General features: G+C 41.9%; 2 protein-coding genes across 2 annotated transcripts; one reads left to right on the plus strand and one right to left on the minus strand.

The window, feature by feature from the left end:
• The first annotated feature begins 3,955 nt into the window (after nt 1-3,955).
• On the plus strand, nt 3,956-29,093 carry TCP11L1 (t-complex 11 like 1). Its single transcript, XM_066638092.1, has 11 exons — nt 3,956-4,206; nt 10,648-10,742; nt 12,298-12,466; nt 13,482-13,614; nt 15,393-15,513; nt 18,233-18,453; nt 19,011-19,147; nt 20,357-20,544; nt 23,450-23,631; nt 24,818-24,990; nt 25,957-29,093. Exons 3-11 carry the CDS (start codon nt 12,313-12,315, stop codon nt 26,172-26,174), a joined length of 1,527 nt encoding a protein of 508 aa, XP_066494189.1. The 5' UTR covers nt 3,956-4,206; nt 10,648-10,742; nt 12,298-12,312; the 3' UTR covers nt 26,175-29,093.
• Nucleotides 29,094-31,430: 2,337 nt separating this feature from the next.
• CSTF3 (cleavage stimulation factor subunit 3) lies at nt 31,431-111,892 on the minus strand. The gene is made up of 21 exons (XM_066638162.1): nt 111,681-111,892; nt 98,733-98,834; nt 98,513-98,608; nt 53,334-53,366; nt 50,833-50,930; nt 49,344-49,410; nt 49,213-49,247; nt 48,980-49,106; nt 47,908-47,985; nt 46,257-46,419; nt 43,350-43,459; nt 41,383-41,499; nt 41,152-41,226; nt 39,161-39,304; nt 38,823-38,925; nt 38,456-38,525; nt 36,765-36,960; nt 34,020-34,173; nt 33,009-33,103; nt 32,819-32,879; nt 31,431-32,426 (listed from the first exon to the last, which is right to left on the minus strand). Exons 1-21 carry the CDS (start codon nt 111,708-111,710, stop codon nt 32,224-32,226), a joined length of 2,157 nt encoding a protein of 718 aa, XP_066494259.1. The 5' UTR covers nt 111,711-111,892; the 3' UTR covers nt 31,431-32,223.
• Between the last annotated feature and the right edge of the window lie 32,287 nt (nt 111,893-144,179).

Below are 144,179 nucleotides of genomic sequence, written 5' to 3' on the forward strand. Positions count from 1 at the left end.
GTTCCAAGTATCCAGTGAGGTTTGACTCTTGGTTTTGACTGCGAAATAGCAAGATAAGAGTTTCCCTTAGGTATCTGCTGCCCAGCAAGGGGGATTTACAGGAGAGATGCATGCGTATGTTTGTAGCAATTCTTCTCTTCAGTCCACAGTAAGTGATATGTCTAGTCCATGATGTAAGTACCGTATGTACTATTTTGAAAGAGATGCACTCTTGCTGACAGCATTTTTAAAGACATACTGCTCCTATAGTGTATGTATGCTGCAGCCTACTCCTGATAGTCACAACCATTAGGTTTATGGTTACCACAGGTGAGCAGAAGATAACCACTAAAACTATGATTGCAATAAGCTAACTATTTTGAGGAAATCAAATGCCATATTGGCAAAGAAACATAAAATATTCGTAAAAAGAAGCATCATGATTTACCTGATTTTCAGCCAGTTCACACTGATTGCTGCCTGCTTTCTGATTCAGATGAGAGACAAAGCCGCTCCAAGACACAGGAAGGCTGTATATGTATTATAGTGCACACTAGAGGAATACACTTTGGGTTTGCCAAAGTAGATAGTACTGACACAGATTGCTACAACACAAAGGTTGGGAAAAACTTTCCACTGCCTAGGAAACAAATTCACAGGGACAACAGTGCTGTTTAGTACAAACCTCTACTGCAAGGTAGAACCACCTATCCATAAGGTCCTTAAAGGTAGTAGCCAAACTCAAATTGATCACTTGGCTCATGTAAGGAGTGTACCTTGGGGCTGAAAGGGTTAAAATCTAGTTTCTTATACCATCTTGTGTTTCACTGGCTGCTTTGTCCTGTGGATGGCTTTCTTGCTGGATGGTATCAGTTTCAACGGGAAGCTTACATTTTAGGCTTTGCTCAAATGGCTGATTATAATGCTTTGTAAGAAATACAGAAGCTAAATTGCTTATTTTTCCTCTACTGCTCTTGCTGAGTCCTTGAATTTCACTGACATTTTCTTTCTATAAACTGGTAATATTCTGGATTCAGGACTTGTTTTTTAATGGTTCATTTGCTGCTTCTTGGTAAAAACAGTTTATTATCTGTTTACTTCTGTAAAAAGCTGTCATTTCTCATTCTCTGATTATTTGGCTGTCCCTATTTTTCCCTGGAATGGTTTTTGTTCTGTTCTGGGTGGAAAGCAATTGTGGGCTGTAGGAAATTTCCAGGCAGGGTGAACCACCACTCAAACATCCAAATAATTGACTATAAGAGAACAGACAGCAGTTGAATCTGATGAAAGATTACAAGCATAATCACAACATGATGAAATGCTGCATGAACTCCTTGCCACAGGATGTAGTGATGGTGTCTGGCCTAGATGCCTTTAAAAGTGGATTGGGCAGATTTCTGGGAGAAAAGTCCATTGCAGGTTACAAGCCATGATGGGTACGTGTAACCCCCTGGTTTTAGAATAGGCTACCTCAGAATACCAATTGTGAGGGAGTGGCAACAGGATGCAGGTATTTTGTTGCCTTGTGTACTCCCTGAGGCATTTGGTGGGCCACTGTGAGATACAGGAAGCTGGACTAGATGGTCCTTTAGCCTGATCCAGCAGGGCTCTTCTTCTTAAATGCATCTTGAGGATAACTATCTTGCATGCCTACTGAGAACATTAGGGCCCCTTTAAACAGGATGTCAGCAATACATTCGTATTCAATTCCTCCACAAAGGGAAGAAAAGCATTTCCTTGTGTCCATCTTATACCCTTCCTAAGAAACTATAAAGTGATGTGGCTGTAGGATGAGCTGTCAGTTGGGTATAATTGGATTCATCTCCTAGTGTTGTCACCTATTGCAAAAGTGCACTAACTTCAGTCTTGTATGATCATGGCATGTCTGTGTGCAATTTATAAAGCAGGAATGTGTACAGTATTTAATCTCCTAACAAGCAAGGCATTACTAATCTGTGAAGTGATTCAGTGCATTCATTATTGCTTAGGAATGTAAGATATGCCTTTCAAACTCAGACTGAGGCTCATTTAGTTCACTATAGATTGCAAAAATTCCAGTAATTAGCAGGCAGTTCACTGAACAATATGTGGTAGAACAGAAGTGATCATGTTCTACCTTCTGCTTATCCCTTCTCTACTGGCCCTGGGAAAGTTAAGGGCTCACCTCAGCTGCAATTTCACTGGGTGGCCTTGAGAAGTCACTCTGAACCTCGGTGTCTCATCTATAAAATGGGGCTAAAGGGGGTTGTTTGTTCATAATTGGCTTTTTCCCAAATACACATGCAACGGAATTAAATATCAAAACAAGAGTTATACAACAGAAATGAACAAGAGGCAGCTACATGTCATATTGTTTTTCTTTAAAAAAAATGAACTGAATCGACCCTTCTTGACATCTCCCAGCAGCCTATTTTGCAAGGTTGTTGTGAGGCCTCTGGAGAGCCTGCAAAGCACGTTCGCATTTTAACAATATACACAATCACTAAGGATGTATTTTTTGTGTGTATTAAAAATGCATAAAAACACACAACACCACCTTTTTGGTGTTAAAATATCCAAAGAAAAACACAAAACACTGCATTTTGGTGTTTAAGATATTTTCCAGAAATTACCTCATTTTTGCCTGGCCCACAGGTGTACACATTTGGTCCCTGTTGTGTATATACAACATTGGGCAGAAATGGCTTAAAACATTACTTTTCCAGTACAGGTTAAGCCTTGTTATCTACTGATTTGACTCGCCACTGAAATTGAGGTCCACCTTTAAATGCCTTGTAACTTTGAAAAGTGCCAAAATCCCTTTTTTTTTTTACCTTTGTGCTGTTAAAACTGCACTGATTGCAAGCTTCTCGTGATTAAAGATAGTTTTAAAGGCTCACTACTGGGTTTCTTGCTCCTCCATTGTTGCCCCAGAATGCTTTGGTATAAAGCAAGAAACCTGGAAGTGGGTCTTTAAAGTCATTTTTCCACTGATCTGGTGTCCACTGATTTTTTTTAATCCACAGAGGGTTCCAGAAGGGAACACCAGTGGATAATGAGGTACAAGAAATAATACTGTGGCTGCATCTGCCGGCACTTTATCGGCAGATATAACACATTTTATGGCCTCAATCTAATACATTTTATGGCCTCAGAAGTCAAGACCTCCAGCAAGAATCCAAGATCTGTAACCCGCTCAAGTACATGTCCTCCGCAAAGCACAGATGGGCAGGACATGTCATCTGCCGAACAGACAACTGATGGAGCACCAGAATCTCGCTGGTCAGATACCTTTTCTAGGTCATTTAAACAACAGGGACTGGCGCACTGGACAATACTCGCACTAGACCAAAAAGCATGGAGCGAATGTGGGCCACATTGGAAAGATTGCCAATGAGGATGGACCATCAATGTAACACATTTTACAAGCGATTAAGGGCCCAATCCTATCTGATTTTCCAGTGCCTGTGCCACCATGCCAATGAGGCATGCGCTGCATCCTGTGATGGGGAGGCAGTCACAGAGGGTCCTCAAGGCAAAGGAACATTTGTTCCCTTACTTTGGGGCTGCATTGCTGCTGCACCGGCGCTAGAAAATTGGATAGGATTCAGCCCTAAAATGTGCCACTGGAATAAAAACACAGAACACCACAATTTGCTATTTTGATCCTGAAATTTGGGGGGGGGGGGAAATACTGTATCACCCCAAAAAAGAAACACAAACCCCTATGAAAACCATGTGCCAGATGGGCTGACGGTGCCATGCCCTGTGCCAGCAGCATCTTCCCCACCAGCTGTTTCTCCCGCAGCCCAGAAGGGAAGGCAAAGTATAGTGCAGGATGCTTGGTGATGACATGATCCAGCTGGACTGAATAAAGCCAGGATGATGACGACACCGCCCCAGTGTTGCCTGCCTGGTGCGCAAAGCCTGGCTGCAGCAGCAGTGCTGCGCTGGGCGCTGAGCATTCCTGGCCCTCGCAGCTGGGGCGCCTCTTGATTGACAGCTGCCTGTGCCCGGCGCGCGCGCTCTCGGTGGCGCTGCTGCTGCTGCTTTGGCTCCGGCTTCCCGGCAGCTGCTCTGCCTTCTTGCACAGCCCTGACATGGCGGCGCCCAGCGAGGAACAGGCGGCTTCTTCCTGTTCTCTGCAAACCCCCGGCTGGCCGTGAGGAGAGGAGGAGGAGGAGCAGGACGCTCTTCTCCTCGCTCTGGCATCTGCATTCGGTGCAAGAAGTGACCTTCCCCTTGCAGGTAAGTGGGGTGCAGCTGGCTGGTCCTGCTGAGTGCCACCTCATGCTCCCCTCCCCTTTAATGCCATGGGGCAGCACAGAGCAGGTCTGTGAGAGGCATTTTATCAGGGGGTGGTGCAAGTTTCTTTGGGGCCCCTTCCCAAAGGGGGGGTGAAAGAATGGAAGGGGTGGGGGCAAAACAAGGCAGGGGGAAAGTGGGTATGTGATGGGTATGTGCAACCTCCTGGTTTTAGAAGCAGGCTACCTCAGAATGCCAGAGCCAGGGGAGGGCACCAGGATGCAGGTCTCTTGTGGTCTTGTGTGTTTCCCCAGGCATCTGGTGGGCAACTGTGGGATACAGGGAGCTGGACCAGATGGACCTTTGGCCTGATCCAGTAAGGCTCTTCTTATGTTCTTATGGGGGTGGTGACAGCCAGACTAGTCTTTGGAGCCCAGGTCTACCAGGGTTCCTGATGCAGAGCCCAGGTTGCATCAGCAGCTAGATACACTAATATGGAAAATCAAATGCTCCTAAGTCTCTCTAAAATATTTTAAATCTAGAAAATCTTTGTAGAAAATTAGCATCATTGTATTTGGCCCTCACACTAGAACAGAAAGTGTCCTGTGTGTACCAAAACATACTTTGACAGCAACTGTAGTCCTGTAGCTGTGTCCCTGAGCTCCTTTGCGCTCCTTTGTAGAACAAGCCAAGGATCTACTGTAGCAGTTTCCTCTCAGATTAAAGGAGTGCCATGTATGCATTGCTCAGCCCAGTGCATATGGCTTGTGGCAGGAGCCACTGCTGTACGCCCATGGTAGCGCTGACAGTATCCTCCCAACATGGATCTCCACGTTGCCCCACATGGGAAGCAAGTCTAGGTAAGATAGGAAAATGTAAGATCCCAGGAAATTAGGATTCCAGTTTGGTGCTGCTGCGGCAGCTTACGTGGCACTGGTGATTTCCTCCAGGAGTGCTGTATCAGGGTGTGAAAGGAGTGCTTCTTGCACGTTTATCATGTCCTTCCACTGTAGAAATTGATCTGAAATAACTACCTTTGATGCAGATTAGAAGCCACGCATTATGGATAAACATGTATGGAAAGCGTGGGGAAATGCCACCATTGTCATCGTTCTAGATTAGAACAGGGATATCCAAACCTCAGCAAGCCTCTATCCAGCCTGCGGCTAGTCTCTGTTCCCTTGTGAGCCTGTGGCCCACTTGACCGAACGCCTTCTAAAGGCCTAAAAACATCACTTCCTTGTTTTCCCAAAAAACTGGAAGTAACTTTATGTGCCCTCTGAAGGCCTTTAAGGCTTTGTGAAGGTAAGGGAGGCCTCCCCAGCCCTCAGAACCCACTCTGGGTATTTCCTGTGATGTGCTGGTTCTGAGGTATTTACTTCTGTATATTTAAGTTAGCTGCTTGCAAGGTGGGGGAATGGGTGTCCGTTTGAGCATGTGCTTTATTTTGTCGTGCGTGTTCGTGCTTGGAGAAATCCTGGAAGTTTGAACCCATTTATCCATTCATCTTAGTTCCATCTCTAATGTATTTATTTAAATTTTATATTTAAAATTTATATTTTTTGAGACCCTTGACACCATGACGGATAATTGATGTGCCCTTTGGCAGAAAAATTTGGAGCTCCCTGTTCTAGAAATGCTAGTCTGGTTCTGTGAATTCAGAGGAGTTAAAGAGCAACGTATCCATGTTGTTTGATTTTATTTGAAAGGATTGGCCCATTATTATTCCTGCAGATTTAGGGCCCAATCCTATCCAACTTTCCAGCTCTGGTATAGCCACAATGCAGCCCCGTGGTAATGGATCACATGTTCCCATACCTTGAGAAGGCCCCAGTGATTACCCCTCTACCATAGGATGCCGTGCACATGCCCCTGGCCCAACTGCACCAGCACCAGAAAATTGGGTAGGATTGGGTCCTTAATCATTTAGGTGCAGGTTAAATGTTTGTTATTGACAAATTTATATCCCGATTTATCTTCCTGGTGGGCGTTCAAAGCTGCTTCTAACATCAAAGATTATATTATTTGTCTGATAGATGCTAATGAGCCCTCCTTGTTTCAGAACATCACAGTCCTATACAATGCCCTGGATATACCTGGAGTTTAGTTCTTTAGCTGCCTAGCAGATATTTTTCAGTCCTTTAGTATCCCTTACTTTCACATTACAAGCCCTATTCAAAACTGTGCCTGCTGAGAGAGAACAATAGTTGAACTGGAAAGCTGAGTTGAATAAATATTGTGTTCAGTTGAATGAATCAGTTCTTAATATTGAGTTGAATGCTTGTTTTCAATACTTATGTTTTGATAGTTCACGGGGAGACCTTTAGGAGAGAGTAGTGGTATCTTTCTTTCAATGAGTAGCCACTGGTTGTGATTACTCAGTGATTAGGAATATTTGAGTTTAAATGAAACCAAGGAATCTTCTCCAAATGTTTTTCTTACTATTTTGGACCAAATCCAAGTCTGATCCTGGGGAAGAAACTGACAGACTTCCCTGTTTGCTGTTCATGCAGTATAGATGTTTTGATGTAATAGGATCTGTTTAAAAGCATTTCAAATGTTGTACTTAATTTCCAAGGTTTTGGTGACTTGTGATTGGTGCTTTGTGTGATCAGGTTGTTAGAAGGAAAAGAGAAAGAGGATCAAAGCTTTGTGCGCGCACACACACTCACAGATCAGTATAGCCACCTGGTTATAGACTCTCATCTGCCACTCCTCTCATGGTTCATGGTTGAACATTATTTGAACACTCACTTAATAAGAGGGAAGAGATGCAAAATTTTGCAAAACACAGAAGCCAGAATGGAGGCAGGAAGAGATGAAGACTTGAGTGGACGGTTTCTGATCTGTCCCCTTCCACTGGCTTCTTTCCTTTTTCTCTTCCTTAATGGAGGTGTCTCAGGGCTCAAGGCAAATCTGGAAATGATAGCTGTCAACATGGATGCCCATCCTTTGTTGAGTGACTGCTAATTGTGATCCCTCTGTGATGAGGTTCTGCATCTATTCATCATCATTCCTCTGAGCCCTGTCATTGATAGAGGTTATGAAGCTATGAACTGCTGTCTCCAGTTAAGCTCCTAGGAAAGACAAAGGTGAAAAAGGGATGTATAAGAATAGGGAAAAACAAAGAGGGAAAGAGTTGTAAACGAAACTGAAAAGAGAAAGTGAAGAATGGGAATGGAGGAGGTCTATGTGGGAAAAGGAGGCTGTGATGATTAGACAGGGATGGAAATGCTGGGAAGAGAACTGAAAAGAAGGAAGCATAAACAAAATGTAAATGATGGCAAGTGCAGAGAAGAGAAAAAATTAGGGAAAAATGAAAGAATGTGAGAAAAGGGTGAATTCTGACAGATGGAAAGAACTGAGAAGCAGTTTGAGTTTCTTTAAACAGAAGCCACAGAGAAGAAAGAAATCTGCTTTCTGCCCTTTTAGTAAATTCAGGTGCCAGTCACCACACCCAGTTTTGAGGTGCCTGAATTTTTCACCCATGAGAAGAGCATTTTGTCTGTTCAAAAGTTCAGCAAGGGCACCTTTGGTTCCCCTTTATAATATGGTCTGCTGAGGCATACATTAGACTCGTATCTTAAAATGACTATGAAAGACCAAAACCTGTGCATTGGATTTTTTTGTACAATACTCTGTGTTTCTAGATCACCTGATTTTACAGTATGGATCAGCCATTTTCAACCACTATGCTGTGGCACATTGCCCAAATGGTCTGTAGGTATGCAGTGGGATTTTGAGGGAGGGTAATTTTTGTAGGGCTGTTACGGGATGTGAGCCCCCCACCAACAACATGGTATGCCTTGTCAATTGTCAAAAAACTGATGGTGTGCCTTGTCAATTTTAGTACCTTGTCAGTGTGCTGTGAGATGAAAAAGGTTGAAAATCACTGATATGGATGGTATTGGTGTTTATACAGTAACGTGAAAGTGAGAACCAAACTGCCAATAGTTTCTTATCCAAATTTCACCAGTATTTATTGAAACTCCACTCCTAGCTCCACTACTTCTAGCAAACTTATAAATCCTAATTCTCTCTCTGAGTGGTAATTTGGTCCTGGGCTGTACAGCTTCAGACTACAGATAGATAGAACACTTTTCCATATAAAACATCCTTCCACGTAAAAAACAAGCATGCCAGGTAGAAGGCTAGATTAAATGTCTTCTCTCTGACATCTAGCTTTCTGTATACAAGACTTTTGGTCAAGCTCTGAAACAAAAAAATAATCCCCACTGAGAGAAATGGTGGAGGCAAAACCATTTCAGGACAATGTGTGGGTGGAGAAAGGGTCTCCACCCTTTCCTGACCATGCTGTGCTTTGAGTTGCCCTTTCAGACCCCCTTAGTAGGACCTACATAGAACCTACTACTGTCACATTTGTTCTGAGTCTGAGACCCTGTGAAGTTAGCCCTTTTGGAGAAAATGGTGACTTAGGCATTGCCCTTTTGGATTTGTTTTGCCTGCATGGTAGCTATGAAGCATTTTTTATGCTAAAAAATAAAACATGGTAATGTCAAAGGCCAAAGTACCCTTAGGCATGGAAATTCTCAATTGGAATTGGTCATATTGGCATACTTCAGCTGCTGGAACGTGCTGGAATCCCTAGCATGTATGCACTGCTGAAACAGAGACGCCTGCGTTGGCTCGGTCATGTCATGAGAATGGATGATGGCCGGATCCCGAAGGATCTCCTCTATGGAGAACTCGTGCAAGGAAAGCGCCCTACAAGTAGACCACAGCTGCAATACAAGGACATCTGCAAGAGGGATCTGAAGGCCTTAGGAGTGGACCTCAACAAGTGGGAAACCCTGACCTCTGAGTGGCCCGCTTGGAGGCAGGCTGTGCAGCATGGCCTTTCCCAGTTTGAAGAGACACTTGGCCAACAGTCTGAGGCAAAGAAGGAAGACCCATAGCCAGGGAGACAGACCAGCGACAGACTGCACTTGCTCCCAGTGTGGAAGGGATTGTCACTCCCGAATTGGCCTTTTCAGCCACACTAGACACTGTTCCAGAACCACCTTTCAGAGCGCGATACCATAGTCTTTCGAGACTGAAGGTTGCCAACAGCTGCTCAGTGTGTTAAGAAGAGTCCAGTATTGGGTAGAGTTGTTAATTTTTAAATTTGGTGAACTATTGACAGCCCAGCTATTTAAAACAAGTATGACATCAAGATGCTTTTTATGAACTATAAATCATGGGTGTTGAGGGACATTATTTTAAATATTAGTGGCGGGGTGATTTTTGAAAGCAGGGCACTTGTGCGCAGTGGTCACTTCATCCCTCTATTTTCAGAGTTGGAATAATAAACTAAGTAACCAAGCTACACATTATAATCCTACAAAATGACTTGTTTTCATTTAAGCATGTTTCTTCTGCCCGGTACAAGTAATTTTGTTTTCCAACATATATTTTTCAACGTCATAATTTGACACACAATTCAACTTTCACAGAAAATATGGGCAAACGAACTCTAGAAATAAATGTTCTACTTATTTTAGGAGCTCTCACATGTTTCTTTCATTTAGTTAGTAATTACTAAGGACTACTAAACTCAGTACTAAACATTTTTTAAGAAGAAACACTTCTAAAGCAACTGATATTGCCACTGTGTGGGGAAAAATGCTTCACAAGAGAATTCAAAAAAAGTTTGAAATGGTTTCCAAATACTTTTCAAACTATTCTCCTAGCAAGTTCAAAAGAGGTTTTGTGAATACAGAACAACTTGGATTTGTTCTAAACAGACTAACAGATATAAGATACTGTGTAGTGAAAAGAACAGGTGCTTTCAAATGAAAAACTGAGCTAGCAGGCTTGCTTGTTTGTGTGATATGCAGGGAATCATGTTGATGAACATTCTGTGAAAGCTGCTGTGCAGCATGACAAAGTACATGTTTCACGTTGGGAGGAAGGTGATAGGCAACGAGGTGGCAAATCTCCTGTCTTTCATTTCATTTCATTTGCTGGCATCTTACAGCCCAATCCTATCCGACTTTGCTGCACTGCTGCAGCCGCAGTGCAGCCTCGAGGTAAGGGAACAAATGTTCCCTTACCTTCAAGAGGTATCTCTGATTGCCCCCCTCCCCCTGCATGCAGCACATGCCTGATTGGCAAAGATGCATCTGCGCTGGAAAGTTGGATAGGATTGGGCGCTTGGATTGCTTGGTTGGTAGACTGTGACTGTCATCATAGGTGATTAGAAAAAAAAAAGTCAGATAGCAAAGGGTGTGACCACCCACCCTTCCAGGTATCCACCCTTCCTGTAATTCCAGGTACAGGATATTTATTTGGAAGAGGTTGTACTGAAGCCAATGGGGGCCACTTCCAAATTAGAGTTTTGAGGGTTTGTGGTGCCAAATGTGTATGCATCTTTTAAAATCCACTCATTGCTCTCTGATATCTTTTCCACTGAGCATCTAATTCTGTTGTGGTATCTTGTTCCAGTTTGACTTTGCTGGTCTTGAAATCGTAGCCCCAAGCCATTGTTTTGCTGCCACACTGTCTTTCCTGTACCCCGATTGAAGGACTTTAGGTTAAAAGTAAGTATCCCTTATAATTTTTGTATATAGCAAAATGGGAAACCAGGAAGATTATGGATAGTTTATTTCAGATACATAAATGCTGCCTTCAAATATCTGTTGATCATATTCTAACCCAGGAAATCACGTATCTTAAGTTTCTTATCCCTGGAAAAGGATGTCCTGACATTCCTTCATGTTCTTTTCCAAATCAGAGTGGGAGTATTGTTGCTGCATTAGCTACTCAGTCAAGGCTGGACTTAGAAGCAGGGGAGTGTCACATAGTGGACATTGGTTCAGTTTCACCTGATTGAGATAAAGGGTCACTTCTCACATGTTTCTTCACCTACACAGTTATGTGTCTGTGTCAGAGGACATGTTTATCATTGTTGACCATCATATTTTATTTCACATTTTTTATTTCACATTTTATACCGCCCTTCCTCCAAGGAGCTCAGGACAGTGTACACAGCTGCTCCCCTCCTTTTGTCCTCACAACAACCCTGTGAGATAGGTGAGGCTGAGAGAAAGTGACTGGCCCAAGGTCACCCAAGAAGCTTCATGGCCGAGGGGGGATTTGAACCTGGATCTTCCAGGTCTAAGTTCACCTCCCAAACCTATGTTTTCCTTTGTACAATCATGTTCAGAACCTGCTGCTAACTGTAGCTTCACAACATGTATACATGTGATAAAAGACACATGCATATTCTTTACCACATTATAGTGTATACTTTTTCCCTGCACCCCTTGGTTAAAATGGTTGCTTCTATACGAAGCAACCAAAGTTTTACAAACTTTGCATCTCCTTGATGTAGTGTTCTTTCTCCACGAACTTAGGCTCTACCAAATCCTCTGTGTTTCTTCACAAATGTTTCTGCATCAGGGACTAAAAAATTTGCATGTCTTGCTGAGAATTAGTATTTAGCGCTGAGTCTGCTTCTGGAAGACTATCGAGAGGGCTAACCATGTTAATCTGTTGAAGTCCAAACATCAGGAGTCTTGTGGTAACAATTTATTTCAGTATTCTGCTGAAAAAAAACTGATTAGTCTGTAGGATGCTACGAGCTTAGGGAGGTGATCCTGACTGTTAGGCTTCAGTAGCATGGGGAAGAGTAGTTGTAAGGCCCAGGCAAGCATTCCTGTAGCAGAGATACACACTGTGGCTACTGATCATGTTGCTAGCTTAACAAGGAGTGGTGAGTCAGTGACTCACTTGCATGTGAGCCAGTGACAGCCTGCCATTTGACTTGCTCTCAAAAGGCAAGAAGATATGTTGAGATTGGCCAGTTCTCACTTGCTACTCATGAGTAGTTACCTTCAAAGAAGGCACACAGAGGTTACATCTCTTAATACATGTACCTAACTTATCTACAATATAATTAAAATGTTGTAGAAATAAACCACAGTATTTCCTCATTCACAGAAGGTTCAAATTCTTTACTGCTTCATTGCCCTAGCATCCCAATCAGCTTAACTGCATTAGGTGCAGAATTTTGTTGTGTGATAGCTCAGGACTGAATGTGGCTGGAGTGATGGAATTACAGGAGTCATTTTAATTTCTTTCTCCCTTCCTCAGTCCAAAAAGCTGAGAATGTCCCAAGACCCAGACAAGCCAGGGGCAAATGAAGGAAAATCAGGTGAGTCAGAGGATAACCAGCTGGACAATTCAGACAACCCAGAACGGTCTGTCAGAAGGAAGATTCGACAGAATGCACCAAGTCCCAGCAGAGGCAGAACTCCTCAGGGTAAGCAAAAGGTCTACCCAAAACAAGATATTCTTTCTCATCTGAAGCACAACTAGTTTTCTGCCCAATTTAGTAGCCTTTCCACTGAATGTGGAATACGTTCTAAACAAAAAATTTTGTATGCATTTTTCTTTAATGAAAATGTATTATTTAAGCGAAGTGCAATGCAGAACCAGGATCAGATTCTGACCTTTGTGTCCTCCTTTCTGATCTCGCACCTTGCTGCAGTGGATGTTGAGAAAATGAACCGGAAAGCCAGTGTGCATTCATGCATGTTTGCCTAGTGTGTATAATTCAGACTAAGTGTTTTGAGTTTTCAGAAACTGAAATTGTGCAGGTTCCTCCTGCTTTCCCCATCTCTTATTCCTACTTGAAGGAACTCCTTTTTATCATGAGTTTTTGGTTGGTTGCTAAGGTTGTATTTGAATTCGCAATAGGAATGATCTTACTGCAACTGTAGTTATGCCAAGAGGCTGCTGCAGCCCACTGTGGGGATGTGGGTTAGAAGCAAGGACACAGCCCATGCACCTGACCTTCCCACACTCCCGAGTACCTCCCCCAAAAACAAAAGACATAATGCTACCACCAGAAAGGGAGAAGCTGCCAAAAGGATGTCCTTTTATGCCATAGCTCCTATCTGTGGTAATTACAATTTCTGAGGTTCTCTCTGAATGAAAGTTGGTTGCTGTGTAGGAAAACTACCTGGCCTGGTGAACTCCAGTTGTAGTGTTTGCCTGTGAACAGTCAGTAGGGGCAAGCTTAGTGCTTCAGGTAACGTACCAAGTGTTTGCTAAGTTCCAGCATTGTGTTTCTCTCAGTGGCTTACCATACCATGGCAAGCAGGAGATAAAAAAATATCTATAAATTAAAAACATTTTGGGTCTCTTAGGACTTAAGCTCAGTCTTTGCCTTGGGAACTGTATGCCATCTGTTTCTGAGTGAGTTGATTGCATATTAACTTGACAATATTTAAACTGATAGGATGTTTTTTGTTGTTTGTGTTATTATTCTACAGCTAGCCCCCCTCAGTTTGTGTCAATGGAGGAGTTGATGGAAACAGCAAAAGGAGTTACAAACATGGTCTTGGCCCATGAAATTGTTGTTAATGGGGGCTTCCAGATTAAACCAGCTGAATTGCCAGAAAACAGGTAAAAGGCCTATCGTTACAGACAGGGAAAGTCAAGTAGACTTTTTTATGCACTACTAAAGTTTATCTATACAAGAAACAAAGGCTAGTTGTTCTGTCAGTGAGCTTATGTAACATTAAAAAAAAATCCTGGTATCTTTATAAGTCAAGAACTGAGTAAAATAGAATATCTTGTGGTTGATCAGAGAGGGCACAATCCAAAGCGCACCCTAGGTTGGTGCATGTCCCCTGCGCCTGCCTCAGTGATGCAAAAATGCTGTAAGACACTTGTGTGCCTCTGGGTGAGTAGGGAGCTGGCACAGGGGACTTGTTTCAGCCTCCAGAGTCTGAATGCAGCCCCAGCAGTGCTGGCAGAGGTTAAGTTTGCACTGGTGGTGAGCCACTGGCAAGGGGAGGCAGGGGGAGGCATTGCGGTGGCATTCCAGGGCAGGCAGCGGGTGGGCCCATAGGTGAACCGGATGCAGGAGGAGGTAGACCCAGGATCCAGCACTTAGGCTGGATCCTAACCCCCCTCCCAGGTGGCCCGTCATAGTGCCAAGCTGCTTGGTTCTGCGCTATCTCTTGAGATGGTGCAAGTCCAAGTAGCCCATTCTGGCTGCTGCAACGTTACCCGGGGGGGAAGGGGAGTTAATTCTCCTTGCCCCGGTTTGTGCTGTAGCCAGCCACAACCCTGCTCTGGATACAGCGCAGTCTGGCCAGCCCGCCTGTTCCTGCACAGGATAGTATTGGGTTGCCCCTGAGATAATGTTTAGCAGTGTAACAATAGAGGCAAACCTTGGGCTCACAAGCATCATTTTCCCTTCCCTTGTATTCTATGTGATCTCCTTGATTTCCTCCCCCTTCCACCTTTCAGTTCTTAGTGATAGAATCATTGGGTCACAGGAATTTAGTCTAAAACATAATCTTTCCCCTTAGTATAGATATATCTGAATCATCTCAGTGCTACTGCTTTCTTGTTGATTTTCATCACATGCAGTTCAATGCTATGAAAGTATATTCACTATTAAGTCCTGTTGGCTATCATGGTGCTTACCTTGTAGTAAGTGGGCTCAAGAATGCAAAGCTAAAGAGAGCTTTTTTCAGCATAACCTTTTTCCTTCTGTGGAACAATACTTGCGGAAAGCATTCTGACTAAATGCAAAATCTGTATGGAGTCATATTTGGATATAATATGAAGAGCATTCCTCCATAAGCAAAACCTCCATGGAGCAAAAGCATTTCATGAGAATACATGCACAGTTGGCTGTGACTGTTTTTCCCCAACCATCACCACCAATGTGATGCTTCCCCTCCTGACACATACCCAGTACTGTCCGCAAACTTTATGTTCCATTGTAAATGAAACAAAAATGGAAAGAAGACAAAACAGTTCCTTTGGGAACCTGTTTTGTGTACAGTAAATGGAGTTCTCAGAAGGAAGTGGGCTGTAACCTGTCAGCCCTTCTGACAGCTAATCCCTCTCCACTCCTATATGATAAGGGGAGAAGGGTGCACACTGAGTTTCCATCCACAGAGCTGTCATCACAGCTCTGTTTTGTCTTTAATCTTGGAAACATCTTCCTGGCTACAGATTCTCTCTTGCTTGTTCCTTTGACTCCCTTTGGATGCAGCAAGTGTATTGTCCTCTGCCAAGCGATTTTGTTCCTACTGCTATGTCAGCCATTTCATGTTTTCATCTAACTGCTATTTTTTCTTCTAAATCTCGCATTACTGTTTTGTACTTGGCTTTGCATTAGAGTTACCATTTCAATTTTCTTCTCCTGTTGTATTACCTGCCAGCCTGGAAAAAACAGTAAGAGATATTGTCCACAAAGCTTTTTGGGAGTGCCTGGAAGCCCAGTTAAAAGAAGACCCGCCATCATACGATCATGCAATTAAACTTGTGGGAGAGATAAAAGAGGTAAGACAGAATAATTACAAACAGACAAATTACAGACAAATAATTACAGACAAATTACTTACAAACTTGGATACGTCATTTTTCATCCCTGACTCTGTCATTAAGTATAAGCAGGGCTTTTTTTGTAATAAAACGCACTGGAACGGCGTTCTGGCACCTTTTTTTCCCCTTTCACTGAGGGAGGGATTCGAACCTCTGACCTCGTGCTCTACCTTTTTTTTCTTTCTTTTTTTTTTTGCACCCCGGGCTCTGACCTTGTGCTCCACCTTTTTTTTTTTAACTGTGGGCTAGGGAGGGATTCAAACCTCTGACCTCGTGCTCCACAGCCCAGCACTCTCTCCATTGGGCTATAGGAAAGCCTGTAGTCAAAGTGCTCAGAACTAATATATGAGGTCTTGACCCCAGTTGGTGGCCATCAGTGCCTCAAGTATTAGTTCCAAACAGTTTGAGTCTAAGAGTTCCTATGGCTCAATTGTTAAAGTGCTGGTCTGTGGAGCCAGAGGCTAGGGGTTCAAATCCCTATGAGGAAGAAATTTTTTTTTTTTAGGAGGGGAGGTGCTCCATGGCTGCAAAATATAAAGGTTGGTTGCCAGTTGCCAAAAGGGGGGGGGCCTGCAAAACTCCTCATAGTTCAGTTTAAAAATAAATAAAAGATTAACAAGTTATGAGTTCCTGCGCCCTTTTTTTTTACAAAAAAAGCACTGAGTATAAGTGAAATAGCATCAGTCATCTCGTACAGATCCTTGAGGGCCCCTGCTGTTTCCTGTTCCCCACTATAGAAACTAATTTGTTTCTACTCTCCACTTCCTATTTTTTCCACCAGATACCAATCCATAAGAGGATGTGCTGTTTCATGACTGCTGAGTCCCTTTGGTGACGGACTTGGTCAAAGGTTTTTTGAAAAGCCAAGTACTTATAGTCTTCCAAATGACTATAAGGAGAGCACCAGGGAGACTATATGGGAGAGCACCAGGATGAGGTCTCTTGTTATCTGGTGTGCTCCCTGGGGCATTTGGTGGGCCGCTGTGAGATACAGGAAGCTGGACTAGATGGGCCTATGGCCTGATCCAGTGGGGCTGTTCTTATGTTCTTATGTTCTTATGACTCTTCCCTACATGTTTGTTGATACCTTCTGAGAATTCAAAAGGATGATGAGGGATGTTCAGCAGCACCACTGATTACCAGATGATAGAGGCAAATGGGCATCATCACGTCCTGTCTGTGAGCCTCCCAGTAGCATTTAATTAGCTACTGTTGAGGCAGAATCTTGGACTAGTTGAATCATTAGTTTGAGCCTTTGAGGCAGTTCTCATGTTGTTATATCAGTGGTCTGTTTGGCCCTGTACCCTGTTCTGGTATGTAGCAAAAACATTACAGTTCTCTTATTTGGGTTAAGTGGGTAATAACTGTGTTCTTTTTGTGGCTTTGGAATACTTTCACATGTATTTTTCTCATTCACAACTATAAGCCCTGCCCTACCAGGATCTGAAATGGATGCAGCCAACAGTTTGTATGTTCTCATAACCTCACTTACCTGTACTATTGAAAAATAATGTTGGTCATGCTATTCTACCAAATGATTTGAGTGAGACCCTTCCATCATATTTTGTACAGTAGAATTTAGGCCAGAATGAAACATTTCATCTCCACCTAGAATCCTAAGGTTCTGTGTGCTTCCCTGTTGCAAAGTGGTTATCAGGAGGAGAGAGATTTGTAAGGGGAAAGTAGCAGGCAGGCGAAGATGTGCTTAGCTGTTCTGTCTTCCACTGCTTTTCCCCTATAACACACAGTGTCAGCCCATCCATGAGGCAAGGTGAGGTGGGTTTGCCTTAAACAGTGGATTGGCCACTCCCTCAGCCACCCTGCCTTGCCTCTGTCTTGTCTCTGCCACTGCAGCAGATTAAAAAGGTAATAAGGAACAGGGGGTGCGAACAAATGGGGGGAGGGATCTGCCTCCACTGCCAAAGATAGTGAGAGCAAGAGGAGGTAGAAGGAAACTGCTGCCATCACTCAGGAGTTCCACCACCATTCTGCTGCTACCTCCTCCTCAACAGGTGGGGGGAGGGGATGCAGGTGAGAGGTGATGGCAATGGAGGGTACATGTCAATTAGAAAGGGGGGCAAATTTTGTGTGTGCAGGCATGCAGTGCCTTGCATTGTGGGTACTAGTGTACAGGGATGAGGTGTTGGTTTGCACATGTACACTTTTGGGATGAAATTTGGAGGGGTAGCACATCTATCATTTCATCTGATTTATCTGCTGGAGCCACGATGGTAATACAGTTCTGAAATACCAGCTGGGGAAAAATAGTGGAGTTTGGGGGTGGGAGAAGTGGCAGTCAAAGGAAGCATTAAACACTGCTTCATCCCTGATATTTTCCTTCTCCTGAAACTACTTTCTAGAAGGAAAGCCATGTGCAGAGTTTCAAGAACTGGGAGCAGAATGTGTCGTTCTGCTGATGCATGCTCCAGTTGGAGATCGTTCATGCATGCACACACACGCAGATATTTACTGCCTCAGAAAGCAGGGCAGCTCTTTTTACTGTACACAACGAATGGAAACTTTGATTAAAGTCCTTAATAATTTGACCTTATTTTGAAAGCTAAGTTGTCACCATTCAAAGTAATGCAGTAATGCCATACTGGTCATTTGCTTTGCTATACCAGTGATTATATATCACTGTAATGCTACTAATTAAAGGAAAATTGTTATTTTTCAGACTCTCCTGTATTTGTTGCTGCCGGGCCACACAAGATTAAGAAATCAGATTACTGAGGTTTTAGATCTGGAGTTGATAAAACAGGAAGCAGAGAATGGTGCCCTTGACATTTCTAAACTGGCAGAATTCATCATTGAAATGATGGGCACCCTCTGTGCTCCAGCTAGAGATGAGGAAATTAAGAAGCTGAAAGACATTCATGAAATAGTTCCCCTGTTCAGGTACGAGAATGGAATCAACACTGTACTTCCTATGGAGATGTGTTGCTACTTGGGGTCTAGCTTGCTTGAATGCTTCCAAACATGTTAATTGTTTGTGAAATTGTGCATGCAGCACTGAATTGATTTTTTTCCTTTAAAATGGAGAGGATAATGCTGGAAATTTAGGGATGTGAGATTCATTCAGTTGTGTGATTGCCAACTTGCAGCCTATAGTAGTACTGCTTGGACTCAGGTTTATTGCCTTGGAAGAACGAAGCCAAAATAGTCTGAAAGCTGTTCCAAAGATAAATGTGTATTCCAGCAAAACTCTGGAACTATCTGCAAAGCTTTCCTTAAAAGGGGACCACACCAGGTTCTGTTCAAAGAATATTTTAGTATGTTTCTGATGACTTAAACATGGATTTATTTGTCTTGGCACCTTGCTGCTTTTTTTTTTATTAGCTATGCCTGATAAATATTTCAAGTTGTTCGTACATGTGTTTAGACTGACTGCAAGCATTTAGGCATTCAAGTGGGAATGTGCAAGACTTAATGGCCTATCCTTTCAATTCTTGCAGAGCAATTTTCTCTGTGTTAGACTTGATGAAAATGGACATGGCTAACTTTGCTGTCACAAGCATTAGGCCACATTTAATGCAGCAATCAGTTGAATATGAAAGGAAGAAGTTTCAGGAATTGTGTGAGAAACAGCCAAGTATGATTTTTGTTATTTCTCTCTATTAAATGCTTATTCAATGTCAGTATATTTTAAAACCTTCAGCTGTTAATTGAAAATTGTAACAGTAACTCCACATCGAGAGGGAAAATGTATAAGATATATCATGTGTCACATTTCATATTGGTGGAAAATGCAATAGCCAGTGGTCTTTTATGGAGGGTCTTTGAACTGCCAGAGTTTCAAAAGTAGTTTGGAATGTGAAGGGAAATGCTTATTGATAGTTGCCCTTCTGGATCGTGGCTGTCATCTATAAAACAACTACAACTGGTTTTCTTTAAGACTGGGCCTACACAACTTGTTGCCTGCCAAGCCCAAACACTGACCACCATCTGCATATGCTGAGCACTAAGGACTTGATAAACTTCCTGTTTTTTTGTTACCAGCCAGGGACCATCAACCACTTGGCCAGCCACAGCGTGTGGCTGGTGAGTGGTTTTCATCTTGATGGTTACAAGCTGAGAAAACCTTTGTTGGGCTCAGTTACTTTCCCCCTGATTTTTGACAGACACTTTCTAATTAAGTGATTGTTAATGCAGGAATATGCAGGAATATGAGTAAAGTAGGAATGCAGAAATGAATCTGTGTGCTTTTTCTTTTTGCTTAACTAGCATCTGAAAGGTGAGAGTAGATAGCAGCTAAGGGATTTAAATTTCACTGTAAACCACTTTTTAGCTGGTTGTGGTGGAGTGCTTTCTATCACCCCAGTGCCTACTCAAGAAGTATAATCTAAAGTTAAACGCATCAGAATAAAAAGCAAACACTTAATGTTTCAGTTAATTTTTTTAATGGAAATTAACAGCGTAAAAATATGTGTTGCCACTTTATGTTCTGATAGTGCTGTGGGCTAAAAAGTACTTGTGAAAATGAGTGCTTTCTAAGTGTGCTTTGTGTGTGTTACCTTGATGTCACCATTACGGCAGCCCTGTAAGGAAAGCATAGTGCAGATGGGAAGGCAGAGAGGTAGTGGCTTGCTAAGGCCATCTGGTGAGTTCATGGCAGAAATGAGATTTGAACCAAGGAATTACCTGTAATGCTGCACCAGTTCGCATTAGCAGTAACTAGTGTTTTTTGCTTTCCTCTTGCAAAGCTTAAAGAATATCATGATATTGATTTCTTCAATATCAAAGAATGATAAAAGTTAAACTTAAAATACTCAGGTAAATTTTTCTCTGTCTCTCAAAACAGATTCTCTAGATTTTGTCACCGAGTGGCTTCAAGAAGCTGCAGATGACCTGAAGTCTAGACCTCCTCCTGCTCTTGATGATGGCACTGCACCCACCAGTAAAGGCCCTCTGTTGTGCCCAATTGCTATACAGAATCATGCGTACCTTAAACTCCTCAAGTGGGATCATCTGCAAAAACCTTTTCCAGAGGTAACATTTTGCTAGTCCGTAAGTCTTGCCATTTCTTTAGGGGATCGTGGGGCTAGTTCACATGTGCCTTCAGATCACTTTTTTACTTAAGGCTTGATAACTGACATCTGAATGTGTTTAAAACTTTCTTGAAAAGAATATTGCATTTAAGATGGTTTTGGGTGGTATGTAAGTTCTGGCTGTGGTGTACTTGTGATGGCTCATTCACACATAAAAGTTGTCATGATGTTGCAATTGTCAAGGCATAGATATGCAAGTGTGAGTTAGCTCTTAGTCATATTACAGTGAAACCTTGGGTTCATGGTAATTGAAGACCATAATCACATTCTGACACACCATGTTTATGTCGATTTCCTCTTACATCATGGAGATGTGCAGATCTTTAACTTTTCATGGCTGATTCTGGGAACCCCACAAACTGATGACTTCTCAGTTGCTTTTCATATGTTCTTTTAGGAGAGGTAGAATTTTATTCTCTCCCCATCTCCCTTCCTCCACCATCTATAAAGTCTTTTACAAGGCTTACTCTGAGTCTTTTTGCCAACTGCTGTGTACATTTTTCTTGATGTTATGGAGGGAGAATGAAAACTAAATATGCATTTGCCAGTTTCAGCAGCTGCACTTTTAGTATACCATTTAATTCTACCCTTGGATAACAACCACTTCAGCCTCAGGTAGATGGGTGGAGAGAGATGCATACATGCACGCCTATGTGTGTCATTTAGAGTTGAGTCAGCAATTCCTGATAGGTCCAGGATCTCTTAGTTCACTTCGGTTTCATGCCTGGACAAGAGATTACATAAGCAGTAATAGTGGGAAATCTGTCCTTCTTATAAATGGAACTCACAGTACCATAGAGAAGCAAAAATGGAGCTGTAAATGATTGAAGAAAGGCAGGGAGGAAAGCTTATGCTGAAATGTATGCTGTGTTTGTGTAGAGTTACACAAAGAGCTGCACAGAGTTACTGATTTTGTGTAGACTAGAGCAGATTATCAATTCTGAGCTGATAATTTTTAAGGATCTTGAGAGTGTAAACAACTGTTCAGAATTTTTCTCATCCTTTTATACCTTATATTTTTATCCTAAATTTTCCAATAAAAGAAATTATCTTTTACTGCCTAATAATCTCCATCATATATAGGTCCAGTCTCTGGCTTATTATTGATACAGATAAAGGCTCATTCTTTTAACACATGCTCATTAGAAAACCCTCTATATGAAATGTATGTGCATATGGACTCCATGCAGAATCCACCAGGAACAGAATGTTATATGAATTATAGCAACCATTGTGAAAAATGGTGGCAAATTAATAATTTTTTTGATGGATCACCAGCTGTTTGGTTTGATTTGATTGTGAATATGATGGTCTATGAGAACAATTTTGATTTATGAGTGAGGAACTGCAACCTATATCAGTGTCTTTCTCGTACCATATATTTAAATTTCAAACCGCTGATTAAATGCCTGAACATTTAGTTCACTGGTATGTGTACTCTGTACCAAATGACCTGTGTTCGGTGTAGATTTACAACCTTTAGGTTGGTACTGGGGTGAGAGAGAATCAGTGTTGTGTTTATTTATACCTGGCAAGGTTCCACTGACCCTTATTCATGCTGTTTCTTTTTATGGGAGAGGGTCAGTGGTGTTCAAAGGTAGTCACCTGCCTTGAGAGAGAATTGAGGAAGCCCAGGAAGAATTATTGGCAACCTTCCCCCCTCCTCATTACTGCTGTGTTGTTTATGTATTTTATAACCGTTCCATGTTTGTTCTCCTTTCTCTGGAAGAGATTTCAGGCTAGCCTGGAGGCTATTAATTAGCTACAAAGCAGAAGTTCTGAATGTTGTACCACATCAGACAGTATGTATGACTAGTGGTGCTCTCCAGAGTGTCAGCTCTGTCTAAAGTTCTAATGTACTTAATGGGTTCTAGGGGAGGGGAAACCCTGTCTTACTCTTTGAGCAGTTTCTTTACTTTCAAGTAGTTTTCTGGTCTTGAGAATATTGGCCATCTAGATGTACATTTAAAATGAAAATGATTATGGTTGGTTTATGAAACGGTACTAAAGATACGTTTTTGGCCAGTGCACACCAAATGATACTATTTGGTGGCAGATTTAAACTGCTCCTCATGCAATCTGATCCTTTTGGGGGGGGGGCAAACTGGGTGGATTCCATTTAGGGAGTGAGAAAGGGCAGTTGTCCACTCCTATGACATTTCGGATGACACGCAATTAGTTTTTGCTGTGAATCTTGCCTTCTCTTTCCCCAACCTGAAATGGCACCTCAGGATGTTTGTGTGTAGTTATTTGCTATGACTATTGGTGGATTTCTCTCTACAATCCTGTAGACCCCTAGAACCAATATTTACAATGCATGGAGAAAGCACCTTGATTCCCAGGCAAGGTTTAAGCCGCTTCGATGTGGCATCTGTTTTGTGTGCACTGTCCATTCATTTGAACAAAATTAAATTCTAAACTGTACTTGCAAAAATGTTTGACATCTTTATACCCAACATAGAAACAAAAAAGACAAGAGAAGTGGAAAAGCTCAAAATGGCAATAGGATTTTTAAGTTTAATCATACTAGTAACAGCATAAACTCTATTGCAGTATGCTGTGGAGCTTATCATTTAATTCTCACAACCGGTGGCGTAGCTGGAGGGCGGAGCAGCCAGTCCGGCGGGAAGGCTCAGCAGGGCTGGCAAGTGGTCCCTCCCTTCGGAGCCATTCCCAGTGGGGGGAGCAAAACGGAGCTGCTTGCCTGCCCCACTGAGCCTTCCTACTGAGCCTTCCCGCTGTACTGGCTGCTCCGCCCCCTCCAGCTACGCCACCGCTCACAACATGTAGTAATTCACCTTACATTCAGAAAGTCCTCTCTGTTTTGTTGAATATATTCTTTCCAGACTGTGCTAATGGACCAAACCCGCTTTCAGGAAATGCAGTTGGAACTGAACCAGCTTATTTTAACAGGCTCAATTCTCTTGGTAACATTCAATGCCGCAGGCGCAGCCCTTTCAGGTTTGCCAGCCTTTACCGACAAGCTGAAAGTGGTTATACGGGCGCTGCTGACGGGGTTACATCTTCCGTGAGTATTATGCAGCATTGGGCCCCTTTATGGTGAATTCCAGAATGGTGTGAATGTGGGTGTTGGAGCTCAGGCCTACTTTTGAGAGCAATACATGTCCTCTCCTGCCTTCCTTAGCAACAAATGGCTTTAAAAGTTTGGAGAATGGCATTGCCTCATAAATGATTTGTTGACTTGCTCTAGTTTACATATTCAAAATAAGTACATGGTATAGTCCTCCTAGGACTGTGCCACTTCAGATTGAAAAACTGGGGGGAGGGATTTTCTGGCTAATTGTTTTCCTCCATGTCAAAAAGTATGTATGGAAGGATTTCTCTAGCTACATGTGCTAGTTTCTATGTGGAGGGACATTTAAAGAAGTGACAAACATGCGTGCATTCTGAAGTGAAGCAGTCCTGTATCTTAAATGTATATTTTAAAAATATTTTGAGGGCACCTTGCAGTCTCATGAAGGGATTTGTGTCAAGGTCAGTTACAGAATTAAGAACAGCATTCAATGCTAATAACCACAATGAAAATGGTGAGTAGGGCACAGATATCCAAAAAGAATACAGATTCGTTCTCAGTTAGGAAATGGCTCTTCCCTACTCACTCACTTCCCTTGTGAACACAGACCCTGAGGTGGGGCTGGCCTGCTGGTGAAAATGGTGGAGATAGATTGGTTGGGAGGGCACATGTGTATTCAGTGCTTGCATGCTGCCTCTGTCTGCTAGCCACTCGCCCTCCATCCCTGGCCCAGCAGCAACTGCCATCACTCCTCCGTTTTGCTCACTGATTTTAAAATTACACACTTCCTTGTCAGCTCCTCAGGCTTTGCCAGCCTTTTTAAAATTAGGGCAGCAAGTGGGAGGATGTGGACAGTGAGACTGGGGCACAGTAGTGTACTTGAGACACACATACACCCCCTTGGGATGGCAAGGCATTGTGCAATGGTGGCTGACAATTTGATGTGCCACCTCAGGCCCAGGGCTTGGACCAGCCCTGTTTTTCATGCTGTTTCTCTTTTTTTACCAGTTGTTGGTATGAGGGATGACCCCTACTAATGTCACTTTAAGGCTTGTGATCATATGGCTTATGATTTTGCTTCACTGGCAAACATTTGCTAACAGATCAGTTCAATTCCAAGTTGTTTTATGAGCTGTTAAAATATGCCAACATTTTACCATTCTAATGCTTTTATTTCTAGCTCATTCAATTTGAGTGAAGCCTTGGCTACAGTGAGCGAAAAGGTCTGCGCTGAAGTAAATAGTTGCCTTTCCGAACATGGATTCACGCCTTTCACACCTGAGAAAGAAACTGTGCTTAAACGACAGATCCAGACTGTAGCCAATCCTGATAACACTGTATGCAAACTGATAGGTATGCTTATTTGACTAAATGGGTTTGCGTGGAGGAGAGTGCCCTTGCTTCCACCAAAAGTCATATGAAAGCTGCTGTACTATATAAGAACATATGTGTAAGGGCATAATCCTAACCAGCTTTCCAGCACTGGCATAGCTGTGCCAGTGGGGCATGTGCTGCATCCCGCAGTTGGGGGACAGTTACAGAGGCTTCCTCAAGGTAAGGCAATATTTGTTCTTTACCTCAGAGTTGCATTACCCTTATGTCAGTGCTGGAAAGTTGGTTAGGATTGCAGCCTAAGTCAGACATGTATATAAGCTTATGTTGTGGCTCAACCCTAACGTATGTTACACCAACACATGCTGTCACAAAAGCACCCTAAAGCACTTTGCAACACTGCAAGGCCCTGCCAAATATCCCCTTATCCTGAGGGGATCTCAAGCAGCCAAAAATTCCACTGGTACCCAGTGGAATTCAGTGTACCATCTTGGGTGAGTATATATGTCCTTTTAAAATAAGAGATTACCTTGTCTTTAACAACCATTAGAAAAGCTACTTTGTCAAGATGCAGGCACAGATCAGATATTGAGGAAAGTGGTGTTCCACTTAGAGCTGGAACTCTGTCCTCTGGAACATGCATGGGCATGTCTAAGGAACCCATATTCTGGTGTAGGTAGTTGTTTATGATTGGAATAAGGCTGTTGAATCCAAGGTACTCATTTAATAAAAATAAACAAATCAGCATGGACATTTGTTACGATATTCTGGGTTCAAATATCTGTTCATCCATGAAGCTCGGTGGATGACCTTGGGCCAGTTACTGTCTCTCAGCGTAACCTACCTCACTTGGTGGTTCTGTGGATTAAAAAAGTGGGAAGGAACCTTGTGCTCCTTGGAAGAGGAATGGGATAAAAATGTAGTTATAGTAGAAGTAGTAATAATATCTTGGTGAGTCTTACCAACTTATTTACTTCCATTTTCAAGATTCAAGAATCCAGTCATTTTTGAAGAGTTACCTTGCTTCTGGTCATCAGAAATCACTTTCTGCTATTCCTGGTGGATTAGGCCCTATTCAGAGAGAGCTGGAGGAAATTGCTATTAAGTATGCTCGTCTTGTCAACTACAACAAGTTGGTCTTCAGTCCCTACTACAATGCGGTTCTCAGAGACATACTGAATAAAGAAGAATTGCCTCCGCTGTAAGGAAAGCTGACAGATGCCGAACTCCCCTTTGAATGCAGCCCTGAACAGAAGGGCTTCATGTCAGAGTAGGGAAGTAGAAGGCTGCATTCCTGCTGTTACATTTTTCAGGGTTGGAAAGCAGAAGTCTCTTTCATGCCGCAGTTCTTCAAAAGAGGGAGCCCTGCAATCAGTCCTGACATTCTCTATTCCTTATCCTTCCCCCTCAATCACAGATCAGTGCTGTTCAGAAACTTCTGAGGGATCAGGTTAACTGTTAGGCAGGCTGGACAGCAGACAGTGAGTGGAAAAGTACCAATATTTAAGATCAAGTGTTCATTTCCCTTTGCTAACTGTTGATCAGTGTTCTGCAGAGCTTTGTTCAGAATCAGGTACTGCAGTGTAGTTTTTGGAGCTGGTTCGTAAAGGTCATGAATATTCTCTTGATGAAAATTTATACCAACATGCACGGGGAATGTCTAATCCTAGCCGTTTTGGTTGTGTGTTTGTTGTGAGTTTACAGCTGTCCTTGTTCCTCCTCTTCGCTTTGTTCAGATTCCCGTTAACACCCAGTCTGCTATTGGCTGTGGGGATGACTTTCTTTCACTTTCCACCTTGTGCAGTAGATTGTTAGTTTCCTGCTACAGATCTATACATGGAAGCCCATTCCTGTGCATGGGTTACAGTCATTGGATCAATATGGTTAGCCTTGTTTGCTAACCATAACCCTTTGGGAAATGGCATCCTGAAAAACTTTCCAGTAATTTAATAGCATTGATTGAGTGCAGAGAGGATACATCCAAGATATAAAAGATACATAAAACAGCTTAGGACAAGTTAAAGCAATGCAAAGAGTTTAAGATAAAGCAAGACAATATTTGCTCTTTGTTTGTCCACAGCTGGAGTTTTGTTTGCTCTTTTGAAACATGAACTGAGGTATAACTAAAATGGTAGCTGTTGGAACCTTCCTGTTAGCATGAACTTTGCTACAAAGGAGATTAGTAAATTTCTCTTTTGATGCTTGTTAAAAATAACAGTTGTATTGGTAACTTAAATTTCCACATATGCAGCTTTGGATACTGGTAGTTAAAGCACTATATATGTAGTCTGCAAGGCTAGTTGTCTTTCTGCCAGCCACATTTTTTTCTGTAGCCATTTGGTTCTGTAACTGCAGATACTCTACTGAAAACATATATATTTTGTAGAGCATTTGCTGGTTCTTCTCTATTTACAGTATTGTCAGAAATGATATTTTATGGACCCAGGAAGGTTTTTAAAAAAAAATCCTTTGAGTGAGAATTATAACTTGTTTGATAAGAGTTGTCTTGGTATTCTGTTGCTGGTAACATGAAATACTAGTATAGAAAAACACTTTCTATCTGATGCAGTTAAAGACTTAATTAATTGCCAGGCTGGAGTTTATCTACATATTATAATGAGTTATTTGATTGAGAAGGTAGACTAAGCTCCTAGCTTGTGAAGCTTTCAGTAAAATACCAAGGCCTCAACCCAAGTGTACCTTTTGCACAGCTCCTAGCTGTAGCACGCTGCTCAGCTCACCACATGCTCTTGCCATAGCCTGAGCATAGCCTGCTCTGGCTGTGGATTCAGCCCCCCCCCCCGATCTTTATTCACTTGCTAGATACCATGATTCTAAATTTATAATAGGAAATATACTATTTTTAATCTTTCATGGAATTTATGGAAATCTTACTGCTGAGTTTTATAAACGAGCGTTTCCAGAAATTCATAAATATCTGCAGTTTGCCTAACTGTCTCTGTTAAATAAGTGACTTGTGAAGTGATTTCCTACATCCGAGCATGACTAAAAACGAAATAGCATATTGGGTCAAAAATGTGGAACACAAAAATAATTGTTTTTGTTTGTAAAGCCTGAACACACAAGGTGATGCTAGCTTGTTGTCATATATTATCTAGCTTGACCCCAAATCTTAAAGAGCACAGCTGAAAGTATCAAAAATCTCACTACTTAAGTACTTCCATGAAATTATTGTAGTCTGATTGCAACCTAAATAACTGAGAACTGTTTTTGACAGTGCAGTCTAGTGAGTTTGACTTCATCAACAACTGCACCAAATATTCTTGCATTGATCCGACAATGCTAGATATCGATTTGCATTGATCCAACATTAGATATGTTTTCTGCATATTGTTCCTTCTTTAATGCATCAAACTTCTCACAGCCCACTGAATAGGAGTGATGGTTGCTATTCGGGAATCCCTAGTTATTTAGCCCATTGCCTTCAAAATTTGAGGTTTGCAACATTTGAATTAGGAAAAATATAAATCCAAGAGACTTCTTTGTGGATAAAGGTCAGTAAACCTTTCAGTAATTCTTGAAATCGAGAAATATCAATCCATTTTTCACATGGACAAAATACTGGCCTGAATCCAGCCACAGTTAATCACTTGGCCTTTGTTCTAATGAGAAAGTTAAGCATTTGTGCAAGTACAATCCTTTGCATATCTAATTAGAAGTAAGTCCCCTTGTGTTAAATGGGATTTATTTCTATATTAGTGTGTATAGGCTCTCCCACTGACATTTGACTTTGGAGTGCTTAAGTGAAGTGGTAACTTTGGTTGGATCATGCCCATTAGCATAGAATTGAAACAAACAAAAAAACTTCCTAGTTTATATTAGCAGATATAAAAGCAGATGCTTTTCAGCCTTCATACATATTTGAACTTAAAGTGCAGTTTAGTAATTTGTAATAATAAGTCAGTTGGAAGGCAAGGAAAAAGCACTAGAGATGAAAATTCAGTGTTCTATCAACATGTTCTGTATTTATGTATTTCCTTGAAGCTATTCATAAAGTGAACTTGTTGCAGTTTTTCAGTGTTTACTTTGCTGTTGTCTATGCCTTTTCTGTACACCATTAATTTGAGATTGTAATTCATCTGTAATAAATGACTTTTATGCGATAGTCTGTACTTTGTAGTAAATCCAAATCTCCCATTGACTTTCTAGTTTGTAAGGAATTCCACATCACCATTTTTGAAGCTCCTTTCATCACCTTGATAATACTTTCTTTTGGCTTGGCTTTTTCTTGTTCATTCCTTTTTTTAAGGGTTAAAATTGCTATTTACACTGGAAAGTATGTCTTCAGTGTTCACAAGCTTTATAACACAATGAAGATTCTTTTTCATGAAATCTACTAGTAAAGTGTAATGTAGCTGACAACTTGGCATCCTAAGCTCTCCTATCTTGTCTTATCACTTTCCTTTCAGAAAGCTAAGTTTATGTGAATTGCTAATGTAGGCTCACAGCAGTTTTTTCACAGCAAAAAAAACCAAAATTCCCAATGTTGGATTTACGTTCTTCTAAACACTTTGTTCATAACATATAACTTCATGCTTTGAACTGGCAAATAGAAAATGCAATTGTATCTCTTTCTTAATTTCTGTCCATTGTTGCTGAAACTTTAACTATCTCAAGACCCAGAATAGTTGACTGCTAAATAATAATACGTGTAAGTTTATTGTCACGGAAAATGTTCACAAAATGCCACTATGTTTTATTCAGATACTTTGACAACCAGACAACATACATGGTAAGAAAGGGGGAACAACCCACTGCCCCAACTATTAGTAAAATTCAGTAATTGCCATTACTATGTGGTGGTATTTTTTTCAAACTCTGTGCTGGAACCCGGTGGGGACTGGGTTGTGAGCCAAAGCTCGCTGTCACATTGCAAAGCATTACTGGGCACCACAGGAGGCTGCTTCTGGGTAATGCTGGGCCCATGACGTACTCTACCATGGGCCCCAGAATGCCTTGTGAAAGTGACCAGAAGTGACTTCCAGTTTGCTTCTGCAATTTCTGCATCGCTTCCTCAAGGCATTCTGGGACCTGCAGAGGCTAATGGAATGTGTTGCACACCCAGTGCAACTAGGAAGCATCCTCCAGTAGCTCCCAGTAATGCTTTGTGGCATTGGCAGTCAGAGTAGAAAAGGAGGTGAGTCGTGACAGTACAAAGTTTGGGAACCACTGCTGTATGGGATGGAAACGCCGGAATGTTGTTTCATGATTGGTAGTTTAACAACTAACTGAACATTTCTGACTGATTATTTTAAGGGCAACTTCATATGTAAATTTTTTATACTCTGGTCCAAAACATTCATTTAGTTGGAACAGCAAGAACTTTAGGGTTTTTCTATGTAAGCTAGTTATATCATTTGGACTATAACTAGTGCCAGTGTATCCTGTCCATGAAAAAGCTAATACATGGACTAGAGTAGCAAACACCAGCACAACCAGAACACTGATCCTCCATGTACTATAACAAAGTTAACCATTCAGGTTAGATTCCTGAAAAGGCCAGTGGTTATGGAAACCATTGGTACTGAATCCTATGGGGAAAATGGTGTTAGGTTCCTGCAGATTCTCTTCACTACAAACTATTTGAACTTTATGAACCTACTCTATGAGTAGGCATTGACAGTAGGGTTCCCACAGACACTCAAGTGATGAATATGCAGCCCTGCGGAATGCCCTTCTTGGTACATTCCCTTGTTCCTCATTGCCATCTAAGCCTGGCCTTTCCCCTTCACCTTTGATCAAGGGAAAGCAACAACAACCCCCCAAAAGCTCTCTGCTGTTCTCTTAAGCTCCAAGCAGTGTGTCACATTTTTGAGTGTATTTAATGGTTGGTATGAAACAGCCACTGGGCAGGTTACCCTTCCTCGCCCCAATTATCATGGATAATTCTGTAACAGGCGCAACCTGAGTTCCCCAATGTGATGACAAGCAACTCATGCCAAAAGAGTAAGGTGCTGTGGTGGTGGGGGGGTGATGGGAGTTTGAGACGGCTTTGATGGCATCCAGTGCTTGGCTGATTGATCCTGTGAAGAGTTGGAGAAGCAGGTACACGGTATGACAAAGGGCTGGCTCGGGCGATTCTTGGCAAATCATTCCTGTTCCCCTTCTGCACCTCCCCCTTGCCTTTCTCTGAACCAAAGAATACGGGAAGAATGTGCTAGGTAGTAACAATGTGCTTGTGGAGGATTTGAGCTGGAATAACATGCTGCAGTGGCTACAACCATGGAAAACTTGATTGACATAAACCTGCTTAAAGTGGTGCATCAAACACATGGCAAAGCTAAAGCAGCAGAAATTACCAGCTGTTCCTATAAGTACACAAAGCAGTGGCATCACTGAACACATGTCAGTGAATGGGCAAGAGGAGACCTCATATATGACAACATAAATTTTATTGACACAGATAACCACAATCTCCAATTCCATGGATTCACTTAACAAGAATTGACCGTAATTTTGTCTTTTTGTGAAAGTAGAGTGTCGTCCAGGTCCACGTTTGTATGCATCAGATGTAAAGGAGCTGATGCTGAAGATCAGGTACAGTGAAGATTTAGGGTATGAAATATCTAAATATCTCTTGATAATATCTCCTGATACATTCGGTATCAGTCACATGTACAGATAATTTTTCTGAAGCGCAAATTACTGGTAAGAACTAAAGGGCTTTTGGTAAGTGAAAATTGAGTTTCTACTGTATTGGAAAATGAAGCAGCCCAAGGCATGGCATTTGGGAGATCCTTTAATTTGAAAGGAATGTTTTTCCATTTTAAACTACAAAACAGCTTCCATTCATTCTGCCATAAATAAAAACAAAGAATAAGGCAGGACAGACACTACCATGAGCAAACTGGGAACAACTGTTTGTTTTCCAGAAGTGTGAATTTAAAATATTTCACAATTATAAGCCATCCAGTTTTTAAAATAAAACTGTCAGGACCCCCACAAGGTTTCAAGTGGTAAATGGGGATACACTTGAAGAGAACCAAATGCAATTCAGACATTTTGCATGGTGTGTGTTTTCAGAAACCTAATTTTTTTTCCAGAGCTCACATTTGCTCATTCTTAGATTCATCTGCCTTTTTTACTTTTCTGATGACAAACCAGCTGGATAAAAAAGAGGCACCACTGTAACAAAACAACCTCCATTGCGAGATGCATGTTAGAAACTTCAGTCCCTTTTGAACATTTGATTTGTATAAGAAAAAAATGTGTTACAAGTCCTTGCAACCTGCTTCATCGGATTCGCTTCTGCTGCCGTGCTCTATAAATGTCATGAATAGGAGGAACCACGGATCCTTTTTCCTCTTCATCATCAGAATCCTCATTTGGTCTCTTGACAGCTTTATTAAGAAGGGCATTATTTTCCAAAGGTCCATTTCCTTCCATTGATAGATCAGGGAGGCCTCCAGTGATGATCCTTACAGCTTCATCAACCGCTTTGAAAGGGGGAAGAAAAGAATATTGGTTTTAAGAAGAAAAAATTTAGCTTAAGAGTTATGAAAATCAATTCATAATTTGCATTATACATGTGCAATTTCAGAATATCACAGTACTACACAGGAACCTTAATTCTTTGATGGACTTTGGCAAAACCGTTGTATCTGGAACAGGAGGAAATGCTATTTAAAAATATTGTAATTTGGGCATCAGTAACTCATCTGCAGGTTATCTTAAGGATTTATACATCGGTCTGCCCTATGTACTTCAAGTACAGCTCTTCATCAGAGGCAAAATCTGTATAATCCTTTAATAGTCAAACTAGAGCAGTGTCCTTTAGTAAATAGTACCATTTGATAATACTATCTTTTTAATTAGGAGAACAACTTACTGTTTGGCAGTTTACATCTCCTGAAAATCTCCATGAGTTCATCTACTTGCACAAAAGGACCCTACAAGAGAAAAAAACAGGCCTTTCAACAACCACAACAAAATACTTGTGGTATTCTCTCTACCATTATATCTCTCTACCATTATACTGCAACACAATGAAATGCTGAATGCAGTAAAATTAGACGAACCTGGAAACAAACAGGAGGTGGGAGAAGCTTCATTAGAACTACAGCAGCAGGTGGGACCGGGAAGACTCCACCAGGGACTGGGTGCAAACCTGGAGCTAATAAATAATAAACACAAGACATATTTCAATCCTAATGGCTCTGATACAGAAAGAGAAAAGCAAGAGAACACAGATGATAGGGAAGGGGCAGCCCAATCCCAACTGGCACTGGCACAGCCAGCACACATAGCCTGAGCTGTATCCAGCGCATGTTAGGAGGAGGCTGGAAGTCTACTCGGAGTAAGGGGATATTTTTCCCCTTGTGAAAGGTAAAGCTCTGCTCCTTGGATCTGCACCTGCTGAGTAGCTGGTGCAAATCGGCGAAGCCTGGTGTAATGCCTCAAGGCCTGGGAGAGAGGATATGGCAGAGGAGGCATCTGCCGTTCTCATCCCCTCTCCTGGGTCCGTCTGTTCCACCCTCTCCCATCCAAAAACGCCTCTTCTTATCTCCAAAATGCCCGCTTGCCACCCTCTCCCAGTCCCTGCGCTGCTTACCGCAAAACGTGCCTTCACCAGTTTCAGGGGTCTGGTTGCAGTGCTGGCAGAGGCCAGCCAGCTAGTGCTGCTTATTCTAGTTGTTGCAAACGTGCTTTATAGCACATTTGCAACATTCTAGGCTGGCACCGTGACCACTGTGCTAACAGAGGGCAAGTATAGGATTGTGCAGTGAGTTACATTCTTCTGATTGAGGTGACTGATTTATAAAGCAGCATACACAAGTGAGCAAAAGACTGAAGTCCAGATTCATCTACCTCAAGCTTTCCTTTGTTGAGCTTGGGTATGAATTCAGGAAAGCATCTGAAACATTTAAGCAAGCCAGGTGCAAATGCTGAAGAAGGCCTAAACAATTTTCAGTGTATATCTGAATAAGGATGAACTGAAGAATGAAGGAATAATTTTTAAAAAGGGCCAGCTAGAAAAAGGTAGAGGCATGTTTCTTTTCAGCTTTGACACAGCTTTGAGATTAGCTTACGTGCTAAATGTCTTGGCTGAAATGGAATCATCTGCTGGGTATCTGGTTTTGGATACTCTGGCTTCCTATCCACATCATCTTTCAGCACAGGCACTATTGAAGGAGCCACCACAGGATCTGGAATAATTGTTGATAGCTTTGCACGAGACACATCCTGCAAATTCATATGATGAAAAAAAGCAAAAGTCAAATATTGTCATGAAAAGAATATTTGTTACTGCTTCCCACTTGGTTTTGAGTTGATGATGTTGGGGGAGATGGAGAGTTATAAGTTGTCTAATCCTATCAGAGCCACAGAGCAATGTCTCTGCTGTTGGCAGTGGTAGTAGATCTCTTTCTTCACTCAAGCAAATACAAAAACTGCACGGACTGGGTCAGAGGTGATGTCTGCATGATTTGCCTGGAGCAGCAACAGAGACCAGATGAACCTCTTACTATTTCTGAATGCAAAGCTGGTGAATGATCGGCCATGGATAAAATAAACAGTACTAAAAATATAAATAGCACAAGTTCCTATCAAATTTTGCAACAATATTGAGGACCTGTGGCGCAGCAGACATAGGACCCAATCCTATCCAGTTTTCCAGTGCCAGTGCTGCTGTGCCAATGGGGCATGCACTGCATCTTGTGCTGGGGCAGCAGTCACAGAAGTCTCCTTAAAGTATGGGAACATCTGTTCCTTTACCATGGGGCTGCATTGTGGCTGCACCGGGGTTGGAAAATTAAATAGGATTGGGCCCATAGTTATTTTGTATAGAGACTCTTATCTTGGCCGGCATATTTTCCAAACCCAGCTTAAGCTTTGCAAAAATTGACATTCTTTGGCACAAAATTGTTCACATTAAAGCCTGTGCAAGTTTCGGAACTGATGCTTTCATCTGAATTCCCCTGGTTTAAACTTCTGGCATCTATGTTTTGGCTCTTGACGAATGATCTAGTTTTGATCATTGGAAGCTTCAACAGGAAACTTACAGCCCAATGCTACCTTAAATCCCTCCCTTGCTGATGCAGCCATGCCACTGGAGCATGTCCTGCGTCCCATGTGGAGGGAATCCCAGACGTCTCCTCTGGTACGAGAATATCAGTTCCCTTGCCTGGGGGTAAGACCTTGTTTGCCACAAAAAAGGAAGCCTTTGAGAAAAGGTCACTGGTAATTTGGGAGCTTAGCTAGAAAACAATAAGATGACTACACCAGCCTTTCATATGTAGTCATTTGGGTTGAGTATTTTGGGTTGAGGTCAGGGGAAGGCAAAGACAGGCTGACCCTGTGGCAATAAAACTTTTTGTATTGGCAGCCTTCAGTCTCGAAAGACTATGGTATCGCGCTCTGAAAGGTGGTTCTGGCACAGCGTCTAGTGTGGCTGAAAAGGCCAATCCGGGAGTGACAATCCCTTCCACACCAGGAGCAAGTGCAGTCTGTCCCTGGTCTGTCTCCCTGGCTATGGGCCTTCCTTCTTTGCCTCTTAGCCTCAGACTGTTGGCAAAGTGTCTCTTCAAACTGGGAAAGGCCATGCTGCACAGCCTGCCTCCAAGCGGGCCGCTCAGAGGCCAGGGTTTCCCACTTGTTGAGGTCCATCCCTAAGGCCTTCAGATCCCTCTTGCAGATGTCCTTGTATCGCAGCTGTGGTCTACCTGTAGGGCGCTTTCCTTGCACGAGTTCTCCATAGAGGAGATCCTTTGGGATCCGGCCATCATCCATTCTCACGACATGACCAAGCCAACGCAGGCGTCTCTGTTTCAGCAGTGAATACATGCTAGGGATTCCAGCACGTTCCAGGACTGTGTTGTTTGGAACTTTGTCCTGCCAGGTGATGCCGAGGATGCGTCGGAGGCAGCGCATGTGGAAAGCGCTCAATTTCCTCTCCTGTTGTGAGCGAAGAGTCCATGACTCGCTGCAGTACAGAAGTGTACTCAGGACGCAAGCTCTGTAGACCTGGATCTTGGTATGTTCCGTCAGCTTCTTGTTGGACCAGACTCTCTTTGTGAGTCTGGAAAACGTGGTAGCTGCTTTACCGATGCGCTTGTTTAGCTCGGTATCGAGAGAATGAGTGTCGGAGATCGTTGAGCCAAGGTACACAAAGTCATGGACAACCTCCAGTTCATGCGCAGAGATTGTAATGCAGGGAGGTGAGTCCACCTGTGTTTTCTTCAGGCTGATTGTCAGTCCAAAATCTTGGCAGGCCTTGCTAAAACGATCCATGAGCTGCTGGAGATCTTTGGCAGAGTGGGTAGTGACAGCTGCATCGTCGGCAAAGAGGAAGTCACGCAGACATTTCAGCTGGACTTTGGATTTTGCTCTCAGTCTGGAGAGGTTGAAGAGCTTTCCGTCTGATCTGGTCCGGAGATAGATGCCTTCTGTTGCAGCGATAAATAAATAAGCGAAGGCAATAAAACTAGAGATGGCTTTTAGCTGCTTTCCAAGTGGCTGGTCTTCACCCCAGCTGAAGGTGTAGTGAGTTCTTCCAAGTGATTCTTCCAAGTGAACTGTTTGTCACTTGATATCTGCCACCACATGGAGCAATAGCCTCCCCAATATGGTAGCTATAGTGATATGTGAATATATGCTTATGTTAGGAATTAACATCTAAAGGCTGCAAGGTGGCTCAATTGTTTGCTAAAAGTTTGATAAAATGGGCCAATGCTACCAGATAAATAAAAATGCTTTTTGAAAAAGAAGGGGAAGGCCATGTTGTGGACCAGATCTTCTTTCCAAATGAATATTTGGGAATGAGCTCTTCTCCTTACCTTATAACCAAGTGCTTTGAGTTCACTTGCAGAGCAGGGGTACAGATCCATGAATTTATATCTGTCCACTAGTAGAGCAGTTTCTTTGCCCTCATATTCTTCCTTGAAGGCCGTAAATCTCCGCTTCTCCACTTTAAGTATACTAGCCAAGTCACCAATATTACTTTCAAAAGCTAAAAATCGAGCCCATATTTCTCTGCATAAGAAAATAAAGAAGGAAAAACCAATACTCAAGGGAAAAGCAATGCAAATGCAAAAATGGGGGAGAGGAAAAATCAGGTGGCATGTGGAAAATATGCTCTTTATCACCATCAGACAAGTTCTACAATGTTGTAGTCATCCACAAGAGCGCTCAGCAATTGGTAGACCAAGTTGTTAAGAGGATGGCCACTGGCTTGCTCCCACCTAAAGAACAATCCCTCTCACTTCTCTTTTAACTGGTTTGCTTACTACTGAGGATGCTAATTCTATGCTGGCATGTGAAATATTCCAGGAAGAGCAGAAGGGAATTATGGGACTGTAGGCAATGGTCAGATGATTATGAGTATCCCATCACTTCTTTATTCTGCAACCAGAAGTTGTATATGCCAACACTGAGGCACCTGAGGGACAATCTCCTGTGTCATTGGCATGCTTCTCTTCACGTTAACTTGTTGCCTCTTAGTCACAGAAGGATCACAACACCAAAAAAGCCTCAGCAACAGTGGCTGCCTCTGCCAAGGACTGGTCCCCCACTACTGTCACTGATTCTTTCAGGAATGGAAGGCTCTCAGGTCAAAAGAAAGGGGTGGCAAGATAGCGCTCATGATCCTTTACAGAGAGGGATGGGAGAGGAGAGAGAGACAGCTTTTCAAGGAAGAGAGAGCTACATACACACATTACATGACACGGCACTGCATCTGGAAGCCCTGGCAGCTTGGGATATGAATTGATCATAGCCAGAAAAAAAAAACTCTACAATGGTGGCATAAATATGTAATTGCCAGTTACATAATTCCTGGAATAGGCTTCATGCCAGCAGAATTGGCTATGAAGTTGCAGAGGCCACTAGCCAAAAAGAGAAAATGTCAGTGAGTAAACATGGATGAGATTGTAGTTTCAAATGGAAAAAGCAGAGTGGTGCAGGGAAGTAATTGGGTGTGTTCCAATTCTTTATTGGCAAAATCTTAGGAAGCTCTCTTCTCACATAATTCTGCATTTGTTTACAAAACTGGAGGGGGAGGGGAGAGTGGATTGCATGAGTTTACAAAACTGGAGAGGAGAGTGACACACCTCATCAGTGACAAACAGTCAGGTATTCAGTTTTCACAATAATCTTCCTGCTCATGTGGAATATGTAGGGAGGGCCCCTGGTGAGCATGGTAAGCAAGTGCACTGGCATTAAGGAATAGGACCAAAGGGTGCGCCCCGCCCCACCCCCTTCCCATGCTCACTAAACACATGGAAGATAGCATGAGAAGACAGCTACAGTCTGTACAGCATTTATCTTAGATGTTCTTAGTTCAGCGCTGACATGAACACATGTTCTTCCATACTCCTATGGCATCCCTCAGTAGCTAAATAAGCATCCCTAAATGCTTATTTAGGACAAAAATGAATGTACACCTAGCCTTTGCTGTTACCTATGCACATGAGGGTTTTCAAGTTCAACATAACTAGACCGCTTGGAAAGAAGCTTTGGGAACACTTACCCAGATTTCTCAGGTGGGAGGCTCCCTGAGGTTAATACACGTTCAAACAGGACTCTTGTATTATTGTCCTCTATTTAAAAAATGTAAAGGAATATGAAAACAAACTTCAAATATTTTTTATTAAAAGTGGAAATTACAAAGAAAAATAAAACCAAAGTTAAGTAGTTTTGATCCTAGTTAAAGATGAAAAACCCTATATGCAATCCACAATTTCTTTGGGGATAGAAAATCACTCTAAAGCTGCTTCTATTATGTTTGAAAAATTCTTGTCACACAAATAATGCTTTTCTGTAAAGAAGATTACTGCCTTGAGAAGATTTAACTCCAAATTCCAACAGAATGAATTCTCTCAGTTATCAAAACTTACCGTTTAGATGAGAAAGGTAATCAATATAAGCCAAGACGTATTCTGGAATATCTCCATATTTCTTTAGACCCAACTCAAAAATTTTAAAGGCTACTGACTTGTCCTGTAAATGAAAAGATCTTGTTAGATGAAGCAAGCTAAAAAGCAGAAACAAACATTTTTTAAAAATAATAATTAAAACCAAAGCTGAAACAAACATTTCATTCACTGCTTTTAGTGTTTGCTTTATATGATTTTATTCGATGTCATCGTTTCTTCAGCCCTGGGAAGCTTGGCCTGAAGGATGGGATAAATACTCTAAAAGTTCATTAATCAGTGAATTTACTGTGTGCGGTTACCTTACTGCAATAATACTCCATCAAAGCAGCTGTAACATAGACATGATGGCGGGTCCGAGCATCCTCTCGTGCCTTCTTAAAAATCATCCTGCCCGATTTTATGCCTTCTGCTCTCCTTGCAAATTTCATGTATTGAATATAAACCTGATGGAGAAGTGGGGTCATCTTTTCAGATTCAATTCACAATTCATGAATTAACATATTAAAGAGACGGTTTCATGGTACATGAAACTCCTGTCCATTTACACATGTAATAATACAGGTTGAACATTCCTAATGTGAATCTGAAATTCAAAATGCTCCATGACCAGTGGGTCAAGACCCAATTTTTGGTAGGTTGTGAAACTGACAAGCTGATAGCTGACAAGGAAAATGTACTGAGCTCTATGGAAACAAAAAACGGAGCAGAACATGAATGTTTACTCACAAGTAGGCAACATGCTTCAGTTCACTTTGAAAGGCATGCCAATGGAATGCACCACCACCAGAATAGTCCCGATCTGATTAATGCAGGCCTCAAAAATCTCTTGAGAAGTTAGCTCCCCCCCTCCAAACTGACAAGGAAAATGTATTGAGCCCTATGGAAAGTGAAACCGAGCCACACATGAGCATTCACTTGTGAGTAGGCAACATGCCCCAGTTCTCATTGAAGAACAGGCGAAGGGGAATGCAAGGCCACCCGAATGGTTCCATCTCATTAATATGGAGCTCAAAAAATGCTCCAGGAGGCAGCCTCTGACCATAGCAAAAAATAAAAATAAAAACAGAGTTTGAGTGGTTGGTAAAATGAAACTTCTTTAAAAAAAGAATAGAAAAAGAGCCGGGTACTAAAAAGTTTGGGAACTACTGATATAAGGTGTAAACGAGACATAAATGAATTTTGTGTTTAGATGTGGATCCCACTCCCAAGATATATCGTTTATGTATATGCAAATATTCCAAAAAAAAAAAAAAATGAAATCCAAAACACTTATGGTCCCAAGCATTTCTGATAAGGGACATTCAACCCATATGAATTTCAACACAGTCAAGACAGTAGCATAGTGTTCCAGCTCTTTTGCACTCTGCAACAGATAAAGATGTGCCATCTCAGTTGTTTCGTTTTCTGTATTCCTTGTGGCAAAAACAAAACACCTGCAAAGGCTCATATGCCATTCGTTTACAGAAATTCCTGGCTAATATACTCCTAAAGCAGCCAGTGTAATGAAAGTCACTTCGCCTTTCACTGTGCTTCTCTTACATAGCGCAGTCTCCATCTTCTGTAAGATAGTTAGTAATCATGAGAGTGGGCTATTTGGATACGGGAAATGTAGTGGACTACATCTAGCCTTCCTTCCCTCCTCCTGACATGTTATTGCACATTATCTGACTGGGCTACATATGTGCAGTCCTCACAGCTGAGATGGGGAGAAACCAATTACACAGTACCTCAGTTGCAGTTTCTCAAGTAGCTATAGATATCCATGGGGCTATAAACCAGGGTGTACACATTCTGTTTCTTTACAACAGAATCTTCATCATGGAACGTCTCTACTGTTGTGACTGTATGCTATGTCTAGGACTATCAATATCCCTGAGCTGCCCAGCTGCACCAGCACTACTTACTATTGTTCAAAGTAGAACATTAGAAACAGCCAGTAACATTTGGTATATTTCATATTTAAATGTGCCACAAATTATACACACAACAAAAATGTAATCTCTGTTCTTCCACAGTGGCAAAACAGCTGGAGTAATGTGGGGTGCAAATGTGTTTTAGGAGACTGAAAAATAAAGGTTATCAAAACAGAATTTCAAAATGCAGCTTTGGCCTATCTATGTCTCAACTGTAATACTTTAGATACCAAACAAACAGAGGCGATCTGGAGAAAAGTCACAACTATTAAACTTCAGTTATCTTAATAAGAATAGCAATGAAGATGACAAAGACAACAATGGAGAAGTTTTCTTATTTCTCAGTAATAAACAATGAAGACTAAGACTAAACGTACCAAAGTGGGGTCTATATCTTCAATAGCCAAGAGCCGCTTATATATGCTGTGCACCTTTTCGTATTTCATCCGACTCTGAGGAAACATATATAAAAAACATTATTCAGTTTTATCATTTACACTTAAATGACTAGCAGAACTCTTACACTGGAACTACCAGCCAGAGGTTGATTAGGGGAAAAAAAAAGGCTTGTGGATTTGGGAGTTGAGACAATAAGTCTCTGGGCTCACCTCTTCATAATCTGCATATGCAAAATAAAGAAGCATGTTCTTTTTTAGTAAAGTGCTGATCGCTCTTTCATAAATATTTGCAGCTTCATCACTGAATAGTTTAGCATTGTTCATGTCCTGGAATCAGAGACAATAAAAAGAGGTGATTAAATGCAAGGTGATTAAGAACAGTCTGAAAATAACATGTCCCCTTGTGTTCATTGATAGATGAGTGTTCATACAACTACATTATACACATGTGCCATGAACCCAACAACAACTAGAAAACCTGGATCAGGGGTTTTACGAAAAATATGCCATTTAATTACATATATCAGATGAACAAAATAACATAAGATGGGCTCTGCTGGATCAGGCCAAAGGCAGAGCTATTCCAACATTCTGTGGCCCACTAGCTACTATGGGTAGCCAGAGCAGGAGATAAAGGTATACCTCTCTTCTGCCCTGGTTACATTGCAATGAGCATTCGGAGGAATACAATCTCTGAAACTGGAAGTGTCATGACTAGCCATCATGACTAGCAGCCAATGACAGACAAGCTATCCATGAACTTATTCAAACCCCTTACTTAAAGCTATCTAACAGCCCAATCCAATGTAAATCTCTGCATGGTAATGCAGCTGTGCTGGCACAAGCTATGCTATATCCTGTGGGGGATTTTTGGCTGCTCAAGGTCTCCTTAGGATAAGTGGACATTTGTCCCCTTGCCCCAGGGTAAGTCACAGCAGGTGCAACAGGCCAACTTGGACCTGCAGAAGTAATATCACTGGTGCAAGTTTACACTGAACCATGCATGCAGATCAGGCTTGGGAAGGGTCTTGAGATTCCATGTGCACCAACTCCACCGATTCTTCCCCCTCCCGGGCCTGATACAGCCACCCCCTGCCCCGTTGCAGCCCCATTCTGCCCTACTCCCACCCCATTCAACTCCTTCCCTGCCCTCTCCACAGGGCTGTTCCAACCCCTGTGCTGGACTCGCCTATCCCAGCAGCCTCTGTCACTCTGCCAGTGCATGCAGAAAGGCTCCAGCCTTCCCATTAGAACCCAGCACTGCTTCAAAATGTTTTACAGTATTCCATCTGTGCAAGTCTTAGATAGGATTGGGCTATAAGTTTGTAGCCTTCATACCTTGTGGAAGTGATTTCCAAAGATAGGCACAAAGATCTAACACAGGTTCTTAACTTTGGGCACAATCCTAACCGGCAGTTATGCTGGCATAGGAGCCCCTGGAGGGTCGCAAACGTGCCATAAAAGCACATTTGCGCCTCCGTGGGAATAAGCTGCATTGTCGCATCCAGAAGCGCCGACGCATGGAGGCTGGCAGAAGCCTCCATGGCGGCTTCCTCCCCGCTGCTTGTGCCAGTGCACCCGCACCAACATAAGCGGCGAAGGTAGGTCTGGGAGGTGGGGAAGAGGCTGGAGGGGGCGCTTCTGGGCAGGGGAAGGGCGGGCAATGGGCGACCCCAGGGCCGGCGCACGGGTAGCCAGGGGGAAGGGCTGGGGCGGCGGTTATGCCGGATCCCAACCCAAGTTCCCGGGAAGAACGGAGCGGCTTCAAGTTGCTTTGCTCTCTGCGGAATTCTGCCACCTCCAGAGGTGGTGCAGGTCTAAGGAGACCCACTGGGACAAGCACCCCTTACCCAGGGGTAAGGGGAAGAGCTTTCCCTTGCCCTTGGCTGAGCCGCTGCAGCCAATGAATCTGCTTTGGATGCCGCGCAAGCCTCCAGCGCAAGCCTCCTGAGTTTGAATTGTGCCCTTTGTGTATTTATTTTGAATTTTTTGTCTACATTTTAAAAAAGTAATCATTACCTTAATACACCATTTAAAAATGGAATTCTATAAGCCTAAGCAACATTAGTAGAATTATTAGTTGCATTATTAAATAACAATGTTATTTAAAATGAAATGATAGATGCAAGCACACGCAAATTCAGCAAATAAAATGCAAGGTATTTTATAAGTTTTACCCCTTTTTCAGCTAGCAGCTTGCTGGATTGCTCAAGATACTGTGCAGCTTCGTACCAGATATCCGGGTGATGTCCCAGCACCAAGAGGCACTGCTCATATGCAAACATTACTGGGAGAGACATTGAGACAATAAACATTCACAGCAGGAGGCACATTATCAAATAAGTTATTAAGGTATTTTTTTCCTCTAATGGTTCCTGCATTTAACTAAAAATTTAATCTCTTCAAGATCTCTTTACAGTATCAACTATTACACCATGATAAAAAAAAAACTGAGCCCCCTCAGTTCTAACAAAACTCACTAATAACTTCTAGGTGAAAATCTGGGAAGATCTAGCTGTTGTCTCACAAATTTCCTGATGGCTTCTGAGCTTTCTACTTGCCTTGGAGTAGCAAGACCACCAACATTTTAGACACTTATGTCTTCTGCCCTTGGAAATGTTTTCTTGCCTCGAGTCAGAAAAACCTAGATTTACTGTTTCAAGGGCCATCATTCAATTCCCTTTGCAGATTACCTATTGTGGATACTTATGAATACCAAGGCACATGCCAACAGGTGCAGTTCAGAGAAAAAAGGTTATACCCTGAAATATGTGAGATTCACTGCCCAGTCCTATCCCCCACCATTGACATAGATGCAGCCACGCTGTGGAGCGTATGCTGCTTCCAACTGTGATGCTGGTGGTGGTGGGGAAAATCAGGAGGCCCACCAGAGAGAAGTAATTTTTTACATATTTCTGCTTAGACAACCTGATGGCCTATGGCTCTCCTCAGGCCCAAACCAGCTATATAGTTGGTGTAAGTCCAAGGAGAGTCTTAAAAAAATAGACGAACAGGCCTTGCTGAGGGAGAATCAGCATGGCTTCTGTAAGGGTATGTCTTGCCTCACGAAACTCAGAAGGTGTTCGACACGGTCCCTCACCAAAGGCGACTAAAAAAACTCCACAGTCAGGGAATTAGAGGACAGGTCCTCTCGTGGATTGAGACCTGGTTGAAGACCAGGAAACAGAGAGTGGGTGTCAATGGGCAGTTTTCACAATGGAGAGAAGTGAAAAGCGGTGTGCCCCAAGGATCTGTCCTGGGACTGGTGCTTTTCAACCTCTTCATAAATGACCTGGAGACAGGGTTGAGCAGTGAAGTGGCTAAGTTTGCAGACGACACCAAACTCTTCCGAGTGGTGAAGACCAGAAGTGATTGTGAGGAGCTCCAGAAGGATCTCTCCAAACTGGCAGAATGGGCAGCAAAATGGCAGATGCGCTTCAATGTCAGTAAGTGTAAGGTCATGCACATTGGGGCAAAAAATCAAAACTTCACATATAGGCTGATGGGTTCTTAGCTGTCTGTGACAGATCAGATCTTGGGGTGGTGGTGAACAGTTCAATGAAAGTGTCGACTCAATGTGCGGCGGCAGTGAAGAAGGCCAATTCTATGCTTGGGATCATTAGAAAAGGTATTGAGAACAAAACGGCTAGTATTATAATGCCGTTGTACAAATCGATGGTAAGGCGACACCTGGAGTATTGTGTCCAGTTCTGGTCGCCGCATCTCAAAAAAAGACATAGTGGAAATGGAAAAGGTGCAAAGGAGAGCGACTAAGATGATTACTGGGCTGCGGCACCTTCCTTATGAGGAAAGGCTACAGCGTTTGGGCCTCTTCAACCTAGAAAAGAGACGCCTGAGGGGGGACATGATTGAGACCTACAAAATTATGCAGGGGATGGACAGAGTGGATAGGGAGATGCTCTTTACACTCTCACATAACACCAGGGGACATCCACTAAAATTGAGTGTTGGGAGAGTTAGAACAGACAAAAGAAAATATTTCTTTACTCAGCATGTGGTTGGTCTGTGGAACTCCTTGCCATAGGATGTGGTGATGGTGTCTGGCCTGGACGCCTTTAAAAGGGGATTGGACAAGTTTCTGGAGGAAAAATCCATTATGGGTTACAAACCATGATGTGTATGTGCAACCTCCTGATTTTAGAAATGGGCTATGTCAGAATGCCAATGCAAGGGAGGGCACCAGGATGAAGTTATCTGGTGTGCTCCCTGGGGCATTTGGTGGGCCACTGTGAGATTCAGGAAGCTGGACTAGATGGGCCTATGGCCTGATCCAGTGGGGCTGTTCTTATGAGAGAAAGGGGGCGGGATGAGCTGAAAAATGGGGGATAGAATCTGGCATGTGTTTTTGACACTAGGTTCTGCCTCCTCCAGTCTGTTCCCTGCCACCTGTCTCTCCCCTCAGAACACCCCTGAACCTCACCCTCCCCACTACCAACTTACTGGTGTCTGTGGTGCCTCCCAGAGTCATTGCTGTGCACACCTCACCTCTTGCCATATGCAAACAGCAGCCCAGCAGCACATGGCAGCAGCCCAGCTTTCACGCTGTCATGAAGGACCATGTGCAGCCCGAGTGCTAGTTACAGCAGCACAAGGCCCAGTAGGATTGGGCCTTCAAGCACATATTCCAGTGCTCCCTTATTCTAGACCAGGGCTGTCAAACTCATTTCATACAGAGGGCCGAATTGCATTCATCATGTCTGCTGAGGGCCGAAAGTGATGTCATTAGACAGAAAGTGATGTCATTGAACAGGTGATAACCAAAAATAAATACTTTTTCTCACTTAGCTGCAAATGACAGAAGAGAAAACATGCAAATCTTGATTATATTTCAAGATAAGGGACAGCCCAATTTTCATGTGGACTGCCCTTTCAGCAGTAACACCACAGCACTGCTCAGCAGATGAGAGCCTGAGGGCCGGATAAAAAGCTTTCAAGGGCCGCATCCAGCCCCCGGGCCTTATGTTTGACACCCCTGTTCTAGACTGTACATAGTTTGGACTTATAACTTGTCTTCAATAAAAGATGCCAGCAGAAGTTAATTACTGATGATAGATTGGAGTCACCTCTTTTTGTTATGAGGGTTTGGTCTTCAGTACGTAGAGGATTGCTCTTTTCCCACTGTATATATTTCTTCCACATTTCTACCTGTTGAGCTTCTTGGGGAGTATTCTGTGGTGGGACAGAGGGAGCATTGCGGTCTAGACCTTTCATCACTGTCTCATACTCCTGAAAAGGGGGAGAGGGAGGAAATATATATACATATATTTAAGAGATAGAGAAGCATTTTACAGTAAATGTAACACTAATCAACTCAATCTAACCATTTTATAGAATCATAGAAGTATAGAGTTGGAAAGGAACTTGGATGCTTATCAGATTTGAAGATGACACAAAATGGGGGGGGGGGGGAGACTTGCTTACACCCTGGCAGAATAAATCAGGACTCAAAACAATATTGACAGATTCTGTCATCAACCCCATACCAAGATGACATTAAATGGAGAGAACTGTAATATCCTGCACATAGATTCAAAGAATCAGAGGCACAAATTCTTTGAGAGGAGATGGAGGAAACCTGCTTAGAGAGCGACTAAGATGATTACGGGGCTGGGGCACCTTCCTTATGAGGAAAGGCTACGGCGTTTGGGCCTCTTCAGCCTAGAAAAGAGACGCCTGAGGGGGAACATGATTGAGACCTACAAAATTATGCAGGGGATGGACAGAGTGGATAGGGAGATGCTCTTTACACTCTCACATAACACCAGAACCAGGGGACATCCACTAAAATTGAGTGTTGGGGGAGCTAGAACAGACAAAAGAAAATATTTCTTTACTCAGCGTGTGGTTGGTCTGTGGAACTCCTTGCCATAGGATGTGGTGATGGCGTCTAGCCTGGATGCCTTTAAAAGGGGATTGGACAAGTTTCTGGAGGAAAAATCCATTATGGGGTACAAGCCATGATGTGTATGTGCAACCTCCTGATTTTAGAAATGGGTTATGTCAGAATGCCAGATGCAAGGGAGGGCACCAGGATGAGGTCTCTTGTTATCTGGTGTGCTCCCTGGGGCATTTGGTGGGCCGCTGTGAGATACAGGAAGCTGGACTAGATGGGCCTATGGCCTGATTCAGTGGGGGCTGTTCTTATGTTATGTTCTTATGCTTCTCAGCAACATGTATGAGAAGGACCCAGGTGATTCAGAAGACCGCAAGCTGGGCATGCGTCAGCAGTGTGATGCAGCTGCAACAAAAGCAAACGCAATGCTAGGCTGCATTAGTAGTAGCAAAGAGTCCAAATCATGAGAAGTAAAGGTTCTACTCTATTCTGCTCTAGTCAAACCTCAATTGGAATACTGCATGCAATTTTGGGCACCATGTTTTAAGAAGGACACTGAGAAGCTGGAACAGGTTCCAAGGAGGGCAACCAGGATACTGAGTGGTCTGAAAATCAAGACTGATGAGGAACAGTCTTGGGAGGTTGGTATGCTTAATCTGGAAAAGAGAAGATTAAAGGGAAGTTACGATCGCTGACTTCAAACACCTAAAGGGTTGTCAGGGATGTTGTGGCCGTTGCCTGTACTGAGTAAGGGACTGGATTAGATGACCTCCAAGGTTCTAAAAGCGCTCAGCTTCAAAGATGCAACATATATATGTGCTGCACTTAATTAAGTCATTTTAAATTAAGCAAAAGAGAGAGAAACAAAGTAGAGTCTGTACCTTGGCCACGCGTCTAGCATTCATATAATCTCTACTGCGATCTTCTATCATTTTCTTAGCTAAGTGGATATTGATTCCCTGAAAGAAAAAAAACCAGTTAAGCCCTCCCCAGGACCACTGCAGGGCTGTCTCTTCTTCCTTATGCCCAAATAAAGACAAATGACAAATAGCTGATTGCATTTAATGTCTGATTTGAGACCAAGTCCCCTCTGTAGACCCTAATCAACTGAAAGCCTCACCATGAGTGGTGACCAGCAGCTTAGCGAGAATGAAAAGGTCTACTCTACACCCATTTTCTGCAAGCGTTCGCGCTAAGTGAGTGGGAGAGGCTCTTCTCTTACTCGATCCCTTCTCCAGTTTTCTTTGAAGTCTGTCTCCCACTGACTACAGTGAGAAAGCACTTAGCATGTGGATGACAGCCTGGCTTAAGCCATTTCTGCCCAACGTTGCATATACGTAACAGGTATCAAATGCGTACATCTGTGGGCTGGGCAGAAATGGGCTAAGGAGGGTGCCCTGTTTTACCAGAAGCTAATTTTATGCTTTGCTGTGAAGGGAAACAAAACATAACATGAAATGCAGCATTCCCAGCCACTGCAATGGAGCTCCTTGCTCGTGCAGTGTGTGGGAGATACCCTTCCCACTGTGGAAGGGTCATAACCAAGTGAGGAATGAATCCAAGCTAGATCAGGTTTCTAGGGCAACAGTAGTCTCATCCACATAGAACTGATGGTACACTTATATTTATTTTGTAAAAGAGTGATATTTAGTATATCAGAGCAATTCTGGACATTCTCAGAATTGTTGTAAGTGTTCTTTTCATAGCATACAGGGGGAAAAAAATCTCTTCTTGCCTTCCCCTTTTTTCCCTGCATCACAATTTTTATTTCCCAGGTCTACAACTGTGGGACCCAGTTGTTAAACTTTTGGTGAGAAATGGGCTTGCAGAGAGCCTATTATCTTCCTCTGGTAAAGATACCCCTCCATTGTAACAGGTGCAGGAAAGAGCTGTGGTGGTAAAACAGCTTGGTGACCTAAATAAGGTTTGAACTTCATACATCTTTTTCTTTACCTCTTCATACTTGTTATAATCTCTCCAGAGCTGTTCAATGTTGATCATGGGGTTCACACAGCCTCGTTGATAAACTCTGCGGACAGCAGTTATCCTCTGGTTTTCTGCATAGGACCCTACTGCTTCACTACATTGGGAGGCGAGACAGTAACATGTCAGCAATTAGACACTGTAACCTGTATGAATACCAACATTGCATTTATTAATGGGGAAAAAAGCTTAGCTATACTTACACTCCTTTTAAAAAATTGATGTAATCCACCCAGATCTATGTAAAAATATATAAAATCAGAATAGTGCAAGTTTAGTTTGTCATTATAATCAAACAGTGCAAATAAACATTTGAGGAATGAAACTTACTTACCTGGTATGACATTATTTCCATGCCAATTTTATCCAGAGCAAAGTCATATGCCTGTGCCATTTTTTCTCTGGAGAAAAAGAAATGGACCAATAGTGGCACATCAACAAATACAATTAGTTAATTACTATCAAAAGTCACTCAACAATTCCATTCCATTCCATTACAATGCACCAAAAGTGGCATTGTTTTGAGCTTGAAGTAACATTTGTAGCTTGCTTTGCACATGACCCTGAAGGCTAAACAGAGTGCAAGGGTACAGACACTGTGACAGTTGTCTCTCATACCAGCTACTCCTAAGTATCTCCAAACTTAATTTTTAATTTATGAGATTTACAGACAATGCTGAGATTTTTAGCTGTTCAAAAAGCAGCTTCTTTCTACGACTAAAAAAAGATAGGTACACCTATTTAAATCAGACTTTCAGGAACAATCTGCTATTTGTGGCAGTTCTGGTTTACACTGCTGATGTAGGACTTGAAGGATTTGGTTTTGATATTTGTAAGACTTTATTTGCATGAGGGCCCAATCCTATCCAACTTTCCAGCATAGATGCGGTCCCATATATATTCCACATGCATTCCAGCAGCTCACCCAGTCCATGCTGGAGCAGGTAAGGTGGTGAAAGGAGTGGTTTGGGGGTAGATTGGGTCATAGAGTGGACGAATCAGGGGTGGTTTTAGGGTAGCAGTGCTGATTTTCATCAACTGCAGTTTGTTAATGCCATGTGCAACTCTTATTTCGAATGAAATAAAAGCTTATGGATATCATTTAAAAGAAAACTTGTCGGCAATGTGTCTTTGTGCTTCTCAACTGGGAGTAAAAGCAAAATTTGGAGTTATTAATTCTTATGCTTTTAAAAAAAAAAGGTTGGCTTTTGTGCATGGTGATGGGGCAGAGGGGATCTCATCCTTTGCTTCAGGGAATGGAAAGTCTTGGTTCAGCCCAACTCAGAAGAGCACCTTTGCCAGCTCTCCAGCAAGTGAGCACATACATTAACCATCAGCTGGAAGGAATCAAGAGGTACATGCACTACAGTGCTATAGATCAGTGGTACTTGAGGTGGTGTTCGTTGGTGTTTGTGGGATCCCCAGATTTCCACTGCCTGGCAGCAAGAACAGCACTGCAACATGACAAGCAACAGTAGCAGGCTTGGCAGGCAGAGCTCCAGTGTGCACTTTCCGTGTGCCTGAGAAAGCCCTCCTTTCTGCCCTGAGCCTCTTACTGGTGCTTGTCACACTGCGCCTGGCCTCCCAACTGGGAGTAACTGGCAATGACATCATCACCAACAGATGGTGGATGACTTACAACAGGTGGACCATACGAAGTGATACAGTGGAGGATAAACATTGAGCAACGCAGATATAGATCAGTGCTCAGAAGTTGCCCATTCCAGTCTTTAAACTGGAAGCTTACTTTCTGAGTCAGCCTTTTAGTTAAAAAGGAACTGAACTGCAATAACCAGAAGTTAGAGTAAACTATATCTACTTACTTATAACTAGGCAGCTTCCCTTTGGTTTCTCGCACATATGAAAGGTAGCACTTCCACAGGTCAATGTGTAAAACTTTCATAAGGCACCGCTGAAACAGCTATTTACAGTGAGGAAAAAGAATCAGGAGCTCGTGAGTAGCCATTAGCTGATAATTTTGGAGCTTAAACTAACATAAACTGATAGTTACTCTTTACATTCCTTTTAAAAGTTACAGGCATAATAACAGGAGTCACACTCTCTAACTGCAAAATGCAGCTGCTTCAGATATAAGATCCCAGAATTCAGTAGTGGAGTCTTGCACAGCATGCATTCTCTCCTTATGTGCACCTCCCATTTCTGTCATATAAGTTTATATACTGTACTTAAATAAAAAATGTACCTCCTGAGAGCATATCTAATTAAAAGAAATCCTGGTAGGTAAGGCCATACCAATACAATGTCTAGATTCTATACAGGGTGCTTTGGCCTCTTACCAATACTTTTCACTTGTTCACATTGAGGTTGCAATCCTAAATCCATTTACTAGAGAGAAAATCCTGCTGAATTTAGTGGGGCTTACTTCTGGGCAAATATGCATGGGATTGTGTCATAAGGCTCATTAATTCTAATGTTGTGTACACACACACACACACACACACACACACACAGAGATGAAACAAAGGAAGAAAGAACATTTCCTATCAAGGACACTAGTGCAGGGCCTAGGAGAGGAGGGTAAAGGGGGTAATTTGTATCTGGGCCCAGAGTCAAAAAGGGGGCCCAGAAATTTCCTGGGATCTTACATTTTCCTATCTATTCAGATTTGTTGCCTGTATGGGATGCTGGGGACACTACCACAAGCATGCAGCTGCAGCTACTAGCAAGTCATGTATGCTTAGGAATGTGTTTGGTTTTCCGTATTACTGTATCTATCTGCTGATGCCACATGGGTAGGTAGACCAGGGCTCAGAAGACTTTTCCAACTGTCTCCACTCTCCCCCCATCCTGTTTTGCCCCTCCCTGACCCCATCTTGCTTGCCTATCACCACCCTCCCCCACTGTTTCACCCCTCCCCCTTTGCAAAGAAGCTTTGTACCCCCTGATAAAATTCTTCTCAGAGGCCCTGCACTAGTGGTTCAGTTAGGAACAGGTTCCTAAATTCCAATCCAGAATTCTTGGATTCACACACCATGATGCAAGCTAGTGTGTTGCACATTAATTCCTATGAAATTATAAAACTCCCTTTAGTTGCATTTTTCCCTTTTTGGATATAAAATGCAAGGCTTGTGAGTGCATCGTGTACAAACACAGCAACTAAAAAGTAACTGCTAGTTATTTTCTTAACATGTGCTCAGATCTATATTATGCAGGTTGCTATAAGTCATTAGAAAACCTACCCTTTGTCCTTCACTTATATTGGTCTCTCTTCAGTATCCATTAAAATGTTTTTTGCACTGCACTGATGATGAATGTTAAAAAATAATTTATTGTCTGCATCAGCCTCAGCTGCTTAATCCCCTTCTCTCCAAGCATGCCATAAGGCCACTTCTGCCTGGTACTGATGTAAAGGCAGCCCCTCCGTGAAACCTGGCTGCAAAATTGGCACATAGGCCTGGCAGTACTCACACAGAAGCACTGTTTGAAATTGCAAGGTGTTTCCAGAGACACCCTGCACTTGGGTTCATGTAACTGTCGTGATCTGCCTCATCACAGTGGTTCTAAAAAAAGTTGCCAATATTGCACTTTTGTGATGACCACACAGAAAACTCCCACATGAGGGCATCAGTTATCATAAATGGCGTGGGGCATTGAGCCACAAACTTGGTAGCAAGATTATGGACTGCTGAGGCATTCATGTGAGGAACTTCCATTATGCTGAAACTATACATTTGGAGCAGTGGTGTAGCTGGGGGGAGGTGCGGGCCGCACTGAATGATTGCATGGGGGGTGACACCACTACTAGCCAAAATTTTTAAAATCTTGGTATTTTTGGATAATACCATCATGTTATATATCATTTGATGTGTAATTTCATGTGGAATGCAATGAAACAAACCCTGTTGAAATATCTCTATTCAAACAAAAGTTATAGCAAAAAAACCAGCAGGGACGGGGCAATGATGCATCACCATAACCACTGCTGGGGGCACTGCCTGCTCACTACATGGGAGGAGATCCATCATGGGGATGATGCGCTGGCCTTCTGTATTGAGTGCTGCAAACACTTGTGATGCTACTGGTGTGGAGTACCAATACATTCTTGTGAAAAATACTCTTTTCACAGAAACGCAGGGACACATTTCTGCTGTTCCTTTTCCCTAAACTTCCTATCTTTTGCCTCAAAGCTGAAGATATAGGGGAGACATTCTACACAATAGCCACAGAATGCAAATGCTAGGAGGATATTACCTACACGTAAGGTTTCAACTACCATTGCAACATCAACATACAGAGAGAATGAATATTCACATACAAGCATCATTTTTCCAATTCAAAATTTAGGCTGTACTACAATACTTACCTTTTCTACTTTGTCATAGTTTTTTGCTTTTATCTGGAAAACAAAACAAAGCAGATATCTAAGCCAACCATATACCAAAGATTGATGGAAGATGATGTGCTTTAGATGAAGCACATCATATGACAAAATATAACTTCATTTTATAATTTCCTGCAAAATTCTTTGTGAGTTTATCTGAGATTTTTTCTATTAAAAAACACAGTCTTCACTGAAATACTATAACTGGAATTCTTACTACTAAGACAGAAAGAAGTTGTACACTGAAACCCCCATATTTGCATGCCATCTGGTACAGAGGTTCAATGTTCAATATCCAATGTTCTGGCATACAAGATCTCTCTAGTCAGATCCTCATGATCCAGCATTTATTTCAACATATGGAATTGGCTGTGGAAGACAGTAGCAGGGTTAGTGCTTTGGAAATTATATGATGAGCAAGTACAGAAAAGTTTGTAATCTGTAATAGTCTTGATTCTAGTTCTCATCTATTATATCTATTCAAACTCAGGAATAATTAGCACTGCAGAGGAATCCTCTCTCACTGGCTTAGAAACACTATTTCTTTTTATGGAAGGAGTTTAAAAAAACAAAACTTGCAAAACCATCAGACTGTATGTCATCCTCTCTTTTAGAAAGAGGCTAGAGTCAAAATGAAAGTGTAGGAATCGAATTTCATGCAAAATTTCATGGATATTACTTTGTCATACAAAACAGGATGCCCAAGTTTCCTGTATTTCCAAGTTTCCTGTGTTCATCATAAACACAGGCCCTGGAAGCTTCTGGTGAAGAAATCTTGCATATTTCCAAAGCAGAGCATATACTAAGAACTAAGAATGTACATGATCTGTCCCCAAGCAGAATGGTAATGTTTGAAAGTACTCTTATGTTCTTTTTTTCTAATCAATGTTTCTTTGCAATCAATTTTAGTCACAAGGTATACACTGAGATCGGTATGGGTTAGTGGTTTTCTCACATATTCAATTTCTGGAGGATGCCCAAATGGTCCCAGTTTCAGGGATGATCAGAAGCACTATTTCAGCTCTTCTGATCACCACAGTCCAGACATGTAGGGTGCTTCAGCCTCACTGTGGCCTACAAATCAGGTATGGAATCAGCACAGATGGAAAAGTCTGCACTGGACCTTTCCAGACAACAGAGAAATACTATGCATGTTCATTCTAAAGCAGGGTTGCTCACACTTTTTTGGCTCTAGAGCTACTTTGAAACCCAGCAAGGCCCAGAGATCTACCAGAGTTTTTTTACAATGTTCATGCCATCATAACATATAACATTTATGTGTACAATGTATGTTGGTGTACCTTACATAACTGCATGAGCCAATATTGCACAACACAACATAATTAACTATAAACATTTTTATAATTACTTGATAACTTGCACTGAAGTGCAAAGATCCATAGCACTTAGTGAAGCTAAGGATGCATAGTCCGGACAGTAGCTGCTGGCAGCCAGCATCAAGCACACTTCCAAATGTTCATCAGTCATGGTGGAACTTAATGATCTTCATGTAGGAAATGGCTGACTCACATAAATAAGTGGAGCCCTTCCTGCCTCAGGTGCTCTTATAACCCTGAGGGCCCTATTGCCTTCAAATGGCTGCAGCTGTGCAGCACACTCTGCTGGATGCCCAGGCCTTACCCTTAAAGGGGCCACTGCTGACACCACATCTACCTCCTCACCACATCTTCCTCGATTCCAATACAAGTGGGGGGGGGGGAAGCAGATCTCTATACAGACCAGTGCAAAAACAGGGGAAAGGTGTGGGGGAGGGAAGATCTCTATATAGACATCACAGCAAGACCAGTGCAAAACCCCTTGCACACAGAACCAACAGATGGAAGTTGGGGGGGGCAGATCTCCATACATACGAGCGCAAAAACAGGGGAAAGGTGTGGGGGAGGAAAGATCTCTATATAGACATCACAGCAAGACCAGTGCAAAACCCCTTGCACACAGAACCAACAGATGGAAGTTGGGGGGGGGGGCAGATCTCCATACATACCAGTGCAAAAACAGGGGAAAGGTAAGTCAGCCCCAGTAGAGTCAACGGGGCTCACTCCCAGGGATGCATGGACAGGAGAGAAGCCTGCCAGCAGCTCCTCTCCCAGGGAGGAGCCTGCCAGGGGCTTACTCCCTGGCCTCCCTGGACTCACTCCCTGGGCTGGGCTCACAAGCCTGCCAGGGGCTCACTCCCAGGAATGCGTGGACAGGAGAAAAGCCTGAGATCAACTCATTTTGCCTCACGATCGACTAGTCGATCGTGATCGATTTATTGAGCACCCCTGTTCTAAAGTAAATTCCACTGTGTTCAAACAGTCCTATGTACACTTAGGTCTTCAGCCTAAGATTTTTTTTTCTTTGAACACTAATCTTGTGCTACCTCAGTCCAGAAATAGTAGCTCTATAGGCCACCTTAACATAATGAAAGAGGATAAGCAAGCCTTGCTGTAGGATGCAGTATACAGTACTATTTCACATGGTCTACCTATTGGAAGTACCACTGGAAGTAGCGGGCAATGATGTCATTGCCAGTTACTTCTGAACTGGGAGATCAGACACAATGTGACAATCACCCGTAAGAGACTCAGGGCAGAAAGGAGGGCTTTTTTGAGCATGCAAAACACACCTTAAAGTTCTGCTTGCTGAGTTGAGCCTTCTACTTCTGCTTGTTGCTTTGCATTTCTGGCCTCGCTGCCAGGCAGCAGGGGTCTAGGAGTTGCACACATACCAGTGGACATCACCTCAAGTTCCACCAATGGTATGAGCACCACTGATTAAGAAACACTGGTATAATTCTATTCATTACATTGTTTGAAAGGGGAGATGTGTACCCAGTAGTGGAAGGGCAGAGGCTCATCCTTCACACAGCCAACAGTAAAAGGTTCATGAAAATGAAGGAAGGAGTAATATTTATGTTACCACTTTTGTGGACTGGGGGTTGCATGGGTTAGGCAATTGGTTCATCTAACTCAGTATGGTTTACCCTGAACAGCAGCAGATCTCCAGGGTTTCAGACAAGAGTCTTTCCCAGGTCTATCCAAAGAACCTGGGATCTTCCTCATGCAAAGCATGTGCTCTACACTGAACTACAGCCCTACCCCCTGAAGCACAGGGCTAGAAGACTTGGTGAATGGTCTCCTGCTGAAGTGCTATAGTTGTGGTGTATTTGTTCTCTTTTAAAAAATAAAACTTATGGCCCAACCCCATCCAATTTTCCAGTACTGATGCAGACATGCCAGTGTATCCTGTGGTGGTGATGGGGGGGGACAATCACAGAGGTCTCCTCAACGTAAAGGGACATTTGTTACCTTGGGGCTACACTGCGGCTGCATCAATACAGGAATAAGAACATGCCCCACTGGATCAGGCCATAGGCCCATCTAGTCCAGCTTCCTGTATCTCACAGTGGCCCACCAAATGCCTCAGGGAACACACCAGGTAACAAGAGACCTGCATCCTGGTGCTCTCCCTTGCATCTGAATATTGGATAGGATTGGACCCTTACAATTAAAATAATTCATAAACTGACACAGACAGCTGAGGGAGCCAGTTTTATCACCTATCACCAGTGTTGTATGCACAGACCGGTGCTTATCACACTCATGAAGCTACATGCTATGCAGGACATGACTGCAATAAACATGCTAGCGGATGGAAGAAATGACAGATCCTTACACCACAGTGTAAAAAGCCATTATCAAATACTAGTAAACATGTTTTTGTGTTGTTTTGAATAAGATAAATGGTGAGAAAGAAATTGGCTCTATGATTTCACGTGTTTTTATACATGCCTATGAGAAGACCTAAAGGTCATGATCTACCAGGACATTCTGTTTTGTAAGCTCTACTGAAATGGTTGCTCTCTTCTCATAGGCATGTATAAAAACATAGACATAAGGAACTGTTTCAGTGGGATTTGTGTTGGAGAACTCTTTCTGTCTAATTGACTTCAGAAGTATTAACTTAGTTGAATAGTACATATTTCCCTTATAATCCCAATTATGCATACAAGCTCGTGGTTCTACAAAAGTAGGTCAGCACAAGGGCATTTCTTAACAAAATGTACTGTATTAATATTTATTTGAAGGCAAGTGTGCAATTTCTACCATTTAACACTTTGTCTTTGTGATATGACTCATGAGCTTTTATTCCTTCAGCTACGGGTTACTTTTCTAATTCCAGACTCCCTAAGGGCACAATCCTAACCCCTTATGTCAGTGCTCTCCAGCACTGGCATAGCAGTGCCAATGGGACGTGTGCTGCATCCCGCAGTTGGGTGTTACCCACAGAGGCCTCCTCAAAGTAAGGGAATGGAAAGCCTTGAAATAAGGGATTTTGATTGCGCCCTAACTGGTGTATTTCAACTTCACTTGAATAAAAGCAAATCATGCCTTACATTTTAGTACTATATTGATAGCCACAAGTCAGGTGAATATATCTATCAATGACTATTATCCATGACATCCATACGTAATCTCCATAATCAGAGATCCTTCTGTTATCTGATTCTGAAGGCAACCAACAAAACACCATCGTTATGTCATGTTACCCAAGCACTAGTGAATTTTTGATTTAAAAAAAATTTCCAGTCTCGTACATGTTCTTTTGAAACTCCCCATAGTCATTAATACAACATGCCATGAACTTTGGGTGAACTGCTGTTTGGGGTCACAAATTTTTTTAGGTACACAAACTACTGGACCAACCTTGATATACACTGATCTTTTATACATGAATTTGACTCAACACAAATGGCCACTGCAAATGGGAAGGAATGTGCTGATCCCTGGAGAAGGGGAAAAATGCATCCCTTTAAATCACAGTTTTAAAAACTGCTTTATTTATTATTGTAAAGAGACAATCCTGCAAGGGATTGCAGGTATAACCTAATTATCCACAGATTTTTCTATCTTAATGAGATGAGAAGGGCCATTTAAATTAAAGGAAAACAGTTGTTTAACAATAGCCTCATTAATGAGAGAGAGAGAGAGAGAAGCCAGTTGACAATCCATCAAATCATTCTCTCTTCAGGCACTTCAAGGCAAAGCGACCCCACCCTTCCCCCTGAGCACATGAAAGAAAGATCACTTTGCTCTGGGTGAAGGGATGGGTCCCTGGATCGCCTGGAGAGAGACTGATTGATGGATTGTCTGCCTAATGACTCTGTCTTAACATCACAAAGGTCAGCAAGGCTGATTTTAAATCACCCAGCACTTTTTAAAAAATTGATTTGCTTTAGTGGGATTTTTGCCATCCACATGAGTTCTGGGAAGGGAACCCTAGTAAATAATGAGACTCAACCTGTAGTTGCCTAGCTGTTATTTTACTTTATCTTTAAAAGTTTATATGCCGCCCTTCTCCCCTAAGAACCTGTGATGTGCAACCTGACACTCGGTTTTCTTTTCAGACATTTGCATGCTGTTAAGGCTGGGATTGAAAGCGTTTGTGTGTGTCTTGAAGAATTTGACTTATTTTCTTTGAACAGCAAACGCATATGCCATAAAACAAACTGCTTTTGAATATCCCCATATTTTCAAAAGTGGTTTACTATCAAGCATAGGTAATGCAAACATATCAATTGCATAGAAATGTAAACATAGCAACTATATACATTTTTAAAAACTGGTTTTTCTAGGTGGTTATTCATGTACTGTGCTTTACCTCCTCTTCCTATGCCAAACCTTTAAAACCAGGTTTTAAAAAAATCCTAAAGTTCATCATGAATGAAAGTTCATCTTGAATGAAAATCATATTTGCAACTTACAGGTGAGAATGAGACTGTAGGACATTTGGCCTCCAGAATAGGTGTGTCAATGCAGAAAACTGTGCAGAACTGTGTGTCAATGCAGAAAACTATTTATTAATTGTGGTAAATAGCTACATGCAAGTTTTTTGCCGTGTGTTCGTGCTACTTGAAAACAACACATTTGCTGAACAAAAATACTTGATACCACTGCTGGGCTACAGGCTACTACTAGCAGAATTTGGCCTGCAGGATAGTATCAAGAAAATTCCTATATATCTTAGGAATTTCTTTGCATTCCTAAGAAATGTAGCTTTCCTTATTTAATCAAACAAAAAGGTGAGAAAGGCCTGAAGCTAAGTTGGTCTTAGCTTAGTCAGTGCCTGGTAGAAGACCAACTAGGAAGCCTATGTACACCACCTTGAGTTCCATGAAAAACTGGATATAAAAGTAATAAATAAATTTCTGGGGAAATACATCATCTATGGAAGATTCTGACAGAAAAATATCTGAAAAGGGAGCTCTGTGCTTCAGTGAGCAGGTAGGTAGAGGGATAACTATCTACTGACTACTTGTCCCATCTGATAAAACCTGAGTTCTACTACCCACACTATTAGTGCATGCCACAAATCTTGCTGCTCCACAAGCTTTACCATTTTACAGTTAACACATTATGCATCCAGAAACTCACTTTACCACTGCTTTGCTATTTCAAACCTTAGTATTTCCAACGATGATTGATAATACATTTGATAGGCCAAGCAGGTCTATTTCTTTGTCTCAACTAGGATGGTCCAATCTAGACCAACACTTCCCAAACTTACCCAGCTGGCAAAGCCCATCCTCATTCCTCAGAACCTGGAAGTGAATGGTGATGACACTTTTTTCATCACTCAATGATGTCACCGCCCCTCACATCTGGGTTCATAGGCCTGCCACAACCTCACAAACGAAATAAGAGGCTCTGGGTGGGTGTGAGGGGTTTTCTAGGACAGGTGACTTGGTTCACCCTAAGCACAGCATTAGTGTGTGTGTGTGTGTGTGTGTGTGTGTATATATACAGCCACCTTAAATCTTGCTAATGACAACCAAACAGAGGAGCCTATGCCTTTTGCAAGGTAGTATCCTTAATGCCTCATCACAAGGTGACAAGGTACTAGGCAACTTGAAATACCAATGTGCTTAAAAACCATACCCTGGATGTGGAGTCTTGGTCTTGGCACACCGCATCTCCAGCCTTCCCTTTCTGGAGATGGTGTGTTGGGTTAACTGTAGGCTTTCTGATCCAGATGCAGGTAGATACTGTCATCTTTCCAGTCCCTTTATAGTTATGTTTTAGCCTGGTTGTGGCACTGGGATTGCACTTTTGACCTTGATAGGTTCTCCACCTGGAGATCTACTAGGGAAATTCCACTGTTAGCAGTGGTGTTGCTACAGGGGTGACATGCACAGGGAAGTGACCCTACTACAGGCCAAAATTTTTAAAAGTCTTGGTATTTTTGAATAACATCATGTTATATATCTTAGGGCACAATCCTAACCAGGTCTGCTCAGAAGTAAGTCCTATTTTGTTCAAAGGGACTTACTTTCAGGAAAGTGTGGTTAGGATTGCAGCCTGAAGGCCCAATACTATCCAATTTTCCAGTGCTGGTGCAGTTGTGCCAGAGGGGTGTAAGCTGCATTCTGCAGTGGAGGGGCAGTCACTGGGGCCTCCTCCAGGTATGGGAACATGTGTTCCCTTACCATGTGACTGCATTGTGGCTATACCGGAACTGGAAAGTTGGATAGGATTGGGCCCTATATGGCTCAATAGAGATTATGCGGAAATTTCTGCTTGGCTCATTTACACCCCAATACTATCCCCAATACTATCCTGGATTGTGCTACTGGGGGCAGGGTTTTACAACAGCGGAAGAGCCCTCCGCTGTTGTAAAATGGCTGCCAATGAAGTGCACAGCGTTCTATCAGCAGCCATTTTGGGAGCATTGCTGAAAGAGGTGACAGTAGTCTCCGTGCATCACTGAAACTCACTGCACTCACTCACTGTAAGGTGGGGGAAGGTGGGGAGGGGGCAAAACTGTGAGGGAAGGGGAAAGAAATGGGGTCAAGGCCGTGGAAGTAATGGATCCAGCAGCGATAACTTGCTCCAGATTCTAAACCCTCTCTTTAGCAGCCTCCCTGCCCCTTTTTCCTCCTCAGACTTGCACCAGCTACAGAGCAGGCACAGGACCAAGGAGACCCACTTCGAAGCAGGATGCTTACAGAAAGGTAAGGGGAAATAAATCCTCTTTCCGTTCCAAAGTTTCCTGATCCCCCTCTTGGATGCAGCACTTCTTTTTGGTGTGGCTGCACCAGTGGGGAGGAAAGGATAAGATTGGGCTCTTTGTCTAAATGATTTCCTATAGTCTGGCTTTAGTGGTAAGAATTTATTTTCTGTGATAGCGGATGATAAGAAAAAAAACCTTCTACCATTATAAATAACAGCATAACACAATCCAATAGCATCTTACAGATTACGTATACATCAAATAAAAAGGATGGTTAAGCAACCAGTATGAGATTATTGGAAATTTCATAATAGAGTGTGTCCCTTTCAAAAGCAAGAGAATCATTTTTTGGGGAATACTACCAAAGATAGAGATGAGTTGTGCCTAATGAATGGAACCAATAGGAATTGTACACTTTATGTTATAGAAAGAGACAGAAAACAAGATGATGTTGTTATAGCCCATATCAGATTTCACATATATTGAAGATTCTGCTTTTAGCTTAAAGAATTTTAAGAAGGTGTATTCACTACACTGCTATCAACACCTCATACAAATTTACATTTTCAAAAGCATTCAGAATATATTTATCACTGAAGGGCATAATTGTGATTGGTACTGGTTGGAATGTATCTAGCACTCTCTGAATTCTAAAACAGAAGGCATCAAATACGTTTTGGGTTTTACAGCCAAATGATCAGCCACTTCCTGTGCAAGCAGGTGCATTGAAAAGGCAATACCAGTATTTTCCAATATTTATCCCACACTTGAAATCCTAAAGTGCTTATTCCTGCTTCTTCTGAAATTCTTGGAAATAGATGAAAAATACTTCTTGGCTATATTGTATTCTACAGAGAACACTGCTGCATCAGCCACCATTTTATGGAAATTCCGTAATGAGTACTTGTAGCTAGTACTGAGAAGGGAAAAAATGAGCAATATATAATTGACCTTTCTCACTACTGAGATGAAACAGAAAATTCAATTAATATCTGATACAGAGAAATACACGTGTTTAATTGTCAGACACACTCTGATAGAAATGGGAAGATGTCTTCACTCTGTAGATGATGTACATCTGTCAAAGGCAAAATAGCAATTTATGACAGTAAAATCTTCAGCAAAAAGAAACAGAGTCTGGTTTATAAGAGCCAGACTGTGCTCAGGTCAAGTCATAAGCTTCAGTGACAGAGAAGTCTCTTCATCATAATCAGAGTTATGATGCTCACATGACCAAAAATAGACCTTAAAACATGTGTCTGTTTCCAGTTTGCACATTGACTTGAGATATACTATAAGAATGGAAAGAAAAAGGATTTATCTTGCACCAAAATAAATGCAAAACCTGGTTGACGAGTATGAGTCTTTTACAATGTCCCTGTTCTTGTGAAACAAGCCTTATGTACATCAAAATACATTGTTATAGTGCTTTCTGGCTGATAATCTAATAATAATAATAATAATGGTGGAGTTATAAAAAGCAGAAAATAATCTACCTCAGAATAGATATCAGAAGGGGAAAAAGAGAGTATGTTTAAATATAGGTTGTCTCATTATTTGTGAGGGTTCTATTCCCAGAACTCACATGGATGGCAAAAATTGCACTAAAGCAAATCTATTTAAAAAACTAGTCCCTTTGCCAGGCAATTTAAAAACAGCCTTGCTGACCTTTGTGATGCAAGACAGAGTCATTAGGCAGACAATTCATCAATCAGTCTCCCTCCAGGTGCTTAGAAAGGCTTCACTCTGAGCCATCAATCCCTCCCTTCGCCCAGAGCTATGCTGGGAAAGAATCCAAAGTGATTATCATTCTTTCACATGCACAGGGGGAAGGGAAGGGTTGCTTGCCTTGGAGTGAAGCTGATATAAGTGCCTGGAGAAAGAATGATTGATGGATTGTCAGACAGCTACCCTCTCTCACATTAATGAAGCTATTGTTAAACGACTTTTTTCCTTTAATTTAAAGGGTCATTCTGATCGCGTTGAGATGAAATCCATGAAAAATCCATGGATAATTAGGTTATACCTGTATTGCTTGAAAGAAAAGTCTGGAGGACAAAAGAACAGATCTGATCAATACATTATGTTATATTTCTCCTTATCCAATAGAAGAGGGAAGATGGGAAGACCCTAGAACTCATCATGTTACGTTGAATGCATATAGGGGAGAATCAAGTTCAGATCTATTGGTTCCATGCCCTATAGGCATTTGGCATAACCTATGAAAGTGCTTATGCGCATGAAAATAGTATGTGCACAGCTCTGAACTTGTGATTAGGGATCCGTCAGTAGGCATGTCCACCAATTCCAGTTTACGCCAAACGTGTAGCAGGCAAGGGCCAAGAGTCATCATCTCACTCATGGCTTCTGTGCATGTTCAACATATTCCACCAGCTCTTGTAGTCATTCATAAGCATTATCAGAAAACAGCTCTGTTATAATTATGATCATTGGTAAAATGATCTTGAAATGTAAAGAAAGATTTACAGCAAGTGTGTTGCAAATATTTGTGAATAGGCAAGAAACAGAATGAGATAACTTTCAGTGAGAAGCTAATTAGTATTATTAGTATCTAAGAGAGTGTTACTAATTTACTAGATATCAAGCAATGGATTTTGCACAGGTTAAATAAGAGAAGGAAAAGAGACATCTTCTAAGTCAAATGTTTAGGATCAATCAACAGTCACATATTGGCAAAATTACACTGATTTCCCTACCTCCACCCAAAACGTTTAGTAAATCCAGACTTGGTCCCATAGCAAATGGTGCTTGAAACCATCACCTCTGCAGAAGTGGAAGTGGACAGGTATATCCACTCTGCTGAAGTGGGGGATTGGTGACAACAATGGCGGTCACCTCAGCCCACCTGCTGTCTCCTCTTTCGTGAGCAAGGAGAGAGATAACTGTGCGTAGTAGTAGTGGCAGTGGCAGCAGTTCTCTTAGTCTACCCACTGCTGTTGCCTCCTTGCTCACAGAGCAGGCAGTAGCAGCAGTGGTATCACGAATCCTCTTCCTGATTTGTCACTGTCATTGCTGCTGTCCCTGTCCCTCCTGGCTTTGCCATGTTGTTTTGAAACAGTGGAAGGGACATAACAAGGAAACTGCTAGAAGCAAAAATAGGTTTGATCTATTTCAAATCTCAAAACAGCAGACACAGCAGAAACAAGAAAGGGGGCAAATGTGGGCCAGGTGAAGGGGTGACAAATGAAAGTTGCAAGATGCAATCTGAGTCAGCCCACTTCATCTTGCCTCATCACTGGGCTGGCCCTGAACAGAAGGTAAAAAGAAATGCTCCTGTGAACGTTTATCCTTTTATGTATCTCTCTATTTCCGTTTTCATCACAAAGTGATATAGCTGTTACCTACCTGAACATGTTATCAGCACATTGCACACATTCAGCATAAATGAATATATTTCCTAAATTAATAATAGCTACAGACAAAAAAAAGCAATGTATCAGGAAATACTGTGTAACACAGGGTAGTGATGTGCTCTTACACAATAGTTTGTGAAGTGCCCATGGCTGCCAAGCAGTTTAAGGAAGTGAGTAGAATTTAGAGAAAGCCTTTGGTGCAGATGTATAGCAAATGACACAACTGGCCCCTATTTCTCCTGGCCATAGCAAAAAGGAATAAAGGAAGATGCAAAGTCCAGAGGAAGAAGGCATCAGCATAGCCCAGTGGTTCCCAAACTTTACATGGAAGTTGGGACTGCTGTAAGTATTTGCCAGGGAGGATGGCACTTCTGCAATCATGCCACTGTTGCAAAATTTTTTTTATTTTTTTACACACCTCCACACAGGGTGCAAGGAATGTGTGGCCCCCTCTGTAAATTTCTCTGCTCCTCAGAGCAGCCCCCTGTGATCGTGACCCACTTCCGGTTTCACAACAAAAAACGGAAGTGGGTTGCAATTGCATGAGGGTATGTTGAAAACTCCTTTTTATCACTGTGGTGGCGCAATCACGGAAGTGCCGTCGCTGCCATTGCCACCGTCCCTTAAAAGCGGTAGCGACCATTTTTCACTGACTGGAGTGTTTCAATGTCCCAGTTTGGGAACCACTGGCATAGCCCTAGGACCAAAAGTAGATATGGAAGAAATGCTTGCTTGGAGGCAGGAGGAGAAACGGTAACTTGGGAAGACATAGGCACAAATATGAAGGGCAACTTTCCAGCACTGACATAGCTATGCCAATGTGGCGTGCACTGCATCCTGCAGTGGGGAAGCAGTCAAGGAGGCCTCCTCAAGGTTAGGTCATGTTTGTTACCTTACCTTGGGTCTGCAGTGTGCCTAGGTCAGTGCTGGAAAGTTAGTTCGGACTGTGCCCGAAGACTATTGTGGCTTTCAGTAGATGAATGATTTGGAACATTGCCTGCCCAACCCCACTCTTCTTACACTCTTCAGTATTCCATACAGGGCAAAGAAAGTAATGAAGTACTTTCATTCAGAGAACAGATTCAGTCATGTTTTTAAAACTATTACTTTTCACTATTACTAAGACATCATTCATTTTATATGCCACAATTTCAAGATATATAAAACAGTAAAAGGTACCAGTCTGTTCTGTTGTAATCGCCCAATCCTATTTGTACACTGTGCTGGAGGGCTGCAAGGTCCACCAGCACACTGCATGGGCTTCTGGTACTGCCGGCCTTCCACCATTCTGCAGAGAACTTGCACCAGCATGAAGCCCAGAAGGCCACACGCTGACGACAGCAAGTGCAGATTGGCCATCAGTGAATCTTGATTAGCAGAGAGGGTATTTGGGGGGCTGATTGGGCTGGGGCAGGGGCAGATCTCGGCTGCACTGGTACGTGCTGCATTCTGTGCTCTTTCTGGCTCCCAGAAAAGCTACGCCAGCAAAAGAGCTGCTGCAATTTGAGTAGGTCCATAGCAGACCAGGAAGTAGTGGAGGAGGAACGTAAAACTTTTTGTTACTTACCTCACCTGGCAGGCTGGGTCCCCAGCCGGCCCACAGGATGCAGTGGAGGCTGTCTTGGTGGTGCTGCACCATGTGGGTTAGTCAAGGATAGGATTGGGTTGTAAGGCTGAATTCCTATGTATGCTTACCAGGGAGTAAGCCGCATTGAACACAGTGGAACATTTTTGAGTAAAATAGATAGAACTGTGCTGCAAGTGATGTGGATTTCAATCACACTACTCCAGAATAAAATGTTGTGGATTCTAGAGTCTGACAGTTTTATTTTAAAAATCCATGCAATAATAATATCAATATGGATCTGTCATTTTTAATTAAATCCTTTATTAAAGATGTTTACTCATAAAACAATCTCAATCACAGTATGTATTGGGGCATGCCCTATTTTACAGTAAGAAGTAACACTGAAAGAAATACCAGATTTCCCCTTATTCCCACAATGACAAATGTTTTTTAAAAAGTACATTTTACAAATGTTTTGCATAAAAGTATTGCAATAAAAGAAATTCTTTAACAGTAACTAACAGCCTTATCCTAGGTTGCCCTACCACCAGCAGTGAAGCTTTAGCACCAGTGATAGGCGTCACAAGCATGCTACAGGGCACATTTGCGCCACCCAGAAAATAAGCAGCACTGGTGGGAGGCCCATGCCACTGTCAATGTCGCAGACTGACCTGGGCAGTAAGCAGGTAAGCACCAAGCAGTACGGGGGTGTGGGGAGGGTGGTGGGAGGGTGAAATGGGGGGAGTGACAGGCCCAGGAGGGAGGTGGGAATGGCAGAGGCTTCCTCTGCTGAATTCTATCCCCCGTGTTGGGCTCGAAAGCCTGACATGGGGCTTCTTGAGTCTGCGCCAGCGAAATAGCTGATGCTGACTCAAGAAGCCCCATTGAGCAAGCTGGCCTTTACTCAGGGCAAGGGGATGAATTTCCCCTTCTTCCAAGGAGACCTCCACCCTGTTCGGATCCAGCATAGGATCCGGCAGTAGCCATTTGGAGCCGCTGCTCCAGTGCTGGATAGGACTGGGCTGTAAGAAAAGCAGTACACAACTAAGTATATTAAACAGAACAAAACTAATATTATATTGTGTTTTGCATCCTATTCCAAATGTTGACAGTGCATTATTACAGCTTCTTTAAACAATATAACTTGATGGCTTGATACAAAAGAAAATAGTTCTCATCTAAAAGTCACCCACCTATAGAGGAAAGATGTTTGTGTAAATTTTGGTCAGTATCCAAAAAGATACAGGAAAAATGCCTCCTCCAGTTGATGGTATATTCTGGAATTGAGAGGCACATCTAAAGAGTATTTAATCCAAGTTATCTTAAAACCAACAGTTAAACATAGAATCACAAGCACAAGTTGCTTCAGTTTGTTTGGAACTTGATCAGCTTCACGCATGGATGAGTAATTTAACATCTCATTTATTGATATCTTGGGCCAGGAAAACCTAGGGCCTGTTTAAGTCTTAACACCTCTCTTTCTCCTTGTTAGCTCCACTCCTCTCCATCTACTTCAATTTTGTCATTTCCTTTATTCATAAACCAACCCTCATTCTACCTATTCCCAAAGCACTGAGATAAATGTGTCAAATCCCACCCACGTTTACATAGAATACTGTGGGAACCCCCTACCTTATCCTCAATCACTCACCCTTATCCTGCCATCTTCTACTATTAAATGCATGCTAAGGTCAAAGAACCCCAGATTCCTTTTTGGAAGGATCTCTACCTCATGAAGATGGATTTTACATAGACAGGCCAGCTCAAACCAATGTATTCCTGTGTATTTAGTTTCTTTCTAAAAAATTTATGGTAGCTGTCATGTGTCGCTTTTATAGAGCCATGACTACATCTTTTATATTGCAACTCAAAAGGTGGTATGAAACTATCAAATGTTTTTCTTACATCAAAGCATAAGAACAGGTTAGAAATGTTACTTGGTTGTTGCATTTTGATTGAATTTTTAAATTAATGCTTTTGAAATTCAGGTAATAACATGCATCCAATTTTTTTTAACTAAAGGGAGACTCAGAGCAGTTTGTGATTTGGCAATGGACTCTGTTATTCAAAATGTAAAATAAAATAAATCCCAGTGGGTATGTAAACCATAGGTGTAAAGTGGATCTGCCCTAAGGTTTGAGAGAGTGCAGAGCAAGTAGCTTCTAACAAGATGCAGATATTTCCTTTGTCTCACTCCTGCAAATATGATTTGCAGGTATTTCAAATACAAAAACCCACTAAATTTGTTCATCAAGGTGAAAATGGGAGGAGCGTACACACAAGCAGCAACTTCTTTCATACTGACTTCAACAACAACAACAAAAAACTCCCTTCTATTGTCCTTCTCCAGTGGAAGAAAGTTTCAGAATTTCATGAAGGCTTTGTTTGAAGAAGTGGATTGCAATAAGTGTGGCTGAAGGTGGACAGGGAAGTGGTTTGAAGCAAAAAAAAAAAAAGAGGCTATTCAGGGCATGAGAAATGGTAAATCAGAAGGCATATAAACAGCAATGAAAAAAGGAGCTGACAGATGGAAGTTTTAAAGAAAATAGAAATGTGTGCAAGTGAGATTGGATGTCAGAATACTGGAGAAATTTAAGCACAACAAGCTTGAAAGCCACCCTGAGGGCCCTTAAGTGGGATGGAAACACGAGATATAAATTCCATAAATAAATTCCAGTGCGGATGCATCTGTGCCAAAAGGGAATGTGCTGCATCCTTAGGTGAGGGGCAGTCACAGAGGCCTCCTCAAGGTAAGGAAGTGTTTCTTGCCTTGGGACTGTGTTGCAGCTGCATTGACACTGGAAAGCTGGATAGTCTCACTGCCCCTCTCCACGGTCTGACTTTTCCACACCAAGTGTAGCAGTTTGACTTTTGACTGACATTTTCAAAAGAGTAGCAGTTTCAGAGCTAAATCTATAAACCTCTACAAGTTGGCAGCAAGATTTGTTTAAGAATAGGATTTTTAGGAGGATAAGAAAATTTCAGTTGAACTTCAGATTCAAAAGACTACCTTAAGAACTACATAATCATTTTAGTGAAAAGCACCTGGATTCTGGAACACTATTCTGTAAGAATTCCTACCAAAATTATGTTTTAGTTCTTGCTTGTAGGGGCATGAAATCTGAAAATTATTATAACTGTAAGGTGCTATAGCGCGAGGATTTATAACTTTGTTTTGAAAAGAGGAAAAGGTGATAAGTTCCAGTCAACCAACTAGAAAGATCAGGTTTCCAGTCATAAAGGAGAGTTAACCCTCAAGGAACTGCTCAAGAATTTAGAAAATGAACTATATCAAGTTACAGCAAAAGGTATTCAAATGAACTACAAAAACTCATTGTAAAAAACAGAGAACAGGGAAATCTTGCATCACCTCAATTGAGAATCTATAGATATTAAAAATTACACACCACTAGTCTCTATGCGGAGAGGAGATAGCATCTGAATTTATAGACACCAGTTCTTGTTCACATGTGGAAGAATCTCCATATGGCATATCTGGAATGTGCATTCCTGGATTAAGAAGACTGGATAGGGATATGGAAAGCATCATAGGCTTCCTATGGCCAGTAAAGGCTTGTTGAGGTGCCTGCCTGTGCGGGGGAGATACAGAGGGGAAATGGATATACACTCCATGAGAATCACAGATCTCACACAGGCAGAATCATGATTGGTTTTTTTTTTTCTTTTTTCTGGGAGTGCTAATAGATACGATGCATAATGAATATTCAGCCATTCTAAAAATACAGGAAGATGCAAGAAACATTGGGCTTGATCTAAAGGTGCTAATTACATAAGAACATAACATAAGAACATAAGAACAGCCCCACTGGATCAGGCCATAGGCCCATCTAGTCCAGCTTCCTGTATCTCACAGCGGCCCACCAAATGCCCCAGGGAGCACACAAGATAACAAGAGACCTCATCCTGGTGCCCTCCCTTGCATCTGGCATTCTGACATAACCCATTTCTAAAATCAGGAGGTTGCGCATACACATCATGGCTTGTACCCCATAATGGATTTTTCCTCCATTTTTCCTAATTCTGAGTGGAAAGGCACTTCTGTTCACAGAAGGCGGCAGAATTCTCTTAATTCTGCCAATTCTCTCCCACTGCAGCCTTGCCCATGCCTCATGCCATGAAGTTCTGAACTGAACCCTCAAACTGGATTTGAAGGGCGGGTATAAAAGTTCCAACTCTCCTTGTACTTCTCTGGAACCTGTGGAATTTACTAAACCAGGTCAAGATAAATAATGTATTACTTCACAAAAACCTTTGTTACTTTTATAGGCATAATCTTAAGAATATTTAGAAATAAATGTATTGTAATCAATGGGACTTAGGGCCCAATCCTATGGACCAACAGCGCCAGGGGCCGTAAACATGCTCTAAAGCATGTTTAAGGCACCAGGAGAGTAGGGAGTGCTGGTGCTTGAGAGGACACCAGCTGCGGTTAAGTGGCATTGCTGGTAGCTTTTGGGGGGGGCGGGGTGCAGGAAGGGAATGCAGAGGCCTTGTCCACCGAATCTTATCCTCCATGAAAAGCTCCGACATGGAACTTCCCCAGTCTGTACCAGCAAAATGGCCAGCACAAAGTAGCCCCACTGCAGGGACTACTCTCTTACTTGGAAGAAGGGGACCTCTGGCAGCCTTCGTGCTTAGGATTAGGCTGTTACTTCTGAATATAGGGTATGACCTATGCTTTCTACACAGTTTTGGGCATTCAAGAAGGGATCCCTGCAGTTTTAATAAGTCAGTTCCCCACTGTTCCACAACTGGCAGCAGTTGTGCCCAACAATCACAATGCATGAGAGGCCCTAGTAATGTACCATTCCTAAGGAGAGGTAGGGCTGCTGGATGCCGCTATGGCAAGTGCAGATGGGCCTCACCATATGACTGAGTAAGGTTTGTGACAAACACTTCAATACTTAATGATATCCCTATGCAATCATGCCCGTATCTATGATTGGGTTATAAATTCTGAAATTGTAAACCACAATACTAGTAACACATTTAATACATATTATTTATACATTATAATCAAATAATTTTCAACTGAGGAAGAATATTATTTACAGTGTTTCTCAAATTGTGGGTCGTGACCCACTAGGTGAGTTGCGAGCCAATTTCAGGTGGGTCCCTATTCATTTCAATGTTTTATTTTTAATATATTAGACTTGATCCTACCATGCTATGTGACTGCACTTGGGGAAATGTTACGGACCTGCACTTTTAACAAGCTACTATGTATATTCTTTTAACAATGATAGTAAATGTGACTTACTCCTGGGTAAGTGTGGGTAGGATTGCAGCCTAGGATTGTGAAAAATATTCCTACTTGATGATGTCACTTCCGGTCATGACATCACTTCCAGTGGGTCCTGACAGATTCTCATTCTAAAAAGTGGGTCCCAGTGCTAAATGTGTGAGAACCACTGATTTACAGACTTCTCGTCTGATAAAGCTAGTTTAGAGAAACTGGAAACTTATTTTTAGTTACTGACATAATATTTAACTGGCAGAGAATTTTGAATTGAAATATTTCAAGCTTCTGAACTGGGAAATAACAGCAATTGGATTAGCTTATTTCATGACAAACAAGCAGAAGGAGAAGTACTTAAGGGTCATATTTCAAATCATTTCTAAATTATACCACAACCAAGACAAGGGTGCCCACTTTCATTTGCCATGGCTATAGAATATTTCGTTACAGATGCATTAGAAATAAGATTGTGGATCTAGAGAGAGACTTTACACACGCCCAAGGGCATGTGCATATTCAGTGGGATTGTATGTTTTTTTCATTATATGTTCATATTGCATCAAACTGCTTCAAAATGTGCCATGGTACAGTGAGTGGTTCTGTTCAAGAAACAAAACTCTCTCAGGCACACAGAATTATTTGCATGGTACTTAGAATCTTGGCCAGGGTTCTTAAAAATTTTAAGAAACAAAACAATACAGGACTCCCTTTTTATGTGCAGGTTCCAACCATGCACGTTTGACTTTGATTTGCTAAAAAAACACACCGGACCCTTTAAAAATCGTTGAGGACATTTTTAAAAAGTGAAGCTTCCCTTACCTTAGCGTGGCAAATGCAGCGGCTGTAAGGCAGTCTATGGGCTCTCTGAAGCAATTTCCAGGTTGCTCCAAGGCCTCTCCCCCTTCCCTTGGCTCTGCATCGCACCAGTAAGCTTCACGAACTTCTGCAATGCATTCTGGCACAATGCAGAGCCAAAGGAGGGGGCCTCGGTGTGATCTGGAAATTGCTTGGGAGCCCACAGACTGCCCTGCAACCTTCCAGTTTGCAGCTCTAAGGGAAGCTTTTTTTTTTTACTTTTTAAAAAAAGTCTTCAACAGTTTTTAAAGGAATCGGGTTTTTTTTTAACCATGGTTTGTTTCAATATGGTTTTTTGCATCTGCAGAGGAGCCTGGAATGTATCCCCTGCATATAACAAGGATGGACTGTATACATTGACTAGTATGTGCATAATATAGTCCTTTTCTTTATATGGTCTTTGAATAGTAACAAAGTAACACATATACATTTTTGGATACATAGCTATTTGAATAAAATTTTAACTAGATGCTAATAGAGGTTGAAATGAAAAATTTAGATAAACGTGAATTTAAAGAAAGCTCAGTTCGTGCTACAGGGTTATTTGATCGTCAATTTTCTCAGAGTTTGATTAAACTGCAGTAATAGATGAAAGTCACATGGATAAATGAGAAAACGGTGGTAATGAAATAATATAACACCGCTTTCTGCACTTCTAACTCTAGAAAAACAGAAATCCATGAAAAAATGAAACTATTTTCTTTCATCTCTTCATACAGATAATTGCTTACAAGTAAGAATATGATAGATGTCTCACATTAGCATAGTAAAACTAATTGTAAATGCCAAAATTCAAGTTTTTATTTCATGTTATATTCATGGGTACAACGGCATTCACCAAACTACGCCCCACAGGCTGGATCCAGCATACCAAAAAACTTGTTCCCATTGTGAATGGAGCTTACCGTTCCATGGGGCAGCCTCATATCTTTCTCTCCAATCTTCCCAGAACCTTGTGCCTGGCAGCCACTTCCATGCCAGTCGACCCGCTAGCACTGCGTCCAAATTTCAGGGCAGATGCAGTTGGCTGGCACAATGTTCTGGGGAGATAGGAGAGGAAGATATGAGGCTGTTCTGCGGAACAGTAAGCTTCATTCACGACCGGGATGGGTTTTCGGTGTTCAGTGGTCCCACAGTTTGGAGACTGCTGGTTTACAACAATGGCAAGAATTGAATTTTATGGTGGGACAGGGTCCAGGAGTTTTGAACAACGGTCAATAATCTGATGGTTTTAACATGTAATCAGCATTCTCTTTAATGCCATTGCACTGCTGTGTGGATCCCTTCCTTGGCTGCATGAGAACATCTCCAGATGTTCGATAATGACGTCAAGCGTTATAACCGAATGATTAAGGTGCGCGGAGTTCAGCTTCAAGCTGAGCAGTTGCACAGCTTAGAGAGAACAATGAATGCAACAATTTTACTATGCATTAACCAGATGTTAAAGATAACACACAGGGTAAGGAAAATCCTCAGTAAGAAATTTGAAATTGGGAATGCTGAATGGAAAACATGATGGATACCTATATGGATTAAATACGGGCAGGTCACCATTTGGTCATGTTCCCTACCGTTACAGAGTTGAACCATCCATTGCCTGCCATGACCACATTGCAAGACTTGTGTAGATAAAATTGCTCATTTCTACATCAACTTGGACACTATGTCAGAGTCCAGTGAATCATCTGGCCTATTGTTATGGATTCAGTTTGTATTACCTGAGGACAAGAACAAGTGACATGAGATTCTGAAACCTACTACTGTGGATATTTGGAAAATATGTGGAATATTTTATGTGGAAACCTAACCTAGTGGATATTTGCTCCTCCTGGCTATTAACCTGCCAGGAATGGAGTGAGCATGTGTCTGAGGTAGTGAATGCTGCTCTTTGGAAGAGTATTTTCCCTGTAGTTCACCCCGTCTTAAAAAAAATCTTCTTTGACTCAAGATGATTTGAACTACTACTATCAAATTTCCAATTTACCATATGTTGAAAAGTTGTTTGACGGAAACTTAACTATAAATAATTCTGAATGAGATTGATTAGTTGGGTGTGCTCTAATCTGGCTTCAGGCATGGCTATGGGCCAGGAACAGCCTTGGATGCATTAGTGAATGGCATATGATAGAGACAGGGAGAGTGTAACCATGTTGGTTCTCTTTTGAACCCTCAGTGGCTTTTGATACCGTTGACAATCATATCCTTCCGGGGTTGTGACTGAGGAGCACTGTTCTACAGAGGCTTCAGTCCTATTTGGAGGAGCTGAGGTGGTGGCTGAGGACTGTTGCTCTGCTTCACGGTTTTTGACATCTGGGGTACTGCAGAGTTCAATCTTGACAGCCATGCTGTTCAGCATTTATATGAAAGCACTAGGTGAGATCATCCAGAGATTTGTCTCAAGTATTATCAGTACGCTGACAACACCCAGCTCTACCTCGTGTCCTAGCCAATTATAGGGAGGCAGTGAAAACAATGAACCAGTGCTTGCAGCTGGTTCTGGAATGGAAGAGTGGAAACAAACCAAAACTGAAGCCAGATATGAAAGAGGTGACAATCTCAGTGGAGTTCAATCTGTTTTAGATGGAGTTGCACTACCCCTGAAAGACAAGTATGTAATCAGAGTGCTCCAAGATTTTGCTCTACACTGGAGGCCCAGGTGGCTTTCTAAGCTTTAATGGGTTCCCAGCTGCAACCCCACTCAGAAAATCTGGGCCCGGCCATTCTCATCAATATACAGATCAAATCTATCTGAGATTACTGAAATGCATTGTACATAGGGTAGCTTTTGAACAATGTGGAAACTTCAGCTGGTCTAAGAATCTTATGGCCAGATTGTTGGTAGAACCATATTTTCATTTCATAATTTTCAATTCTGAAACTGACAGACTAAAAGAGAGAAATCACACACATAACCAGAAATTATAGACAGAAAAACAATTGGGTAAGGAATAGATTTTTATAGCGCTTTCACAAAGTTGACTAATTCAGAACAAGAAAAATTGATATAAGGATTGAAATCTCAGAGAAGACTCAATAAAAGATTTTGCAAACATACTCTGTGTCTCCATGATAGACAATATAAAATTATACAAGTCATAGTTAAAATAAACACATCTTAGAAAATATACTTTACGTATTTATGTAAAAAGTAAAATGCTTGTGTTGGAGAAAATGTGGTGACACTCTGCATACTAGAGAATTTTTGTAGCAATGTAATGAAAACAAAATTATCTACTGAGACAATTGTTTTTACTTGGTTATTTGGTTTAGGTAGAATGAAAGAAAGGTAGAGAACTGATCACAACAATGCTAATAGGGTCCTAGGTCCTATTTTGGAAATGCTAGCAAAATACCCAAGGACGTGAGTGCATGTAGAGTATTCATGTGTCAATTGTGGTTCCCTTCTATATGTTCTCCCAATCCAGTGCTTCCAGGTTAGCATTTGCCTCTTTCCTTAGCCGGTGGTGCACTACCTGCTAGGCATGCAAATAAGGTTTAAAGAGGAAGGGAATTAGGACCTAGGTACCTGAAGGATGGTCCATTCCTATATCAACCAGTTGCACAATAAAGTTTTCCTCTGGATGCTTCTGCCATCTAAGGTGAGGTAGGCAGAAACTGAGGAGAGCCTTCTTGGTTGTAGAGTCCTGCCTGTGGAATGCACTCCCAGGGAGGCCTGCCCAATGCATGCACTGATGCGCACTAAACAACATTGCTTTAGTCTCCAAGACCTTTCAACTTTTGCTTTAAGTGTCTTTATGATGCCATTTTATCTTTTTCATTATTGTTATTATTATATTGTATTGGTTTTATAAAATGCTCTGGATACATTTATATCAAAGGGTAAGATATACATTTCTTCATTCATTCAACAAATACAGGTGTGCGTCACTTAACGACAGGCACCCATCATCAAGAGATGCCTGACACAAAACAAAGCCTCTAAAGCCGAGGGGACCTCTGCTCCCCTTGCCTCCAGGATGTTTTCTGAACTCTGCAGAGGCAGCGCGCACCTGTGCACTGCCTCTGTGAGGCTAAGAATGGTCTTTTTGGCCGAAAACTCACAACTTTGGGTTTCCTCGGGGAAACTGGAAGTGAGGGGTTTTTTGTTTTTTTTTGCCTTATAAGGCATTCAGGATAATTCTACATAAACAGTACTTAGGGAGTGAAACTTTCTGTTCCAGAACATACGTCTTGCCTTCCTACAATACTTCTAGCACCTCCTTAAGATTAATCTTTTAAAACTAGAGTTTAATTTGAACTGACAACATTCAACTACTGATTTCACCTCTGCATTGTCTTCTTTTATCACATTTTAATGCTTTTAATAGTGGAATTTTTGTGAGTGTAACCTTCTTTGACATTTGGAAAAGCAGGGTTGAAATATTTTAAATATAAAATCAAAATTTTAAAAATTGAACAAAATGTTTACCATGTGACTCACAGCACTGATTTCATTTTCTGGGTTGAGACAGAAATTCCACCCCCCCCCCAATGTAATTTCCTATAATTCCAATTAGAAACTAGTTTTATCAAAAGCCACTGTGAGTGCTTGGTGCATCTCACAAAGAGCCTGAAGTAGTACATTACTTTGTCCCCTTATTTGCCAGGCATGCTAGCACATGAGCACTCATCTTCACTTTCTTATCTTCCATTGCCCAATCACAGCAACTGCCACCCTGTCATCTTTGCTGTTTGCACAATTTCAAAAGGTTGGGTAAGCCAAGAATCTGGGGAGTGAATGGAAGAAAGTGAATAGAGTGGGGTGCCTAGCACATAGACTCTTAGCCAGGTTAGCCTGTTCAAACCAGGAAGTGAGAAGTCATAGAAGCAACAACAGTGGTGGATGCTCATTTAGGGCTGATGCAGGGGACAAGCAAATGGTTGGCAGAGGGCAGGTGCAGGGCATCCCATGCCAGTCCACCCCAAGATAGCCGATTCAAAGCCCTTCATGAGCAGACCAGCCCTGATTTGAAGGTAACTTTGCTGCTGACATACCTTCACACTACCTTAAAAGAGGGGGGCATGTAGAGATCAGAGTGTACCAGTGAGACAATAGCCGCCTACCCTTTTTTAAAACAAGGTATGTTCTCAGTCTGCTTTCCTTGGAAATGAAAGTGCAAAGGGAAAGAAAATATATCAGTAAGATATTCTCTTAGTCGTATGTATGCTCAAGTATCTGTCTCTTCCTCCCTACAAACTGCTTCAAGAGTATGGAAAGATGGGTTACTGGTCTGAATGACTAGATAGCTGGATTCAGTCTAGGGTACAATTATTGACCCTTGACCACAGAACAAGATAGCCAGAAGATGTTTAAAAAAATGGAATTATTTTATTATCATTGGAAAAAAAATCCCCGTTAACTTTATTTTGATTTCTTTCTGTATATGTACCTGAAAACTGTGTGTGTGAAACTCTCTTAAGGTATGAGAGACTTTCAAAACTTTCAATAACTTAATGGCCAACAGAAGTTACTGATTTTACTTAGTGTGCCCACTAATCAGTCTATTCCCCTCCGATCCCAACTTTAAAGAGATTGCCTTATATAACCGGTATAAACAATTACTATTGATAAAACCGGGTAACTGTTTTCTGGTCTTACTGTGCTATACAAGGCGCCACCATTAAACAAATGGAATTTAACCACCCCTGCATGTCATATTGAGAGCTTGTTACAGAAAATAGCTAGGTAATACTTATTTTGTTTAAACGCTTTGATTGCAGCATCTGTGTTTCAAAACAATTGAGAATATTTGGGAGAAGTTGATTGGGAGTAAGCAAAAAAAAATGAAGATATGATGTACAGAGATATCTGTGGGCACAGAATCCTTATCCTGAAACTCCCACATACCCTCCCCCCCAGTCCACACACACACACACACACACACACTCTCTTGAACTTTCATCTGCAGAAATCAGTCAGAAACTTACTTTTAAAGTGGAAGCTCGGATTTCAAAGAGCATTTGGGGGTAGTACTGTGATGAATGGTTCAAAGCACAGGCAGAACTCTGGGCTGAATTTATCATTAGAAAGCTGTATGGCCTTTTGAAAACCTGGACAATCTTTTAAAAAAGAGATTAGATTATAATGATAAAAGTTTAGCACATCACATGCTATCTGGACAGATTCTAAAACAAAGGGACTTTGCACAAGTCTGAAAGGTGTTCCAGATAACTATTCTACTATATAAAGTAAAACTAAAACTAAATATATGATATAGTCTTTACTAATGATTCCCAAACTTTTTAGCTTTGGGAGTCACCTAAAAAACGTTCCACATTTTCAGCTGCTCAAAGCTCTGTGGCTATTATGGTGATTAGACACCAGTATTCCTCCACCCCCCAAGAAGCAGGTGGTTCAAGCCTTGATGTACAACATAGCCTAATCTACCCTGACAGTTTTGCAAACCACCAAAAATGGGTCATGACCCACTGGTAGACCACAGACCCATAGTTTGGGAACTGCTGGTATTTACTATATTGTAAAGATTCATTTGTATGTATTGCAATACAGGCGTGCGCCACTTAACAACGGATAACATAGTTGACAGAAGTCAAAGCACAAAAAAAGGTTGTTAATGAGGCAATCAAGTCTCCCATAGCCTGCAGCAGTGTCTGTTTACACAACAGAGAGGTTCCTGATGCAAAGAAGAGCTCAGTAGCCTGTGCAGTCAGCAAGTGTCTGGCAGGGAGTGTCTGTTTACACATGAAAGGCACTAGATTGGGTGTGATGTTCGCTTAACATCACTCTTGTATTAATCATCTCGCTTAACATCGCTCTTGTATTAATGTTTTTAAAATCTATTGTTTTTTAATATGTTGTTAGCCGCCCTGGGTCCCGTTAGGGAGAAGGGCGGGATAAAAATAAAGTTGTTATTATTATTATTATTATTATTATTATTAACAACCTAATCACATAACAGGGATCAGAGAACATATCCCCATCATTAAGTGGCGCGTACCTGTATTGCTATTTAATCTAAAGCAGCAGAAGAAAAAACTACAAAATGACATATTATGCTAAAACACATACCGTTTTTAAACAAATCAGAAAATACTGGCAGAGTTCTAGCTGATGGGATGAGACACTAAAGTGGGTTGCAGCAATGCTGCCACTACCATGGGGTGGGTGGGTGGGTGGGTTTTTGTTTTTTGTGGTTTAGATCTGGTCAAGTTGAATAGTAGCCAAAACTGGGGGCCTCTTGAAGAGTTAAAACTGGAGATTGTTTTTTAAGGAGTTGCTTTTAGTACATAGACCATGGACAAGCCCCCAGTCTTCAGCAGGCATCCTCAGTCTCCAACTATCTTCCTGGTCTAACTAGCTTTCCTTCCTCTCCCTCCTCCTTTCGAAATTGAGCATACATTGTTGCCATGCCACTTTGCCACTTCTCTCCTTCCAAGCAGCCTGGAAAAAAGAAGAGGTTCCATGGCTACTCATTTGACTTCTGTCCAGGCAGTCAACCAATACACCTATCCACATCGCACAGTTGCTCCCACAACTGCCAAATATGGAACATCCTTTGTTCCAGCAGCAAAGAAGAAGCAATTGCCAAATTGCCCCTGTAAACAGGAAGGTGTGGTGGTTGGTGTATGGGCTCTTGAAGGTGGTTTGCCTGTTGTAGGTAGATGTTTGAAATGCATCCAAGGTCTTCACAGGTTGAAGGTCACTCATCTAGAGGGTACCTAATCTAGAATTTGGGTGTATACTACTGGAAGGTTTTTGCTTAAAGACAGGAGTTTGGACTAATGACACTGACACTCATTCCACTCCTACACTTGGATTGTATGATTTCCAGTGATCAAGATGGAATGCTCTGCAACTCTTTGTCCCTCCACAAGACCAACTAAAGAATTAAGCAAGATGCAAATGTGTACAATTTACCAGTGGTGATCATGGCCCTGTGCCACTCGGGACAGGACAACAGAATGCCACCCCCTCCAGTTGAGTGCCCCCCCACCAGGGGCCTCAGAGGCCATGTGCAGCCTCCGCCAGCCTCCGATGCCTTGAAAAGGTCTTAATCATCACTTCCGATGTTTGTCAATAACCCAAAGTGAGTTGTAAAGGCCCTCTGGAGACCTCAGAAGGAAGGCCGGGAAGGCCATGTGTGGCTTCTATGGCCCTTTGGAGGCCTTCTGAGGCCTCGGGAGGGCCTTTCAATGCCCTCTTCCTGTTTTCAGAAAAACCGGAAGTGACCTTTTAAGGCCCTCTGGAGGGGGCTAAGACGACAGCAATGATTACTGCAGGGGGAGGGGGGAAGGAAGGCGCCATCCCAGTTCCAGTGGCATCCAGGGCATTCAACCTTCTTGCCCCCCAGGTAAGCCGGTGCAACTTACATTTGCAAACTTGATTAGGTAGCAAAATCTGTATTACATCGATACAGAATTCTGAATCTTATTTGGAGACCACATACCAGTGGTTACCAAATTTTTCAACTGATAGCTCCATTGACCTTCTGGGCCATTGGCTGTGGCTCCCCATTTTTCACGAGGATTCTGCTGCTCCCCTGGCCCTGCCAAGGCTCACAGTTAAAATGGTTGGCAACCTTCAGTCTCGAAAGAATATGGTATAAACCTACAGCACCTGGTATTCCCAGGCAGTCTCCCATCCAAGTACTAACCAGGCCTGACCCTTAGCTTAGCTTCAGAGATCAGATGAGATCGGGCATGTGCAGGGTAACAGTTGTTGCTGGCTCACAGTTAACATAAGAACATAAGAGCCCCACTGGATCAGGCCATAGGCCCATCTAGTCCAGCTTCCTGTATCTCACAGTGGCCCACCAAATGCCCCAGGGAGCACACCAGATAATGAGACCTGCATTCTGGTGCCCTCCCTTGCATCTGACATTCTGATGTAGTCCATTTTTAAAATCAGGAGGTTGCACATACACATCATGGCTTGTAACCCATTGTCCAATCCCCTTTTAAAGGCATCCAGGCCAGATGCCATCACCACATCCTGTGGCAAGGAGTTCCACAGACCAACCAGACACTGAGTAAAGAAATATTTTCTTTTGTCTGTCCTAACCCTCCCAACACTCAATTTTAGTGGATGTCCCCTGGTTCTGGTGTTGCGTGAGAGTCTAAAGAGCATCTCTCTATCCACTCTGTCCATCCCCTGCATAATTTTGTATGTCTCAATACTCCAGGTGTGGCCTTATCATCGATTTGTACAACAGCATTATAATATTAGCCGTTTTGTTCCCAATACCTTTTCTAATGAACCCCACTGCCATACACAATCCTGAACTTACAAGACAGGTTCTTTGGCATTACTCACTTTCTTCTGCTGATTTTTTGGCCCCTAGACATTCAGTTAACTAATCTTACTTTCTGACATTTACATTAAATTTAGCAGCTATGATCAATATTCAATGGCAGCCAACAGGATCCTGAAATATCTAAGGAAAAAATCCAACAGACACTTTGGCTGATCAGATACATGATATGTATTTTCACACAACCCTATCTATCTGGAGTAGGTAAAAGTCATAACAGCCCAACTTGGTGTCATTTTTGTGATGGGAAAAAATGGACAACTGAAATGAAGTTCTACATTCTAAAAATAAGGCATAACTAATTGAAAATATTTCATTTTTTAATACTTTATAAGGTTCAATGCTCTGAATTGTGAGAACAGGTCTGTTTGCTACAAAAATCTAACATGTCTATTAAAAATTCATGTTTATGCAAATACATCATGGTACAGTATGATAAAAAATGCCTTTTTTGACTATGTACTTCCATTTCATCTTCTATGCAAGAAAACCTATTTCCATACAGCAAGAAAATGTTGATACACATAAAAGCTTACTGGATTATACAACTAATTTAATCTCAGACAAATCTGAAGACACAGTAGTATAATGTATTTTTCAATACGTAAGACAGTCTTGTTTTCTGTCTGTTGTTGGATTATTCCATTTACCATTATATATGTCAATTAATAGGTAAAAAAATGACATTGATTTCTGATGGAAAGTTGCAATAACCACACAGAAATTAAATGTTTATTAACAGGCAGGGAACAACAGATCATAAAGTACAATTTTTAAAAAGATCAAGATTTTAAAAAATAATTGTTTCAAGGTCTAATGTAAATAATTCTTTATACAGAGAACCCACATACCATTTTGCCAATAATTACTGTAATGTATAGTAACAGTATTGATTTGTTCAGAAGAATTTTAGTGGTAGCAAAATCTGCTACGTTAAAATAAGCTCATTATTAAATTCCATAACATTTTAAGCTCATTATGTTTTCCATTATATATATATAATGTTTCTATCAATGTGTTCACATCAGAGTAGACTGGCAAGATGCAACTTTCAAAGTGGTGCCCTCTTATATTTAGAAGGGGAGAGCAATCGAATTGTCCCTCTTCATCCTAGCACAGGGGTACCCAAACCCTGGCCAGGGGGCCACTTGCGGCCCTCAGGGGCTCCCAATCCGGCCCGCGGAGAGCCCCCAGTCCCCAATGAAACTCTGGCCCTCAAGAGACTTGCTGGAGCCCGTGCTGGCCCGAAACAACTGCTCTCAGTGTGAGGACGACTGTTCTACCTCTCATCTGAGCTATGGGATGACAGCTCCCTCCACTGCTTGCTGTTTCATGTGTGGGATGCAGCAGTAGCAGTGAAGGAAAGGCCAGCCTTGCTTTGTGCAAGGCCTTTTATAGGCCATGAGCTACTGCAAGACCTTCATTCATATATATATATAAGTTCCATCTCTAATATATTCATTTATGTAAATTTATTCAAATTTTAAATGTAAATTAATTATTTTTTCCCCAGTGTCAGACAGATGATGTGGCCCTCCTGGGCACCCCTGACCTAGCATGTTCCAGTGGCTGTTGCTGCTGTCTCTTCTGTTTTTTTTTTAGTTTGTGAGCCCTTTGGAGGACAGGGAACCCTTTATTAATTTATTTTACTAGGAAAATCACTTTGTGAACTACTTAAAGAGCAACATATTATTATTAGAATAAACAGAATTAAAAATCTATTTAAAAATCCTGAATTTCTAAATCCTAGTTGCATTTGTCTTAAAGATATGACACACATGGATTACACTAAAATGCAACTGATTGAAATTAATTTTGGATTATGAAGTAGCATTATCACCATCGAGAATCAAAATTCTATTTGTCATACTGATTCTGGTTAAATAAAGAATATTACCATTTTCAAATTATTTTATACTAAATTTCTGGAATTGGGAAAGAATTTTGTTTAAACATATATTTTTAGATGCATAAAACCAAATTTTCTGAATCTATAATAAGCATAACTATAATAAAGGGATAACCGACTTCACTAAATATTTAATTAGAATTTCTATGTTGAAAGGAACCCACTTCAATGAAGTGAAAAGATGAAATTCTGTGGAGGAAACTCTTAGAGTTTATTAGACAAAAGACTGCTTCCTCAAGTAGACATGTGATGAAGCAATGTCACCTATGCAACATGATATTAAAATTCATCTCATAAGATTGTAAGCTCTTCTAGCGTTTTTTCTGGATACACTTTGCACTCTGAGTTCCCCACAGGGGTCCTGAACTTAATACATTCCCTATGAAAAGTTAGCTAATTGGGAGGACAGGTAGGGCTTTGACAGTAGCAACACCCTCAGTGTGAGGCTCTTTATGAAAGAGAAACTCATCAGGCCAACTCTATTTTTAATTTTCAGAAAAATCATAACTCTTTATTCCAACAGATGCTTGGGGTAGTTGCTGAAATCATAAATGGTGATCACAAAAAGTGCTGTCTGCTTATTTAAGATTGCATGTTTATTTTTGCCATTTAAACAGTTTATCCATTGGATGGGACGCTGTAGTTTTAGCAATTTTTATGCTGATAGGTAGTAGTTCTCAAAGTTTTAGAACTGGGGACCACTTTTTAGAATGACAATCTGTCTGTGACCCGCCGGAAGTGGTGTCATTAAAATGGAAGTGATGTCATGGCTGGAAGTGACATCATCAAGCATCAAGTGCTTTCCTGAGAATGCACCATGCACTGAAACTGACTATGGCAAGCACTGAAATTGCACCACTTTTCCTAGATAGGCAGGTTATAAATAAATTAAAATGAATAATTAGAAATTAAAGTAAAGCAATTAAATAAGGGGAGATGAGATGGGAAAGCCAGCCCTGTTCCACCAAGTGAATTCACTCTGTAGCCTGCCTGCAAAAACAACAACCTGCACCCCCCCAAAAAATAACCATAAAAATTTCAGCCCTACCCAATGCTCAGTTCAATTTAAGTTCTTATATTTAAGCCACTTCAGAGTAATTTGGGACAAAATCAATTTTAAATCCAACATGTTTTTGTTTGGGCTGGACTGAGATTCACAGCTTCCCTGTAAACAGCATTTAAAACCCAGAACAGAGGAAATGAGGAAATGTTTCAGAACTCATTGATAAATTAAAGATCAATAAGTCACTGTGCCCTGATGGCATCCACCCAAGAATTATTAAGGAATTGAAGAATGAAGTTGCTGATCTCTTGACCAAGATAAGCAACTTGTCCCTCAAAAAGTTTGGAGGATCGCAAATGTCACACCTATCTTTAAAAAGGAAAAGAAGGGGCACCCGGGAAACTATAGGCCGGTCAGCCTAACATCTATACCGGGTAAGATGGTGGAATGCCTCATCAAAGATAGAATCTCAAAACACATAGATGAACAGGCCTTGCTGAGGGAGAATCAGCATGGCTTCTGTAAGGGTAAGTCTTGCCTCACGAACATTATAGAATTCTTTGAAAAGGTCAACAGGCATGTGGATGCAGGAGAACCCGTGGACCTTATATATCTGGACTTTCAGAAGGCGTTCGACACGGTCCCTCACCAAAGGCTACTGAAAAAACTCCACAGTCAGGGAATTAGAGGACAGGTCCTCTCGTGGATTGAAAACTGGTTGGAGGCCAGGAAGCAGAGAGTGGGTGTCAATGGGCAATTTTCACAATGGAGAGAGGTGAAAAGCGATGTGCCCCAAGGATCTGTCCTGGGACTGGTGCTTTTCAACCTCTTCATAAATGTCCTGGAGACAGGGGTGAGCAGTGAGGTGTATAGGTTTGCAGACGACACCGAACTTTTCCGAGTGGTAAAGACCAAAAGTGACTGTGAGGAGCTCCAGAAGGATCTCTCCAGACTGGCAGAATGGGCAACAAAATGGCAGATGCGCTTCAATGTCAGTAAGTGTAAGGTCATGCACATTGGGGCAAAAAATCAAAACTTCACATATAGGCTGATGGGTTCTGAGCTGTCTGTGACAGATCAGGAGAGAGATCTTGGGGTGGTGGTGGACAGGTCGATGAAAGTGTCAACCCAATGTGCGGCGGCAGTAAAGAAGGCCAATTCTATGCTTGGGATCATTAGGAAAGGTGTTGAGAACAAAACGGCTAATATTATAATGCCGTTGTACAAATCTATGGTAAGGCCACACCTGGAGTATTGTGTCCAGTTCTGGTCGCTGCATCTCAAAAAAGACATAGTGGAAATGGAAAAGGTGCAAAAGAGAGCAACTAAGATGATTACTGGGCTGGGGCACCTTCCTTTTGAGGAAAGGCTACAGCGTTTGGGCCTCTTCAGCCTAGAAAAGAGACGCCTGAGGGGGGACATGATTGAGACATAGAAAATTATGCAGGGAATGGACAGAGTGGATAGAGAAATGCTCTTTACACTCTCACATAACACCAGAACCAGGGGACATCCACTAAAATTGAGTGTTGGGAGAGTTAGAACAGACAAAACAAAATATTTCTTTACTCAGCATGTGGTTGGTCTGTGGTCACCATAAGACGTAGTGATGGCATCTGGCCTGGACGCCTTTAAAAGGGGATTGGACAAGCTTCTGGAGGAAAAATCCATTACGGGGTACAAGCCATGATATGTATGCGCAACCTCCTGATTTTAGAAATGGGCTATGTCAGAAGGCCAGATGCAAGGGAGGGCACCAGGATGAGGTCTCTTGTTATCTGGGGCTCCCTGGGGCATTTGGTGGGCCGCTGTGAGATACAGGAAGCTGGACTAGATGGGCCATTGGCCTGATCCAGTGGGGCTGTTCTTACGTTCTTATGAGATTCTAGTGGGGGGGGGGAGAATCTGGAAAGACTACAACTCTTTCCAATAAAGCAGTGCTTCCAAACCTTTAAGCACCAGAATTCATTTTAAAGTTACACACCATCAGGACCCACTTAGCCTTATAAAACTAAAAAAAGAAGTCTTTCCAGTTCTAACCTGTTTACGGTACTATGGTGGTGAGGGGCTGGGTGGGGGGCTGCCTTCCAGAGCACTTGTTGAGCTCCACATGCATAGGATGAAGACCATTTTGTTAGTATTCCACTCCCCTTCACCTGATCTTCCACAGGAGTCAAGGCATGTTTGCTTATTTGCAAGTAAACACAACCATGCAGCTTAGCTTTGCTTTCCACAGGGCTCAATACATTTGTCAGCCTGGAGGGAGGGACTTCCTTCTTGGGTGTTTTTTTTGGGGGGGTTGCATTCATCGGATTGGGACCATTCTGGTGGCATTGGATTCCTCTCACTGTTTGCAATGGATTAAGGCATGGTAATCTACTCATGAGTAAACATGCTGTATCGCTGAGTTTCATAGGGTTCATTGCATTTTGCTCATCTGCTATCAGTTTTGTCAGTTGCAGCTTTGTGACCCACCCACAATCAGGTCAAAACCCATAGTTTGAGAAACCCTCCTGATAGGTTTTATTATGGTTAGTTATTATTGGTTTTTGACAGTTTGTAAACCAAACTGAGGTCTCAATAGAGCCATGGTGGCCAAATAATACATTTTAGTATTGTTCTACAGAACAAGTGAGACATACTTTAACACAGGCTAAAACACTGCGCATCAAGAAATTTTAAATACACAAAACATGCCTACAATTATAAACCAAATACTTTTAAACATATGTTCTGACACCTTAAGCAGTTTCAAGGGTTGAAGTGTTTAAATGTGCAGCCTAATCCTGACTGTTTACTTGAAATCAAGTCTCTCAGAGTTCCCCCCTTTGTAACTTGCAAATTTGTAACATTCACATTTATGTAATTTTTTTCCTTTTGCATAAAATAAAAATTATTAAAGTCTCTCAGAGTTCAAAGGAACTTAGCCAAGTTAGATCAAAGGGATACATTTTGTAATTGAAAGTTTTCATTACATAATACAACCCCATAATAGCTTTTTCACACAAAAGTAACACAACACTAAATAAAGCCTCACAACAACCCTGTGAGGTAGGTAATAGTGTCTATTAGATAGGAAGCTGTTCATAAAACTTACCCAAACAACAGTATTTCAGAAGTGGAAAAAGAATGTTCAGATTAAGTCATCAATGTATTCCATGGGGATACACCAGATTTTGAATATGGTCCTTTAGCTACAGCATCATGCTAACTGTATAATAAGGGAACAATAACTTGGTCTTAAAATGTCACTCAGTTATAAAATGTAATGGCCATTAAAGAAAAGCAAAGTTTTTGTACAACTTTGTATAAAGTTAACGTAACTCTTGCATACAAAAGTTGCACTCAAAAGTTAAAACAAAGCTCCTCAATAGCCTGACACCATCTTTAGAGGGTTAACAGCTTCATTGCTAAGTTCTATTTCCAGTTTTGTGAGTACTCTGTTACATTAAAATAGACAATATAGAAAAAATGCTTTCATTCCTGTTTTAAATTTAGTTTTGAATTTCGCTTTTTGAATTCAAAGTTATACATGGCAAAACTACATGATCTCTAGGAACAGTTTCCTTACGTACTACAAACCACACAGAAAAATGCAACACAATAAATCAAACTATAAGGCAAATTATTGTACACCTGCAGATTTTGGGGGAGCAGTAACACTAAGATCACCATGTCTGAAACTTACACAGATGACTTTTCCTTCTAAAACTTACACAGATGAGTTTTCCTTCTAAACTTCCAGCCATCTCTCAACTTCATGCCATGCACATGTTTGGAAGGAGAGTGTGTGGAGACTGCAGCTACTGGCATAGGGCCTACTGCCTGACGCACAAGAAAGAGATGGTACTGAAGATTCTAACAGCTTAGCCAAGAACTTTTAACTGATTTACAGAAATTGTGTTCATGAAAGGGCATCACAGAAGCAATTCAGACTCACAGTTAGCTACCCTTGCGTTCCATCAGCTCAGTTACCACTCCGAGTAGAAGTTAATAGTTCATCATCAAGGTTTAGTTTACTTTGAAAGGCCCAAAGGAGGAAGTCTTCCTCCCCAGCAAAGGGGATTGATGTTTATTTAAAGAAAAAAGGATAATTTGCTTATATTAACCAAACAAAAGCAGCATGAGAGCGGCTATGCTCTCCACAGGACTTAAGCTAGCAAAGCCAAGGGGACTGACTAAGATACCTTCTGGCAGAGCCATATTTACCTCAGAGAGCATCTGGGTGACTCAACCCAAAACATTTCAAACAGTGTGCATTTTCCCAAATTCATATGACCCCACCTGGTGGACATGCTCACCAAGGACAACCAATGAAGGAGAGCATTCTTCATGCAATTCACAATGTGAGTTTGACATTGTGTATTTACTCTCCACTTCACTCTGTACTGCCCTTCTTCAACTGAATACACAGACAAAAGCAATTTAGGAAGACATCCTACGTATTACTACTAGGAATGGCCAACTGAAATTCTCTCTTGTCCTGTTTCCTGTCATCTATTCCCCTACCCAGAAGCCTGGACACTATTCACCCAATTCAATATATACCCAATATGGTGCTAAAGCCATGCATTTCACTATGTACAAAATGATTTCAAGAAAGACATTAACAAAGAAATCAAAATTTGTAAATATATATATATATTTACAAGATTTGTTTATATCTGCCATTCTAATTATATATATATATATATATATAGAGAGAGAGAGAGAGAGAGAGAGAGAGAGAGAGAGAACGCCAGCCCAGCGGAGTGATTCCACCTTGGTGTGAACAAGAAGCATCTTGGCTACCCTCCATGTGAGAGATGGAGCTGCTTGTCAGCCTGCATGGGAGAACCGGAGGCCAGAAGTGAGACCAAACCAGGAAGATCCATTCTGAAATGTTGTTGGTTCTTGAAAGGGAGAAGCTCTTTGATTGTCAAAATCCTCTTGAGGGATTTAGAAACGCCTGCCTATGTAAACCGCCTTGAATAAAGTCAGAGGAGATATATGTATATCTATATATATCTATATATAGATATATCTATATATATATAGATCTCCCCAATATATACATATTGATTGAAGAATGGCAGCTTGCATACTAATTCCAATAAGGAGAAGTAAAACGTAGTAAGTGTTACATGATATATTAGAACAGCAGACTCCAAACTATGGACTGCGGGCTGAATCCTGCATTTGAAAAAAGTCTTCCCCAGGCAACGCGGTGCTCACTGTTCTGTACCACAGCCTCTTATTTTTTCCTCCTCACAAACTCGCACCAGGCAGCGGCATCTGCTCAGAAATCGGGGTGCAGAGGCTGCTGGGGTAACAGGCAGCCAAAGCGCCTGCCTGGTTTTGCCTAAACCATCCAAAAACACACTACACCAGGGGTGCTCAATAGGTGGATCGCGATCTACCGGTAGATCGCGAGGCAAAATGAGTAGGTCTCTCCAAACTGTTAATATGTCAGTTTCCTCTAGTGACTAGACGAAACTGACATATTTAGCTGACACTGAAACTGACACTTTAGCTGCTCTTCAGGCATGCAGCAACGAAACTGACTAGATTCTAGTCAGTTTCATCAGTTTCCTGGCGCTGCATGCTGGAAGAGCAGGAGCTAAAGTGGGCAGCCGCAGGAGGGAGGTGTCTGTCAGACGCTTCCTTCCCCCCTGGTAGATCTCCGGGCCTTGCTGGGTTTCAAAGTAGCTCTCGAGCCAAAAAAGTGTGAGCACCCCTGCACTACACCATATACATCCAAAATGCTTTAGCCCATTTCTGCCCAGCCCACAGAGGTACACATTTGATCTCTGTTGCGTATGTGCAACATTGGGCACAAATGGTTTAAATTAGTAGGCTCTCTTGATCTTCTGCTTATTGAGTTCTCAAGGGGAGAATGAATGAGCATTAGTTCCCAAACTGGGATGCTACAATGTTCCTGAAGTTGGCTCTGTGTAGGCACAGAAGCCTTGTACGAATGCAAAGAGACTACTAAGAGAAAAAAGAATTACCAGAAATATAAAAGATGATAAACAACACTGCAAAATAAATTCATGATGCATCTCCACCCTGAACTATGCACAAAAGATATGGTAAGGGTACAAAATAAGAAAAAACCATTGGTGGTATAGAACAAAGTTTCCAGCTATGGAACGGGGCCAACATCCAGCCCACCACAAGGTTTTATCCAGTCCACAGCAACATGTCCACCGCAGGGCTGGGTTCCACTTCACCACTTTCCATTCTGGCTGAGCAGGCCCTGCCACGTACCTTCTGCTTAACTGGCTCAGGCTAAGCACACCAAGGGAAGGTAGGCTGAACTCATGTAACCAAAGGAATGAAAGAAATGGAGAAGAGATTAGCGGCTCCCAGATAAACTGTGCAGTTCCTCAGTGAATGCCACCTAGCCAATGGGAAAAGGCAGGGGCTAAGAAGCAGGCAAAGGGAGTCTGAAAGAGGGATTGCACCCAAAGAAGTAAAGGTAAAAAAGCAAGAGTTTCCACTCATTCTGGTAAGAATCCTCCACATGGCCAAGCGTGGTGGAGGTACGTAGAAATCTAGGTAAGAAACGAACGCACAAAACAGGGTTCAAAGTTCCCTTTCATTGTCATGCCTAGAAATAACCATTTCCTCAATCTACATACGTGCTTCTATTCCTTATTGTGAGCGAAAACACTTGTGTAGACTGAGGGGATGTTTAAGTAAAAATTATCTATTCATATAAATCTTATTCATTCATTTATAAAACTGATTTTTTTCAGCCCATGAAAAAGTGTAAAATATACTATATGGCCCCCATACTGAAAAGTTTGGAGATACCAGTACAGAATATTATCTGTATGAAGAAACCAAAACTAGGCTTTCAATATGTTTTGGAAGACAGAACCTTATAGGTGCAATGCAAAACTTAGTATCTTAAGAAGTAAGGGATGAAGGAGACACAACTATGCAAAAAGTGAGCCAGTCTCAATTGCTGGTTAATCTAAGAATCAAGACAGAGGAATAGGCTATGCTGGAAGAGAAGTATTTTTCCCTAGTCTAGCCCAGTGTCCTACTCCCTTCATATTTGGCTGCCACTGCTCAACAACAGATCTGAAAGGTGCCTGAGAATCCATAGCAGGAGTCTGAAAATTTGTGTGTCCTCTATACCACCACATCCCAAATCATGTATGTAACAACTCCCCTGGTTATACAAAAATTCAGATTGATGCAGAACACTAAAGTCTGGCCCAGCTTTAAAGTAGACAGAGGTTGGCAGAATGAGACTCACAATTTTAATGTTATCTCACATTTAAATACATGCTTACACTTAGGTCTCCAGTCACACTCACTATCTATCTTAAGTACTTTGACAAATACATAACTTTTCAAGTACACAGAAGCAGAAATGCTTCATAAGCGACAGAGTTGAAAAGAAATACCACTTCCATACCTCTGGCTTTTATAACTGGTTAACTGCTGCCTTGGCCAGTTTAAGCATGATTTATACATGGTTTTTCATTTCTTCATTTTTATTTTATAATCTACTTGTATGTCATCTTGAATAAAGGTAACTATTAATGTTTAAATAAATGTTTAAATAAACTTCTTCATTCCTCAGTTGCAGAATATATTTAAAACATGGCAAATGCAGTAAAATGCTTTGGCCCTAAAATAAAGTTATTTTTGCCAGGAAATTGTCTTAGAGAGTAATCCTATGCAAGTCTACTTAAAAATAGGTTCCACTGTGTTCAATGGAGCTTATTCCCAGGAAAACATTCCCAGGCATCCCCCTGCATTTTAGACAGGTGACAAAAACCAGAAATCATCAAGAAGCAGAATGGACTCTTTTTTCCTTTCAAATGCTAATTGCCAATGCAAAACCTGATAGTAACTGCTCAAGAAGAACAGTTTTCCCTTCTGTGCCCACAAGCTTTCTGCAGTGAGGGAAAGTGTAAAAAGAGCAGTTAGTCGCAAAATGGTCCATCAAAAAGTGGGGGTTACTTGTACAGGATTGCAGTCTTAAAATCATATTCATTTTGCCAGGAGCTATTCCTGATCATACCTATTAAATCGTGTCAACCCTGGCTAATGCTGCCACAGGATAGTGATCAAATAGGGGGACGGGGTGTACAGAAAGAACCAAATTATCTGAAAACTGGAGACTGGTGTAGTTTACAAAATCAAAACTCTTCACCTCCACACAGTACTAATCTCCCAGCATGTTAAAAAACACACTCAGCCAAGTATTTTCCATACATCAGTGGTCTTCAACCCTTTTCATGTCACAACCAAGCAACCAATGAAAGCTATTTTAGCACAACTGCTAAGAACCTGAGCAGGACTGGGACACAATCTCCTGGCATCTGAAGAGGTACACCAAATCCCTCCCCCTTTACCTGGTGGTGCTCTAGTTCAGTAGTTTTCAACCTTTTTCATTCCCTTAAGTAGCAGTGATCCCACAACTGACAGGAGGTTTTGCAACCCCATTGCAGCCACGATCCCAAGGTTTAAGAATACAGCAATACATCATTGATCTGTGAAATTCCCAGTAATGGGATGGACTACAGAATGACCTCAAAAATTGATCAAACAATTTCCCAGAAGACTGCAATTTCACCAATTATTGCTTTAAATGTTCGTTCTCACACACATCCACACTCATACCTACACACGCCATACTTTTGGACTGTATCAATGGATAAATAAGTGGCAGGAAAAAAAGTCCTCTCCTTGAATTTTTCTTTTTCAAATAAAGTTGAGAACAATTTCTAGTCCTTACAGTTACAATGATGCAAGAAAGGTACATAGGCAGTGATTCTACCCAGCTAGCCAGTAAGAAATCAGCCTGCTTTCCCACCTTCCAGGATTCTAACCAATGAATTAGATACAAGAAAAGCAGTGATGTCCTGCATCATTTCACTTTACTGAATATTCTCATTAATACAGGAGAATAAAGGGAGTACTTTCCTCTCCGGTTAGTTACTGGAGAAATTTTGCTCCAGCTGGCAATAGCTGTATTTTTTTCAACAGCATATGCAACTATTTTTCTGGTTTCAGAACAAACTGATGGACTTACTAATGTTATTGAATTAATGTTTTATACTATTTTTAATCTATTTTTGTTTATATTTGTTGCTTTGTGTTTGCTTACGATCATCTCTAATACACAAATCATGGCACTGAAAAAATATATAGCTATGTCATACTTGAAAAGTATGAAACTGAAGAAAAAATGAGAACATTCAGCATGCACTGGAGTACACTAGCACCACATTCAAGGATGACATGTCGTGCTTTCACTGCTGGAAGCTCCCTCTGCAAACAGAAGATGTATTTGTGAACAGGAGCATTTCACTTGTGCAAAGACCCCTGCTGGGAGCATAATGCTCCTTCTATTTATGGAGAGAACTTCCATTTGTGAAGGGAGCTCCTGATGGTGCTAATCAGGATGCCACCCAACTGTTTATAGGACTGAAAAATATTCAACTTGCTTTGCAATGTTGGTTACAGTCCAGTTCAAATCTTTTTTTTTTTTTTTTTACACAGAAACACTCTACTGTACAATATGCTGTAGTATCCAGTAAGGCATCCAGACTTTCTATGCGATACTTGAGACTTCCAAATATCACTTAAAAAATAGGTTTCTAACCTTAAAAGTTGCAGATAAGCTTTATATCAATCCCATCTTATTTCAAAGTTCCTGTCTTTGCTGAATACATGTTAAAATGATGCTATCAGAACACTGAAAATTTTTTTAAAAATTAAACAGGTGAACAACTTGCAGTATGGATGGTATAAATGGCACAGGTAGCATGAGCCTGTGGTGACCCCAGATAAGAACCCATGGGTTTAATTATGGCATAAACTTAGGGTCACAGCCTGTTTTCTCAGAAGCAAAACTAAACTAAGGCATAGAAAGAAGGCTGCACGTGTATAATAATATGCAGTAGCAAACATGCTAATATTTTGGACTTGATTTGTTCTATACTTGCCAAAAATGCTTGAAAGATCACAGTTAATGCTGCTTAAGAATGAGACAAGATTACAGGAAGAGGGGTAGAACAAGGGACTGTTCACTTTGCAGAGCACACATTTTCCTGATTAGCTCAAATTATCCTGCCCTACCAAGCTGTTCCATTGCTCCTTCCCCTCTTTCACTGCATCATTTTTGGAGTTAGACTATTTCACATGAGCTGCACTGTATCAAACTAAAAATCTGTTACATTAAATGATGTTTGACAAATAAGATAAATCAAAGTTCTGTACATCAGAATTTATTTGTGGTACCTGAAGGCTGACATGTAGACCAACAAACTAAAGACCTGGATAAAAACCTTCATTTTTAGATGCAAGAATATAAAAAGTTGTTCCAATAAACTAAACTCGTAATAAAGAAATAGGCACAGTTTTTTCCCTAATTACAGCTCAAACATTATGCTGTAATACAGGTTGACTCTTGTTATTCATGAGGGTTCTGCTCCCAGAACTCATGTGGATGGTAAAAATCACATTAAAGCAAATGCATTTAAAAAACAATGTCCTTTAATTAAAATTTTTTAAAACCGCCTTGCTGACCTTTGTGATGTAAGACAGTCCTAGGCAGACAATCCATCAATCAGTCTCTCTCCAGATACTTAGAAAGGCTTCACTCCAAGCCAGCGACCCCTCCCTTCACCCATAGCACAGCACTGGGAAAGAATGCAGTGATTATCTTTCTTTCATGTGCTCAGGGAGAAGGGAGGGGTTGATTGCCTTGGAGTGAAGCTGTTCTAAGTGCCTGGAGAGAGAATGATTGATGGATTGTCAGCTGGCTGCCCCCCTCTCACATTAATGAGGCTACTGTTAAATGACTTTTTTCCTTTAATTTAAAGGGTCCTTCTCATCACCTTGAGATAAAAATCAGGTGAAAGTAGTTGAAAAATCTGTGGATAATTAGACTGTACCTCTACTACCTATCTGAAGTACCCTTATTGTGTTCACTACAACTATCCTGCAGCTAGGTTACCAACCCTTTCACCTGTCCGGTTCCTATGTCTTTATTATCTGAAGTACAGAAAATTTCACACAAGAATCTTTTCTTTGCATGAAGATAAAGGAATTAAGTCACCTGCTGTGTGCATGTGCATCAGTTTGCAATTCAAGGTAGAAGAGCAGGATTAGCAAAGACCAACAACCATATTCAACATTTAGGAAAGAAACTAATTTTAAAAGGGTAACAGATAGTATCACTAAATAATAGGTAAAGCATTAGATTCCTGTTTGGAGTAGTTTCCAAACAATTATTTGGAATTATTTTTAAGCTTAAACAGTTGCCACAGTGTGACCACTATAACTAACTAAATAGAGGTGTTTGTTTCCCCGCGAGTAAGATGGGATTACTGAACGCAATGTTCTTCTGAGTAAACACCATTTTCAAACACCTCTACCAATAAAGGACAATATTGTATAAGGCAGATTCAGCCAAATGTGCTTCTGCAGCGAAAAACAAGAAAAGTGGAAGCTGATGCAAGAGTTCACAATGGGTCATACCAAGTCTCCTGAGGTCAAACTGCTCTTCAAGCCTTACAAAAACAAAAAGCAGATTCTTTTTCTGGGAGCACTCACTTATCCTAAACCAGTGATCAAGCAGATTACAAGAAAGAAATATGGCCACATTGATACAAATACCTGAGGTAGAAGCTCTAAAGAACGAAAAGAAGCTGATCACCAGTACCAATAATCAAGGCACACCTGCACTGCTAGAAGAAAAGTGATAAGGTCCTATGCTGCCTCTTGGTGGGTCAGCTCACACTGCAAGTGAGGCTGAGGGAATATAGTACACCCTTAGGAAGCCTGACTCACATTTAAGAATGTTAACCTTGAAATGTGAGAATAAAGCAATTAACCACAAACTTAACATGTCAGTAAAGTATAAATAGTTTAGCATTGGTTGCACACAATTAAAATTTAATTAAAATTAAAATTTAATTGTGTAAGTCACAAACATTCTGGATGATTTCAGACAAACTTCTACACCATTGGTAGCCAAACTTGTGACCACTGTGCAAAAAAAACCTGCCCCCATTCAAAGCAGCACTTTCTGTTCTTTGCGCTGTTCACAATTGCACCTCCCTATCTGCCCAGAGCAAAGCTCTGGTCAGTTGCATCTGTACTTCACAGCCCCAGCAGGCTTTGCACCTAGATGCCCAGGTAGACATGACTGCACAGAGCATCACTCTGGGCAGGTTGGGTGGTGAGATTGTGAGCAGTGCGGTGGAACAGTAAGTACTGCTCACATGCGAAAACGTTACAGCATCGTGCCAGATCTGGCCTGCGATTTGGTGAGCGCTGTTCTACACCATGGTTTAAAAGATTATGAATGAAGTACAGCAAGCTTCCCCCTTCAGCAAAAAAGTGTAGGATGTTTAAAGCTTCAAGTTGCGGTTTGAACTAACCTAGTTTGCAAACTAGGATCACGCCATGTCTGATATCCTAGCTTGTGAATTAACTGTGGTTTAAACAAACCACAGCTTCCCGTATCCAGATGAAACGTGAGTCTGGTTAGTTCAAATCATTACCAGCAGCTTTAAGTTTTTGAGCCTCAGTATGGCTTAAAGGAGTGGTTCTCAAACCGGTGAGTCACAACCCAACAGTTCACGTAGAACTTCCCTCATCCCTTTAAAGGGTGGGGAAAGGAGGGAGCGATGCAATCCGCAGGATTGTGTTGCTAAGGAGGGCGCTTTTATTTACTGTAGGCTTGGGCAAGCGGCAGGAGGTGCACAGAGCCCTCCGCAGGGCTCCCTGAAGCTTGTAATGTTGAAATGGTGCATGTAAACCACCTCCTGGTTGCCATGCAAAACTGGAAGTGGTTTGCACATGCTGCTTCTCAACATTCCAAGTCTCGGGGAGCCCTGTGGCAGCAGGAAGTGCAGAGAGCTGTGTGCAGCCCTCCTGCCACTTGCCCAAGCCCACAGTAGGTGAAAGTACCCCCCCCCCCCGCTTTCCTTAGTGATGTGATCCTGGAGATCATGCTGCTGCCCTTGCACCTCCCCCACAAAGACTTACGTAGGGAGTAAATCTCCCTAAAAGTTTGATTTAGGGACCACAGGTTTAAAGGATTTGCCACAATATTCTTGTATGATTCATCTTTATGATGGTCGAGTCAGACCTTGGATTCTGTTACTATATCCTTATAAAGTGCACTTCCTTCAAACTGATTTACTTACTAATTTACTTACCTGTTTAGAGACATATTGTGAAGTCTAACCTAAGTGTTACAACTGCTAAAGATGAACTACTATCTATAGTTTTAAAATATCTATATGTAGTTCTAAATCTGTAGATACCAGTGAAAAGCACATGAATCTAGAGAAAGTATTAGAAAAGACAAATTTTATATCATCCTGTGTCTGTCAAAAGAACACAATATAAGACTTACTAATTTTGATTATCAAATATTTTGCTAGACATGTACTTATAAATCTAACTTGGATAATTTACATTTAAGTGTAAATGCAAAATCGCATTTTTAAATAAAAATATTCTACTTGTCCACCCCATAGCCCTTTAACATTTCAGAAACTCAAACCAGTCTAGGAAATATAAAAAATATTACAGCCCAACAAATTACAAAACCATTTATGTTAGCTTATATGAACAAAAAAGAGCTCTAAATAAATGACACAGGAGGCAATAAATTGACACATGACAAGTAAATAAAAGGCTAAAGCACTCCAATACCATTGAAACGGTTTTAATGTTGTTGCAAGTCCATAATGCAACAATCATCAGATCATAAAGAGACCCAAATATTTAGTTCATTTTAATTACCCCCTTTCACACCTATTTTACAGAACTGAAATGTGCAATCCCTTTTTAACCTGGGTTTGTGTATGTACCTGACAAATAATGTTTCAGTGCTAACTTAAATTCTATTATATGTTAAAGAAAGAATATGAAAATATTAACCTCAGCTTCAATGTACAGTTTCCAGAATCTGCCAGAACTTGGGAACTGGGCAACAAGGCGTTCATAGGTCTTCCGTGCTTTGTCTATTGGTTGATTCTAAAAATTGAAAACCAATAAATATTTACAATATTTATGATGGAAATTTATAGACATTTACTTCAGAACCAATCACTGTGAGTGGACCCATTGATAAGGAAATGTAATCCTATGTTCACTAAACCTGTGCCTCTCGAATGAGAATGCTCCAAGCGTCAAGGTCATATGGATTCTCTTCTAGTTTCTTTTCAGCTTTCTTTACTTTTTCTGGGACATATTCAGCAGCCTAGAAGACACAAGGTAGAATGTTACTAGTCTACAAATAGTCTGATAAAAAAATGATAGTCACTACATATCAATGAATCATTATTCATATATGTTAATACATAGTAGAGAAACTTTCTTCCCCACAATACTTCAGTGAACATGTTCAAGAGTCAGACATACAAACGTATGAAGTCCACAGAAAACCTGCTGTATGGCATCAAATGGCTAAATTCCATTAGCAAGAATTAGTTCACTTTATTCATACAATATAATGCATAATAAAGCCATAAAATTCAAGTTTACAATCACGACAGGTTAAGCTAGAAATGCAACAGATATTATAGTAAGTTCTGGTAGCTTTTTTCCTGCATTAGTGTCAAGGTTTAAACATGCTGAAGTGATTTAATTGTGTAATCCAAAGTAGCACATTCTTCTTCCGCACCTCCAAAATTGTAGCACGATATTAACCAGAAATGAATTTTAACAAGTTTACTTTCCTTAAGATAAACTTTACACTACCAATAAACATTATGCATGATACAAAGAAGAAAAGGAGGCAAGGAAGAGAATCAAATATTTCAGAAATTTTAGAAAAAGATATTTAAACTTTTATCCTAAAAATATTTTTATTTCTATATTTTATTTCAAATCCAGTAATTTGTATTCCCAAAACGCCCCCTCCAGACTGCTAACACAGAGAATAAAATAATTCAAAATGGAAGCTTTAAAAAATCCTTAATTAAAAAACACAACACAACAACTAAGGAACCAAGATCCCTCCTCCCCTAAAAAAACACACAGGAGAGAATATAATCAAGTCAAATTAAATGCTTGACAAAACAAACATTTTTGTCAAACAACAAAACATCCATGGGGAGAAAGCTAAACAAGAGATGAGGTGGTGCCACAATCAAAAGGGTCCAAATATCCCCACCACTTGCACTTCAGATGATGGGGTGACATGGATGAAGGCTTCAGAGGTTGAAAGAAGTAGGCAGGTACTTTTATGTTGAGTGAAACAGTTCTTCACATATCTCTAAAATTCTTGGAACACCCAGATTAAGAATCAACACCTTGAACTGCGCTGGAAGCAAACTGGTAAACAACATGGATGGAAGAGAATTCTCTATCAGGACCACTGTGAATGCATTTTGCCACAGCTGAAGCTTCTGGACACTTTCCAAAGGCAGTTCCACATAGAATACATTGCACAGTATGGCCAGACACAATATATAATTCATATAAGTTTTCATAAAGATTTTGCCATTCATTCATTCTTCCTGAACTGTATAGGTTTATCTTCCTTCAAATAAGTGAGGAAAATAAAAGTAGCCTTGTATTCTTCCTCCAGAATTATGGGGCAACTGAGTGTAGATATTTTTTACTGTCCTAAAAGGGAGAAGTGAGAGCCCTCAAATATAGCTTCAAGAGATGATGGTTGTGCACAGTGCTGCATGGCAGATGTAAGGTTGCCTACATAGAATATAGAAAATGGAATTTCACTACTGGGCTAAATTTAAGTTTACTAAAGGTACAATGTACTGATACTGATAAATCGAGCAGCTCTAAAAGCTAGTCATGCAATCCTATGCATACTTATTTGGAATTAAGTTTCACTGAACAAATTTACTTCATGTGAATACAGTATTCATTGGATCAGACTATAATGCTCCAGATGCAAAGAATGATAATAGAACAATTTCTTCGTGACCCAGAAAGTATCAGTTTTACCTGGAAGAATCATAAGTATTTATAAGGAGAACTGAAAATAATGCAAAACTCAGGAAGATGGTATGATAGAGGAGGTCAGTGAATGATGTTGGTGGGCTACAGGATTGTCTTCTGAATTCTAGCAACTGTGATAAGTTTAATCACTAGGTTCATTAGGAAGCACACAAAATATCATATACACCAGCATTTCTAAACATTTGTCCCTCACTGTACCACTCTCCATGGTCCACCTATTGGAAATACCACTGAAAGTGATGATGATGTAATCACTGTCATTTCCAGTTACTTCCAGATTGAGAGAGGCCAGACACAACAAACACCATAAAGAGGCTCAGGGCAGACAGGAACGCTTTATGATCACACAAAAAGCCAAGCCAAGCTTCTTCCTACTTCTTGTCACATTGTTTTACTGGTCTTTATGCCAGGTGGTGGGGGTGTGGGGGTCCCATGAGTACCACCTGACAGTACCTCAACTATCACCAGTGGTACAAATACCACTGGTTGAGAGAAACTGATAAACACTGTGGGTCCCAACCCAACTAGACACAAAACTGATCACATAAAGCATTCATTTAACTAACTTGTGACATTTCTACTCATTTTCTTTGTTCAGATTTTCAAGACTTGCTATCTAATTTCTTTGAAAAAATCAGTTGTCCTATGTCAATTTTTCTTTGCCTGTGAACTTCACTGTCATCCTGCTTTCGTATGCATCTGATCTGAGGATGCTGAGATGAGTGTGACACACAGATGGTTTTGGGAGGAAGAATGGCTTGAAGATATGCTTGTTTCAGATAGGTAGTACAGTAGACTTCAATACTGCGTATAGACCAGTCTTGTATCTTGTTTCAAATCTTTAGTTTTCAGACTGATATTCTAGGGCAGGGGTGCCCAAGCCCCGGCCCTGGGGCCACTTGCGGCCGTCAGGGACTCCAATGCGGCCCTCAGGGAGCCCCCAGTCTCCAATGAGCCTCTGGCCCTCCAGAGATTTGTTGGAGTCTGTACTGGCCCGACACAACTGCTCTCAGCGTAAGGGTGACTGGCCTCTTGTGTGAGCTGTGAGATAAGGGCTTCCTCCACTGCTTGCTGTTTCATGTCTGTGATGCAACAGTGGCAGCGAAGGAAGGAAGTCTTGCTTTGTGCCAAGACTTCTAAAGGCCTGGAGCTATTGTAAGACCTTCATTCATTCATATAAGTTCATCTTTAATATATTCATTTATGTAAATTTATTCAAATTTTAAATATAAATTAATTCTTTTTTCCCCAGGCCCCCAACAGTGCCAGAAAGATGATGTGGCCCTCCTGCCAAAAACTTTGGACACCCCTGTTCTAGGGTGATAAGAGTTGCTCCTGTTCATGTGATGAACAGAGGCAGTTTTGCTGATCTCACCTTCACTCTGCCATACTCTACATTCCTTGAAAATCTGCTCCTGAGGGTTGAGGGACTCTTAGGAGTAGATATTCGAAGTACACAAGGTATTGCAGAGATTAAGGGGAAATCAGCAAAAATTTCCCCTCTTATGTAAACAGAGCTACTGTGAATGGAAGAAGTATATTAGGCTACAACTAGAGCACCAATTCCCAAACTGTGGGTTGGGACTCATCTGTGGGCACTGATCTAAGTGTTGGTGGGTTCTGAAACAGACAAGTTGATAGCTGACAAGGAAATGGATTGAACCCAACAGAAAGTAAAACTGAGCTGCAAGTGCATGTTTACTCATGAGTAGGCAACTGTGCTTCAGTCCAGTTTGAAGGGCAGACTGAGAGGAATGCATTCTAACCAGAACGGTCCCAAGCTGATGAACACAGGCCCCAGAAAACAAGGATGGAAGTCTTCCCCTCCAAGCTGACAAGGAAAATGTATTGAGCCCTATGGAAAACAAAACTGAACCACAGGTGTGTGTTTACTTATGTGTAGGCAAATGTGCCTCTGCTTTTATCAAAGCCAGACAAAGGGGAATGCAAGACTACCACAATGGATCCAATCTGATAAATGAGGAGCTCAACAAATGCTCCAGAAGGTGACCCTCCACCATAGTAAAAGAATAAAAACAAATGCTTGAGCAGCTGGTAAGGTGAAACCTTTTAAGTCTCAGGAAGCTAGGTGAGTCCTGATAGTGTCATTCTAAAAAGTGAGTCCAGCTGCTGAGTTTAGGAGCCACTGACATAGAGCAATGGTTCTCAAAGTTTTTAGCACTAGGACCCACTTTTTAGAATGACAATCTGTCAAGACCCACTGGAAGTGATGTTATGACTGGAAGTGACATCAAGCAGGAAAACTTTTAACACCCCATAAGACAAAATCGAATTAATTAAAATGTAAGTAAATTAAAAGTTTACACTAAATATGTTTAAAACTTATTTAAAATAAAGAAGAACCTTTCTGACCCTTCCAAGTAGTTACTGATCTGTTTAAAAAAAATCCCCAAACATCCCAAAGGCTGCAGTCCTATGCATACTTACCTGGGAGTAAGCCCAATTGACTGTCATTTTTAAAAGCATATGCATAGCCTGTTAAAAGGCTGCAACATTTCCCCAGATACAGTTACATACCATGGTAGCATCAAGTCTAATATATTAAAAATAAACTACACACTGAAATGAATGGGGACCCACCGGAAATTGGCTTATGACCCACTTGGTGGATCCTGATCCACAGTTTGAGAAATACTGACTTAGGGTATTTAAATATATTGTAGTGGTTTGGGAGGTGGACTTAGACCTGGAAGATCCAGGTTCAAATCCCCCCTCAGCCATGAAGCTTCCTGGATGACCTTGGGCCAGTCACTTTCTCTTAGCCTCACCTACCTCACAGTGTTGTTGTAAGGACAAAAGGCGGGGAGCAGCTGTGTACACCCCGAGTTCTTTGTAGGAAGGGCAGTATAAAACTGTGAAAAATAAAATAATAATTGCAAGGAATATATAAGAAGTGTGTTCACAATGTTTCTAAATTGACTTGTGAAGACTGTTGTCAGTTATGGGAAGCCTCCATAAAGGCTGCTACATGACCCTTAAATTGCTAACAAAAAGGAGTACCACACAAAAATGTGTCTTACCACAAAAGCCTGTTGTAGCCCTTTTTAGAGGTAGAAGCCAAGGTGCTACTCCATACCTCACTTCCTAGTCAGTGTAGCCCTACTAGTTGCTGACGGGGGATTTAAAGTGCAGCTATCTGCAGAAGAACTTCACATTCCGAAACATTTTGCTCATAAATTTACATTTAAATTTAAAGCCAAATATTTCTATTTGTTTTTCATCATTCCAATTCAACATAATGTTAGGTGACTGTTTGGGAGCAAAGCTTGCATATTCCTTTATCTTTGTTGAGGTAAGTAAAGTAAGACTGATGATTTTCAAGTAGTCGTTCAAAATACACAACTAAGTCCTGGGTTGTCATGTGTGTTTTAAATCTGTCTTGTTTGAATGGGATATTCTGTCTCATTGCTATATGGAAACTTGCATCCAGAGTGGAATAGACTCAGCTATGTCATAATCCTACCAACGAGTGTTAATGCTTATCTCATATGTGTTCGCATCTTTTTAACAGGAAAAGATATGAAAAAATAGTGGGTGACGACTTTGAGGGCCTACATGTGTGTTATAACAAAGTAAATAACTAAACTTAAATACAACCCATAATTTTGAATACAACCCATAATTCTGACAGTTGAAATACCAAAAATATTAATCCTTGTTGGTTCTCTTAAGCGTGAATTGTTTCATTGAACTGTTGTATTAATAATGCTTCAGTTGGCAATCGTGGTTTGTTATTTTAGTAGTATATGTCTGAAAATATGAATGCTTGAATTACTTGGAAAAATCTGGCCTCCCTATTTGTAATAGAAGGATGGAAAGGTCTGCTACTATCAGTTACTGTAGTAAAAAAATCATACTAAATATGCAGTGATTCCATGTTTCGCAATGTCGCTGTAATATTGGACTCTGCTTATCGAAGAACTGTTTCATTCAACATTGTGCTTTATGTCTTAAGCATGTTACCTTTTGAGAACATTTAATGTATTGGTCTTTTCCTGTTAGAGCACTTTAAAAACAGGTTAGTACCTCATAAGCTGAGAGTATGTTCTCTTTTGCCAAAAATACAGTTACTAAAGTATCTATAGTCAACTGGCTGTTGCTACTTGAATCCCATAGGCTGCAACCACAGCTGTACTTAGAACCCAATCCTAAACTCTTTAGCACCAGCAGTACAAGTGTACTGTCAGCCCTGGGTGTCGCAAAGGTGCCATAAGGCATGCTGAGTCAGCGCCAGCACTGGCCAGACTCCACCTGGAGCTAAGTAAGAGCTCCAGTCAGTGGTGGGTTCAGGGGGATGCATTCAAGTGTGTGTGTGTGGGGGGGGGGGTAACCAGGGCGGGAGGCTCCAGACCAGCCAATCTCTGCTCCTCCATATCCCAAGATCCTTGATGAAGTCTCTCAAGTCTGCCAGCAAAATAGCCAATGCAGACTCGAGAAACCCCATTGGAGGGCTTGGGGCGTTCCCCCAACAGAGCTCTGGCGGCTGCCACAGGATACAGTGGTAGCCACTTTGGCAGCTCTGCACCCAGTGGTGCTGCCACCTTTAGGATTGGGCTGTTTGTTGGCAGTATGCAGTGCTAAAATAGGATTTTCAAGAAAATGAATTTGGCACGCTCCCTTACGGTTGTAACTAGTATGGCGCCAATGCTTCTAGAAATCAGGGTAGATTTCTGTATAAGCATACAAAGTGTGAGTACTGACATGTTGGTTCTTATAGTTTAAAAAACTGTTGAATACCTATTTTCCCCAACTCTTTGTGTTTTGTGCCAGTTACTTTGTAAGCCTGGGGCTATGCCATGCCTTTCTAAAATGAAAAATAGACATAGTTAAATAGCTATCTAATAAAAAAAAACCATTCAAAGTCTGCCTACTTAGGGACAGTACAAAGAAAAATGTAGCCATCTAAATAAAGATATTACGAATTTAATCATTAAACATAATAAAACTACTATCCTGCCTAAATACTTTGATTTTCCTGCTTTTGTACAGGTCCTAGAGTTCTTAGTTGTTTGGTGGTGTTGTCAGTGTTTAACAGTTTCATGCCAGGCACCTCCATATACTGGATTAAATGATTCCATATAAAATATAGTGCCATCCCTTGTATATATGGTGTGTGCTGTGTTAGAAAGTTCACATACTATTTGTTTTGTAGTTTGGCCCATGGTAATTGTTTATATTTCTAGAGGGTTGCTATCCTTGAATCTGCATGTATACAGAGATTACTAAGGGAAATTTTGCGCTATTTATGTTGCTAGCTACCTTGGGCCTATTTTAACAACAAGGAATAGAGATCCAGTAAACTAACGTTTTATCTCTAAGCAAATGTAGTCCTGTAGCATGAAAGGCAAGCGTGCTGCACTGCCAAAAGTTTTTAATTATGCTCCTGTACTGACTCTACTTAGGAGAAAATCAGTATGTTTTAATTATTATAGCAATCTGTTCGTGAGCATGCTTACTCGGGAATTTGTGAATTTCAACTTTGGAAATTTGGTTGAAATCAATCCATTATAAATGTTGTATACTACAATACGGTAAAATCAACTATACTAGCTCACAAAGTGGCAGTTGACGACCCACTTGCTTATCAGGGCAAGTACTGAAATGATGAAATTCTTCCCAACTGTCCTACTAGCTTATCCCTAGAATAGAGCACTGTAGAGCTTTTTCAAGCCTAAGGAAAGGGTTAGACTTAGCTACATAGTATTGCTTCTCCTGAACAGACATGTCTGGCTATAAGAGTGCCTTTATTCTTGAGCGCAGGAATATTCACTACAAGTTTTTCCTGCATATGCAACATTGGGCAGAAATGACTTAAGAGTTGAAACAATATGTACTAGAAATACTGTAATTGGCTGTTTGAGAGCAGCAAGATGAGGAAATGGTACACAGATGTTCTTGTAACTCATTTACAATTAACATACCCAAACTAATAATTCTTCTGTGGGGTAGGACTAGTTAACTACTGTGGCAAGAGAAATTACTGAAAGGGTCATTCTTTTCAGTGAAGGTGATAAACACAGGAAGTAGGTATCGTGGAAATACAGTACAAAGCGAGTACAGGACAGTACCAGAAGATCCTCACTGTGGGTCTAATCAATTTTCCAACACTGATACAGCTGAGCCAATGGGGTGTGTGGTGCATCTTGTAGTGGGGGGCAGAAAATGTTCCCTTACCTCAGGACTGCATTGCAGCTGCATCCATGCTAGAAAGTTAGATAGGACTAGGCCCTAAGAGGCTCAATCAGCTGCAAGGGTATTACTGTAAACTCGCTGAATACACCAGTGGTGTTTTTTAACAATATGAATTGCATCCATGGTTGCTGCCATTATTGGTGACACCTAGAAAGCACCATTTGAAGCTATACATGGAACGGGATTGCACATCTGAACCCACAACAACAAATCCCTCTGCCCATTTAAAAAACTGAGAAAGCAAAGTTGAGTTCTCCTCCTTGAAGTTCTAATGCTCTAGGTGCAGGAAGAGTTGCTTCCAAACATCTTAAAAAGCAGTACAGACAATTCAAGAAAACTTTCACAACACTATTCTGCTGATAATATAAATAGCTAACAAGAGTGCAAGCTTCACAGAAGGGGTGCAAATGCCATACTCAACTTTCACTTTCTTCATGGACTTGCTACATGGGCATACTACTGTCTTCTAACCTCAGCTCTTCCTCATTTGCATTATAAGAAGAATGAAGTTGACCTACTTCACCTGGCTGTTGTAATATAGAAGGCATCTTGCACATGCAAAATGCATTAAATAAATACTATTATAATCTAAAAATAAAGATGGATGGTAAGTATACAGGACAGAGAAATAGATGTTATTTTCTCTAAATGCTGAGCTATATTGGTATAACACCATTGATTTTAGAACTCCTGCTCACTGTTTACAGTTATGTATTTCAGCAGCGTGATTATGCAACATCAGTGAGCCTCAAAGAGGTCATAAATACTACAAGTTGGATTGTCAAATAGGCAGCAGCTACAGCCATAGGACAATGAAACACGTTATGTCCAGCTGAGGGAATAGATTCAACAGTGGAATCCGCAGAGGAGACAAAAGTTCTGTTAGTCATCTGTTTTAAAGTTTGTCTGGGAATCAATGTGACAAATAATTGATGGGACAATTAAAAAAAATTGTACACAACCAGGCAAGAATGCAGTAAACAATAAATATGATAGATTACTTTCCCAGTACACATAAGGGGCTATATACTAAATGGGGTGTCATTTTCCTAAGCTGGAGGTTCTTAACTTTTAGGGAATATTTTCTATCAGTTCATCTGTTTAGGAACTCTTACACATTACAGGGGATTCTAAAGAACTCTACAGAGAATCTAAATAATTCTACAGTTAATTCACATGGAGTTCTGGTCAGACCTCTTGGGTCTGCTCTAGAACGCATCATAAGTGCTTCCCTGCACAGCTGAACACTGCAGAAGAAAACAAGATTGTCTATCTTTACTGACTATTCCAGGAAACCCCGTAATTCCCTAGAATAGTCTGCACATCCTTACTTCTCAGAGGTTCATATCCTGAAAAGCCAGGAAACTATGATTTCAATAGTTTATTCAGTTCACAGTGGTGTCATCCAGAAATGACTAATTATACAAATACCAGTGCACTAAGTACAAGTCTTTACAATCAAGTACAATAAATACTTTATCTGTTGCAGAGATATGGACCAATGACCTACATAGTCAATAAGCTATTCACATAATGTGCTACTCTTTTTGGACAGTGGGCATTGCTTTGGATTAGGCAAGACTGTAAATTGTGTTTCTACTGTGTAGATTCTGTATTCATTCAAAATTAAAATACAACAGCTACCGTAACTGTTAACCAGAGCCTCCCAGACTTCTCCTTCAATTCAACTTTTAAGATTGCAATTCAAAGTTATTAGAAAGTAAGCCCAACTGAATGCAATGATAAGCATAAGACTGCACTGTATGTCTTTGTAATTCAACCTACATGTTTTTCAACTGGTTCCAGTTGGGACCCAGTTATAACCCAAGCCTCAAAATCTCCCCGCCCCACAAAAGGCGTTACTTGCAGCTCTTTTTGTCTTCAGTTCTGTACACATGTACCACTGTGACTATGGACACAATTTACATACTTGTAACTGCAAAGAGCGCTCTCAGAAAATGACTTTCAACAAATAAGTTTTGATCATTTTAATTTCAAATACTAGGTCTCTTTTAACAACTTCCATCTCTAAACCTACTACAAAATGAGCGAGAACACTTTTCAGTTTTTGTGTGCTTATATTCTCCTAATAGTTATATTCTTGTGGAATGTTCTGCTGACCCAATTTCACACCTGTCCTTCACCTGATCACTGGAACCTACTCCACTTATGCCATTAAAATGAAAGACAGCTGAAGCTTAGATAAGTGACCCCAGCATATCCCTCAATGGGACCAAGACTACATCCATAGATACACAATATTAGCTTGAGGTCTACTTGTCAGCCTACACTGCAGCAGCATTTTGCATAAGGGACAGTAATGCTTTCCTTCCCAATGCTATTCATCCAAGCTACTTCCACCCTCAGAAGTGATTTTGGTTCCACTGGTTCATCTTGAGCTCAGCTAAGGGCTCATATACCACCTTCTATGGTAGACTTGGCTGTCAGTTCAAGTCCACTGGTGAAATTCAAGTTGCCTTCCTAAGCAATCTACAAATCTAAATCTGAAAGGGCCATTGTGTTTTAAAGAGTTTAATAAGCAAATTTTATAGGGTGCTCTTTCACTTCAATCACAATGCAACAGTAGAAGTTAAACTGATGAAAAACAAGATTTTTAAAGGGCTGTGGGTAAGCAGAAATATACAACTTACAAATCCTTGCCACTGGGAATAAGGTCCATCCAAAACTAAGAAAGATTTCAGAATGACCAAGTTCTTAGCATCCATTTGGTTTTACAGAAACAATTTTATTATGAGTAGGTAGGTGATTAAATAGAATTCTCAGTTTAAAAACTACCTTTAAAGACTTAAGTCTTAAAGAGACTTTAAGACTTAAGTCTCTTTTGTATTATACAATTTTAGCATGCCTACAAATAAAATAAAAACAACCTAAAGACAATGCAAAAGCTTTTTCTTTGAAAAGTTGTATCTCGTGCCCTATCTAGCTTCTGAAATATTAACTGCATTTTAAAAGCCATTTGCCACATAACACAGTCAGGGTGTATGTGTGCCCTTAGAATGAAAAAGACCAGACTAATAGTGCAATCTTAAGCATATACTCAGATATAAATCCCAGAATTCAGCAGGATTTATGCCCTAATGTGCTTGTATTGCAGGCCAAAGCATCCTTGGGTCCAGAGGTATAATGTCATAGTTCTCTGGAAACTGATTAGTATTTGCACACATCTGCCTGTTATATTTTAACCTCAGAAGTATTTTTTTTAAAACACACACACACACACACACACACACACACACACAGAGAGAGAGAGAGAGAACAGTGTCTTTTACAGATCTGTACAAAGAACACAATAAATATTTCTTTAATATTAATACATTTATTAATAAATTCACAGTAAGCCAGTTTCATTTAAACACAGCCATTCCAGGTTCACTGTGAACATAGGAAGTCAACTACATAAGCCTGAACAGCAGTTTTGAACAATATATTACATTTCACACTCCTTTGACTTTCTTTTCATGAAACCACAATGCTTTCAATTTCCTCTATTTTCTGGGTTTTTGAAATCCTAATACTGTCATAATTTGTACACTTGTTTCTTAGTACATCACATAAAGATATTTAAAAGAAAATGTCCCCTCACCATTGAAGGGATCACACCTATAAGTACATAAGAAAAGCTTGACTGGATCAAATCAAAAGCCCATCTAGTCCAGCTTCCTGTATCTCACAGTGGCCACCAGGTGCATCAGGGAGCACTCAAGACAACAGGAGACCTGCATCCTGGTGCCCTCCCTTGTATCTGGCATTTTGAAATAACCTACTTCTGAAATTAGGAGGTTGCACATATCTATCGCAGTTTGTAACCCAGGATGGACTTTTCCTCCCAGAAATTTGTCCAATCCCCTTTTAAAGGCATCCAGGCCAGATGCCATCATCACATCCTGTGACAAGGAGTTCCACAGACTAAGAACATAAAACCACCACCACCCCCCTTGCTGGATCAGGGTCCATCTAGTCCAGCCTCCTGTATCTCACAGTAGCCCATCAGATGCCTCAGAGACCTGGTGCTTCCTGGTGCCCTCCCTTGCATCTGGCATTCTGAGGCACCTCTAAAACCAGGGGGTTACACATACCCATCATGGCTTGTAACCTGTGAAGGACTTTTCCTCCCAGAAATTTGTCCAGTCCCCTTTTAAAGGCATCCAGGCCAGACACAATCACCACATCCGTGGCAAGGAGTCCCACAGACTAATTACTAATAAAGGAAATTCCTTCTGATTCCAATGAAGGAAAGCGCATTAACCCATTTTTGCCAAGCCCACAGGTGTACACATTTGGTCCCTGTTGTGTATATGCAACTTGGGGTGGAAGTTTAAGACTGCAACCCTCCACCCACTTACTTGTGAGTAAACCCTCTTTAAATGCAATTACTATCAAGTAAACATGGAACACACTCGGATGAAGGTGTTTTTTTTTTAATCCCAGTTACCTCTCCTCAGAGCGGAGCACTCTGACTGCAATCCTATCCATACTTACCTGGTAGTAAGCGCCACTGGCTATAATGGGACTTACTTCTAAGGAGACATGCACAGGATTGGGCTATGAGGCCGCAATCCTATACACAATTTATCTGGGAGTAAGGGCCATTGACTATAATGGACCTTATTCCTGAGTAGACATGCACAGGATGGGAATATGAGGCTGCCCCCCTATCCACGCCCTGCCTGGGAGTAAGGGCCGTTGAGTATAATGGGCCTTACTCCTGAGCAGACACGCCTAGGATGGGGCTAGGAGGCGGGAGACGCCACCCAGCTTCATGGAGACGCAGCATCGTGCAGGGCCGGGGCTCCTTCTCCCCCAAGCACAGCCGCCCCCAAGGCCCCACCCCCCTCTTCAGAGACCCCACCACGTGCCTCGCTCTCAGCCCGGCCGGGCAGCTCACCTGGTCGCCGGCGGGAGCTTCTCCAGACATGGCTGGTCAGCGCAGGCCCCGGAGGGGGAAGCGGCCGCCTCAGGATCTGCTCCCCGCCGCGCCGCCTCCCTCCACAGGACCCAGGGCCGAGAGGCCCGCCTGCCAGCTGCGCCGCCGCCCCAACCCCCCTCTGCGCGCCGCCTCCCTGGTCCGAGGGACAAAATGGCCGCCCAACCGCCTCTCGCCTTCCTCAGTAATGGGAGGGGGCGGGGTCGAAAGGGAAAGCGCCAGCGCGCGCGGCTTGCTGGGAGCAGGGGGCGGGGCGACGGAGCATTGGGCAAGAGCTGAGCGATCAGAGTCCGGTAGGCAGCGTGAGCCTGGTGTAAAGAATGCTGGGAGAGGCCGGGGGGCCGGGCCATCAGGCGCACGTGCTCGGGAACGTTGGAGGCGGAAGTGTTTGGAGGAGCACGTGGGCGGGTCACGTGGCTCTCAGGCGCCTGCCTCGTATGCCTGGTGTGCCAGGAGGGTACCTTGGGCAGGACCAGGTTTTGGGGCTGCTTCTCTCCTCTTCTGCAGCAATGCATGTATTATATACATATGATAGATAGTAAGAACATAAGAACATAAGAACAGCCCCACTGGATCAGGCCATAGGCCCATCTAGTCCAGCTTCCTGTATCTCACAGCGGCCCACCAAATGCCCCAGGGAGCACACCAGATAACAAGAGACCTCATCCTGGTGCTCTCCCCTACATCTGGCATTCTGACTTAACCCATTCCTAAAATCAGGAGGTTGCGCATACACATCATGGCTTGTACCCCATAATGGATTTTTCCTCCAGAAACTTGTCCAATCCCCTTTTAAAGGCGTCTAGGCTAGACGCCAGCACCACATCCTGTGGCAAGGAGTTCCACAGACTGACCACGCGCTGAGTAAAGAAATATTTTCTTTTGTCTGTCCTAACCCGCCCAACACTCAATTTTAGTGGATGTCCCCTGGTTCTGGTATTATGTGAGAGTGTAAAGAGCATCTCCCTATCCACTCTGTCCATCCCCTGCATAATTTTGTATGTCTCAATCATGTCCCCCCTCAAGCGTCTCTTTTCTAGGCTGAAGAGGCCCAAACGCCGTAGCCTTTCCTCATAAGGAAGGTGCCCCAGCCCCGTAATCAGCTTAGTCGCTCTCTTTTGCACCTTTTCCATTTCCACTATGTCTTTTTTGAGATGCGGCGACCAGAACTGGACACAATACTCCAGGTGTGGCCTTACCATCGATTTGTACAACGGCATTATAATATTAGCCGTTTTGTTCTCAATACCCTTCCTAATGATCCCAAGCATAGAATTGGCCTTCTTCACTGCCGCCGCACATTGGGTCGACACTTTCATCGACCTGTCCACCACCACCCCAAGATCTCTCTCCTGATCTGTCACAGACAGCTCAGAACCCATCAGCCTATATCTAAAGTTTTGATTTTTTGCCCCAATGTGCATGACTTTACACTTACTGACATTGAAGCGCATCTGCCATTTTGCTGCCCATTCTGCCAGTCTGGAGAGATCCTTCTGGAGCTCCTCACAATCACTTCTGGTCTTTACCACTCGGAAAAGTTTGGTGTCGTCTGCAAACTTAGCCACTTCACTGCTCAACCCTGTCTCCAGGTCATTTATGAAGAGGTTGAAAAGCACCGGTCCCAGGACAGATCCTTGGGGCACACCACTTTTCACCTCTCTCCATTGTGAAAATTGCCCATTGACACCCACTCGCTGCTTCCTGGCCTCCAACCAGTTCTCAATCCACGAGAGGACCTGTCCTCTAATCCCCTGACTGTGGAGTTTTTTCAGTAGCCTTTGGTGAGGGACCGTGTCAAATGCCTTCTGAAAGTCCAGATATATAATGTCCACGGGTTCTCCCACATCCACATGCCTGTTGACCTTTTCAAAGAATTCTATAAGGTTTGTGAGGCAAGACTTACCCTTACAGAAGCCATGCTGACTCTCCCTCAGCAAGGCCTGTTTGTCTATGTGTTTTGAGATCCTATCTTTGAGGAGGCATTCCACCATCTTACCCGGTATGGATGTTAGGCTGACCGGCCTATAGTTTCCCGGGTCCCCCCTCTTTCCCTTTTTAAAAATAGGCGTGACATTTGCTATCCTCCAATCTTCTGGTACCGTGGCTGTTTTGAGGGACAAGTTGCATACCTTAGTCAAGAGATCTGCAACTTCATTCTTCAATTCCTTAATAACCCTTGGGTGTATGCCATCAGGGCCCGGTGACTTATTGATCTTTAATTTATCAATGAGGTCTGAAACATCTTCTCTTTTAACCTCTATCTGACTTAACTCCTCGGTTAGGAGGGGCCGTTCGGGCAGCGGTATCTGCCCGAGGTCTTCTGCCGTGAAGACAGATGCAAAGAACTCATTTAATTTCTCTGCCATCTCTAAGTCTCCTTTTATCTCCCCTTTCCCTCCCTCACCATCCAGAGGGCCAACCGCTTCTCTGGCGGGTTTCCTGCTTCTAACATATTTGAAGAAGCTTTTATTATTCCCCTTAATGTTGCTGGCCATGCGTTCCTCAGTGTGTGTATATATATGGTATGCCAATAAAGGTCTTAAAAAATATAGATAGTGTGTGTGTATATATGTATATACCGTGTTTCCCCGATAATAAGACACTGTCTTATTATTATTTTTGGACAGAAAAACACCAGAAGGCTTATTTTCAGGGGAGGGCTTATTTTAATGAACATTGACAGCAATTTTAATAAACAGGTAAATGTGAACAAATCATGCCCCCTGAGTTCTTCTTTTATCCTCCATCATGCCCCCTGAGTGCTTATTTTATCCTCCATCATGCCCCCTGAGTTCTTTTATCCTCCATCATGCCCCTTTTATCCTCCATCATGCCTCCTGAGTTCTTCTTTTATCCTCCATCATGTCCCCTCACTCCCGCTTACATACCAGGTTTTTATGTTGTCCTGCCTCAGCTCTCCTCCGCGGCACTGCTCTCAATGGCGCCAGCAAGCAAATCACTGGGGAAGAACAGGATGATGCGCTCACTGCTGCAGCTCTGATTGGATGCAGCTCGGAGCGCGGCATGCGTTTCACCCGGGGGGGGGACGGTGCATACAGAGGGTACCGTAATGTAGCGTGTAGCGCAGGGGATCACCTTCACTACAGTAGCAATCTCAATAGGGCTTATTTTCGGGGGAGGGCTTATTTTAGAGGAATCTTACACAGTAAGGGGAGGGCTTATTTTCGGGATAGGTTTTATTATCGGGGAAACACGGTATATACATATATATACATATATATACACCCACACTCACTAAATATATGTTTTAATATATATTTACTATATTGTGGGTGTGTATAAAAGGGGAACAGGATTGAGGCATACAACGTTATGCAGGGAAAATTGAAATTGGGTGTTGGAAGAGTTAGAGCAGGCTTGAGAAAATATTAATCAGTGGAACTCCCTGCTACATGACATGGCATTATATAGGGCAGGGGTGCTCAATAAGTCAATTCCGATCTACCAGTCGATTGCCAGGCAAAATGAGTAGATTGCAGGCTTCTCTCCCGTCCACGCATTCCTGGGAGTGAGCCCCGCCCTGGGAGTGAGCTCCTGTCCACGCATCCCTGGGAGTGAGCCCTGTTGACTCTCCTGGGGATGACTTACCTTTCCCCTGTTTTTGCACTGGTATGTATGGAGAGCTGCCCCCCCCCACTTCCATCTGTTGGTTCTGTGTGCAAGGGGTTTTGCACTGGTCTTGCTGTGATGTCTATATAGAGATATTCCCTCCCCCACACCTTTCCCTTGTTTTTGCACTGGTCTTTATAGAGAACTGCTCCCCCCCCCCTTGTATTGGAATCGAGGAAGATCTGGTGAGGAGGTAGATGTGGTGTTAGCAGTGGCCCCTTTAGGGGTAAGGCCTGGGCATCCAGCAGAGTGTGCTGCACAGCTGCAGCCACTTGAAGGCAATAGGGCCCTCAGGGATATAAGAGCACCTGAGGCAGGAAGGGCTCCACTTATTTATGTGAGTCAGCCTTTCCTACATGAAGATCTTTAAGTCCAAGTACAGTTCCACTATGACTGATGAACATTTGGAAGTGTGCTTGAAGCTGGCTGTCAGCAGCTACTGTCCGGGCTATGCATCCTTGGCTGATTCACTTCAGTGCAAGTCATCAAAGTAAACTCAAGTAATTACAAAAAATGTTTATAGTTAATTATGTTGTGTTGTGCAATATTGGCTCATGCGGTTATGCAAGATACACCAACATACATTGTACACATAAATGTTATATGTTATGATGGCGCGAACATTGTAAAAAAACTCTGGTGGATCTCCGGGCCTTGCTGGGTTTCAAAGTAGCTCTCGAGCCAAAAAAGTTTGAGCCACCCCTGATATAGGGGGATGTTCTTTTCCCTTTCCCACAATACCAGACCCAGGAGACATCCACTAAAATTGAGCCTTTATATATGTGTGTGTGTGTGTGTGTATAAACATACGTTTAAAGTCTGAAATTGTAAACCGCCATAGGCATTTGCTGCAGCAAAGGTGGGATATATATAACAATTTTAGACTTTAAACATAAAAAAATAACAAAAATAAACACCATCATATAAACGACAATCAAAATAAGGGCACACAGAGGCACAAGGGGCAGCCAGTCAACACATCACACACAACTAGGCAGAAACGTTTTGAGCCCTCTCTGAAAAGCCATAAGGGAGGTGGTTGTTCTTTGTTTCTCCCAGTAGGGAATTCCTTAATTTACAAACAGCCCAATCCTATCCAATTTTCCAGCCCACGTGCAACCACAATGCAGCCCTGGGGTAAGGGAACAAATGTTCCCAAACTTTAAGGAGGTCTCTGTGACTGCATTCCCAACACAGGAAGCAGTGCATACCCTATAGGTACAGCAGCACCAGCACTGGAATATTGGATAGGATTGGGCCCAAAGTGTAGTCTGCTTCATCTGGACGGCTTGGTTTTCTTCTCTGCCTTACTTTTGAGATTTGTAGGGAAATACAAAATCTTTGACTCAAAGATCTTTGGCTCAAAAATCTTTTTGGCTAGTTTTGGCTCAAAAATCCACAGTCCGGTGTTATGTTTGAAGCTCAATCCAAATACATGCAAAATCTTAAGCAAACTTTTCAGAACTCTTCATCAAGCTAGTTGTTAATTAAGCACAGCAAAAAAAGAGAAGGAGTTGGCAGAGCTTGATGTGAAAGTTTCAAAGGCTGTTTGTGGTGGTTGAGTACAAGAAGAATATATACCTCTGTACCTCTCTGTGTGTTTTTCAGGATACTGGATTGCGCTGACAATTTCTAGGAAGAAGAAGGGAAGATAATGACTGTCTCTACACTTGCAGAATGTAAAGTTCAGCAGTTATTCTGTACCATTCCCAGCACTAGTTGGAGCATGTAGGTCCCTTGACCCCAGTATCCATGGGGGATACATTCCTTCCCTCCATAGATATTGGAAACCTTGGATAAGGGGAAACCCTATCTCTGTGTAATCTCTTTGCTCCCCATGCCCATTACCTTCATCTTCTTTATCTTCTGCCAAGCAACTACTGTATGTGTCTTCCTTTTACCAAACACTATAAGCTAGCAAGCTTATAGGAAGACAAGCAAGCCGGAAGCCTAAATGCTAAACAAACATTAACAGGAAGCTTCAATCTCTGTTCTCTTTGTCTTATTCTGTGATTCTGCTATGCTTTCCATCACCTCCTTTTTAGTGTCATGGGATGGGAAATACTGGTTGTTTGACACTAGGTATGTGTACATTGTACAGTGCAATATCTGCTGTACAGAGTGTGTTCAGAGTGTAGCTGAAAATGTTTTGTGTGTGAATAGCAAAGTACAGGTTTGGAGTTCTTAGGGCTGAAGTGCAGTTGTATTTAGCATGGCTGTGTGTTGACTAGACTTTGTAATTACCCATTTTTGCTGCATAAAGAACCATATTTTATTTTCAATTGTGACTAAAAGGTCTGGTGTCAGATATTCAAATTCAGTACCATAAAACCTCAACACCTAGCTTTACTGTACTGTGATAAATAAATATTGTATTATAAAGTAACAGCATCCCTTACTCAAATCTCTGATATACTTCCTGTGCAATACTCCAATGAAAAAATGTCTCATTTTTATTTCCTGATGCTGATAGTGCATAAGCGTTGGTGAGAATGGGAGGAACATGTTCAGTAGCAAATGCCTTCTTGATCAGTAGGCCAGTGGTTCTCAAACTTTCTTGCCCCGTGATCCACTTTCAGCATGGAACATGGCAACATGCAAGTTTTGGTGATGATTTCAACACGTCATTGCCACAACATCTGGGTTGCCAAGCTTCTGCATTTTTTTTTAATGCAAGAAGCCCTCTGCTGGAGCCTCTTCCCAGCAAGTCTTTGGCCCATGCTGGGCCTCATCTCATAGTTTTCTCAATGACAAGCATGTTTTCTTCAGCAAAGTGATGAGGCCTGGAGTAGGCCAAAGACCACCCACTGTGCATGTGAAAAAAGTGAAAGTTCAGCAATCCGGAAGTTTTGATGGTGCAGCAGTTGGTGTGATGCACTCCACAGAATATCGGGTCACATCACAATCCACAGTTTGAGAAACCCTGCAATAGGCCAGTCTAGAGAAAGTATATCCTGTAATGTATTATTATGCCCTCTCCCCGTTAGGAACTGGATGGAAAAAAGAAATTGATAAATTTTTCAAAACATTTAAGTTTACCTAGTATATGCAGATGCTAGGCTTCAAAGAAATATATGACTACAGAGGATAGAGTCAGAACAAACAAATGTGAAACATTTCTGTAATATTAAGCACTGATTCCAACTTTATTAAGAATAAGGATATTGACTAAGGATATTGACTAATCCTAAGACTAAGGATATTGACTAAATATATTGACTAAGTGATGTAATTATGATCAGGAGTAAGTCTCCTTGAACTCATTGGAATTTATTTTTTTAAGTAATGTTTTAAGATTGGACTGCAAATCAAATGCTTTGAAAATTTATTATGATGCTATTGCATATCTCTGGTCACTTTTACCTTTAAAGCTTATTGTAATGGGTAAGGAAATTAGGAACCAACAATTGCTGGTGTCACATGGTTCAGTAAAGGTGGTCTTTTAGGCTGCTAATAGATAGTTATGTCTTTTATGAAAAGACTGTAAGGCACCTTGCTCACCAAGACAAAACTGGAACAAGTTATATAGTGAAGTGATAGGGTTTTGGAATTTTGAACAATTTTGTACATTTGGCTCTAGTGGTTCTCCAGTAGATGGCAGACTGACACAAATCAAGACAACTCCTCTTGCTTACAGATGTTAAAGGAAACCAAGCCTTTTTGTTCATAGGTTTTCATTTTTTGTGTTTTTACACCCGTTTGATGGCCTTAAGATGGAATCTTGTCTAGTGAGATTAGCGTCCTTACCTGCTAGATTTTTTTTTTGATACAAAACTTAATGCATTTCTTTTCAGCCCACAGGTGTATATATTTGGTTTCTATGCCAATAAAGGTCTTATGTATGTATATATTTGGTTCCTGTTGCATATATGCAAAATTGGGCAGAAAATTAATCCAGGAGGCTCCTTCATCTCTGTCCCTGATGTCTTGGGATGATCCCATCTAACTAGAGCCGGGCTCTGGCTGTCCCTTGTGTTTACTGAGCTAGACACAACCTAGACTGCTTGTTGCCTTCCTGGGAGTCGTGGAGAGCCATGTCATGCCATGGAAGTAGGGAGGAGTCATGTCATGCCATATCCAAGTGTTCCCTCTTTTTTGCTTTTTCTTTTTTGGTGGTGGTGGTGGTGGTTGCTGTTGGCTGCACAGAGTGCAATGGTGGCTGCACAGAGTGCAATGGTGGCTGCACGGACATGGCTGTTGACATCCAGAGTGCTTGGTGATGATGTCATTGTCGAACTCTGCAACCATGGAGTTGCAAGTTTGGTGGGGCTTCTATTTGAGCTGCATGTCTTACAGGGAAGCCTGGTCATGTTACGGCACAGGGTTGTGATTGACACAGCAATGGCATATTTTGACGGGCCATTAAATGCACACAATTCCTAAAGACAGGATGTGGATGCCAGCAGCTTGTGCATGCAGTATTCTCTGTCAGTTTCTGGACTGTGATCATGTTCAGGTTTTGCATGTTCCACTCTGTCAGCTGCCAAAAATTATATTGGTAGGTTTGTCATCCAACCTTGGGAATGTTTTCAGGAAGAAAGTAAATGTATAATCTTTCAACTATAGATGACTTCACTGACAGTGGTGAAGCAGGAAACTCAGCATATGGTTATATTTGGGGACAGTATATTTCTCTAAATGTGCTATAGTTCAAGGAGTATCAATATTTATATTACAGTCTGTTCCCACATTCTGTCACACCCTAGCATAATCCACAAATCTAAACAGTGAACAGCGTTATTTGCAGGTGGAGTACTCAATTCTGAAAGGCAAGTGTGCAATGTTGGACACAGTTGGGAAAGGACAAATCCTGGCCCTAATCTCAGACACTGAAGTTCCTAAGGATGCAGATCTTGCTCCCCACCCAACAGTGTCTTCAGGTGTGGCCGTTTGCTCCTATGTATGTGAATAACTACATTCAATTCCCACTATTCATTCCCACATATTTATATTTATCTTCTATAGCAAGAGTGTTATCCCCTGGGGGCTGGGGGATAAGAATAGGCCCTCAGTTCGACTGCACGTCATAAGAGGCAACTAAACAGCTACCGGGTAGATGGGACTCGTTAGCCTGGGAAGGCAGCTCATCTAAGAGAAGGAAAACTCTGATCGCAAACCTCCACTGCCTTGTGGCTACATCCAGTTATGGAAAAGGCTTCAGGAGTCAACCTCGAGGCAAAATCTGGAGCCAGAGTCCCTGAGGCCATTCGCGGCTGTATACAGTTATGCTCTGGCAACTCCTGCAATGCCACTGGAACCAACTGTATTGGCTTCTGCCTTTCCATTGGACCATTTCAGCGACATGGAGAGGGGATTTGCTACATGGGTAACAGCCTATCCTCCATACCTTCTTTACCCAGGCTTCGCGCATTGGAGAAGACACTCCAACTTCACCATAAGGCGTCGGCACAACACAGGAAGCAGCAGTTTAGCAGTTATAAGTCTTCGCTCAATTGGCGTAGAGCGTGACACCAGGGGCTGCTTCCGATGGTGGGAGAGATTATTGCATCTCATTGAGCAGCTACTGCCCGCCTTAAGCTGAGCAGTCCCCAGCCAGTAAGGTGCTGCCTTGCCACAGTTCGTTAACCTCATGGGGTGCCTGGGGTTTAGGGTGAAAACCGACAAGCGGATCGACAACTCTGCACCAGGCAACAGAAAACTCCTGCCCTAAAGCTGGGCACTGGAAGGCCCGTAGACAGGGAGACACACCAGGGGCAGGCTGCACTTGCTCCCAGTGTGGAAGGGATTGTCACTCCTGAATTGGCCTTTTCAGCCACACTAGACGCTGTTCCAGAACCACTTTTCAGAGCGTGATACCATAGTCTTCCGAGGCTGAAGGATGCCAATGAATGAGCAAGAGTGTTACATTGCACCATACACTGCCTGTTCTTGGCTGTTTGCAGCGGCCCTTCTGAGATTGTTCCCTGCTGGTGTTCCTGATCAGCTTACCTACCCCTCCCTCTAAACCCATTGATTCCATAGGATCAATGATTTGTTATCCACTGGGTTTTTCAGGACTGGATAATGAAAATTGACTATACCATAAAATTGACTATATCCTGGAATGAATGTAGAGGAATTGCAGTACCTGGGGACAACTTTGCAGTGAATACAAAACCTGATAGTAAAACTTTGGGGGAAGAAGTTTTGAATTGAATCTCTCACACACCCATAATGATGAGCATTTTGCTGATTAATACAATGTTGCATAGGATAGATGTCACTGGCAGATAAGAAATTTTGCTTTCCTTGAATCAAGAAGTGCCTATTCAATGCTCCTTAAAATCTCAGCCTAGTGCTTCTATAGCAATCCATCTCGGACTTTGTGGGTAATGCATAGATGGCCTCAGGACCACTGTTGGATGGTCATGGCAGAGGATATCCTGCCAAAGTTCTTTGACAAGATCAGTCCAGCTGTTCTGTACTCTTCCCCAGCTGTCAATGTTGCTCTTGGCATGCCTGTTGCAACATTTTTCAAAGGAAATGAGTGAGCAGTTGCTATTTGCTGCCTTTTAATTTATATTTCCTTCACCAAATAACAGTCTCCAGGACCAGCCTATTCCACAGTCTGTTGGACCTTGGCTGCATGAAAAGTAAGTTGGAGCATATTTTGCTGCTTTTAAAACAGAAACATCTATTCATATTGCAGTCAGCTAAATGGATTATATTTCTTTTTGCTGAAGGCTTCTAGCTAACTTTTAGAGGTGCCTGTGACATTAACATAAAAAGCAAGTAGCTCTGTAGATTAATTTCTTTCAGTCTGTTTTTATATTTAGTCTGTTTTCAGAAAGACTGCATACCACAGTGTCAGTCCTGCAAAGGGGGTGTGTCTAAATTTTTTGAAGGGCTTGCATGGTATGCTTGTAAAAATATGAAAGCCTGGTTCTAAATCTGAACCTCTAATTGTAATTTTTTTTTTAAAAATCTGCTTTTTAAAAAAAGTCTTAAAGAATTTGCACAGCCTGGCTGTCCAAAATATCTGGTCAGACAACTCTTGCTGCTTAAATGCTTCAAGAAATTTCTGCAGTTTGTCACTCTTGAGTAACACATTTTAGTCAACACATGGTTTCATAAATTCATCTAAAATGGGGCAGTGTTGTTATGGAAGAGAACAGTCTTATTTATGCATCCAGTTTAAGGCAGAGTTTTTTTTAATCATAAGGCTTTGTTGTAGAATAATACAGAATAAATACAGAATCAGAATAAAGTAGTACAAATTGATTAGGAATTTCAGCATAATTAGCATTAAAGCATTTTTTCTTAGGAACATCACACTTAAATTATTTGTACTTCTTGAGAAAATATGCAAACACTGAATATCTAGATCACAACATGATTTGTAATATTTGGTGCATGATTTCATAGTACTCTACAAAGGGGTGAAACCCATCATGAAACATAAGTGAACACATTTGGTAGTTCAAGATCATTTTATGGAAATGTGAGACTGTTGAGTTCAAGATCATTTTATGGAAGTGTGAGACTGTTGGTGTATCTTGTTCAGTGCTGTCAACTCTGGCTAGCAGCAACTTTGCCAGACAAACAGGTCTTTCCTGAGGGGGCATTTTAACCCTTTCATATCCTTTGTGGTGGGGTTGTACAGTCTTCAGCAGGAGACTCGGGATGTCCACTGGATGATCAAGTGCCTCCCAACAGCACAGATTTATAGTCCAGTGGTTCCCAAAATTTTTAGCATGGGGACCCACTTTTTAAAATGACATTGTATCTAGACTCACCTAGGTCTACCAGATTTTTTAAAAAGGAGATCTAGAAAGAAATGCAGTAATTTTTTATTTATCAGTAGTAATAACCAGAAAAAAGATCCTCAGACATTTATCTCCCTATATTTACACATACTTGCAAACTGCAGGAATTGAGCTCTTTGCAGGGTAATTAGCAGCTACAGTATCTGATTTTTGAATAGCTTCAGGGCTTGAGGCAAATAGTTATCTTTCCATCACCCTTTGGCGACTCATCAGTGGGAACCACTGTTTGGGAACCACTGTTGTAGCCTGTATCAGCAAGAATAACCCAATATTTGGATTGCATAGTGTCAAGCATATCATGTTCAGCCTTGATTGGCTGAACCTCTGAGAGGGAGAAGAGGAGGAAATTCTCATATCCTGTGAATGAGTGTAATTTGCCCAAGTGTGAAGCGTGTAAAAAGGAGTAAGTGTGTAAAAGTGTGAAGTGTGTAAAAAAGGAGTAAGTTCACTAATTGAGGACTCTCGTTTCCTGATGTTTGTGTGAGATAATCTGAATTGGAGTTTCTCCAGGTTTCAGGGAACACTTGGCCAAGGCTGTTTTGAAATGGACTCTGAAACAAAACCCTGTCATAGCAAGTGAGTAAGTCTTGCACCCTGCTTGGTAGTTCCCCTTCATTCAGGCACAATCCACATAAGTAAAACCTATATCTAACTATTTTTGTCTGCTTCTTCTCCAATAAACTATCTCTATTCTAATAACACAGGCCTACAAAACTGAGAGTTTTCCCCAAACTTTATGGTGGTTTGATATGAATTTGGCACTGATTCCAAAAACGGCATCCGTTTTGCCCTATCACGTCTAGTTTTGGAGATATACACTGCTCAAAACAATAAAGGGAACACTTAAACAACACATCCGAGATCTGAATGAACGAAATATGTCTATTAAATACTTTGTTCCTGACATAGTTGAATGTGCTGACAACAAAATCACACAACAATCATCAATGGAAATCACATTTATCAACCCATGGAGGTCTGGGTTTGGTGTCATACTCAAAATTGAAGTGCAAAAACACACTACAGGCTGATCCAACTTCGATGTAATGTCCATAAAGCAAGTCAAAATGAGGCTCAGTAGTGTGTGTGGCCTCCACGTGCCTGTATGACCTCCCTACAATGCCTGGGCATGCTCCTGATGAAGTGGCGGATAGTCTCCTGAGGGATCGCCTCCCAGACCTGGACTAAAGCATCCGCCAACTCCTGGACAGTCTGTGGTGCAACATGGCGCTGGTGGATGGAGCGAGACATGATGTCCCAGATGTGCTCAATTGGATTCAGGTCTGGGGAACGGGCGGGCCAGTCCATAGCATCAATGCCTTCATCTTGCAGGAACTGCTGAAACACTCCAGCCACATGAGGTCTAGCATTGTCCTGCATTAGGAGGAACCCAGGGCCAACCGCGCCAGCATATGGTCTCACAAAGGGTCTGAGGATCTCATCTCGGTACCTAATGGCAGTCAGGCTACCTCTGGCGAGCACATGGAGGGCTGTGTGGCCCCCCAAAGAAATGCCACCCCACACCATTACTGACCCACTGCCAAACCGGTCATGCTGGAGGATATTGCAGGCAGCAGAACGTTCTCCCTGCCGTCTCCAGACTCTGTCACGTCTGTCACATGTGCTCAGTGTGAACCTGCTTTCATCTGTGAAGAGCACAGGGCGCCAGTGGCCAGGTTGCCAATCTTGGTGTTTTCTGGCAAATGCCAAACGTCCTGCACGGTGTCGGGCTTTCAGCACAACCCCCACCTGTGGACGTCGGGCCCTCATACCACCCTCATGGAGTCTGTTTCTGACCGTTTGAGCAGACACATGCACATTTGTGGCCTGCTGGAGGTCATTTTGCAGGGCTCTGGCAGTGCTCCTCCTGTTCCTCCTGGCACGAAGGCAGAGGTAGCGGTCCTGATGCTGGGTTGTTGCCCTCCTACAGCCTCCTCCATGTCTCCTGGTGTACTGGCCTGTCTCTGTTAGCGCCTCCATGCTCTGGACACTACACGGACAGACACAGCAAACCTTCTTGCCACAGCTCGCATTGATGTGCCATCCTGGATGAGCTGTACTACCTGAGCCACTTGTGTGGGTTGCAGACTCCACCTCATGCTGCCACTAGAGTGACAGCACCGCCAGCATTCAAAGGTCACCCAAACATCAGCCAGAAAGCATAGGGACTGCGAAGTGGTCTGTGGTCACCACCTGCAGAACCACTCCTTTATTGGGGGTGTCTTGTTACTTGCCTATGATTTCCACCTGTTGTCTACTCCATTTGTGCAACAGCATGTGAACTTGATTGTCAATCGGTGTGGCTTCCTAGGTGGACAGTTTGATTTCACAGAAGTGTGATTGACTTGGAGTGACATTGTGCTGTTTAAGTGTTCCCTTTATTGTTTTGAGCAGTGTAGTATAGTCTCATTAGTGAATGGTTCAAGCAGCTTCCTCATGAGGAAGCCATGGTGTAGGCTTCCTCATGAGGAAGCTGCTTGAACCATTCACTAAAGAGGCTATGCTGTGTCTCCAAAACTAGACGTGATAGGGCAAAATGGATGCCATTTTTGGAATCAGCACCCCAAATATATCCAGGAATTGGTGTAACATTTAAGGAGGCAAAATGTGTGTTGGCCTGTGTAATTGTGCTTAGAAAGTATATTGTTATGCATTTGGAGTCATTAATGCTAATTACCCTGCACCCCTTAGCTACGCCACTGCTGGGTTGTTCCTGTATGGTGGTCCTGCAACCAAGGAACATAAAAACCAGGCTGGCATTGCATTGGCCAGTGGTGCGGGCACTTCCTCTCATTCCCTTCTGAGGTTAATAGAGATTCTTCCCAGAAGCCCTAGAGAGGCTCTTGAGAACCTCAATGGATGTTCTAGAACTTGCAGCAGTTTTAACTTTGAAAAAGTAGCATTGCATGATAACTCTGAGTTTTCAAAGATTATTTCTAGACTGCTGAAAGTCCTACAGAAGCAAATAATTGGACAGATCAGGACTCCCCAGATTCCTTGGGCAACATGGGCCTTAGTAGGCCTGCTTTCTAGTGCCACTGCTGACCATGAACCTCCTGTGATCTTTCCTTCCAAGGAGTACTTGCATAATTCAATTTAGCATTGCACAATGAAACTTTTAGCACAATCCTACGCATGTTTACTCGGATGTAAGTCCCATTATAGTCAGTGGGGCTTGCTCCCAGGTAAGTGTGGATAGAATTTCAGTTTTACAATCCAATCCTATTCTCGGCAGGGCTGCTGGGAGCAGCGGTGTCAAAAAGGTGCCAAGGCCCCAGCAATGGGGTTTCTCAAGTCTGCACCAGCTATTTTGCCGGTGCAGACAAGAGAACCTCTGTGTCGGGCTTTTCAGCCCAACACAGAAGATAGGATCCGGTGGAGGAGGGCTCCACCAGTCCCAGTCCCCTCCTAGGCTGGTTCCCTCTGGGGCTTCCCTAGGCTTCCCAGTGCCTTATAAGGTCCTTGTATTACTGAAATGGGGCATGGTGGTATACTAAGTGATCTCCAGTGAAACTATTAGTTCGAATGTGTAAGATGCCTTTGTCCTATAAATTTTTCTAGGAGCTAATTTTTCTAGGAGTCGTGTTTTAAAAATACTTTAATAATTACTATTACCCTCAATATTAATGTTACAGATAGCAGTGATTTAGAAAGAAACTCATGAAATGCTGACTTCAACAGCTTCAGATTGGTTAGTAGTTTAACAAGCAACAGAGAAAAGTTCTCTTTCCACGTGTACCTTAGTTTACAGCTTTAGCCTAACAGAATGGATTTTTTTGTGTTGTCAATATTTCAGACATCTAGTTGGTCAATTGGAAGTAAGAGAATATCTCAGTATGTCCATTAACACTGTCCTGCTGTTGCCGTTAATAGATTCACGCTACTGTTTGTCGCCTTTATGAAATAGCAGTTAATAGATTTGAAGGTCAGGGTTGTTGCATTTTATTACAATGAGGTGGTTGGACACAGTGAAGAGCACATTGTGTTTAAGAGGATTTGCAGACTGGAATCTAGTACTACTTAGGTACTATCTTGTCTGCCATAGGTGTTGTCATGATATGTGATGGAATATTATGAAAAAGATCACTGATGAATCATGACAATAGCAAAAAAGATAGAATCTCCCTAGATAAAGGATATGATCCATAGAAACCATGATCCTAGATAAAGGATATGATCCATAGAAATCCATGGTGTCCTTAAGTACCATTGAAATGGGACTATATTGCTTGGAAACGCCTCTATATTGCTTAAAGCTGTACATGCCACAGGCTGTTTTATATTCCCTGTGTATGAAAGAAGTTGAGGGCTATAATATAGGGTATACTCCTGACAAAAGCATTGTAGAATCTGTTGGAAAATCACTGATTCCAACAATGTTGCTTGGGTTATGCTATTAATAAAACATGGAATATTTATGGAATAGAATCAGCCCAAGAAAAAAGAACTGGACAATTAAATATACAGGAGGAAGTTTAGCCATTTGTATTGCAATGAGTAAAATACAGCCTAGCACAGTATCTTTTCTAGTTGCTATTTGCTGGTGTTCTTCTGCATCTTTTTAGATTGTGAGCCCTTTCAGGATAGCTAACCATTTAGTTATTTGTATGCTTAACTTTTAATTAAGGTATCAAAGTTACTGCCTGTCCTTGTATACAGACCAATTCAGAAATGTGCTTAATTTTTAAATTGGATATGAGAAATTAGACTTTTCTGAGAGAGAAATACTAAGAGACCTTGAATAGTTCCCCCCGCCCCGCCCCCCAATTTGGTCAAGGGGAAAATACCCTGCTGACAACTCCAGCATTGTCTTAATTGGATGAGTAACAGCAATTAACTGGGTCTGTTAACTCTTCTAAAGGCGGTATAAGTAATATTGCCATGCCTAAAAATAGAAATGATTAGTAGTTAATCTGAAACACAGGAGGAATAGAAATTCTGACAAAATAAGTCTGATCTTGAAAAACTCAAGAAAAGGAGAAAGGGGAAAAATGTATGTCAATAGGTCTAGACTTGCAAAGCATGGCAAACATTAATATTTTTCACAAGTGAGGCAGTTTGGAGGAGGAAACATCCTGGAGAAGCAAGTGTGGGAGAAAGACCTTTCTTCAGCCATTTGCTGCTCTTTACCTTGTAGTCAGGCTTCTTGACTCTAGCTGCTGTTTCCATCTCCATTACCACTTTCCTTGCTCAAGCCTCCAATAAAAAATGAGAACTATGTGTCATGTTGGCTTCAGGGGTTGGAGAGTGTGTAGCAAGTGTGTTCCCCTCTGCTTCCTTCTCCCACTTTCAGAACAAATGGTAAGTTACAATTTAAAGAATCCTTAAGAGGGCTTGGGATTGGCTCTTGTTTTTCACTGACTGTGCTCTCTCCCTTTTCATCTTCACACCTCCAAATTTCCCACTATTGGCCACTGAAAGAACAGCTGAGATGACTTCTGGGGAGAGGAAACAGACTGAGAAGGATATACATCCTCTTGTTGTGTCCCTCACTAAAAGTCCTTCTTCTTCCCCCCCCCCCTTACTATTAGCTGTGTGGGGGAATGCCTTCCCTCTGGTCATAGAGCAATTTGATGGGAATTGGTTTGAGGTCTGTTCCCTCAGACTGAAAAGTAGCAAGTAGCAAACCACTCTCAGCTTTATTGCTATTTTTGAATGGCTGAGATGCACGGGCTACCTGCTCTGTGCTGCTGTGGTTCCATGGTAGCAGAAGGGCTGCATGTGTCCTTAGTTCTTGGCAGTTTGGGTACAAGATTCAGCTTTAAAAAAAAGAAATTCCTGCATCTCTGCCAACATGTACTCCAGCTCATTCTTTGGCTCCATTTTTGGCACCCAGTGCAACCGCCCATGGGACACTCCCTTTGCTAAAAGGGAAAGTGGGGTACATTTTCTTAGCTCAGAGGGTACTTTGTAGTTAACTTTCACATCCGGATAATACCCAAAGAGTTCAAAACAATGTCCAATATTTATATTCAAGGAGATCCAATATATGGGATCCTGCTGACTGTAAGTTGCATTTTTGGTTTAAAAGGCTAACATCCAGTAAAGAATGAGGGTTTGATATATTTTAAGCTCTTTGCAGGGCTGTCAGAGCAAGTGAAGAGATTTTGCTTTAAAGAAGCAAGGCCATCTGTACAGGTATGCCAGTTCTTCCTGTTTGCATGGGAAATACCAGATCTTAAGACTAATCTCTGTTGCCAGCACTTTAACAGATGACCGCCTGCTTGCATTTTGCATCTACTGTGTCAGTGAGCAATGAAAATCTGTGTTGACTAGGAAATTATATCCTTGCTACCACCACATGTGTAACAAGTCTCAGATCAAGAAGCACCCCCTCCAACTGAAAGCCTTCTCTTTTAGAAGGAATGTGACCCTCTTCAGGTTGTCCGCCTAGTCTAGTCCTTACTCAACAGGTCTGCTAGCTGCGAACATAATTTTATCTGAAGATAGCCTTCATCCAGTCCACTACTGTATACTTGTCTGCCAGGGTCCAGGAAGAAAAAAATATTGGATGTCATCAGCACCCTGATTTGTACAGTATAGAGACCATTGAATCTTGTGGCACCCAATGGGATAGCTTCCATGGAGGTGAGCAACAGTCCCCCAACACTGCATTCTGAAACCTTTCTGGCACAATAGGTGTGGAGCCATGGCCAAGCAGGGCCAAATGCTTCATGACCTCACAAGTCATGTGTGATCTCTCCCCACTCCTCTGTGGCTGCTATTTAACATTTTTAATTAAATTTTTTTTTTAAACTAAACTGCATGTTTAAACTTGTAGCTTGGCCCTTAGCCATTTAAACCTGACCAGTGCCATCTTGAACCCTCTTTTAGGTGGAATTTGTTCACACAGTCAGTTGCAAGCCACCAAGCAATGATAAATCAGGTTGCATGCATGTGTGAACCACCCATAATTCCATAAATATCACAGTGAGTTTAAGAATATAGCACCCTGGAGAGCATATGGTCTATCAGTTGCTGTATTAAGGAATCGCTATTAGACAGCACCTGTTGGGATTCAAACTGAATCAGACCTTGTTTCAGTATTTCAGTTGGGACTGGCAGTTGCTCTAGGGATTAAATTATTTAAAGCTTTCAGCTGGCCAGTGTAGGCAATCTGTAGCTTAGAAAACACTTAATCTATTTCTTTAAAGCTCTTCATAGGTTTGCTTTACTTAGACTGTAAAACTATATGCATCTGTCACGAGTTGCTACTGAATTTCTTTGGCATATATTTTATATAGCTGTTCCATCTAACAATTACCTTTTTTTTTTGCCTCACTTCACTTAAAATGCAAGGGGGAAAAAATCTTTTTATTGGACAAAGTTTAAAATTGTAACTTTAAGAAGACTACATCATGCTAATACTTGTCTATCATTCTTCTGTATGTTAAAATGTGTGACATCGCTAAGGAAAAAAAGATGGCCAGCAAAATAATTGTTTTATTGCAACCTTTTGTAACTTCATTAAGTTATGGGTAACTGAAATATATTTCATCATATTGTACCAATAGTGCAAGCTTTCCTACATAGCAGAATAAAAACTTGTTGGTTTCAAATCTGCCTTGCTGCAAGATAAGTTTTTTCTAGAGAGCAAGAAGTAAATATTAGATATGATGGGAGATAGAGGCAATCTGGATAACTCTTTACCATGGGATTAATTGAGTAAATCCTCTTAGGTTTGATTAGTCATTACTTAGATCTCCAGTTTCTTTTCTTCTTCACCATGGCTTGTTCCTATAAATGTCTTTTTCCTGTCCCAAGCTATTAGTTCAGTTACATTTACCACTATAGCATTTTCTTACTTCAAACAGAAATATAACGTTAAAGTTTGCTTTGCGCACTTTCCTACACAGAAAACTCTCCCATGTAGGAAGAGTGTGAAATCCATGTTTATTTTCTTGAAGAAACACCTAATGGGATCTGTGTTACTTTCCAGCATATGTACACTCTGCAAAATATGCAGGTTATTCAACAGCAGGCACACAGGTTTCACACCCATTCCATGTAAAAGGAGATGACTACTATGAAATGTACATCTTTTCGAGGAAAAAAAACTGCTTATCTGTGGCATTTTTGTATCTTTTTAATTTTGTACAAAGAAATAAGGAGATATAATAAACTGAACAGATGTCAAATGATGCTCAATATACATGTAGCATGTTCCAGCATTCAAAGCACTTCATATGTACTGGCATGCTCCTGTATCTGTGGGCAGTTCTGTTCCAGAATCCCCTGCAGATACGTGAATCCGCAAATATGGGGAGATGTCATACACAATGCAAAACTGGAAGTGGCCACGATTGCAATTTTGAGGGTCACTGCAGTATGGGGAGCCCTTGTGGAGGCTGGCACAGGGGCTCCCCACACCCAGGGAGGCTGCTGCAGGCTGTCATAAGTGGCAGCAAGTCTCTAAGCCCCTCCAAAGCAGTGCAATCCAGCGGGTCGCATTGCTGCCTTCCCCACACCCCTGCACACAATTACTGTGGCTCAAACTCTTTCTGAGAGTTTAGGAACCACTGGTTTAAACCATTTTGTGTTTTAACCAGGATTAAAATTACTGTTGCTGTGGTTTTTGTGGTGTTTGTGTTTTTACTATTGTGGATATTGATGTAGTTAGTATTTTATATAGGGGTTTTGTACTGTGATGTTCTTGTTATAAATTCTTGCTGTAACATCTGCCTTGTATACCATACATTTTTAAAAGTGAGATATAAATGAATTGATATAGTAATGATGATTGTAAATGCCTGTTTTGTTTGTGTGAGGTTGTAGACAGGCTACTAATTGGTTTCTTTGGGGAGAATATGCCACAGTCAATTGTGCATTACAGAGAGACTTACTTCATGTGTCACAAGGTCCCCCTTCCCCAAAACATATTGTATGTTGGCAACCTTCAGTCTCGAAAGACTATGGTATCGCGCTCTGAATGGTGGTTCTGGCACAGCGTCTAGTGTGGCTGAAAAGGCCAATTCGGGAGTGACAATCCCTTCCACACTGGGAGCAAGTGCAGTCTGTCCCTGGTCTGTCTCCCTGGCTATGGGCCTTCCTTCTTTGCCTCTTTGCCTCAGTCTGTTGGCCAAGTGTCTCTTCAAACTGGGAAAGGCCATGCTGCACAGCCAGCCTCCAAGCGGGCCGTTCAGAGGCCAGGGTTTCCCACTTGTTGAGGTCCACTCCTAAGGCCTTCAGATCCCTCTTGCAGATGTCCTTGTATCGCAGCTGTGGTCTACCTGTAGGGCGCTTTCCTTGCACGAGTTCTCCATAGAGGACATCCTTTGGGATCCGGCCATCATCCATTCTCACGACATGACCGAGCCAACACAGGCGTCTCTGTTTCAGCAATTAAGCTAGGGTTCTTCTAATAGGCTTTTTCTATCTAACAAATTTAATATACTGTATATTATATACATAATTTATACTGGGAGCTAATGAGACTGCATCTTCTCAAACAATCTATGCAGTAATAGCACTTGTAGGTATATTTGCTTCCCATTATGGGGTATGATTCCCCTCTTAAGAAGAATAGTAAAGCCAGCCATACAAATGTTGGCAGAATAAATTAACTGAACTTTTAAGAGAGAAATTGGACCTTGTACTTAGCACCACTATGAAGTCTGCCCACCTCCCACACAGTAAACTTCATGCTGTTGAGGTTTCTATAGCTGGTCTTGATTCCTTCTGAGTTGGGAAGATAATCTTTTAGTTTTGTACTTGATGGCTGGCTTGTTTGTTTTACTGAATGCCTACATACTGTTTCTTTCCCTGTTTTTCCCTCTGTTAGCTGAATTATATCTTGCCTAGTGCACTCATTCATTGGTGAATCTGGAAATCTTATATTTATTGGAAGGATAGGGTCAGCTACATTATAGCCTTATGTGATGAGGAACACAAAATTGTTATCTGACCTGTAATCCAAGGGTGTACTTATGTGCAAATAACACTTTATAAGACTCAAAATAAAGAATTCACACATGAATACCAGACTGAAATTTTAGGCAACGGAGTACCATAATTTTCTGTATATCTCTGGCTAGCTGTCTCTATGGATGGAAAAAAAATGTACAAACTGTGACTTGATTGAATTTCAGTAACATTTTTTTGTAAAGTCTCAGAATAAAACATGTATGCAAGTAGACTCATCTTGGGTGTATCTAGGATGATGAATATATTTTAAACATCTGTTTTGAAGCATGTTCCTAATAATACTTGTATGAAAGATCTTTTTTTTAGGTTTAGACCAGGGGTGTCAAACTTGTTTCATATAGTGAGCCAAATAGCATTCATGGTGCCTGTTGAAGGCTGGAAGTGACATCATTACTCAGCAAATGGCCGGAAAGAAGCAACTGGTCCTCACATAAAAGCTCATTAGCTGCAAATTACAGAAGAGAAAATATGCAAATCTTGACCATATTTTCAATATATTGGAAAGCCCAATTGTGCTGGGAGAGCCCATTATCATGCCAGCTACTCTTTCAGCAGTGCTACCAAAAGAGGCGTCACTTTGCAACTCAACAGCTGATTGGTGTCTGCAATGTGACACCTTAACAGTAGCAGCGCTTCTGAAAGGGCATTTCTGGGAAAGCCAAATTATAACAAGGGCTGGATAAAGAGCTTCCAGGGGCCTCTATTGCAAAACCGGAGGTGTCTACAGGGCTCCCCGCATCCCTCTGGACTACGTTGCTCGTTTCAGGTAAGCCAGAACTCCTCTTCTTTCCCCAGCAGTACCACGATCCTGGGAATCGTGTTGCTGCTATCCCCCTGCTCCACCCCTTAAGTGGAGAGGTCTAAGTGCTTCCCTGGCTGATGGGTTGTGACCTGCCAGTTTGGGAACCACTAATCTAAGGTCTTCCTTGCAGGGCATGTTCTGGGTCTCACAGCCTTCAGAAGTGAGGTGAGTTGACTACCAAGAGAGTCTTTGTAGTAATGGTTTTCTAGATTTAGAATCTGATATCCTCTTGGCACTAGAGGTATTTTCCCAAACTTTTTAGATCAAGAGCCAGTGTGGTGTAGTAGTTAGAGTGCTGAACTAGAACTGAGAAGATTCAGCATCAGATACCCACTAGGCCATGAAACTCACTGGGCCAATTACCATGGGTCAGTTACCTATTCTTAGCTTAACCTGAATTGGGCAGGGGAGAACCACATAAGTTACCATGAGCATACTTGAAGGAAGGAAGGGGAAAAATGTTCTGTCCCATGTTGATTTTTTTTTTTGTATATAGTACTATGCTGCTGTGTTATGTTTAAGGTTTATTAGTTCTATTATTTGATGTCTATTGTATAGCAGGGATGGGCGAGTCCACCGCAGCTTGATTCAACTCACAAGTCTCCACCCCCAAGACCTGACTCGAAAATGAGTCCTTATAGGTGGACTTTCCGAGTCTCCCAGAGTATTTTCTCAACTTGAAAAGACTTGAGTCATAAATATTTCCCTTTAAAAAACCAGCTGTAGCTCCATGGAAAATAATAGAGCTGCTGCAGGGGTGTGTGTCAGAGTTCTCTTTAACTGCTCCTCTGATGTCCCCATCACATCTTTGAACAAAGAGGGAGGGGGTGGGAGGGGCTGCTTGAACCTCATTTACTTGTGTCTGAGGTTTTCTGAGCATTGGACAGGCAGCATGCCACTGCATGCAGCCTCTCTGAGTCTCAGAATGGGTCTGGATGCAAGGCTCCAGTTGCATTCAGAACTTCAGTGCTCCTGAAAACAGCAGATTTCATCTGTCGTTTTTGGTATTAACGGGGGTCCAGGAATGGAACCCCTGCAGATAGCTAGGTCCCACCTGCATTAAGAATTAGTTTGGCATATCTTTGCACCTTATCAGTTTAACAAAAACTTCAATGTAAATGAGCTTTTAGTGAAAAACTTAGCACAATTGTAGATTATGTATATCTGAACACTTGTTTTCATGCATTTCTTGTGAATATGGGTGTATGTGTGTATTGTGAATTAAAGCTGCAATTCTATTCACCTTTACCTAGGGCAGTGGTTCTCAAACTGGTGGGTCACAACCCACCAGTTGATGTAATGCTTCCCCTGTCCCTTTAAGGCAGGGGTGTCCAAAGTTTTTGGCAGGAGGGCCACATCTCTCTGACACTGTGTCGAGGGCTGGGGGGGGAAGAATTCACATTTAAAATTGAATAAATTTACATGTTTACATAAATGAATATATTAAAGATAAACTTATATGAATGAATGATGGTCTTGCAATAGCTCTAGGTTTATAAAAGGCCTTGCACAAAGCAAGGCTGACCTTTCCTTTGCTGCCACTGCTGAGTCACAGATGTGAAAGAGCAAGCAGTGGAGGAAGCCCTCATCCCACAGCTCACACGAGAAGTCAACAGTCACCCTCACTCTGAGAGCAGTTGTGTCGGGCCAGTGCGGGCTCCAACAAATCTCCACAGAGGGCCAGACGCTCATTGGAGACTGGGGACTCCCTGAGGGCCGCATTGAGAGGCCTCGAGGGCTGCATGTGGCCCCAGGGCCAGGGTTTGGGCACCCCTGCTTTAAGGGGTGGGGGAAAGGGAGGGAGGCAGAGACGTGATCCCCAGGATCGTATTGCTAAGAGGGGGCAAAGGGGGTGCTTTGCACTTACTTCAAGAAGGCAGGGCTGCAGGAGGTGCGGGGAGCCCTGCGCAGTCCTGGACTGTGCTCCCGGAGGTTTGGAACATTCACTAAAAGCGGGCACAAAGCACTTCTGTTTTGCAGGAGGTGCTTTGCGCCCATTTTTAGCAAATGTTCCAAGCCTCGGGGAGTGCTGCACAGGGCTCCCTGCACCTCTTGCAACCTGCTGCAGCCCTGCCTACATAACATGAGTGCAAAACACCCCCCCTCGCCCCCCCCTTAGTGACGCGATCCTGGAGATTGCGTTGCTGCTCTAGCCCTCCCCCACAAGAACTTACTGAGGGTGAAAAGTTCTCTCAAAGTCTGAGAATCTCTGACCTAGGAATAAAGCCCATTAGTGGAACTAACTACCAGGTAGTTGTGCATAGGAGAGAATTATAGATGTATCACTTTAATTAAACTACCCTAAGGGCCACTTCACACAAGAGGCTTTTGCAGATAAGAGCTAAATTAAATTATTAAAATCCAGACTTAGTAAACTTAGGTATATACTTCTAAAAATAGTATACCTGGGGATGTAGTCATTGAAGTCAATGGGCTCCAGTACAGCCAAAAGGCTTTAGTGTTTGGGCTTAAAATTGAGTTCCCGTTAAATATCAACAGGAAAAAGAACAATAGGTTTGCGGGTGTGTCAACTTGTTGACTCACATTAGTGAAAATCTCTGATTTATGAGCGGGAATTCCAGATTCTCCTGACTACAGAAGTAGGGAGAATGGCAGATTTGTAATGGCTTATGAACAAGGACAACACAGTTGATCTCATAAAACAATCCAGTCTTTCTGTAAGTTCGTAAGACATGCTGAGGACTTAAAAATGCTTCATTTAGTGTTTGATCTATCTTTGCTATTTTAATTTTAAAATCTAGTGTTTATATAGCTCCTATCTGTAAACCCCTAGCAATTATCTCTTCAATAATATTTATGCCTCCTACCATTCATGTACCATTCAGTATCACATAGGAATCTGAAGAATGTCCAGATAGGAAGGAAAGATCTGCCATGTGGATCCTTCCTATAAGCTCAGTAGTTTGTGTTCCAACTGCCTTTCTGTATAAAGCACTGAGCAAAGCAATAGAGGGCCAGTGTTGGAAGAGCTAGATGCAATTTGGGCTGTTATTCAGTCTGAATCCCATCAGCTGTCTCATATCCTACAACATGGCATGAGGACACATTGGGACCCATGGGGGGGTTTCAGAGGGTAAATTATACCTGGGCCCTGTGTCAGAAAGGGGGCCAAGGAGCTGAAGGAGGGGGCCCAGATATTTCCTGGATTCTTACATTTTCCTATTTCTCTCAGACCCACTGCCTGTGCAATATCCTGACATTTTCTGGGATCTCTGTTGGCCTCATGGAGAGGAAAGATGTTGCCACCCTCCCCCCACCCCATTTGACGCCCTCCCCTCTCCCTTTGGAAAGAGGCCCAAAAGAAACTTTGTACCCTCTCATAAAATTCCTCTCTGAGACACTGAGAAACATCATACATCCACCTTGCTGAAGCTAAACAGGTTTAGTTCTGGTTAGCACCCAAATAGCTGCCTACCTGGTATTTTGATATAATGCTTTAAATTCCATGATTGAAGAAAGGCAAGGAAGTAATGGAACAAATGAATACATTTCTCCATTTTTAAGAGGTGATGGCTTGGAATAGTATGCCAACCTCCAGAAGCAGTGATATCAGCTGGTAGAGAAGAAGAAGTGAAAGCTTAGTACAATTCCCTGCCACCTATAAACAAATTGAAAAATAAGGTTATGGCATTTGGGACTTTATTAAAATATGTATATTTTACACTGTTTCCTCTCATCAGGTAGGCAGTCAAGGCAGCTAGGGAAAACAGTCCTGAATCTGTTGTAATTCCTGATCATGCATATACAGTACCATCTGTGAGAACAGCATTTTTTCCTGAAAAAAATTAAATCGGTTTCACAAACTGCCTCAACTTTAGATTTTTTTTAAAGCAGGTATTGGGGAATCCTAGTGTTCTAATCTATTGCATTTAATGTATTTGCTATTACAGAATGTTGCTCTCTACTCCAGCTGTTAGTGCTCTTTTGCATATTTTAGCATATTGTCATGCTATGCCATTGTTCTTTATATGTGACAGCAAGTGCTTCTGAGCTAAATAGCTGCACACTGGTGCAGCAAACAACATCTCGGCATGGATGTAACCTCTTTTGATGGAGCAGGAATTGTATGTGCAGCTTGGAATCAGGTGTGCATCTACATTGCAATCCTATTGGGCATAATGCTGGTGGAACATGTGTTCTGCCAGCATTAACTGCCTTATGACATTTGTGAAAGGCAGTCTAAAAGTGCACAGAGCCATGTGGTGCTGGAGCGCCAGCAGGTTGGGACCCACTGAACCAGGTTAATTAGGTCTAGGAAGGGTGAAATGAGGCACCAATGGGATAGGGGGGAGGGTGAAACAGGGAGACAATGGGGCAGAGGATGGGCTGATCAGCTCTGGGAAGGGGGTGGTTTTGGTGGCCGCCTACTAGCCTCCTTCTCCAACCCAATCCCATGGCCTGGGTCCATGTGGACCTGTGCCAGCAATTTTGCTAGCAGAGGTCAATGTACACCCCTCCGTGCTGTGTAGGCTTAGCCTTGGGTAAGGGAATGAATGTGCTATGAATCTCCTACATTGATTCCTAGATCAAGTTTTACTTCTGTTTTTGAATGTATTTGTTCTTGATAGCCTTTATAGAATGGTCCCTAAAAGAGTTATTCACTGCACTTATTTAAGAGGGGGGGAAGCATTTCCCCCAGTTACAATATTTTTTTCTAAATCCCTATCATTTGTTTTCTTTTTTCAAATGTGCCATGCTTGCGTAGTGCAGTAGTGGGGTCTAGAAGGGTTACATTCTTTCTGTAGTAGCTCATGTTGTTTCAGAGTGTTATGGAAAATTCTGCTGTGTAGAGAAAGTTACAACAGCTCTAGTTTTTAAGCATACAGTTTGGAATGCCAGAAGTTTATAAACCTCAAGGCTGCCAAAATGATTGGGCAAATCTCTGCTTTTCTGTTCCTCATTTCAGGTCCATAATTCTGTATCAAACACCAAAACAAAAAAAAAAAGACAGGAGTCACAGGACTTCTGGAATCCTTCCACCTCCAAATTATTATGTTTTTCTTTTTGCCTTCACTTTCAAAAAGAAGTGGTAGTAGTAGAAGGGCCTTTTTAGGAGTAAGGACAGTCTTTGTTATGTCTGACATCATAATACTGCAGTTCATGATTAGAACCCCCCTGGAACACTACAGCCCTAAATGCCGTTACTATTGTGATAGCTAATAACATTCGCTTGCTGGCAGAGTTCTAGGTGGCTGGCATTCTTTCTCACTTGGTGTCCATTTCTTCTCAGAATGCAACTGCTTTTCACCACTTCTCTGTACTTACTTCCACAAATGTAACACTGTACAAACATTTTGCAAGTTTGTAACAAAGTGCAGATATTTCTTCATGCCTGGCGGGGGCGGGGGGGGGCAGGAGAAGGGAGAGAAAAGTTTGCAGGATATGTAGAAACTGCACTTTGCACAATCTAATCCTCAGACCAGCTCCTGCCTTAGGAACATATGTGCTGACAATAAAATCTAATATCAGTGCAAATCATGTTGGGGGCTTGTGTTGATGTTAAGTTACGTGTGCTTGGCTCTGGGCTGTTGTCTGTCAGTGATGTGTTGACAGTGGATCATGAGTGGGGCTCCCAGAAAGCTATTACAGCTGCTTGTATCTTGGGACATACACAACAGCAAGGTCTCACAGTCCAAAAGCTAGTGTCTATTTATATGTAATCTTGTCTAAATATAAAAAATGGCTGAGCAGGAAAATATTCCTAAGAGTGTCTCATAACAGAATCCTAACTAATGTAACAGGGAAGGGAAATACAAACCAGTGTAGACAAAGGGTCTGAGCTGGGCTGGGGTTTGTGAGTGCGCTCTTCCTTTTGATAACAAGGGCTAAATAATTCTGACTGTAGGCATTTGCCAGAGAAGCTTGATTCCCCAGCAACTTTCTAGAGCAGTGTTTCTTAACCAATGGTACAGGTACAACCAGTAGTACATGAGGTGATGTCTGGGGTATTTGTGGGACCTCTGGAACCTGCTGCCCAACAGCGAGACCAGGAACACAACAAACAACAAACAGTGATAAGAGACTCCAAAGCATGCTTTTCTGTGCTCAAAAAAAGCCCTCCCATTCACCCTGAGCCTCTTAGGGTGCAAACCTAACCCCTTATGTCAGTGCTTTCCAGCACTGGCATAGTAGTGCCAATGGGATGCGTGCTGCATCCTGCAGTTGGGTGTCACCCACAGAGGCCTCCTCAAAGTAAGGGAGCGTTTGTTCCCTTACCTCAGAGCTGCATTGCCCTTATATCAGTGCTGGAAAGCACTGACATAAGGGGTTAGGATTGCACCCTTACTGGTGTTTGTCGCATCTCATCTGGCCTCCCAACCCAGAAGTAACTGGCAATGATGTCATCACCAGTTACTTCTGGTGGTACTTCAAATAGGTGGACCATGTGAAGTGGCACAGTGGAGGAAAAGTATTAAGAAACACTGTTCTAGAGAGAATTCTGTTGCTACCATTTGCCCTATGGCTCAGAAGCAAGAGGATGGTCCATCTGGCTGGGATTCAGCCACTGGGCAGAGGACCAAGGCCTGCTGGAAGACTGCACTCCATCTCATCAAGAACATGCCTAAAAATTATCAGGATAAGTGTAGTTCTGGAGGAGTCACTTACGTTGTGTTCCTTAAGATGTCGTCCAATGTGCAGCAGTGATGAAGAAGGCTAATTCCATGCTTAGGATTATTAGAAAAGGTATTGGGAATAAGACAGCTAATATTATAATGCCGTTGTACAAATTGATGGTAAGGCCACACCTGGAGTATTGCATCCAGTTCTGGTTGTCATATCTCAAAAAGGAGTGGCATGCAACTGTTCCTAGTGCACAGTAACCCAGGAGTAATTGAATTTTGTTGCATGGGGTGTGTGTGTAAAAAATTGTTGTGTCCCCAGTGCCACTGCCCACCACCACGTCTCTTGACCTGTTACCCTACCAAATAGTGGCACTAATCCCCTCTTCCATTCCCTCCCTGTATAAGAAACTTATATCCCTTGGCAGAGACCCAAACAATCTAAAAAGAAAACAAGTGGGACACAACTCACAACAGCCAAAACAGAGGCAACAGCAAAAGAAAAGCAGTACAATCAAACAACAAAACAGCAAAAACACAGAACACCAGCTACTATTGGCACCAGGGAAGGACAAAGAGGATCCTGATCTGTACCAGAACACACACATGATCTTGAGCTAAAGAAGACATGTAACCTTATCCCATCCTCCACTGTTCAACAGGAGATTGCATACAGGTTAAAGTATTTTGTGGACCGTAACCGCAATCTGTTGGTATTGTTTTTGTGACATGATCCTTTCTGCTGAGCATCTCATTACTAAGAGTGGGTATGGTGTATTTTACTTTGTCAAAACAATTAACTAAACTGCAGCTGACAGTCATGTTTCCCCATAGCATAGGACTGGAATGTTTGGGTTTGGAATACAGGCATAACTGCTAGCAAACAGGCTGATATTATGTTAATCTAATAATGCTGAATAAGTATGTAATGTAGAGTAGTAGTGGGTAGGATAGTGTAGGGTAGGATAATGTAGAGTAGGCTAGAGTAAGATAGTGGGATGGTACACTTTGCTATAAATAGTTCTTACAAGTAATTGCTAAGTGAGTTTCCTGTCTTCAAAACGTGATATAGGCTGCAATCTTGTGCATCTTTTATCCACTGCCAGAGGCATAACCTCCTGTCCTGGCACCTGGGGCAGGATGTCATGCTCTGGCACTCCAAGGCAGTAATGTCAGGACATTTCATGATGTCATTGCCAGGCTCTCCCCAGAGGTGGAGGCACTGGCTACATGGGCACACTGCTCCTCCTCTGGGGAGAACCTGGAAGAGACTGCTTTGCACTGCATGCAGTGTGAATGCAGTCACCTCTGGACTGTCTTGGAGGGAGGCACTGACTACGCGGGCATGGCTCCTCCTCCTCCAGGGAGAGCCCGGAAGAGACTACTTGCAGCATGAATGCAGTCACCTCTGAGCTCTCCCCAGAGAAAGAGCAAGCAGCACAAAGGGAGTCTCTTCTGGGCTCTCCCCAGAGCAGTAGCAGCCACACACACGTGTGGCCAGTACCTCTACTTCTGGGAAAGACCTAGAGGTGACTGCCCTTGCACTGCAAGCAGCATGAAGGCAGTCTCCTCTGGGCTCTCTCTAGAGGAGGCTGTGGCTGCTTTGTGTGCCCCATTGCTGGGAGCCTCCAGAGATGAAATGGGGCACAGGAAGTGGCTGCAGCATCCTCTACAACTATGGCAGAGCCTGGGGCCAGTCTTACGCCCCAGTTGGCAGAACGCCTGGGGCAAGTGCCCCACAGGCTCCGCCCTAGTTCCACATGTACTTCTGTGCATAGAATGGAACTGTACTAGCTGCAGTCCTAGGTGTGTTGACTAGAGGAGATAAATTGCATTGAACATGGAGGGCTGTAACTTTGATAGAGCACGACTTGCAGGTAGAAGATCCTAGTTCAGACTCCAACCTTTCTGGCTAAATGGATCTCAGAGTAGCAAGACTGAGAAAATTCTGAATGACTTTTAACTCTCTTCAAAACTACTGTAAGTTTGCATAAGAGAGCTTCGTATGTCCAAACAGATAGGATTTAGCTTATTTTGTAATAGTTCTAACATCTTACTAGAAAGTGAATCCCATTGAACCCAGGCCCATACCAGACTTGCAGTTATTCTGTGGGAAACTGCTTCAGTGGATGTCAACCCATGTGGGATTTGCAACCCCACACACACTCCAATCTGGGGGTTATCTGTGGGGGGAAAGCTGTGTTAGTCCTTCCCCCTGCACTGTCGGTCATCCTTCAGCAGTCTTCCTATATTTGTACATATTTCAGCAGCACTTGCCTGCTGAAAAGGACAAGAGTTGCCCCTTGAGGGTTTGCCCTTCTGAGCAGTAAACTTCCTGGTCCTGCAAACAGTCTAGGAATGCCATTTCACCTCCTTTTGAGGACTCAAGTTTTCATGAATATCAGACAGCAATGTAAGTTTCCCAACTAGATGTTCATGTCCCATGTGGAAGATTCCAAATTCACAATTTACAAAATTTAAAAAGGTTCTTGGTTCATTCTGTGGGACTCAGATAAGGAAACACTTGTGGGTTTTGTATCCAGGCCTGCACTGTGTTCACGGGAAATACTGATCTCCTCATGGTTTTTTCCAGGTTTCAAACACAGGTTTTTCCCAGCCCTAGCTGGAGTTGGCAGAGTTTGAACCAGGAACTTCGATATGCAAAATGTGCTGTACCTAAGCTATGGAATATCCCCTATTTTTCTTCCCTCTGGTTGAATCCCACCTTTTTTCTTGTACTGAAATGATCTGACTTCAGTGTTTCAGATTCGAAATCTGAGCAATCATGCAGTTATCTATTAATACCAAAATGTACGTGCTCAATAGTGCCATTTATTCCCTGTATTTAGTGGAGACTGGGATGCAAACTACTGTGCAGACATCTAGCTGGGAACAAACCCACTCAACGCTTTGGCACTCACTTCCACATAAATACGTATAGTATCAGGTAGCTTGACTGAAATACTGTTCACATTTATTTGGAAGTATAAGGCTGCAGTTGTATGCCGCTTCCTTTAGAGACAGTTCCGTTGACCATGGGAAAATTTAGTAAACATCAGAAGGATCAGCATGTAAGCTAAATGGAAAGAAGGCCTGTCCAAAAATGAAGCCAGTTATACCTTTTGCATCAGCCAGCAAGCTGGTGGAGAGTGCCTTGCACCTTGTGTTTGCCCTCCACCTCCCAGGACGTGTCCAGGTGCTCCACCTACTTAGTTCATCCCAGAGAAGAATGAGGAAGGTTTATCCAGTGCCATTGGCACTTCTTGTAAAGTAGTTGGCGGAGAGAATGTTGGAAATGGAGAGGTTCCGCTCCTAACATTTTCCATACCAAACTACTTTCCTTAAAAAAAAAAAAAAAGATGGAGCAGGACATGTGAGGTGAGTGCTATGTGTGCATGTTGGCACATGTGGTGGAGTGGTGCACATGTAGTGATAGTGGGATGGGTGGAAGAAAATGCGAGTGGGTTAAGACAGGCCACCCTGACCCAGAGGTACTTGAATAAAGGTCTATCATACAAAGCATCTATCAGCTAAGGGCAAAAGAGACAGACTGGGTCATTCTGCTACAGCAGCTTGTGAATGCGTAGGTGACAGAGCTATGCTGCTGTAATCATATTACTGAATAAACCAAGGGGTGGAAACTCAGAAGTTGCCATGCGTGGAGGAGAGATAAAGGGATTCTCCTTTCCTGTTCCACTGGTCTAATCCCAAGAGAGCCTGAGCCTCACTGCTGGTCTCTCATAAATAAATTACA

Source organism: Tiliqua scincoides, chromosome 1 (assembly GCF_035046505.1).
Source record: "Tiliqua scincoides isolate rTilSci1 chromosome 1, rTilSci1.hap2, whole genome shotgun sequence".
Taxonomy (NCBI): domain Eukaryota; kingdom Metazoa; phylum Chordata; class Lepidosauria; order Squamata; family Scincidae; genus Tiliqua; species Tiliqua scincoides.

What these genes read in the sequence shown, in the direction of transcription:
- TCP11L1 (XM_066638092.1), top strand. Translation starts at nt 12,313, where the DNA reads ATGTCCCAAGACCCAGACAAGCCAGGGGCAAATGAAGGAAAATCAGGT. An exon ending in TGCAAAAACCTTTTCCAGAG is followed by an intron (nt 20,545 to 23,449) that starts GTAACATTTTGC and finishes TATTCTTTCCAG; the next exon opens with ACTGTGCTAATGGACCAAAC. An exon ending in CACTGTATGCAAACTGATAG is followed by an intron (nt 24,991 to 25,956) that starts GTATGCTTATTT and finishes TCCATTTTCAAG; the next exon opens with ATTCAAGAATCCAGTCATTT.
- CSTF3 (XM_066638162.1), bottom strand. Translation starts at nt 111,710, where the DNA reads ATGTCTGGAGAAGCTCCCGCCGGCGACCAG. An exon ending in ATCAATTTTTTAAAAGGAGT is followed by an intron (nt 49,107 to 49,212) that starts GTAAGTATAGCT and finishes CTCCCAATGTAG; the next exon opens with TGAAGCAGTAGGGTCCTATG. An exon ending in AAGATATAGACCCCACTTTG is followed by an intron (nt 39,305 to 41,151) that starts GTACGTTTAGTC and finishes CTTCTCCATCAG; the next exon opens with GTTTATATTCAATACATGAA.